Genomic DNA, 103,754 nt, shown 5'->3' on the forward strand with positions numbered 1-103,754 from the left:
GGGTCGAAGCATCTGGTTGCCCGGTGGTTAAATGCTGTTAATGAAAATACTAATTCATTATTTTTAACAATAGGTCCTGGAGACTTTTTGGTTCATCATGCTATTGCTCTGGGTTTACATACAACTACATTGATCTTAGTAAAAGGGCTTTAGATGCACGCGGTTCCAAGTTAATGCCAGATAAAAAGGATTTCGGTTATAGTTTTCCGTGCGATGGCCCGGGACGAGGGGGGTACTTGTGATATTCGGCATGGGACGCATTTTATTTGGATGTTAAATACTATTGGATGGGTTACTTTTATTGGCATTGGAAGCACATCACATTGTGGCAGGGTAACGTTTAATGAATCGTCCACTTATTGATGGGTGGCTGAGAGATTATTTATGGTTAAACTCTTCACAACAACTCAATGATATAACCCCTTTGGTATGAATAGTTTATCGGTCTGGGCATGGATGTTCTTATTCGGACACATTTGGCATGGTGCTAGAATCTTGTTCAGAGGTGTTTTTGCTGGTAGTGACCCAGATTTTCAAGTATATAAAAAAACATTTCTCCAAAAGATTTTTCATTACTACTACATAAAGCACTACATTACATAAACAACCACATATGCCTTTACTAGAGCTTTAAAAGCATTAGGCCAACTACATTACTTAACTTATTTTCGAAACATAAAGATAGGCCTTAACAAGTAGAAAGTCACTATTTTTAGAATTTTTTTTCTAGTGGTTTTCGGGACACCGAAGGTGGCAACCCGCACAACGAGTTCTTCCTTCTCCGTCCGCAGCGCTTGCAGCCTCCTCTCCAAATCGCTTATGTCCTCTCTGGCAGCGGCAATGCGCGCTTCTTTTCTTGCAGGATCCTGTGTTCTAACACTTAGCAAAAGCGCGTTTAGCGTTCTACGGCGCCCTTGAATTGCATTTTGCAGGTTACTCATTTGGACATCAATTTGAGAAATCCTGTTTATATCAGCTATATCCATACGTGCTATTACTCAATTTCTTTGCTTTGATATTTGATGAAGTGAAGAGAGCCTCTATTTATAGAGTGGTAGAGTAATCTCGCCATGCGTCACCGAATTGGATGGCAGGCACAATTCTGACTAGTTCTCCGCACTTTTATGCAGTTGAATACTATCATGCCTATTTAGTGAAAAACTGGCTGGCTCTGGCTACCAAAATCACCTGCCTGTATGAACAAACAAACCTTGCACAACCAGCTTACGTAGAAAAGATTCCATATCTATGCCAATAGACTCGTGACATCCATGTACTGAGTCGTCAAATGAGCCAGCCCAAGCTTATACGCATTGGCCCACAGGGTGCCCCACCCCAATAGGCCCCGAATGAAAGACCAAGCCTACATGAACCATCCAAGAAAGTCCTACAAATGAAGACTTGTGCTTTGGCCCTTCTGTGGGCTTTCATGCTTATCAAAAATGTAATCATTTTAAGGGTTGGGATGTATTTTACGTGAAACTTAATCTATTTCCCACATTCTCAAGATCCTGATCCAGCCTTCTCGCTAACGCTCAACTCGCATCGCATCCTACCTTAGGCTATCGAGCTTCGCAGGAGATTGCCTTTCACCGAAAGCATAAGGGAATGTGACTAATCTCCGGGAATGGGCGGGGAGGCTGAGGGAGGACATAAATCTCCTTAAGCCGCTCATATAGGAGTACCTTCAAGGATGAATGTAGGACAGATTTTTGAATGTTCATTGGGTTAGCAGGGAGCCTGCTAGACAGGCATATCGAATAGCGCTCTTTGGAAGGGTTAACCTCTTTGTATATAAGCAGTCAAACAAGATCGGATTGAATCTAGCCTGACAAGCAAGCAATGGGAGTTCGAACCTCCCTCGATCTATTCTATGGTGATTAAAGCGCGTGTTTACCTTTTGAAAATCTCCTAAGCATGAAAATTTCCTTAACTCAGAGAATGCTTTGGTACAGAATAAGCTGTTGGTTTAAATCAATGAATCTGTGTCTAAAGTTCATTCCAAGCTAGACAATGTCCATGAAAAGGTAACCCAACACTCAAGGTTAGAGATTATCTCTGCTCTCGAGTATCGACTGGCTACTATCTGGGAGGAACTTCAATAAAAGAAGAAGCGAGGCAGAAAACTTAAAGTTAATGAGAGACGCCATGCTCGCAAATGAGCAACCCGATCGGCAGTTCTTTTATGCGATAAGACGGGACTGGGCCGGTTTAAAACTCGAAGTCGTAATTAGGCCTGCCGTTCTTAAAGAGAAGAATGACGAAAAAGAGGATTTGACATAAAGAGAGGTCAAGTAAGAAGGAAGGAGATGAATGGAAAACAGCATTGAAAACCAAATTCAGCCTCTGTCAGAGGTTTTCCTAAATCAAGAAAGGGGCGCATCGGTAAAGACATTACATTACAGCTAACCGAACTGCGTAACCAAAGCGACTCCTTGACGGAAGAGGGGGATCCTATTCCCCGATGTTCCTGTTCTTAAAACTCCATTCCCTGCGCCAGTACTTACTTCCTGCCTCTAGTTCGAACTTCTAGTACGACAAGACAAGTTGTGGTTATAATAATTATTGTAGTCTAAGTAAGAATCGATTCAAGAGGTCTCCAAGCAATCGCAGCTACTTTCTCTTCCACTGCCTTCTCTAAACCAGCAACAACGGATACGAGAAGAGCTGCAGCGGCTAGGCTTATAGCGCTTACGAGAGCAGCCTATGAGGATTCCCTTTCTATCAAGGCATGATCTTCCTTTTCTTTATCTCACTTCCTTCCTCAACACGGATTCATGGGAAGGGGAAAAGATCCGAACGTTAAAGAGCGGATAAGGAGATAAGACCCGGTAAGCATCCCACAGCGAAGGGTAGAAGAATCAGTCTAAGGCTATGCTCTGGGTTCTGGGAAGGTAGTTCAGTCACACCCGATGGATAAGCAGTGATTCCTCTCTTAGCATCTTACCCGGCAAAAAGCCTTAAAGAATGAATAACAGGTATTGGACTGCTTTCAAAGGCAAGGGGGGGGATTACTCTTAACTAACTAAGCCTAAAGGCTATCCAGCTTAAGGATGAAATCTTTAGAAGGCGGGCGGTAGCAAAGGCAGAAGGAAAAGGCTTAGTCACCAGTTTCATACGAACTCACGAAGAAGGAAGGATGCCGGGTCCTCCCTTCCCTTGGGTTGACCGTAACTATTTAGTTTATACATCTAGTGTGACTAGAAAGGCTTATTAATTCTTATTCCATTCGTTTTGAAAGTAAGATGCTACTAAAACTTTAGTCTGTATACCCTTGCTTGAATTTAGGCTCTCTTAATAGGTAGTAAGTTGCTGTAGCGCATCAACCATGTCATTTTTTCCATACTATTCCTGTGGAAGTCTTTTTCATCTTGGGACTTTTCGTACGTTTTTCCTCCATTCCAGTAGCATTTTCTTCATCTGCTTATGTGTCTGCCGATGGTGATGCTGTTCTATATCTTGATTCTGTTTTAGACCTATAGGCTAGTATCCATCGATTAGCTCGGCTTGTCCTATGTTTTAGCTTAACTCATCGTATCGGCGGTTGTCTAAGGGCAACCCCTCTTGAAAGAAGAAATTCAATAGTGTTGGGGCTACTCACAAGAGATCCCCATGCATACTAGGAAGAAGAACCTGTTAACGAAAGAGAAATAAGAGAAAGCAAGTACACGATAGCTATAGATAGCTCTTCCTCTAGCACCCTATAAGAAAGGCCTTTGCTCAAGCCAAAAGGGATCAAGGAAGTACGAGCTAGTAAGATGGTTAGACCGCCCGGGAAGAACCCAGAGAAAGTACCTCTACAACAATAGATATTGTCCATACAAGGACTTTAAAGCCCTTCCTAAGTCAAGCATAAATCAAGGACAATCAACAAAGAAAGAACAACGAAGTAGCAACTCTTCACTTCGGAGCGGGATAACGACCAAAAAGAAGGGCAGCTTTCACACGGCAACACGAGTGAGAAGAACAAGGAAGTAGGAGATATCAGCTTGAAGGTCTTTCCTTGACACGAAGGCTATAAGCATCAAAGGAATACCAGACCTAAATGACTTAGGAGTTTTAACTAGGAAAAGTCCGTACCTTACTTACCCGGGCCAAAGCGCTTTCAATGGTGATGAAAGAAGGGGAAATGAAATCGTAAACTATATAATCAGAAATCCCACAACTGTGAAAATAGACCCAACAAATGTCTTCCTGCAAACCCGCTGTTGAATGATAGCCATTACATTTCAGAATGGGAAGATGCCATTCATTTTAAAGAATGATGAGTCGAATTTAGCACTGGTTGACCGAAATAAATGGCTAAGGAAGCGAGTCGGGCTCTTTGTAAATCATTTGTTCTTCCTTATTGTAGAACTGTTGAAGTGGTAGATCTTCTTGTAACATTTCACTTTGGTTATTCTGAATTCTATCATTGATAGAGTGGATTTCAATTTCCCGTATGTTGTTCTTTCAGTCCTCCCCTTCCATTCTTTGCATTCCCTCTGGCCCTTACTTTCTTTTACTCCTTATGGCATCTGGTTTCAGTGGTTGCTGGATTCCCACGAAAAAAGGCATAATAATAACAGGGCGAATGGTGACTCCAAGAACCTGGGCCTGTTGAAATCTTGAACACAGCCCTTCTTCATCTGCGCCTTCAAACAGGTTCCCTTCCGCCTGGTTCCTTCAAAGCAAAGAGTTAATTCGAAAACAGGATTCTTCGCAACAAGTTAGCCTTTCCTCGCTTGAGAGCTAAGAAGATGCATCCCTCGTTCAATCCCCTCCTATGCTTCTGCTTTCTTCGTCTATGCCTATGCCTCGGGGGATGGAGGAAATGGACTTCTTAAGGGCGCTTTCCTCTCCTTTTATGGAATCGTTGATACAGTCAATGTAGAGTTCAAATCATTTGTCATTTGTCAGAGACACGATGATTAAGGATATCCGGCAGAATGGACCACAGTCTTATACTATATAAATAAATTATGGGACGATTTGATAAAGATGGCGGTTTCTAATGACCGCCGTATCTATTCCTTGTAGAAGCTGCATCACTAATCGCGGATGTTTGGACATCTTTAGGAGTTGAGTAACTGCCAACCAACTCCTTCTCCAATGAGAGAGGACTCAACCCCCGCACGGTATGGCTTAGCATTAGTAAGTTCTTATAGAAAGCGCTGTGAGGGAGGTAATTTCCTATCTAAGAAGCTGCTTCTTCTGTAACAGCAAAAAGAAAGGGCCGGCTATTCTTTTTGTTCAATGAAAAAGCATTCGTTCATAGTCGCTAAGAGGAATCCGAACTTATTCTTATTCAATTTATAGCAATCTCTGATTGGAAATAGCCTTGATCTCGAACATCACCTAAGCTATTTGAGCTCCTGTCTGAACTCCCCGGTAAGCCTTCCTTCTTATCTTGCCTTCGGATGAGTGAAGTGACCCCCATTCATTCAGAGGCATGGGGCACGTTAAGTGTCTTACTTGATTTTGATTTCACGATATTCCTGTACCTCTCTGTCTTAAATGAAGAGACACCCATGCCAGCTTCTTTCCGAGATGAAGACCAGCCCTTACTCTCTACTTCTGGTAGTCGAAGACTGGTGTGACGACAGAAAAAGAGCAGAAAATTTCCCGGCAAATGCAAGCGTCTCATAGTTCACATTTGATCGATTCAAACCAGCTGCTTAAAGAGCTGCTTGCTACCACTTTGTAATTCTATTCAAAATAGCCCAAGACAGCTGTGGCATGCCCTGTTTACAGCTGCTTATCCTATTCTGTTTTGTCTTTCCGTCATCTCAACCTAAGCATCACGTTCCTAGGGACAGAGACATCTGCGCTCTAAGGCTATCATAGCCAGCATGGTTACATCTAACTGCCTACTGGGCAAGCTTCAACTTCAAAGTCACCTGATTTGGCGCCAGCCAAAGGAGTAGGAGCATGGGCACTGGTAAAAGATTCAATCGATCCTGGTTCTGGTAACAAAGCAGTAGGCAAGCCTTAGTGGGGACCATCCATACCTCTAAGCCCGATACTTTTTCCCCTCGGATCGAAGCGCACCACGGGATGCTTTGTGAACAGCCCCCTATGCTGGTCCCGCTGCTGTTATATGAGCTGCCCCCTCTGTTCAATACCGATACCTGTCAGAAGCTGATGAATCTCTTTCTTTTTCAACTCTTTCCCTTGCCTATCACTTCTGCACGCAAGACGCTTTTCTGGCACAAACCTACTAGTTATTTGTCCTGCCGATCTTGGGCGAACTGATGACACCTCTGCTCCAATACATAAAGCAGTTGAAGCTATTGATTGTAGCAGCTCCGTCCCATTCATCACTGCTTTCTGTTAAAAAGAAATGCTCCTCTCCGATCTAAGCCCTCTCTCTAGTCAGAAATAGCGTAAGTAAGTGAATCAGGATAGATCGACAGGCCAGCAAAGGCCTTCTACCGCAGCGGGCCCCCTTTCCTACCTATGCTATCCTATGCCAAGAAAGATTGGCACAGTGTCCAACGCAACTTAGGGCGTCTAGGTGAACCACCCATTACTCAGTGGGCAGTCATGAAGCAGAAGTGGAAGGAAAAAGACCTCCCCGCCTACTATAGGAGTCAATCGGTTGAACAGTTGTTAAATCTTAGGCAATCGACGTCTAATGTGTCTGACTATTTGGCTCGATTTGAAGAGCTTATGCTTAGGTGTGAAATTGATGAAGAGCCATTCATTCTCCCCCATAATCTAGCAGTAGGTTCGTCAATGGTCTGAGGGTAGACATTAAGAGTTAGGTTATACTGTACAATCCTTACCTGGAAAAGCTACTAAAAGACAATCATCGAGCCATCGTCCAACCTGCGAGCTGAATCAAAAGTGGATATTTCATCAAATAAATGAGGGCTTCCGCCAAGGTCGAGACAGAGGGGGATAAGTCCATTCTCTGGGAGTTACAGAAATGTGGTCTTAAGGCTCCCAGCTACAAGGGAGGGGATATGCATGATGACTCTTGATTGTTATTCTCTCTCGACCCTCTCGCCAGCAATATCATCCTGCAATCTCCAACATCATAGCTATCTCCCTGAATTGGTTCGTTCTCAAGTTATGGCTATTGTGCATCTGCTGCATCACCAAAGGAAAATAGGCTTGTATTGGCCTTAACTAGCTCTTTCATCTTTCGACCTTTCTAATTGCTTTAATAATAAGCGCTAACCCGCTCCCTGAAGGGTAGGTGCCCCCGACGCTATACTAAGATAGGAGGGAAGTGCCGATTGTATTTGATTCCTTTCCGCCTCGGTGATTGAATGGTGCCCAAGCGTTGTAGGTAGGTTTGGAAAGGCCCTCGAAGTGGCTTCTCTCAGTCGATACCTACCACGACTTGTAGGAAATGCTGGAAATGATGCTAAGTACGCTTCCGCTAGTACAAAAGTAAGTAAACCACCTTCTCCCTCACTTCAAGCGAAGGCATTCCAGTTCAAAAACTAAGAATTTTCTTAAAGCCTCCATAGCTACTAGAGGAGGGGCTACTAGTCCTCGAAAGCGAAGGGCATAGGTCCTCTAATCTTCCTACTACGTCCTTTCTAGTCTTTCTAAGCCGACTTACTTACAGTACCGACTGACCTACCAAAGCACTCTTTTCCTGCTTCTGTGCGTTAAGATTAACTTCTTCGTGAAGAAGAGAATGTTCTGAGAGAAGAAAGGAAGTCAGGGAATGCGCTGGTGCTATAGCCAGAATCGGTTGTGTCAAAATAGGTTGCATCCAGTATACTAGAAGTGGAGTCAGAAGTTGTAGATATTCTCTTCAATGGCTGAATCCGTTGTTCAAATAGCAGCTGCTTGGCTCTTTCCGGTTTCATGAATTGCTTTCATCCAGTGCTATGTTCGCAATAGACGGTGCCGCTGTTGAATCAAGGCACTTGAGTTAGTGGCATATCTATCTTATTCATATGCCTCGAGAAATAGAAATTGATTTTTAATGGAAAGATTCGATGAGAAGTCAACAGAAGCAAGGGACTGATTGACCTAAGGCCTTGAATTGAAGGATGTAGGCAAGCTTTAGCTTGGTTCTTTTCTTGATTGATAGAAGGACGGATTCAAAATAAATAGTATTTTGAACCTTGCTCGCACAAGTGAGATGACTGCCGGTGTGGTAGCGACCGATAAGCACCTTATCTATTAAGTGAGGTGCATCTACTGGGAAAGCGTCCAACTCAACATGTCCGATGCGAGATAATACTGGTCCGCTACTATTACTATAGGTGTGTTACTTCCCGTACGAATTAATCCCCATCTGATCTATTGCTCATAATGAAATCAAAGGGCGTAGCAAATGGGGTAGCTATTCCGCTTCGTACGTAGTAAAGAGAAAGGAGAACTCTTCCGTTGGTTACTACCTTAGGTTAAACTCTCCCTGAATAACCTCTATCCTATAGGATAGGAGTTAGATAGGGAGAGTTTTTCGCTCTCGTCCTTCCTTCTTTACCTCCTCCTAGGGTTACTAGCTCATACCCACCTACCAGCTCAAGGAATAGGAAACTACCGGAAAAAGTCTTCCCTCCATCTACTCCTTCTTACCGGAACTCATCCACTCTCAAAGGTTTAGTATCCTGACTTGAATGCCAGTACTCCCTAAGTCAGGGATAAAAAGAAGACGTTACTCCTCATAACAGGAACCCCGGATGAGAGTCGAAGAGTCACCTCTTTCTCAAAAGGCTATAGCTGGCATTTAAACTAAAGATATCAGAAATGATTGGTGGGGGCCCTTACAGGGGCTTTCAAAAGCTGTTTTCTATAGATAAAGTTGGTCAATGAATGAATGCAATTCCCGCTGGAAAAGGAAGGAGGGGGAGCTGAAAGGACTCATCCATAACAGAAAGTAGTGAACGACCAAGCAGAGTAAGTAAGACGCGCAGAAGCGATTGCACTACTTTTTGAAAACAACCGTACGGGATATACTCGGCCGAGGAGATTGTACCAAAGGAGACCCGTTTTACCGATCGTTTGATTGGGTGTGTCCTTAGTCGCTCCGGAGAAGCCATACCCTTAGGAAGCTTACCCTACTCATTTTGGAACTCCCTGCGAAGGAAGGAATCGAAGGCTTAGTTAGATAAAATGGTCCCACAAGCGGAAAACACGTTCCAATTCAATCGCTCACGGCAGAGAGAGAAATCAGTATCGAAAGGATAGACGAACCCGGCCGGATGAAACTTGAGATTCATTCTTCTCAAAAGCAGTACCGAAGATAGTAAGAAATCCGGGAAAAACCTTCCAGGGGAAGAATAAAGTACCGGATCAAGTAGGCAATCTTAGGACCATTCTTTTTCTTCATTAGAGCTTTAGACAAACAAGATATGCCTTATTTGCAAGATGGAAGACCTGTTGATATGGTCTTCAATCCGTTAGGAGTACCTTCACGAATGAATGTTGGACAGATATTTGAATGCTCACTTGGGTTAGCGGGAGGTCTGTTAGATGTAGGCATTTCCCCCTATTCAATTACAGATCCTAGGTAATCACTTATAAAACCCATTGAGGATCATCCCCTTTGGGCTCTTCACACCGGTCCGGTAAGATAGCCTCCTGCTTCTTCCCTGCTAAGCCTGGGAAGTATACAGATAGGGCCTTTAGAAAGGCCTAACCATGAACTATACGCAACGGAACAACAGATAGCTACTGAGCTAGTCAAGCCGGCAGCTCTAGGCTGATCATCGTCTTCCTCATTAGTTGCAGTTGAGTGCTTTTCCTTAGATTGACCACCAGGAAGGCAATGCGATCTAATTAGTCTTTAACCGCCTTTTCGAACTGCAAATAGAGAGGAAGCCGCAGGAGGAGAATGAGCAACTAATAAGGTTTAGTTACAATCCCTTACAGCGGGAGGCAAAGCAGCCTTTTAAGATGATCGTCTCTTCCTCCATAACGGATTTCTTTCATGGGTAAGTAAGACTTAGTCACAAGTAAAGAAGTCTGATACCTCGGATCTGCCTAAACCCGTATCTGGCTCTGTGGTAACATAGTTAGGAAATGCAGTTGGCTCTGAAAGCCCCTTTTCTTACCCCTTAGATAAGGATTCAATGAATCTTCCTTACCGGGAAGTCTTTGACTAAGTAGCAGCCTAGAATAGATTCTTACCCGGTGATGAAATTACAAATCTTTGCTAACCTTTCTATTGCTATTGTCTTACCATCCCGTCAGCCTAAGAAGGTAGCAAGACGGCTAGCTTGAAGCTAGGGGGTCGGGTAAAAGCTCTGGTCTAGTAGGGACTTACTACGGGGGGATTCACCCTGAAGTCTGTGACTAATGCCTTAGAATCGACTACTTTATCAGCTCAATAGGATCCTATAACAGATCTTTAGGCTCTTTCTTCCTGTCCTGCTGTGATTGAGACGAAAGCCATTTAAGAAGTCTTGGATGCTTCGTTCCATATACCTTTAGCATCTCTTCCCACGTCCTGTGATTCACTTAGAACACCCTTGGATTCCATTACTAAACCTGGGATTCCATTCCTCTTGAGGAAAGCAGCTAGTAGTTTTATTTAGAGTTAGAGTTTGTGTTCTAGGATAGGAGCTAAATCATGTCTTTATTTCCTTCCTCTTCGAACCACTGAACTCTCTGTAAGGAAGTTCAGACTGAGCGTTACAGTTTTAGTAGATAGTTAGTAGTTATGATTTAGTGTGTTTGAAAGGCCCGTCCTTGAATGAGACAGAAGAGAGACTTCAATACGGTCTTACCAGAGTGAATTCGTCTCTTTCTAAACGCCCTTTTCTTCCATTACTGATCGGGGGAACTCACTAATCAATCTGATTGATTAGTTTTGACAATTTCCCCAGCTTTGTAAGATTTGCTAGTTGAAAGCATTGGATGAAATAGAAGCCGTTAAAGAACCCAAGCAAGTTTTCATACATTTCTGTCCTCCTGTGAACCTATGAATGAGAAGTTCGAAATGAAGGAATATTTGTTTGTTTGCAAGAAAGTCCGGAGAAATGATTCCTAGTCCCTTATGGGATGGATAAAAACCACCGTAACTCATAACTACAAGGAAGAAGATCATACGTAGTTTGAGAATACAAGCCGTGCTTGCTTGATTCCTCTATCTTACTCTTTACACGCCATTACAGCATCATAAACGGAAAGGATAGTTTCAAGAAGATGCCTCCTAGATGGCTTTCCAAGCCTAAATAGCATATTCAGATCGATGTTGAGAATGATTTATGCTATTGCTGTCAAAGCCCTCCCCGACGCTTCCTATTTATCTTGTTAAAATCCCGGCCTGAGCTGCTAAGAGCGGGAAAGCGCAGAAGTTGCAAGAATCGGCCTAACAGCAAGGAAAACAACCATTGGAAGTAAGTAGGCCGTGAACTTACTATTTCATCTTCGACTTTGTCCCCGGGGATGAAAGAAGACTTAGTGCTTCCTGAAGACAGAGAAGGTACAAAGCATCAAATCATTCTATTTCCCCTCCGTGGGTAATTAGGATTGACAACGAAAGGCTAACTAAGTTAGAAAGCCGGGGATTCCCGTTCCTATTCTCTTCTATAGTTCCGGGGTAAGAGACTCTATAAGAAGCGTTACTCCCAACTACGTAGAACACATAAGCTATGCCCGCGTCTTCTCTAAACTCCTATGAACAGCAAATTACCAGATCGGACTAGTTCTCAAAGGCTGACGAACCCTAAGGCAAGGAAAGAACCCGCCCTGATAAGCTGCAATTCGCACTCTCGGAAGACTTAGTGTGTTTTACTGCGAAGGGCATACCTGTGATGGAGTAGAAAACGAGTCAGAAAGCCCTCCCTTTACCTTAATGGATGAGGCATAGGAGGTTGAAAGCAAGAATTCGGACACCATTGGTCACAGAACTCCTCGGACTAGTCCTATATTGGAGACTTAGCGTGTCCAGCAATAGGTAAATTACTTATATCTTTATCCCTTTTACGCCGTCCTGAAGTTCTAAAGTATGATTGATTATGCGCGGAAGAAAATAAAATTCCATTCTTGTGTAATCGAGATCCTTAGGAGAATGCTTTTTGCTTTCTTTCTTGTATCTGCTTTAACGGAGCCCATACCTAACTCGCTATGCTTACAGCTTGGCGCGGGAAGCCAGAGGGAAAGCATTCCTTTCAAGGTATAGGCTATATAATATTCTATTTCCTCTGCTTTGAATAGTTAGAATCAAAGTCATTGCTCATTCATTAAGAGCTCTTGTCGGTAAAGTAGATCGAGAGAGAGAATTGGCTTCTCGGGAATCCGCTGGAGTAAGATCAGTAGGGGAGTTCACACCGGGACTCTCTTATAGAGAAAGAACCCATACCCTGAACCGGGGGAAGGGCGATAACGACCCAGGAAATACGGTATAATGGATTGATTTTGTACTGCTTAGCCCAAGAATTCCACTGTGTGTGCTGCCGTGCTGGGACTTCAAAACAAACCTACTGCACTTCCTGCCAAACCAGGCTTTTATACTTACAGCACGAGATCCGGAGTATCTGGTAGGACTGATAGCATGTTAGCTTATTCGTTAGCCCATTATAGCCTTCCTTAGGAATGGAATAGAACTAATAAGAGAATGAAATTCAACAAGGGCTTGGCTGGCCTTGAAGATGACTCTATAAGAGGAGAATCAAGAAGCTAATGCTAAGATGCTTTTTTCCCCTACCTTTCTATTCCTTCTTCGATAGTACAATGCGGAAAGATCCTAGTACAAGGCTATGCTTGACGCTCGAAATGCAGTTGCTTACCTTACCAATGCGACTCCAGAGGATAAGGAAGGTGACACAGTCAATCAAGAGAATAAGCGCTTTGCATCGAGAATGGCTCTTGCTCACTCGCTGAGCAAGGGATTCCAAAATGGGAATGATAGGAAGATAGCCCCTAAGATCCTTTTAACATAAGCATAAGCATTGAACACTTTAGACTAGGTTTTGGTCGCAAACACTCCCACTCGCCAAAGATGATCATTTAGATAAGTAATGCCCCTAGCTTGCGCCCATGGGAATCCAACTCCGTGCACCTGATTCTATTAGTCATTTCCGATCCTTGCGGCAAGAGGATTTCATACCGGCCTTTTCGACCTTCCACTGGCTATTGGAAAGACGAAAATGGTTGTTGTTCGTTCACCTTCCAGTATCCGTTCTGTGCTTGAGGACAGGCTTTGACACCAATTTCTAACTAAGGTCAAGGACGAAGAGAAGATGAGTCGGGCTCGACTTGAATTGAAAAGGTATTGCCATTCCTGAAACACCCAGCAAACCATTTCGGGTATGGGATATTATGGATGAACGGGGGCTAGTCAGAACCATAGGCCGCAGAGGAACAAAAGTCTAAAATGTGTCTGCCCTTTAAGCAGTGAGTGGGGAAATCCCCGATCAAAAGGAAAGACTGGGTCTGCTCCTAGAGAGTCTTCCATCAGTCGTAGTCCCTGGGGACTCATTTCCATCATCAAGTATTATCCTGTTCTTAAGATTTGACCAGCTTAACAAACGTCGAATTTCTCGTTCTATTGGATCGTTGTGAGTCCCGTTGACTGAGTCCGTCCATCTATATTCGGCAGCTTGAAGAGGGAAGAAGAAGTAGAGCGAATGCTCGTTCTGTTGGAACTCTCGATCTGATCTTGAAAGAGGGGAAGGGAGATCGATCGTCCAAAGGGTCGTTTGACGCCTTAGTAGCCTTCATGCGCGAATGGGATCAGCAGCAAGCTGTTATACAACCCCTAGGACATATATAATGTATAGAGCAAGTATGGCAGAAGAGAAGGTACGAAGTGACTCGACCAACGGGAGAGGGATTCGTTGAACATAGTTCAACTCATTGAGGCTGCATCTCCCAACAGTGCAAGAAGATCAAGAAGGCCGGTGACCGGGCAAAGGGTATGGCGTAGACCCTCAGAAATAAAGCGTTGAAAGACGCCTTACGAAAAGCATACTTACAATCCAATTTGTTATAGTTTCGAAAACCCGAGTAATCCAGACCAATGGAATGAATAATGCATAGAGTTAGGAAGTGGTGCATATTGTGCTTGTTTTAGTACTTCTGCCTCATACTTCGAAGTATGGTGAGAAGGCTATTGATCATTCTAGAACCGAGACCATTCGACCGACAATCAATCTATTCATTCATACCTGGCTAAAACACTTCCCATTTTCCATATCCCACTGCTCATGAGTGAAAGTTCGCGCTCCATAGCCCCGAATAGAAGTCAAGGCTTCTCAGCGGGCAAGCTGTTGTTTTTCACCTTCGAAGAGAACCTTACCATATGGGCTTTGTATGCGGCAGTTCCTCTCCCTTAGTTTCACATAGTTACACTCATTTGAAACGAATAGTGAAACTCATTCGACTGAAAGGCAAAGCTAGTGTGCAATCCGACATGAAACTTCACAGCAAACGATCTGCCGACAAGGAGGAAGGGAGGAGTGCCGGTTAGCCCGTCGCTTTATGGCTTACAGGAGTCGCTGGCATTGGCTCTTTGAAGGAACAAAGAGGTTGCTAGGAAGGAGGACATGGATGCCCAGAATAGGTCTAATAGTCTCCTGGTTACGGGACTAGAGCGATAGAATAGGCTCTTTGCAGGCTAAGGCCAGGAATTTACTTAGATAGAGTCCGAGAATCCGCTGCTATAGAATCGGCATCTGGCACTGCTTTTTTTGGTTTCAAAGGCTTGGCTAGACTAGTTGGTTTGAATAGCCTAGTTTCGTAGCCCCAAGGGGGGAATCCACTTGCCTCCTTCTCCGAGTTTGAATTGGGGAATTTTGTTTCTTACAGGCACAGGATACTAAGAAGACGGGGGCCTAAAGAGGGTTCTCGAAAGGGCTTAGTATAGTTCAAAGGATTCTCACCCAGGAAGGGATACGGGATACACTGGCAGGAAGTTCCCGGGTTTGCTGTGGTTATATTGAGGTGGAAAGACCACCCGGAACTCCTTGTGGTTTTTATGACCAGACAATAAAACAATAAAGCTGCTGGCTACCTCAGTCTTGTCCAGTAACCATTCTGAGTGGACGTATGAACTTAGAGGAAACCGAAAGACCTTTTTCAATAGAACCTTTTCCACCGGCCGAGTTGCCGAAGGGGATCAGTACAAGACGGCGGACTTCCCTCTCTTTATAAGGCACGCACAGGTGATCTAATTAATAAGACTAGCTGAACTAAGACAGTAAGGACATTCTCTGCCTCAAGTCCCATAGCCTATTCTAAGGCAGCTTATTCTGGGCATTCATCTGCAGCTACTTTTCTTTTTCTACGATACCACAAAGCAAATTCAACTTCCTTCCTGGGCCCCTGTAACGGAACACCAACCCAATCTCGAAAGGAATCAGTACACTTCACTCGATCCATCCACGAATGTTTAGCACTCCTCCACCCTCTGCTAGCAGCTTTCTTCTCTTATGTATGAGATTTTCGCAAACAAAGGTTCAATGTACATAGACGACCAAGTAAGTTGTTGTGAAGTGCCCCATGGCTTTGGAATAGAATAGGCGGGAGTAAGCAATAGAATGAGTTATCTCGGGCTGATCTGAAGAAGGCTGTAACTTCCTATTAGACTCTTTTACTCAGTAACTTCACGGGGAATTAAAGACCTTGTCTTGTAAGGAATCCTAATAGAATCTAAGGCTATGCGGCCGAGGCATCTTCTCAATCATCACTGGAAGGGGAAAAGACAATAGCAATGAAGTCTAGGAGTCACTTCTTTCTAAGGCATTTCATCATCCTGAATCTATTCAACTTACTCTTAATCTTCACTTTGATCAATAGACGGCCAGAGGGCATTGGAATGGAGGAGCTTTCCTAACTCTAACTAGAAAGCCTGTAACTGCAACTTAAGCCTTCCATTCTTCTTACTTTCTTCCTTGTCTACTATATCTTCGGAAGTCTGGGCTAAGAGATATAAAGATGAATGTCATCCTGTCGGGCTTGGATTCCTTGCCTACCTAACTTCCCGGGGAATGGATTCACCGGGTTTAGTAATTGAAGCCTAGAACAGAGGCGGGATGAGCCTTAGGATCAGTTGATAAAGGATCTGATTCTCATTCACCCAAAGCTGTAACTCCTCACTTTTCGCTAGACACTAGTTCCGTGGGGAAGAGACGATCTGATTCTAAATTCAATGGCATATCCTCTAAAGGTCGTGGGAATAGCAGAGGTTGGAATAGAATCCCTGGTGAGACTTAACTCTGGCTTCTGCCTTGGGAGTGCTCTAGCCTTCTCTTTTTGCCGAGGCTTATTGGTTGTTCTTTGTTCCATTTTCTACGGGCTTTATGGGTGATTACTCCGTAAGGAATCATAATCTCATCTAAGGATGACTTGCGTCCCCAACTCTTAGTTTCGAACTGGCTTTCCCACCTTCTCTGATTAAGGAGGGGAGGAGGACTAGGAATAGAAGAGACTGGAATAAGACGTTCTTCACCTGGTTTAGGAAGAGCTGACCTCCGGAAGCTCTAAGTCCTGACTTTCGTCTAGAAGCTCTAAATCTGCTCCTAATGCTACTGCCTTATAAGTCTGCGCTCGTTCGACTTCGAAATGCTTTCCTAACTCGGAATCGGCCTTTCCTAAGTCAAGAGATCGAAGAGGCTTTCATGCAGCTCTTTATTCTTTATGAGTTCCTGGCCTACCAACTAGCCAGTTTACCTGCCAGGCGTGTATTTAATATACAAATTAAACAACTGACTTTGACTTCAATACCCAGGTTGGAAGATCATAGGCGGGCATTTGAGCTCCGCACCCGATGGTTCTCTTGGATTAGGGCCTCTAACTTCACCCTAGACGACTGAACTCCTGGACTTCATTCTACTGCTGTAGGCTCTCGTAAGTCAATATCAAGATCTCTTCCTAACGGCCTAATAAAAAGTCTTAATCTCAGGCCGTAATGCTCATACCATATCATACAAAGCTGGAAAACCTCCACAGGAAGTAAGATTACCGCCTTCCCAGGCCTACAAGAATAGACGAAGCTAGCTGGTCACCTGCTTTCGGTAACTCATGCGAACTCTCTCCCCGGGTATACACAGACCACGACTAGAGCAAGCATCCTTGCACACTACTTAAGAAATCTCTCTCGGGAATCCTGACTTGAGCTTTAAAAGAGCTATAAGACGAATCCTTTGATTCTTCTTTCCTTAACAGATGCTTTAATTCAAAGTGACTAGAGGTGCTTAACAGAGCTGTTATAGCGAACTTTTCTTTAGCAAAGAACTTTCTCTTTGTTTTGCTTAAGGCTTACTTTATTGTTACACTGTAACTAGGTCAGATTGTAACTGTAACCCTTGCTTGAGTCGACCCTAATGCTGCTTTCTTATATGGAGAATTCGATCGAGAAAGTGACATGGAGCAGCCACAAGGACAAGGCAAAGCTCACCCTGATTACGATTATGTGTCAGAATTGAGAAAAGCTATGTACGGGTTAAAGCAAGTCATCAAAAAGAAGGAATGCCCCAACCACGATTAAGCGCTACTTTGGCCAGGGTGGCTCAAAGCCTTTTGTAGACAGGCCCTGTCCTGTGCCCTATTCACTAAGATCTTCGAATTAGCCCTGACCGGGCTTACCTCACTAGTGGAATTCCGATTCCGGTATTCTATCTATTCACCCTCAGATCACTGAAACTCGCTTTCAAGCTGAGGGATTCGCTCTTAGCATGCTTGCTATGCCTTATCCCTTCCGGGAAGATTTAGAACTTCGCCCTTTAAGTGAGAAGGGGGGTCTACCAGCTACAACCATGAAGCTGAGGTCATCGTGTTGGAAGGTCTTCTTCCAAGGATGAGGCTTGACTCGGGTAGGGACTGCTAAGTCCGCTACTTTGGTTTGGAAACCTCCAGAGGTGCCGAAGGATCATACGCTTCACAGAAGGAAGAGATAGAATCCAGCTTTTATTTGTTATCAGGAGTGCAAGTTCCCCACATCGCTCCGGTTGGAATTAGAGAAACTAAGTTCGTTTCGGTATGAGAAAATAACCAATCCTGAATAAGGGATAAGTCAGGCGTGTACAGACTATGGCATCGTTAAGCCCTTTGAATTTAGTGTGAAATGTGTAGTTTCAAAGTAGCTAAGGGAAGTTTGGTCGGAGACCTGATCTTTGGTCATATAGCCGAGAAGTCTGGTACTCTATTAAGAAAAGAATTCCCTGACCGTCTGTCATGTCATATGCGCTGCCCATATCCTGAGCCTGCTTCGGCCGGGACTCCATAACGGAGATCTTCTTTTACACGCGGACCTAGTTTCCACCAACCCAGATGTACCCGATTAAGTGATGACACTGACGGTACTATCCTTTTTTTTTGCTTAGGGCCGGATGCTTAGTTTCCTTCTAACTTAGTACTGATCCTTATTGTCCGATTTGCTTTCTTAGTGCTCGTATGCCGATCTTACAATGAAGCGGCAGAAGAACCTATTTTACAGTAATCTATCTGGAACTTCAGAAAAAGACTGGAAAGTAAGGAACGAAGTGCTCGACCTACAGGGAGAGGTTGGGAGCTTACTTAGTGCTTGTGCTAAGGAGGATTTCGTACTTTTCTAGTCTCTGACCGAACTCCCTACTCTCTTAGGTTGGATCTTGGAAGCGTCGATGTTAATGATCTCTTCTCTTGTGGCTTGACTGCTATCCTTTCACCAAAGAAAATCGTACTTCCACGGGGAAAGGCTATAAGGGGAGTTCCCCTAACAAAGCTTGCTTGGATTTAGTCTTTCCATTACCTATACCATCTTTCAGTCATATTCCCGCTCCATCGTTTATATTATAACTGATGGCAAAAGAAAGAGAGATTTATGTGCCTATCTCATGTGGTTTTGAATCTAGATTAAGGTCCTTGGTAAGTAAGTGCTTTGAAACAAGAATTTTATTAGCCTGACTCTAACAAGTAAGCAAGTAAACCACCTTAGGCTCCCTCAAAAGTCTTAAGTTTCACTTAACCTTTATTCCGATTTCGCTTACTGGCTTCCTTTGGGGCTCTTTTTTAGCCCACCTGAAAGTGCCAATACGGGACCTTGTGCCTTAGCACACATGCATGCTCTTTCTCTTCCTATTCCTCCTTTATTATTAAGCCCTGTTGACATGTAGGGCATACTCTTCTTTGCTTCCTTCCTACTACTAAGCTGCTTTATAGGCTAAAGCCTCCTATCTACGGTAGCTGACGCAGCAAGACCCGAGGAATCGGATACGGATCTTTTTCAGTCTCTTTCGCTGGGGCAAAGCAAAGAGGGAGGCCCTTAGACAAATGGGCTTTCGGAAGAAGGCGTCGTCCGCTGATGATCTTGAGGTTGGGAGGCGGGTCAGGGGGAGAATGCTTGTGGATAGCCCGCGAATACTCCTTACTTAGGCTTTCCCCCCGGAAGAGCTGATGCTACTTACTAAGAGACTTCCTTTAGTGAGGAGAGAACTATAGGCTTTAGCCCAAAGACAGAGTCAGGGATTTCTTAACAATCTAGTCCCTCCTGAAATAAGACAACACAGGGGGTGGAGTGAGCCTAGAGTAGAATAAGACTCCCTCAGAGACTCTCAACTCATACCAGGGCAGGCAGGGAAAGACTGAGACTACCGATACCGAGCCGGGGTTGATGAAAGATCACAGGATAGAGACCCTACGGTTGGTCTCTATGCCTGCTTCACTTCGTAGCATTAAGGGGACAGTGCAATGAGGGAAATCGACTAGGAACGCGATGTCTTCCCATAAAATGAAGAGTGGAGGGGACTTTGCCCTTTTCGATGGGGTCAAGCTTCTTGTATCGGGTGAAGAGAAGGGGGTGGTAGGCTTAGTAGGGCTCGAACCTACAATATCACCGTTATGAGCGGTACGTTTCAACCAATTAAACTATAAGCCCCTACGGATCTCTACATGCAATTCGCTCACTTCGGGAAGAGGGAGGGAGGAGGCCTTTGCTCTATCTGCTTCTTCCTCTTCCCAGGAATGAACAATTGGATAAAAAAATGATTTTCTTCTTTGTTTGTATTTATATATAATAAAATAAAGATTAAGCAAGCGGCCCTTTCGTGACCCGCCGGTACGCTTTCCGGCTCGCAACGACTCAAACGGGCGGGGGCTATCTATTTGCTTGCAATGCGGGCTGTTCGCCTTTCGGAAAGGGTTCGCCTATTTGATTCAAAAGGCGCTACTAAACTACTAAAGTACAGCTAGTGTAGAATGCCGTTCACCCCGAAATCCCTTCTTCTTCAAGAGCTCCCTATTCTCTAGCAGCCCCTTCTTTCACAGCTCCTTCTCAAGCACTTGCCATTGTCTGGAAATTTGCCTTGCCCCATTCCCTTTTCTTGTTGGAGGGGCGCATCAATTCCTTGCCTTTGCTCTCATTGCTGCTTGAAGTCCAGTCTTTTTTTTAAGTGAAATCCCAAAAATGGAAAGAGTCATTGTCGGGATGGAAAGCTACTCTTCAACCACTTATTTTAGCGCTATGCACCTAAGCTCAGTCTTTCTGGCAGCTATCTTGCTAAAAAGTTCCTTTTTCTTCTCTCTTTATGCTCGAAATCGTACTCATTCGACATCTAATTCCATGGGCTGGGCATAACCTCTTTAGCTCATTTTTATCTTTCTTTGACTTTGAGGAAGATCCCACGAATCGTCTTCTATCGACATCGTCTGCTTACTCTTATCGTACGCTCTACCCAACCCAAATCGTCTGGTACTTTGTCCGCTCTCCCTTTCCTGGTGAAGGAGAGAGAGTTTTACAAGCTGATGCAGCTAAGAGAGTCTCGTTGAAAGCAGGCCCTTAAGACTGACTGCGACACGACTATTTGAACTAGTTTCAAAGGCTTGATGGACCTTTGGGAGTGAATCTGGCTAGGGCGCCCTCGTAAGGCGTAGGGTAGGGATTTGAAACCGTAGCGTAGGCGAAACCTGGCAGCCCGCCCAGAGTTTGACCTTATCCGGTCCTGGAAGGAAAGCGACTCTTTTCTTTTTCACCAGGAACATGAACGGCATTCGTCAGACTTGAGCAGTAGGTTTCGACTCGGTCAGCTGTAAGGATGAAGATTGACTTCAGCTAAAGAGAATGAATTGACTTCGGGTTCACACCGATCAACGAAAATAAATAAAGAAATGACATATATAAGAAGAAAAATCTTTCAGTAGGCTAATCTTGACAGTTTCCATTTTCTATTGAGAAAGCGGCAGGCCCCAAGAGCACTCCAATAAGTGCACCGAAAGGGCTGCCGTCCGATGGGTACACTATCGACAGGTGTGTCTGGTCTAGTCTAGTGACTCTCTTCCTACCGCTAGGAGTGAAAGACCCTATTTCACGCCTATAGACGAAATCTGTCATACCCACTCACATTCTTTCTAGTGAATAAGCAGCGCCGGGCTTGGTATGGATACGTATCATCAAAGCTTCGTTTCCTTTGTTCGCCCCGTTCTAGTTCCCTTTTTTGGCTTTATTTTAGCCCACATTGATCAATAAGAATAGCAGTCGTATAGGTTAGCGCTTCCTTGCTTGCATCCTTTCCTCTCTTTCTTAATGAAATAGATATAGATGTCTCGACTGCCGAATCCGTATCCTGCAAACAACTCGATTCTGTTGATTTACTGTCCATTTGTCCTTCAACCGGATTAATGGTCAACGACTTTGACAGCCTTTCCTTCACACAAGGTTTTGAATCCCGCTTAGGACAGAAAGTGAGAGCCCGAGTTCACTATTTAGATTGAGGCCATACTCGGATAGAGAAGCCAGTGATTAAGTTACTGACTTTCCTGACCAGAGAAAGAAGTAAGCAGAAAGCTCATCTTCTTTTCTTGGTCTTGCTATTGACTTAGACCTCGGTACAGAGAGAATTCAAGAGATTGATGATTGAAGTTCAACAGAATGTAGGATAAAGAAAAAGAAGTAGTTAAGGATGGAATTCGTTTTGGTCAGAAGTCGTATGCCAAAGTATGGTTGCAGAGCAGTCTTGAATTGATTGACTCGAAGCGAGTCAAAGGTTGCTGGTTTTGTTCCAGCTTTGTCAGATTAGGTAGGCAAGCAACAAATCTCAAGCAAGCTTTGTTGAATCCCGCAGTCTGGCAGAGATGAAGACTTCGAAATTGACTTAAACGTCCTGGTAATACTAATTTCAATGACATATTTTGCAATCATATGAGGATGAGTTTTCTTTTCGGTTCATGGTCCGGTGAGATTGAGGTTTTAGTTAGACGTAACCAAGTTAAACGGACTTGCTTCCAAAGGCCTTACCTTACAGCTGCTAGTAAGATTTGTAACTTACAGGGGAGCTACTGAGAAAGTCAAGTCTCAAGTCAACGGAAAGAGAATTTGGATTCTACTGAGCAGGATAAAGCGGCATACAATACAAAAGGAGCTCTAAAGTAGTCCAAGGTAAAGGCGTAGATCCGTAATAAGTCTATTCAGTATTGGATTGAATTCCTCTATTTCTATTTCATTCATCACAGGGTCAGAAGCAGATCGAATTCTTTGTCTGGTTATTAGTCTTATCGAGGAGAGTGAATTGACTTCCAGGGTCAGTCACGAACTATATTCAATAGCTATTGACTCAAACGCTGGGATTGGAATGCTTGACTTGCTTTCAAAGCCTTTCTAGGCTAACTCTTCACTAGGCTAGCGAAGGAACTTACATTAGGGCAACAACTCCTGACTCGAGGGGGTATGGAATGACTTATATAATATAAGAGATCTCTCTTAGGATACCCCACGGAGAGGGAAGAAGGCTAGTTAATCAGCTTCGGGAAAGAAGGAAGCAAGCGTTCCAAGCGAAGCAAAGGAGCCAAGCCTATTGATTCACCTGAGGACGGTTGCTAGCACGACTTATGGCTTTCTAATCTCTTTCTTTCCCCTCGCTTGAGAGCTTTCAGTTTATGAAGGTGATCCATAAATAATGGAATTCGATGCAGCTTCGAAGATGCTCTTTCCCTAACGAGTCCCCTATACATCCTGATCGCTTTCAACTTCCAGACTTTCTTACTTTCTTTCAACTCAATCACAGTACGGGCTTGTATCCAAAGAGAATGACTTAAGTCTTTCTCCTCTCAATCACCTCCTACAAGTATCCTGATGTGTGAACGGATTTATCAATCTATAAATAAAAGAAGGTCGGGCTTTCGTAGCAATAGAATGAGTTACCTCGGGATTCTCAATCTTAGGAATCCGCAACTCTTTCTAAGACTAGGCCTGCCTTAGCGTAAGCCTTTAGAGTGAGTAGCTTTTTAGTTACGGTTCTTGTTTGCTACCAATTGGGTGTTGAAATGGATCAGCCTAGGGAAGATCAATTGGATCTCTTAGCCGTAAACATCTTCTCTTAGAAGAAATTCCTCAGTCTTCCCTACTGTTCCTGTGAGGAGGCGGTAGTTGGATGAGATTTTATAGTATCTTATCGGACAATGGAGATGATTTGATTCTATGGCATTTCGTCCTTCGTAGCTGATTCAATAGCAATAGTCAGTTCACGGATCAAGTAGAATCTTATCTTTTCAATGGTATATCCTCAGATAGAAGAAGGAAAGGATTACCTTCAACGGCATTTACTCATCAGTAGCGATCAGATGAAACTCTTTCCTCACTAACTTACTACAGAGCCAGATAAGATACAGGATATGGTAGATCTGGGGATTGGCAGTGAATCCATGGGAGGAGATTTCCGGCGAATAGGTCCTAAGCCGCGCCCAGGCTTATTGGATTGATTTCAAGTTAAGTTTTTCTGGATGTTGGAATGGATGAAACGGAGGGGAATAGGCTGAGAAGCCAAAATTAACTAATGAAGAAGAGTAAGAGTGAAGCTAGAATTCTTGCCTGCTGCTCAATCTACCGAAGGTAATAATACAAAAAAAGACTTCTGAAAGGGAGGATTCTCCGTCAGGAACGGTTAATATAGGAGCGAAATCCGAAATAGCTATCTTTCGTTCTCTTGTTCGCTAGAGGCTCTAAAAGGCCAATCTGCAATATGATGCCAGAAAAAGCAGTTTTCAACTATTGAGATCGATGTCCGCTCCTAGAAGTAGAGCTCAAACCTAACTCTATCAAGTCAGTTATAAATTCCTCTTCTTTCCAGTCGAGCATCTTCAAACTTACTGCAGGATTGGATTATCTTCTACGGCTGCTACTTCGCTTCGTCCTTAAGGCCAAGCTTAAAAGTGGCTTTCTTCTTTCAAACTTAGAGTTAGGCGCGTAAGGAAGTCCATCAAGGACAGAATATAAGGCTTACAGGTCGACTAAAGTTAATAAAGACATGAGTCTTCTTCCATACTCCATATACAGCTTATGGCTCTACTGAAAGACTGAAAAGTCCATTACTTCATATATTAATATGGCTTACGGGTGAATCTACTAGAAGAGCTCAATTGCTATCTTTTTGGCTGTTGTGCGCGATAGGTCATTCTAAGGCTTCATTTATTCTAGCAGCTAAAGCCCATACATCACAGATAGTACCATACAGCACAGAAGGAAAGCTTGGCATCTGATAGCGTTCGTGCCTTATCCCGTTGATGAACCCTGGTAACATACTGAGGCTATGACAGCCTCTGATCGGACTAGTCCCATTGAATCACATCCCAAGCCCATTTCATCTATTCCCGGGGATTCCCTTCTATAGGCCTAGTCAGACAATATTAAGACTGACAGGATTTATAAAATAAGCTCGAGACATGCAAGTATAACAGGAAGTTATAAGCATTGGCGATCTGCAACTAATAAGGCGGCTATTATCAGGCCTTTGATGGCTTCTCTTTCTCCGTAAACTGTAACATCAATTCTTACTTTCTTTTCGGATTGAAAGAACGTGATAAATGAAATTTCATCCTGTCGGGATTGTATCAACACAAAATCTAACTAACTTGTTTCTCAAGCTATAAGTCTTATATTTTTCTGGCTTCTGACTGATTAATGCTATAGTCTTCGGTAGCTCTGACTTAGACTTCTTTGCTCTTTCTTCCTTAGCAAAGAGGAACCCAAACCTATCTGAGGTCAAGCCCTGTAACTTCTAATCCTACTTCTCATACTACCTTAAGACTCAGGCTTGTACCTGCTAGCCCGTATACCTGAGAGGAGGAAGTCCGAGACTCTCCTTAGGATTTACCCGCTAACTAAATAGAATGAACTCTTCAGGACTGACGTGTAACTCTAAATCAAACAGAGTTGAGAAAAGAAGAGGCTTTCAGAGCCCATTGCTACTTCCGAAGTAACTTAGCCCGTTAAGATAGAGTTAGAGCCGGACAGAAGACGTAGCTACCAAGAGCCGGAGAGTCCCTGAGGAGAAGAGAGGACGCTTTCTCCGAGCCTATTGAGATGTTAGCTGCTAAAGGAGTTTACTAAGGCTGCAACTTCCTATGCTGCTGTAAGGCCTTGAAAAGAGTAAGAAAGACGAATCTATGCATAATTAGGAATTTCAATTAGTCTTCCTCAGGCCTTGCCTCATAAGTAGCTTCTTCTTTTCTACGTAATTTCCTCAGTAATACTGACGGTGGAAGATAAGGCTTTCGGAATTGATTATTAGGGCGTGGTAATAGATTAAAGAGGTATTGGAAAATCTTACCACGGAAGGAAGAGATAAGGAATCCCTAGCTTTTGGAAGTGAAGAAGCGGATAAAGTAGAAGAAAATCTGCTACGGCAAAAGTCAGACTTATGGGGGAAAGGAGAGAATAGGCTTTCAGATAGGTTGCTTTTCCTTCTGACTGATTAATGCTTTCGTAAGTCAATAGAAAACGGATGCTAGCATGCTCAACCTTATCATTCACAGGACGGGATTCCTAAATCCATCTTACTTGTTGCTCGGGTTATGACTTAGACTTCATTCCTGATGCTGACTTCGTCATGCTCCAGCTTTCTAAGTCTGCTCCTTCGATTTATTTTATTAATGGCTCTAATTTCATGTTTGAGGAGTTCAGTGAGCAATCCAATTTTGGCAGTAAGACTATCAATATATCATGTCAACAAAGAAAACTTAGAACTTCTCACCTCATTCTAAGGATGGGATTGCAACTAAAGAGAATGAGCTATCTCCAGATTATAGACCATTTCTCGCTTTCAGCTATCCTTTATAAAGTAGCATTTCTTTCCAGGCTTGCAACTCTCTTTCCCACCTTTTTAATAGATGCATTAAGGACTTATAGTTAGATATAGGATGCTAGCTGGTCTGTCCTCAGGGAGGGCTTGAACAAAAATAGAAACTATAGGATAGGTTTGAAACTAATGAGATCGAAGTTTGCACCTTTTCTTTCCTCAGTAAATTCCTAGGGGGAAGAGAGTAAGGAAAGCAAAACAAACAGATAGGGATAGCTGAAAGCTAAACTAAAGTCTATTATTAAGTTGAAGTTATAGTGGAGTAAAGATAAGCCGTAGAATCGAAAGAATCGAAGAAGCTACTTGACCTTGCAGGGCTGACTATCATTCCAGATGGCGATAAAAAAGGATAGTCTCAAGTCATGCCTCTGATCTCTATTCCAGCTTCTTATCTAGGCTTCCTTACCGGGTAATCTATTCCCATTCCCAGGGCAGATAAAAAAAAAAGTCAAGAAAGAAGTCTTAACGTGTTCGTGTCTTCCGAGGAATAGAAGATAAGATTCTCCTTTCCTGTATCTGCTAACTGATCAGTTGGCTCTGACTGCCTCTTCACTGACTATTCCCCGGGAAGTTAGGGACGAAGTAGCAGAAGTTGCAGCCGTAAAAGCCTTAGAAAGTAGTGCAAGGATTGACTGAAAACATCCTATATTGGAGTGGACTTAGGGCTTTCGGCGAATGAGGAAATATTGAGGTTTGACTTAGCCGTCAAGCTAGCTATTGAGCTATTCACGTATGACGCTCCATGGTAAGGTAATCCGATCCTTTATCAGCTAGAGGCAAAGCATCAGTAGAAAGAAGCAAATTAACTACTTCGCAGGAGAAGCCTGAAAATGGAGTCCTGGACTCTATAGTAGCTGATTTGAAGTATGTCATTTCCCTTCCTTCATCACATCTGAGAGTTAAGTCAGTCAGAATTGATGTTGTAGATTAAGACTGATCTGTAGACTGAGACGTCCGGATTTCAGTCTTTCTTTACTTATTCTAGGGCCAAGCCCAATATAACTAATATATCTATTTATATCTGCCTGTATATGAACCCCCCTGGTAAGATACTTATGAATCTCCTCAAAAGGACTAAAGCTAAGCCAGCAGTTGCAGTTCTGTCTGACTATTCAGAAGCTGATGTCACTAGTCCCGCCTCTCTTGACTCATCTTTCTTGCTTTTTATGCTTTCGCCTGCTTTCTCTTCAAAGGAAGTAAGGAGTCTTAGTGCATTCGCGTCTCACATCATATGGGAGATTCTCACATTCATCTCATCCAAAGCCGGTGAATCCATTCTTCAACCCGTTGATTCCTTTGATTGAGCAGCTGTCAAAAGGCATTCGCATCTTCTTTCAATTCAATCTTGAGAGATGAAACTTGGTGGTCCACTAGGGCTTACTAATTTTATTTACTTAGACGGGATCTACTGATAAAGAAGAAAGACCTCTTGAAGCCTTTGTGACCGATAAGACCGCGGTCACCGCACTCTCCATAGGGAAGTGTTGAGGTCGGATAAGTTTCTCTCCACCAAGTCCAATCTTTAGGAAAAGCGTAATGAAAAAAAACCAAGAACCTAAACCATTAGAGGGCTCGGATCTCAATTGCCCAGTGATTCCATTCCATAACTTAAAAGGTAGGAAAGACAGTAGTTAGAAAGTAAAGCATTGATCCCTAGAAATTCAGGAGCAGCAAATCAGTCATAGGAAGAAGCCAAAGCGGAAATATGAAATGAAAGCTTTCGACTCCGCTGGATCTCGTATTGATTTCTTCCAAGTCTAAATTGCGTATATTAGAGGCGTCGATTCAATGGAAGTCTAATCCGCTACTTCTTCTGCTAAGCTAGGCAAAGGAGTAAGAATAATGAAAGGAGGAGCTAAGTCATTCTACAAGCCGTGATGCTTTCATCTTTCTTAGTCTTTACACGACCTTACCTAGGAAAGGTTATTGAAAGCTAGGAGTCAGTTTGATATTCTAATAATCCCATCCCGATCCGCTGTGATTGAGTATAATGCATTGGCAAAGGCAGCTAGGTAAGAATAGCGCTTGAAGAGCTATAGACGTTATAGTATAGCCTACATGGTAGGATTAAGTGTTAGGCGGAAATCTCATATTCACAAAGAGTTAGGTCTCTATCCCTGAACAGACTGAGTTCAAGAAGTGAGAAAATTTCCCGCCGGCCCTCTTTTGAGGTCGAGACCAAGCAGGGGAAAGTGCCTTCTTATCTTGAGTAGTGGGGAAAAAGCTTACATTTGTTGAATTAGGGGCCTCTTGAACAGCCATTCACTTTCACTGGCTTATCTGCCCTTCTAACGGAAGAATCTCCTGGCCTTACTGGCATGACTGGAATTTTACTATCTGTCTGCACCTTAGTTTGGTACTAGTGGACTATTCAATTCTAACTGACCTGACATTTCGATCAAAGTTTCCTATAGTATGATCCTAGGGGAACCCCTTTTTTACTAAAAAGAGGAAAGCATATGACGTAAAAGACAAGTCAAGCATAATCTAACTTTTGCTAAACGAGAGCTCCTATGTTCGGCTCTGTTCTTATTCTTGTTATCTTCCTTTTTTCTTTTTCACTTTCCTTCCACCAGATTGAAACTTACCTCTCACAATCCACTTAAGAAGGCAGTTAGAGGAACGACAAGATAGCAAGCGATATCGCTGTTCATAGTGAACAATCTATGCTTCTCTATCAACCTAGCCTGGAATTATTGCAGTGACTCTGTTCCGGTTCTATATGCCAGATCTCTCTATCTGCTTGGTTCATTGTAAAAAAAAGCCTTTCCGAGTGAACTTCGCCCTTAACTTGAAGGCTAAGCAGCCTTTTTTTTCGCTTTGTCTTTTTCCTATCTTCTCTCTTCAATTGCCGAGACCCATACATACAAAGGTCTAGGTAGCTCATCTCCTTCTTCAACTCCATCCCCGTAAGCTGAAGGAAGGACGGGATTAATTGAACTCAGTCTGACTTGTTCCCTGGGATTGGATGTCTTTTGCCAAGTGAATTAGAGAGGCGGATCCTCTTTGTACGCTATTTGCCTATCTTTCTTTTTGTGTGGGTGCCACAGAATGGGCGAACATCACCAGAGAGCAGGGCCAGATCTTGATGTAGATAGGAGTTTTCAAGCTGAGGGGGCTGACAATTCTGTTGGTGTGAAGTGAGCTCTAAGCCTATCACTATCAGCTCTTGGCTTATTCTAAGCTGTTACATTCATATGTAAGAGTTATAAACTTTTTGTAGTCCTTATGCTAATATTATTTATCTGAGCAAACTCAATTCTTGAAAGAAATTACATAGATAGAGCAGTACGCTCTGATCTTGACAGCTTTCATTTTCGATTGAAAAAGTGGCAGACCTAAACTCCAATAGTGCACCGAAATGGGGTCGGAGAGTCGGTAATCTTAGATTGGCTAAGATCGAATGGAACTGTCTTTGAGGAAAGAGAGATATAGAAAGTGTGCAGTGATTGAATTGTAGTCAGTCTTCACTTAACTCGACCGCCTTTCGACTCCCATGTTTTTCTTTGGTCAACAACAAAGCACATCTCCGTTTTGTTCTTCATTCACAACTCCTACAGGCTTGCTTTTAACCATACCTGGTTCAGTCTGTATGGAGGGAATCATTTTTTCTCAATCAAGACCATGTCAGAGATTTTTGTGCTTGGCTTTTGCTTCTGTTTTTACGTAAGCGTAAACACTTGGCACGCTTATAGGATTATCCAGATAAATGAAAGATTACAGAAGCCCATGACATTTAAAATAACTTGGAAAGACGGGTTGGTGATAACCCCGTGGGAACGGCCTATTGGTCCCACCCACGGCCCATCTGACCCTTCTTCGCCTTCGGGTTCTCCAGTTAAGGATGCCCTGGATCTAGCGCAAGATGTTCCCCACAGCCCCCTTGATCAATTTGCCATTAAGTCATTTCTTGATATGAGGGTAGGATACTTGTATATCTCATTCACAAATCCCGCTTTCTTTATGCTGCTAACTCTCGGTTTGGTCTTCCTGCTGTTTCATTTGGTTACTAAAAAGGGCGGAGGAAAGTCAGTACCCAATGCTTGGCAATCCTTGGTAGAGCTTATTTATGATTTCGTGCCGAACCTGGTAAACGAACAAATAGGTGGTCTTTCCGGAAATGTGAAACAAAAGTTTTTCCCTTGCATCTCGGTCACTTTTACTTTTTCGTTATTTTGTAATCTCCAGGGTATGATACCTTATAGCTTCACAGTTACAAGTCATTTTCTCATTACTTTGGGTCTCTCATTTTCCATTTTTATTGGCATTACTCTAGTGGGATTTCAAAGAAATGGGCTTCATTTTTTAAGCTTCTCATTACCCGCAGGAGTCCCACTGCCGTTAGCACCTTTTTTAGTACTCCTTGAGCTAATCCCTCATAGTTTTCGCGCATTAAGCTCAGGAATACGTTTATTTGCTAATATGATGGCCGGTCATAGTTCAGTAAAGATTTTAAGTGGGTCCGCTTGGACTATGCTATGTATGAATGATCTTTTCTATTTCATAGGAGATCTTGGTCCTTTAAGTTTAGTTCTTGCATTAACCGGTCTGGAATTAGGCGTAGCTATATCACAAGCTCATGTTTCTACGATCTCAATCTGTATTTACTTGAATGATGCTACAAATCTCCATCAAACTTTCTTTTTTGTTTGTTATTTTTTTATAATTGAATAAAAGCGAGATAGAATCCTAGTCATAGAATGAATTTCCCACTCCTCCTGAATGAAAGGGTTTGTTTTCAGCTCATAGCGGTTGGCCCTAGCTCAAAAGGAAGAGTGAATCCATAGGGATTCCAAACTCCATGATGAATTAAGTGTCCGCATCCACGATTGGGAGAGGGAGCAGCTTTAGTACTGTGGATCTAAGTAACTCAGTGAGTGCTTTCGAAGAAAGGGGAAAATGAAATACGAACAACCGCGTAGGTCGTAATAGATCGACTTTCATGCTAGTTCTTGCTCCAGCATGAAAGTTCCATTTCAGGGAAGGACGGACGACGTACCATGATACTTTCTGTTTTGTCGAGCCCTGCTTTGGTCTCTGGTTTGATGGTTTCACGTGCTAAAAATCCGGTACATTCCGTTTTGTTTCCCATCCTAGTCTTTCGCGACACTTCAGGTTTACTTCTTTTGTTAGGTCTCGACTTCTCCGCTATGATCTTCCCAGTAGTTCATATAGGAGCTATAGCCGTTTCATTCCTATTCGTTGTTATGATGTTCCATATTCAAATTGCGGAGATTCACGAAGAAGTATTGCGCTATTTACCAGTTAGTGGTATTATTGGACTGATCCTTTGGTGGGAAATGTTCTTCATTTTAGATAATGAAACCATTCCATTACTACCAACCCAAAGAAATACGACCTCTCTGAGATATACGGTTTATGCCGGAAAGGTACGAAGTTGGACTAATTTGGAAACATTGGGCAATTTACTTTACACCTACTATTTCGTCTGGTTTTTGGTTCCTAGTCTAATTTTATTAGTAGCCATGATTGGGGCTATAGTACTTACTATGCATAGGACGACTCAGGTAAAAAGACAGGATGTTTTCCGACGAAATGCTCTTGATTTTAGGAGGACTATAATGAGGAGGACGACAGATAACTCACGATCTACTAAAAGGAAAGTTTCCGGAGATATTGGTTCGAATCCAATTCGTGAGATAGGATGGGAAGTAAGAGAGTAAGCAAGTTTCCCGCCTCTTGGTTTCCAGTCTCAGTGCCTGTTCTAAAGCAAGTGCCAAAAACAAGTTCTAGTGAAAGCTCGAAAGAAAGCTATCTCTAAGCGATAGGACTTGTGTACCCCGAGAAACGTATTCCGCAGGACAGGAAAGACAAGTATGGTAGAGAAGCTGTTTTCCCCCTCTAAATGAAGAACCTGCGAATAGTACTTGAGGCTTACACTTCATCTCAACAGGTAAGGGCCCACGTGTGGAGAGTTTCTTTAACCAGTGGTATCCAGTATGACTTCTTTCAGGTTCTATCCAATCCAATATCACCTGAAAAAAAGTATAGTTCTAGTTTCGAGGTCAGGTCCTTCCCTAACCCTAACGAGGAGGAGAGGACAAGATAGCGTATTTTTAGTCGAACTGGAACATAATTCTAATTCCGTATCGTATCTCACAGTGAAGTTCCGGACTACACTACCATATTATATTATCGGTGAATGAATTCCCGACTCCCGAGTGGTCAACTTAGAGGGCGCCCGCCTTTCCCGCATCTTCGAGACCTCAGCTCAGCAGACCTTCGAGCCCGTCTCCTACTTCTGAGTCCGATTCGGCTTCAGCAGCTAATGTAGATTTTGCCGATTCTGCTTTTTCTTCAACATCAACAGATTCGTCAGCTGAAACTAATTCCGCTTTAGCCTGAATGAGAAAAATAAGGGGGGGCCTTAAACAGGATAGGGCAGGATAGATAAAAGGCTTTCTCTTTAAGTTACGCTACCGATCCGATACTAGTATCGAATCCACCCTTTGCTGCCTTTCGAGCCCTGAAACCTACCCTATATCTCTGTCCTGGCACTTCATAGAAGAAGGAGCTTCCGCTGGATTTACTCTGTAAGCTGGAGCCACACCACGAGTGCTTGACTGGACGAAGTCTGCTAGAAGCTCATCCCAAGGAAGCTTCTTTGTCCACCTTTAGTCGAAGAGTTTGATGACCGGATGGATGGCGCCTTCATCAAAGGGGTAGCAATCCAAGTGATCCTTACAAGCAACTGCAGTCCCTGATAAGGCAGCTATGATGGTAGGAACCCGAGGAAAAAAGAGTATAGACCTTGGAGTTATCCGCAGTGCCACGGCTCTCGCATCTTTGGACACAGCAGAGAGGTTGTCTAGGGCGACATTAATATGACAGAATATCTATGATGACTCCATGTAAGCAAGACTATATAGTCAAAAAATCCACCATATTAGCCTAAAAGCCTATTAGACAGACATCTGACTTTCTTTGGAATTACGGTACTACCTTCCCTTTCCCTTCCAGGATGTCTCAATAATGGGGCCTACCCATAAGATAAAAGAAGATTTCCTTTTGCGGATCTATCTATGTAGAAAAGGGGTGCTTCGGATCGGGAGTAATCACTAGTGATAGGGCACTCGGGATCGGTAGTGTTCCCCCCATCCCTTAGTCGGTGCTCCATAATACGGCAGACAGACTACCCTACCTTTGAGGCTTAATGAGGGGCTTTAGAAGCCTTTTGTCTTCTCTTAGTCTCTCCGCCCATTCACGGAGATTATGAATATTTGTCTGGATCAGTAGCGAGCTTACCTTTCTATTCTCACTTACTACTATTACGTAACTCTATATAAGCTCATTAAGGAGTCAATTAGAGAACTTCTGTAGCTAGCTTAAGGAGTCCTTTCTTTACTGTGTATGAAGTTCTTCTAGAGTCAGTGAAAGGGGAGTTAACACCATGAACTCTCTTTCCTTTCCCTACTTGTGACATAACTCTATTACCTCTTTCTCTTGGGCTTCCCTTACTTGTGGCATAATTCAATACCTTAACTCACTCCTTAACCGTTCAGGCCTATCGACTAGATATGCCCTCACTTCCCTTCGAGAGCAATCAATGGGTCAGTTAACGCAGTAAGAAAGTACTCCCTTCGGGTTAGCTTAGAAATAACTCCAACTCCTGATTGAAGAACTTCATTAACATCTTGACTCTTAACTAACTTAGTGGCATAAGGTTATCAAAGTAATAAGTTAAAGTATGCGTGAGACTCTATTAACTCTTAACAGCTCCCTCTATTAGGGGTCTCTCTTTAACCCTGGCTAGCTCGGCTGCTCTAACTCTCGGGTTTAGCCCTATCCCCTACTCCAGCAACTCCTAACTCATAACTCTTAGCTCATACCCGGCCTGTGACCGATTACCTTACTCATAAGCTCTTAACTCAAACCAACTAACTCCTTAACTCCCTTAGCTCGATAACAACCCTTACCTTAGGCTCTTGTTGAAAGTAAAGAGTCCGAGGAAAAACCCTTAAGCATCGCTTCCTTCTTAACTTGTTGAATTCACTCACTTAACAACCAATTACGTAACTCTCTCTTACCCGGTTACGAACCTAACTAAACTAATGCTTGTTCGATCGTGTCCCTTGAGGTATGAGTCAGTTAGCGGGAGAGAACTCCTTAACTCAATAGCTCATTAGCTACCCTTGCTTGTGGCCTATTAGAGTCAAGACTTCTACTTTATGATATTTTTCGTGAGTTCAACAACAAACAGTTACAGCTGGTGAAACAACAGGAAAGGACAGAGACTCTATAACGTGCTTGTGACCGATCCATTACTTTAAGTAGTCAGTGAAAGCAGTTGTTAACACATGCCCTAACTATCTATCTAATAGGGCCTAGCTGCTCTTTCATACCTTACTGCTGACCGATCTTCAGCTACTAACTCAAATACCCTACTTGAAGACACCTTAGCATCAAAAGCAATAATCAAGCAAGCAGATGAACGAACCAAAGGCAGAGGTGCTACCAAGCTAGCTCAAACAAGATTGAAAGCAGCATCTCCAGAGGATGCTAAAGCAGTCAAAGTCCTAACTAGGAGCTCGTAACTACTCTATTGCTTACCCAACTCATGCAATAATAGTCTTCTCGGGGTTCGTGACCTAAGAGAATAGGCAACATAAACTTCAAGCTTTGCTTCTTTCCCTTCTCTGGATAGGGGTCGCTCCTATCGGTGACATCCTCAACAACTCCAACAACATTAACTCTCCTTTCCAATTCAGTTAAAGCAGGAGTGAAAACTACAGCTGAAACTGGCTTAGAAATAGGTGCAGCTCTTCGCTCTCCAACTGCCTTAAGACAAGACCGGTGATAGGATTCATTTAAAGAAGAAAGCTCGGGAGTCAGTTCATGTCTTTGTTCTCTTCCCCTATCCCTCTTAGTTAGGAAGGGGTCGAGCTTAGCTCATGAGATCAACTCATCTTTTAACAACAAGGGCAAGAACTCTATTAGTTGCTATTTTACTCACTTACCTTGTGACAGATCTAGGATTCTCTCGTTCGGGCTTAGTCCGTAACTCTATTCTTAACTCCTATCAAGTATTAACTCATAGCTCGGGAGATAACTCTATACCTTACTTGCTTGGGACCGATCTTGTCTTCTCCCTACTTTCTTTTAGGGCTAGCTCCCACTCGTTACTAACTCATACTCTTTCATACCTTACTTGTGCCTCTAACTTAAGAAGCAGGTTAAACAAGACTAACTCGATTAACTCTTTCCCTACAACCGTACTTGTGACACTAATTAACTTACTTAAGACCCTATAAGCACCATCCTCCCCTATTAGATTAGGGCTCTTGGAGAAAGTAATGAGTCTTGACTTGGTACGAAGGGATCGATCAAATCAATACTTTTTTATAGTCTTGACAGAAGGGCTAATGTTATCGTAATAGATTACCCAGCACGAGGTTGAACTAGACCCCGCACAGCAAGGAACGAAGTAACTCGACCAACGGGAGAGGAACAGAGGCCGAACCCAGTGCAAGGAGGGAAAGAAGTCTTACTAGAACGCCCTACTCCCTTCATGCTCCCCCGCTTACAAGCTAGCCAGATTCTGTCTTCTTCTAAACCTTTTCTCTATCTCCCACTTCTTTTCCATTGAGGACGGCAACTCCTTACCTTACTAAGGCATACTTTCACAAGTACGGGTTTCAAACTTACAGGAGTCTCTTGCATTTTGAGTACCTGATCCTTATGTAGCCAGACCAAGGCTAAACCTCCTCGAACTCTTACACCCGGAGTCCCCTGTCAGAACTCTTAACCGGACACCTGAGTTAACAACCTGGAGCAAGAACACTCTGTAACCCAATGCCTATAACTCCGAACTCCCTGACTTATGGCTTCGCAACTCCTAGCTTCAGGAATAGTTTAAGGTTTAGAAACCTTAGAGAAAAATCCAACAACCCCTTTTATTCCTCAAGACAGGAGTCCCAGACAGGTTAGTGATTAGTATTGGATGGATTATCTAGTTATTAATTCACCCGATGGAATCATACGAGCCGGGAAGGTTCACATTGCCGGAAACGAGGCTTTTCCCATGTCTCCCGAACACGAAGCCAATTGAGATGAAAGCTTATAAACAGGGAAGATAAGAGGGCATCGGATAGGAACTCATCAGTATGATTCTTTTTTTAATGACTAGTCTCTTCCCTTTTCCCTTTACTTCAAGTAAATCTAACCGAGCCCAAGCTAACGCCCCCTATTTCTAAAGGGGTCCCTTAAGAACTTCATATAAGTGAAAGGTTGCTTTTAGGAGTGATCCCTCACTCTGAAACAAGCCGGTGGTGATCTCACTTTCGAAAGAGAGTCTCGACGTGGCGGTGTACACGTAGCGCCTATAGCATAAAGCCCGAAACCGCCTTCTTCCTCAGCATCCTCCTTTTCTGGGTCCTTGTCAGCTTAGATGATTTCAGTTATGCTGGACTCTCTCTCTCCTACAGCCTCCTTCTCAGGTCTCGCTTTCTGTGCGACATGAACCCACTGATTGGAAGACAATACCTATAGGGGGCTGGTAATTCAAATCCGAATAAGCTGGTCAAGTAGAAGGAACTCCCAGAGTGTGAAGCCCTTTGGAGTAGGGGGATGAGACTTGGTCTGGGGCAATTGCACCGTTCTCTCCCTCCGCACATGACTAATCGAGAACGAACTTCGCAATTAGAATTACTCGACCTTCTCAGGCACTGCGGAATGGTCCCAGAAAGGATGAGAAAAGGGCTGCTGCCGGGCTAGGCTCCATAAGGTAAGGGCGCTTGCTGCCTAAACCATTAGGGGGCTAGTGAGTCCAAAGAGGCAGAGTCAAAGCAAGGACTTAGAGTTAGCAAACTGGCATACTTCACTAAATAAGTCTAAGCCGGAAAGCAGGCAAAGTCTAGCTGCCTATTCGATTCCTTAAGTCCCAGATGTCATCTTGAAGATTTTCCTTCTTGTCCTGCATATATATAAGGCATGAAGAGAGAACAATTGGGAGATTGAGTCCCCCCCGATTGCTCCTTTCCACCAGCTGTCCCTCTTTGTTGTGCGCTTACCGGAGAGTGGGACGGGTATAGAAGGATGTCCTCTGTGAAAGGCCCCTTGGAATCCAAGGATACTTGATATTCTCCTTTCCTTTTTCAAAAAAGTGGTGGAAGGCAGTCCCGAGACTCTAATAATCAGTGGACTGCTCGCCGCATTGATTCTATCTTTATCCCCGGATGGATATTGATGGATTCCTAGTACCGACCTTACTTCAGGGTCGGGGTCAGGAAGAGAAAAGATTCGACCTGGTTCAGGTTCACCTATATACCATTAAGCAAAAACGAAAGCAAGTTTAGGGTTAATTTAGCTATTTCCCGACTTTCACTTCAAGCTTTTGAAAGGAACCCAACTCAAAGCATTCAGTCTCAAAGGATCTCATCGGGAAGCACTCTGTCCAGCAGCCCATGTTCTACACTGGCTTAATGGCTTGGTGGATGTCAGAGAGAGAGAGGTTTCAACTCTTATCACTCTTTCTTTGACGGCCGTTTGAAGACCAACCAGCACAAGAATTGAGTTCTAACGGAAGCGTCAAGACTTTTGACCAAAACGAGGTGCAGGATCGATAAGCAGCTCAACCTATTCGCAATTTAACTAAACCTGAGAGAATTTACATCGGAGAACAGGCCAATGGCCCAAACAAACGAGAAGAAAAGATAGGGGTCGGCCAACAACTGGCACGCTAGCCTCCCATCGACTAGGGCCAAGACAGGTAGAGGAGGGAGGTACGAGCTTCTTCTTTTTTCTTTTCTTATACCTTTTCCTTCTCTTCCTCTATCTCTAAAAGGGCAGGGGCAGCAATTCCCCTTATGAAGATCTTTGGGCATCTCTCTCCTGGTGAGCCTTAGTTTAGTACGGATGATAGGATGTCGGGAATAGCCTTCAAAGAGCGTATTCTTCCTCCCTCTACAAAGAATGGAAGTCTTGGCTGATTCAACTCAAGCAAGAACAGCATCTATTCCTTCAACAGCTGTTATGTTAGGGTAGGGGCCTTTTTCCTCCGTTTAACGACGTCATATAGGTAATCAGCCGCATGAGTACCTGAAGACGTCTTAAAGGGAACTGTAGGCCATAAAAATGCGTATTCAGAACCTCATGTTAATGATTCCCTATCTGGTTTGTTAAACGGTGGTTAACCAGTAAGAACATTTGGAAGGGTTCCAGGATTCAAGGTTCCTTACCTTAACCGGAAGAGTCAGAGAAGGAAGAAGAGCTGGAAGCTAGAGAGTTGCTGCCTAGCTACAAAGCCTGGATTTCCATGACATACTCAAAATTTGTTTCTTATTCAATGGTGAGCTGATGAAGATATAGGGAAAGAACTCCCTTCTTTCTTAATGCCTAAAGATAGGGTAAAAAGAGAAGGGGACTTCCCAGAAGGAGAGTGGAAGCCCAAGAGAGAATCAGTCGTTCCAATCCCTGACTTCCATTCCTGACTTATCCCAGCTCGGGAGGACAGGGGAAGACTCATAAAAAAGTAAAGTATGACAAAACGATTAGCTGCGAACAAGAAGAAGCTCTTCAAGGAGTTCTCACTTCTGGCCACACCAACCCTTTCAACTCCGAGATGGATTTCTCAATCAACATCTATAAAGCCACACCCGGCCCTTCTTTAAGTCCTCTGCTTCCTTCAGTCACCCGAGTTCGGCTAAGGTTACCGAAAACCTGTCATAGCTGGTTAAAGTATAACATTCTACTTATGGTCCAGGGTACCGACACCAGAAATCAGCCTTCAAGATGCGTGAAAGAAGCGAAGCCCAAGGGGACGTTTGAAAGAGGTATATTTGACGCCCTCTCTTATGTCGATCTACCCAATCATTCTTTAGTTTTGAGTAAAGGGATGAATAGGTGGTAGGTGAATTAGAGGTAGTTCATGTGTTCGCCGGTCTATCACCATATCCGTATCGCTTAAGCTGTTGTCCATCTAGGCTTGTAAGCCTTCCAAGTATCTTCCAGTCTTCTATGGTCCAGCCGTCGTAGTTAGTTATCCCATTCCCCCGTCTGTCCTTAGTCTGTTATCAAGTAGGGTGCTGAGTTTTCGCTTTCCCGAATGCTTTTCAACAAGCTTTGCTTCGCCCTGCACATGATTGGTCTATGTCTCTTTTCATTTTAAGGCGTATACCCATTTTTGGGACTTTCGATCAAGAAAGGCCTTTACGGCGGGAAGCGCACTTTATTCTCATTCGATTTGTCTTAGGCCACCTATTCATCCCTTTCCTCAAAAGAAAAGCAATTCCCCCTGTTTTCGAAAGGTAGTATTCCAAGTCGGGATTCCGCAGGGAGTAGCTTTTAGCATTTCCTACATTGAAGCTGACCGATAACTCCCGGAGCTGGAGACAGGGGCCCGCTATTCCTTCAGAAACCGGGAATCCGCAAGGAAGGATAGGACACAGAAGGAGGACCTAAACTAAACTTCCTCAGTCCTTGACTAATGACTAATTCTGGCATTATAAACTGCCGGGAAAACAAAGTCTAGCTATTTAGTTGATACCCGTCTACATTAGTCTTGAGATTGCTCTTGCAAGAAAGTCCGTAGATACGAAGCTAGGGAAAGCCTTATATTAGAATATTGTCTGACTAGGCCTATATCTTCAGCGGGAGGAAGGAAAGTTGCTAGGGCCGTAGGGCCGGCACACTAACTTCATCTTGCAATACTAACCGAATTTTGCGATTAGAAGCATAGACGCAACCAATCCGCAACGCGTATCCCCCGAGAATCGGGGAGTATGTCCTCTTTCCTTAGAGACCTGAAGGTCGCATGTGAGGCAGGCACTCGATGCCAGCTTCAAATAAAGTAATAAAGTCTGGAACGGACAACACCCTGCCATAATGAGTTTCCCCATTTTAGCCCTATAAGATAGGGGAACACAGGAATTCAATCCTTCCCTTTCTAATAAGAAAGAAAGTTTCCTAACGCGGAGTGACAGCATAGCGTTTGAGTTCCTTTGCTAGAGTCACACTCGAGAGCCTCACATTCTTCTTTCTATACGTGACATCTCTTCCTTGTACTTATATACGTAACCATCCCGGAGCAAATCAACCTTATTTCGACCGGTAACGCCGGAAATAACCGATCTCGCTACCGGGTGAGGGAAGAAGAGCTCTACCAAGAGGTTCACTCTTTTCGCATGACTTTCTTTCCTCGACAATAACGAATAAAGTAGTCACAAAGGACTCTAAGCCTTAGAACAAACAGATCTATTCACGTCCTCCGCTAAGAATCTCTCAGATTCGGTTCTTGAATCTTCCCCGGCCGTAGCCTAGGATTAAGAGCGACATCCTCGATGTCAAACCCCTGCTGGCTGGGGTGGGAAATCTCTACTCTCCAAGAGACGTTTCCTCACCTAGTCCCGGAGACCTAACCTAACGGCTGGGACAGAAGAAAGATCGGGGAACCTGCTAGCCTATTCGTTATGGGGAATCAATGCGCCAAAGCTATCGGCGCTGACCGCGTCCATCTTATCTTCTACGGGGTAGGTAGATAGGAATGGTCCTCTTTTGCTACCATCGAGCCGATGGTCTTCGCCTTCGGTGACTTCTCCAGGAGGATGGGAAAGTCAAAGTAGCCGCTCAACACTCACGAGGGGGATAGCCTACGCTAATCACGCACCTCCAAAGAGGCATCGATACGTCTTTCCCCGTTGATGAAGCCCGGAAGAAAGAGACTTGCCACTCCTGTTAGTGAGAGAGTGGTCACAGTTCGTCACCTCGGTGCCATGGGCTTCTCTGAAAGAGAGGGTAAGGTTTCGGCTAGGTGAGGAGACCGCAAGAGCCATAATAAATCAACATTGGGGCTTCAAGTCCCACAACCTGTGCAGATTTATAAGCCAGGGTACAGATAGATCGAAATTCGCGCTCGGGTGTGAATTGGTAGCTCACAATCTCTGAATTCGCATCGCCAGAAGGCTTAGAAAGGATAGACAATTCCTTGGGTGACCGAGGGGCTCTCGATAAGAGCACAACCTTTCGCCTCGACGAGGCTAGTCCAGAGTGGAAGCTATCCGGGTAAAGTGCTGACCACGGAGTTCCTATGCTTAACCAGATTAATAGGATTGGAAAAACTCCTCGTCTGCACCTCCCATAGATAATGCGACATCGGTCGAGGCTTGTGACAAAGGAGGGGGAACAATAAATTTCCTTGCCTGCCTGCAGGTAGTTAAACCTATAACCACTTAGCAAGGGACCGAACTCAGATGACAGAATAATTCAATTGAGTTTCTCCTTTCGCCTGTCGACAATGAATAGGTTGGTAGGAACCCTCCTTTAGTTTCACACTGGGGAGATCTCGACTCTTAGGAGAGGGCTTTGAACCTATCTTTTCTCTAAGAGAAAGGTGACTGCCCAGTCTTTAATCTGGGGGCTAATGACTTAAAAAAAGAAAGAGGGGAGGGGCTAGTCCAACTAACAACTGAACCCCTCAAGCGAACGAGTAGTGAAGCCTTACCCAGATCGAGATGAGAAAGAAAGGGCAATTCTCAAGCTAGACCCACACAAATGTTTAATCGAAAGCTCTGTCATCCTTCCCCATACCAGATTGAAAACAACAACCTTGAGTCATCTATTGATTGAGGAACCGTACCTGTCACGTTGAACCATGTCTGTCAACGGTGAAAGATAGCCTAAAGTGAGGGCCCCGGAGATAGGATTTCTCAACTGTCGATCGACGCGACAATCATGCCTGCTTGACAAAGCCTTTTTCAGTCTCCCAATAAACGAAAAAGGATTGCTGGTGACACGAAAGCTGTGCTCGACGCTCTCTTTCCTATTCCACTGCGCTAAGTGGTCTTTCCCTTGCTGGCTGGATGACTACTATGGACAAAGATGACGACTACTCCCAGTCTCTGGTCAATCCATGCTGATGCTAGAATTGCTTTTCCCCCCGCCCATACCTGGGAAGAGAAAGTACAACCTCTGCTGCATCCTATCCTCTACTTTAGTTGAATTCTTTTGTTCTAGAATCACAGACATTGGCTAAAGATACCACAGACTTTCTGGTTATGTCATACTCTATTCTATCTACTCTTACTGACCTTCCCTTCGAGCAGACTAAGAAGAAGAAGCCCACGTAGCGGTAGCAGCTACGACTTCTTCCTTCTGGGCTTACTTGCCAAGTACAATAGCAACGGATTCTGTACCAGCAAACCATATTTAACCGGGTGTTCCCTCTCCGTTCTAGCTTTCTAAATAAGTCAGATCGGTGCCTTTTCTCCGGGAAGACTCCTCAATCAGTTAATCCAGATCCGGAAGTCACTTCGCTACCTGCCGTGTTGAGTTCTGCCTTCTTTAAGGTAAGGGGAGCGAAAGTCATAAAGGAAATGAAATCCAACTCCCAGTCTCATTTACTGCTAACCATAGAAAGAAGAGCAACCGAGCCCAACGAACCAAAGAAAAGATTTGAACCCATGAAAAGCATAGCCATCCCATATGACTCTAGAAATTCCTTAAGAAAGCGAGAGAGCTCAGTCCTAAAAGCAGATCGCCCTGCGCTCCTTGAATCTTTCTTACTCCGTCTACAGAGCATGCCACTATGCGTAAGACATTGAAATGGAATGGCTAGCAAGACACTAAAGCAGGAAAGGAGGAAAGCAGCTTCCAAAGGAAAAGGGCAAAGACTGACTTGATTCTTTGCTCTTCGATCTCGCTACTCGCCCCTATTCGATAAGTAAAGGAGAGGGCTTAACGCTCCTGCGCTGAAAGCATCAAACTGGATTAGATATAAGCCTTTACCCGAAAGAGATGAAAGCCAATGGAAGAAGCGTATGAGTTGAAAGCAAAGAATGAAACTAATCAAACTAATGAGCTGTTAGGGGAGCAGTACACTAGAGGTAAGATTCTCTCAGCAAGACTGAAAGGAGAGGAAGCTCAGAAGTGAGTTGATAGGTAATGATCAATCCTGCTGTGTTTCTGGCATTGGTTCTGTCAAAATCAAGATGCACGACGTTGTAGTAAGAACTTTTACTGAGGTGCGGCATGTTCCAGATATGTCAAAGAACCTTATTTCGTTGACCACATTGGATCTCGGTGGTTGTCTGTTGGCGGTGATGGTGTTTTAAAGGTTGTAAAAGGCGCTCCAGTTGTGATGAAAGCTCATCAAGTTGGTAGCCCCCTAATGGTTTAATACGTGTTGTGTTACAAGGATCTACCGTTATAGGCACTGCTGCTGTATCTTCCTCCATGTCTGATTCAGAAGTCACTAGACTATGGCATATGAGGCTGGGACATATGAGTGAGAAGGGTTTGACATTGTTAAGCAAGAGGGGTCTTCTTTCTGGTCAGAGTACATCCAAGTTGGAGTTCTGCGAGCGTTGTCTCTTTGGCAAGCAAAAGAGAATCAGTTTCAACTCAGGGCTTCACAGAACTAAAGGTACTCTTGATTACATACATTCTGATCTTTGGGGCCCAGCACGTGTTCCTTCAAAAGGTGGTGCTCGGTATATGCTTACCTTCATTGATGACTACTCCAGGGGTTTATTTTATGAAAAAAAGAGTGATGTGTTTGTCACTTTTAAGCAGTGGAAGGCTTTAGTTGAAAAACAAACAGGCAAGAAGATTAAACGCCTTCGCACTTAGGTTAGGTTAGAATTTTGTGATGGTGATTTCCACAAATTCTGTAAAGATGAAGGCATTGTTAGGCATCTTCCACACCTTATCTTGCAGAGGCACTCCACAACAGAATGGTGTCGCTGAGCGGATGAATAGAACTTTACTGGAGAAAGTTCGTTGCATGCTATCTAATTCTGGCTTATCCAATGATTTTTGGGCGGAAGCAGCTTCTACAGCTTGCTACCTAGTGAATCGTTCTCCAAATGCTTCTATTGACTGCAAGACTCCAGAATAAGTATGGTCTGGCCACCCTGCTGATTATTCTGAGTTAAGGGTATTTGGATGTCCTTTATATGTTCATGTTAATGATGGCAAGTTGGAACCTAGATCCAAAAAAGGCATATTCATTGGTTACCCAGCAGGTGTAAAAGGATACAAGGTTTGGTACCCTGATCCAAAGTCACCTAAATCTGTAAGTAATCAGTAGAGATGTTGTGTTTGATGAGTCAGTCATGCTTCATCAGAAGAAGGAGCCTTCTAATTCTGATGAGACAAGTGTGAAGAATTCAAGTGAGCAGGTGGAGTTTGAGGTGGAGAATACAAGTTCTTCACAAAATGATTCACAATCAAATTCAGTCCAGCTATCTACTTCAGAGGATGCAGAAGATTCACCAGAGCAGAGGTGGAGTCTCTCCATAGGAATAAAACATGGGTTTTAGTTAAACCGCCTAAAGACAAGAAAATTGTTGGCTGCAAATGGGTCTTCAAAAGGAAGGAGTCCTCTCCGGGAGATGAAGGAGTCAAGTATAAGGCTCGCTTAGTTGCAAAAGGATACAGTCAGGTACCAGGTGTAGATTTTAATGAGGTTTTCTCACCTGTAGTAAAACACTGTTCCATTCGGGTTCTGCTCGCATTGGTAGCCATGTTTGACTTGGAGTTGGAACAGTTGGATGTCAAAACAGCTTTTCTACATGGTGATTTGGAGGAGCTGATTTATATGCAGCAACCTGAGGGATTTCTTGTTGAATATAAGGAAGGAGGAAAGCTCACAAGGGGAGTTACTTGACTTATTACTCTTACTGAGACTGACTACTAACTACTAAGAGACAACTATCCAACTTGCTCAACTCTGAACTCGAACTCAGCAGAAACCTTACTCTTTACTGCTTTCTCAAGCCTACGGGAGAGGATTGACACCGATAGGGGGTACCTCGGAAGATTGAGTATATTAGGTATAGATAGGTATTCACTTGCTCGCCCACTTATCCATGCAAGGAGAAGTCTGAGAGAACTTACTCGAAGAGGGAGGATGGATGCGAATGAGCTGCAAGAATGCGTAGCGAGAGAAAGTCTTATCGACCGATAGCGACAGGGTTGACTTAGTGTTTGGTCACTTCCTTGCTTGGCTACCTCAGTAGGTCCTTCTTAGGCATGAGCCGTAGCCTTAGTCAGTAAGGATGGGAGGGGGCTTACTATTAGATAGGGACTCAGGAAGTTCATGGGAAGAGGTTAGTGTAAGAGATCATCTTTACGGGGTTGGAGTCACCGAAGTGAACGATAGGCAAGAGAAGACACAGGAGTTATCATCATGGTATAGTATTTTAATCGTTGTGGTGTGGGTGATTTATAGCGGTATAAGATAATACCCTTATCCTATACTTCTACGCCGCCCTGGGCCTTACCTCTCTAACGGTGATGAGCTGGGTTCGCTACCCCATATACGGATCATATACTCCTTAAGAGGCTCATTGTAGAGAGGGCCTGTCCTTGAAAAGGAAGTAGCTGATATAGTAGCTTCTTATATAGTCAGTTCTCCCGGAGCAAGAGGCGGGGAAATAGGCTGATCTTTGATTTATTCATTTTTACGTCCCCCTTAAGGGGAATGGAATCATAGGGCATTTGAGCAGGTCACGCGAAGGCAAAATGACACTTCTTTCTAACTTTCCTTATAGCTCCCGTGTAAGTAAATCTAACTACCTGCTGTAAGTCTTTATTACTTCCAAAGCTTTCTCCTTCCAGTTAGGCTGAAGGACGTCTAACTAAATCCTAATCGTTTGACTTCTTTACGTCTTCGCATTCTTTAAAGCAGAGGGTAAGAAGAGAGGAAGAAAGAGCAGCAAGCTGCAAGAGCATCCTATTTAGTCCTATATTAGATCTTAGCGCAAAAGCTAGTACTTTAGAGTCTATTTTGGTGCATTCCCCAGCTTCATCTGATAAGGGAGGCCTGGAAGTTGCAGTTTCATTCCCATCAGTTGGATCCCTAAGGCTTAAAAGAAGAAAGTCTGTCATTTACCCTGCTTCCGGAAGTAAGAAAGAATCTATTCCTATCGGAGATTCCGTTTTTGATTTAGAGTTAGACTACACGTCCAGAGAAAAGTATTGATATCGTGTTACGAAAGCCAACAATCAGTATTGAGATTGAGAAGATTAATCGGAGAAAACAAGTAGTATTAGAATACACGCCCTACCTTAGCTTCCTCTATCTATGAAAGCCCGCTTTAAAGTCAAGTCAGGCAGTGGAAAGAAAGTCAGTCAGAAGATCAGGCTGAGATGAGAAAACTATTGAGATTTGTGTTCAAGCCCTTACTTTACAGATCGGGGACTAAAGGCAGTTGAAAGCAGTCTTCTATTTATAGGTTTGAGTTAGACGCCGAGCTAGCTTCGTTTAAGTCTTTTAGCTCTACCTCTGCCTTCGATTCCTCTATGGCAACCTCAGCCATAAACTAACTATCTAGCTTCTTAGGGCTTAGCTACTTTATCCGCTAGAGGAAGATAAGCTGCCTTGGCCAAAACCCTTCGAATCTCTTACCCAAAACCCTTTTTACGGGCTTGCAGGTACAGGCCATACAGCTGGTAGTATGATTTCTAAGTTACACGGGATCTAGTATTGAAGGAAAGCTAGAAAGCTAATTGATATTGAGTTACAGGGGATTCCCCCATATTCTAGATAAATAACCCCCATTCTATTACTACACCGCTCATCTAACTAAAGAATCTCTTTCAACACCAATTGATTCTCATCCATATTCCGTTGAATCACTTAATAGTCCCTTTTAATCTATTACAAGACCTAGGATTCAATGCCACTAGGATCAACTCTTCCTAGCCTTCCCTGAACTACTCTATCGGAAAGCAGCAAAAGCAGAGAAAGAGCTTGAGGTGAAAAGAGAGATCGGAGATTTATCGATCTATTGAGTTACGTTGAGACAATACCGACCTTCTTCATCTTCTCTGATCTTTCCCGGCGGGGGGATTCTATTCCAATGCCCAAATCCCCTCCTTACTCAGCGGATCTAGTAGGAAAGGCTGTAATTAAGGATTGCCAATCAGCTTATTTAGGATTTCGTTCCGAGAAGCAGGTAAACGAAAAATGACCTTGTCTTGCAATGGAGCTTGGGGCCTTACAGGCTGACCTTCATCTTTCTATTTTCTTGCGTGAAAGCCATGACTTAGATTGAGATCTTTTAGGCAGGGAATAAGAGCTCGAAGGGCTAACTAAAGAAGTAGCAGTTAAAGAATTCCCATCAGTTGGATCCGGAAGTAAGAAAGTCTAGTAAGGCAGGAGCATTACGAAATCATAAGCTGCAAAGAAGTCATAGTCAACCGGGGAGCTCTAATGAATTGATTTAGCTCTTAAAGAATTCCTTTTTGAAGAAGGGCAGAAAGTCAAGTTAGAATCATTCTCTTTTGTTCTTACCTAAAAGGAAGTATAGCAAAGGCAGAAAGCTTAGTCTCAAGCCGGATGAGTTCTATTTAGTGTTACTACGGGGCCGTCCTTAGATCAGGATGAGCACAACGACCTGAGATTGAGAACCTACCTTTTTTCTTTCTATTTGTGTGAAGAAATCCCGTCCTTGAGAATCCTCGATCTTGAGATTGTTGTGCATTATTCCAGTCCAGAAGTTCATTCCTCTCATAAGGCAAGAGGGCCTTATGAGTTGAGAAGGCGAAGGACCTAGCAACCTCTATTTAGTTACGGAAATCAGGTAATCTGATCCTTCGGAGGACAGAGAAGAGTTTACAGCTTGAGGTGAGGAAGGTTACTATTTTTATTTTTGTGTATTAAAGTCCTTACTAGAGTCTTGAAGTAAGTTGAAGTAAGAAAGATTGAGTTGGAGGAATCCATAGGAGGCCCGCCCGTTATGCATTGCATGAAAGAACCTTTCTTTGTATGACTTCTCGGTCGAATGAATACGAAATAGGACATCCGCGGGTGCTGGTAAGCTTGATGAATGAAAGCTTGAAATTCAAGGTCGTTGTCAAGACAAGAAAAGGTTTTTTCGGGAACAAAAGGAACAGCTTTATCATCACTATGTAGGTTGTATCCGGGAAAGGAAGCTATGTCCACCTCATCCCCCCTCCCAAGGTACTCATAGAATAGGCTCCACCTCCGTGATACTTGGGGAGATTATGACAGATCTTTAGTGGGTCTTTCCTTTTAGGAGCACCTTCCAACATACTATCTATGCTCTAAGCTTCTACTTTCGCACCTCGGGTCCCAGATCAATTTGATCGTCGATCTGTACCTTCATTCGTACATGCATATGGATCTTCAACCCCGAGATCCTCTATGAGATCTTTTTCCAGAGAAGCCCCTGCATATGTTGCCCTTATCTATTCATGGTGTAATTTTTCTATCTGGTAAGTTTCGAGCTTCTTTAACAAGAGATAAATGCTTCTGAAAGCTATCTTATTAGCGCTCGTGCCCCATCATCCCATGGGTCACTTCACTCTCCGTAGGGGGAAGCAGAGTTCTTTCCCGGGTAAGAATGAGGATTTGAGTTTTCCTTATCCCGGGGGTGCCCCCCAGACCCCCAGCGCTACTACTTAATACCTTAGCTTGAAAGCCAACGCTTGCTATTCCACAAACTTCTCATTTCCCCTCTTATCTTATACATCATAGTCGTACTCAACTTCTTCTCTCGTTTGTGCAGAGTTATGGCTTTACCCCTTCTTTCGATTTTTCTCATAAGAGAAGAAAGTTTCTAGACCCAGGGTACGCTTATGGTTTGGTGGTTGGGGTGGGTCCACTCTTCCCCCTAATAATATTGTCCTCTAGGTGTCTATGTCGACTCAGAGCGATAGTGAGGCAGATTCACGGAAGCAGGTGGCAACCTGGCGCTCGCGGACCTGTTTATTTTGATGGTATTAGAGTCACCTCGCTTTCTAGCAGTGCTCTTACCACTTAGCCTATATCTTGTGTTTAGCTAAGGTAAGTTTTCTAGTTTTAGTGACCATGAAATGATGTCACTTGCCGCCTGGTGATGACTTGCACCTTAAACAAGTAAGTCACGACCATTGTATGGATTGCTGTCAGCAGTACCTGTTTTACGCTCTGGTTTAATTTGAATCCAAAACTCTTCTGTCGTGCCTCAGGCCTTACAACTTCGTTGAAATAAGAGCCGAAGCACCAATCTCTTTTGCTTTGAATCCTAGCATCCACTCTATGAAAGGTTAAGGGTTGTCTTTTTCTGTACCTAAAACTCAAATGCTAGTCTCATTACTCGTGGAAAGTTCACTACGTTGGGTTTTATTTGGTGATTGTGGTGTTATCGGGCACAAAGCCGAGCATTGTAAGGCTGCGAAGAACCGCAGGTTTGGGTCGAGCTCTAGCCAATCCAATAATTCAAGTACAGGTGTGGACTGATCAACTTGTCGATGTGATCAAATCCCCTTAAAGACGTGTTTAAAGCTGCTTAAAGCCTCAAAGGCAATAGAGCAAGGAAAGAATAGATACCCTACACATTTAGGATATCGATTGGTAGTTACCCATTGTTTCAAGAAGGTTTACATTATCATTCCATTTTTCCTTGTATGAGGCCCTTACCTGCAATGTGGGAAGTGCAGCCTCTCTCAGTGAGGAGACAGGAGCTCTAGCTTAGATACGGTCCCTAGGTATGGGGATGGGGTAGTAAAGAGATAGTATGATATTCATCATAACATAAATAAGAGACCTTTGAGTATACTCTGGTCTCTTTGGCTATTCCTGCATAAAGCGAAGTATCTCGTCGTAAGAATCGAATGTAGCCCTTTCCAAATCGTTGGTACTAAGTTACTAACTTTTCTGGATGGCTTTCCCCTTTCGTAACTATGGATGAGCTTGTCATGCTACCATTGCATCCCCAAAAAAATGTGGAAGTCAAGTGAACAGTTGAAATCGCACTGTTAAAGTCTTTTGAAAGTAGTAAGAGATAAGTTGATATAACTAATAAGTGCTCGTGAAGTCATTAATGGGAGCCCATACAAAGCTAACACTTAAACAGGAACCCTGATATAGATACAGTAGGATCAATTGAATTAGCAAATAGAATGTACGAAATCTTTTCAGTTTAACTGGTAATTGAATTGCTTCAATTATCGTAATTATCGAAGATCGAATCGAGGAAGGAAGTCTATAGTCGGATGAGCTTAAAGAATGGTTTGGTCTTCTTTTCGTCCTAAGGTAACAAGTACCGGGTTGGGGCAACTTTGACGCTCTTTTGTTCCACGACCGAAGGAAAGCACTTTTAGATGATGCTTCCAATGCTACTAGCGATGTGTATCGGCACGCACTTCTTTTAATGTGTCGTCTTTGTTTTTCGTACCCGATCTGGGGCGGCGCAAGGGCTTTCTTTAACCCTTAGCTCGCCCGAGACTCCGAAACCTTCATCGTAGCAAGGGCTGTCTTGTCTTTCCAGTCCCAAGCCGGAGCCGAGCCCGGAATAAGGTAATGATCTTCCGTTATGGAGTGTTGTTTATGTGATACGAGATGTTGAGGACTACTCCGGCTCCTTTGTGTTTAGGGGAGCTCGATAGTCGGCAATCTCGTGCTCCTTACAACAAAGCCAGAGAGCCAGTTCTTTCCAACTATCTTGGAGTTGCCCCCTATTTCGATCATGCCTATCCAGATTCTCTCGATCCAGCCGAACTTACTTCAACTCCACTCTCATCTAAGCCCGTAAAGTCCTCCCTCTCTTCTTCCTTTCCCTCTACAACCTTGCTGGGATTGCTTGATTGGGTTATCACGAGATGCAGTTCAGTTAAATAGATAACTCCATCTTTCCTGCCAGTCTGTCTAGCCCGTCTAGTAACAATATCTCCTCCCGTTCTAACAGACTGAATCGGAACGTGTCATTTCAGTGGTTTAAGCTCAAAATCTATCTGTAGAAAGATTGATCGGGGTATTTCCTTTGGGGTCATGGCTCTGATAGAAAAGGTCTGCATCCGGAAGAGGTTCCCAAAGATTGTGGAGGACTGGGTATTCGTAAAACTTGGTCTTTAGCTAAGCTCAACTGGTCTCTTTGTTGCTGAAAATAGTGAGAAACTCTTATCTAGAGTCATTAAAGCTAAATACCAGAATAGGAATAGGGTTGCAACCTCTTTTTGCAAAGGTTCTCACATCTGGAAAAGCATGGACAGGGGACTCTATGCTAGCAGTGTACAATGGAACATAGGTAGTTCCATATCCCTCTCCCTCTGGTTTGGGGACCCTTAGATCCCTTATCTTTGGTCCTCTTTCACTCGTTTTTTTGCAATTATAAAGAAAAGAAGATAAGAAAAAAAAGTTCTTTCTTTATAGAAATATCATATAGTGGTGGTGGTAAGATTCTTAGTGGAATTCCTTTTATAGCTCAACGAAATCTCATAATTACTTTATAGAGAGAGTCTAACTTCGCCGGAATTGGGTTTGTGTTGAGTGTATAGTTCACCCGCTATAGTGACTTCATACGACCAGCGGATAAGCCCCCTCCCTGTACTACCTTCTTACTCGATTTCTCTACAAGACCTTCTTTCACCTACATTGGAAACTCTGACTAGAACCTGCCCCCACCCGGGACGAAGACCATAGCTGCTCTATTTTACACGCTTAACGAAGAAGGAATGTGCACTCTATATTTACCCCCTTTCACTGGGACTACTGGCGACAGACATACTGAAAATGTCCCCCTTTATACTCTATTTCCATATCCTCCTACCAGTGGCTATTTATCACGGCCGGTTCATCAAATCGAAAAAGGGCACGGCGGCTAGGCTATAAGTTAGCGGTTAGCTATGCTATAAGGGCTGCTCGCCTTTATATGGCAATGGAGCTAAGTAAGAAAAATGCTTAGGGTAGAGTTATTTCCCTCCCCCCCTCCTTAATCTAGCATTGACATTTTTCTTACCTTACTATGTTTGTTTAAAAGGAGACCAGACCGACAGCCCACCACTGGAACTTGCTTTGCTCTCGCTCGGCTCACTCCCGCCTGTCTTCTTCCACCTGTAGTAAACTTTAAGAAAAATCCTTCAGTTCACTACTGGTGGAACCTCACTGACCTTATCGGGCAGTTACTCTAAGCTGGGGCCTCCGCCAGCTTAACTTTACACCCCAGAACGCTATTTTTTGACACTTCGGCCCGTGCCTACTAGTGTCAGCCCTCCCTGTAGACTTTTTTCTCTCCCGAATAAGGATTCGAAGACCCAACTCGCTTAGGGAGATATACCTTATCCCCTTCATCCTTCTCTATCTGGATCTTCATCTTCCTTTTTAAGGATGAATTTAAGCAGCAGAAGAACGAGAATTTGAATAAAGAGGCTAGTTATCCAAAGGCTCATATCCACAGAAGAATCATGTAAAAATAAGCGATTTAGAACATATAATGCAGGGAACAAAACGCCCCGAAGTGTGGTCTTTGATTCTGAAAGAACGGAATAGATTGTTTGGTCCTTTATTTTACTTAGTAGCCATAATAAGATGAACAAGCAAAGAATGGCAACGAGAAAGCAGATTGTTATTTTGGGGAAGGTCTCGCCTTCTTTTCTAAGAATGAAACCCAAAAAAACATTCGAGATTATATAAACCCACAATCCTAATGTTTCTCCCCGTTCTGTCTTACTGAGACACATGAAGTGAACACATCCTGCCCCCGCGGCGGATAATAGAATCACTAAAAGGAAATTAATATAGCGGAAAACTCCTTAATAAAATATATAGAAACTCGGAAGAAGGAAGAGGAGAATGAAAGAGAAGAAGACCCACATAGGAAGTTGGTTGTTTTCCTTCTTCTCTCTATAATTGAAGCCAAACAGGAATATGAGTTCTAGTACTAAGGCAATCTCCCATAGGACCATTTCCGGTGACATGAAAAAGCGACTTGTCAAAATCGTCAAAAAGAATATATATAATTCCATGGAGATCTCCTCCGAGATAAAAAAGAAGAAAAGAAAAAGGAACAACAGACGCAAATCACCACTAAAATGGCTATGTCCGGTTCATGCACATGATTCCCCACGAAAAGAGAAGACGAACTGAGCATAAAGGAATAGAGCGTCATGAGCTTGGAAAAGCGCGTTCTTGCTTTAAAAATAAAGTAAAAGGCGGACGCCCCACCCATGAACATAGGGATTTTTTTTATTATCCCAAGGGTCTCCGTCTGAAGTATCTCGGAGAGGATATGAATGATCAAATAGCAAAAAGAAATGAATAGAATTGCAGAAACGTATTTGATGACCATATTATTTTTTTTACTATATGAAATCCACACTTTGACACCTAAGATTCCGTAACGAGTAGATACTTCCGCGGAAGCATAATCGATTTTCTGGTTAAATACATTACGAGATGTTTTTCCATACTTTCCGCATTCAGTTCTAGCTATTTCTGCGCCTTCAGATCGACCTGAACAACATATACGGATCCCCTCTACCCCTTTTTTCATTACTAATGGAATATCCTTTACTATTCTACTAAAAATGGAACGAAATGATCTTGTTTTCTTTCTCAGTTGAAAAGAGATGTCTTGAGCAATCAAAGAAGCACTTTGATAAACAGATTTGATCTTGACCGACTCAATTAAGGTATTAGTGTTTGTTCTATTAGACAACAAAGATCGCATTTTTATAACTTCGTTCAAATAATAGTTGTACCCGTACGGAATTCTTCTGTTTCTCGGTATGATCTCTATCATCATCTCTATTCCCTTTATCCATTCTCCTATCCTACCTAGGTCTATGAATTTCTCTATCAATTCCATTACCTTATCCTTACCCATGAGGTTCCAACATTTGATCCTTAATTTGCCTAGGAGTTTTTCCCGGGCATCCTCCAAAATAATGGGATTATACATCCCAACTCTATCCCTTGGAAATAAAAAGGTAGCACCGAAGAAAGGAAAAAGCGAGATGGTGGTTTTTGTTGTTCCCGCGAAGCGAAGATCATTCGCCAAGCGAATGAAGTGGGTCAACCTCTTTTTGGCTTCGGCCAAACACTTTTTCTCGCTGGTCGAGCTTTCTACAAAAAAAGCGATGCGAGAACGTATTCTCTTATCTAAGCTTCTTCCCTGCGCATTCGCTCCCCCCATCGTAGATGGTTCAGCCACGCCCGGTGTCACGAAATGATTGAGAACTACGACGGGGTCGAAATGAATTTTGTTCTTTCTATTCAATAAGTATTGCATTACCGAATAATTCAAGGAGGGGCGCACTGCAGGGAGGGTCCTTTTAAATAGATGACCCGCCGGGCCGTCGGAGCGGGACTTCTTGGGGAAAAAGAACTTAAAAAACTTCGTTTTTCTGAAGGAGTCGTCATTTTCTATCAGGAACGCTATGTCATTTACAACCCCGGCGTATTTCGGATGCTTGAAGGCCCCGCTGACCCGAAGTGATTTAGAAAGATTCTTCTTTATCGATGGTGATCGGTCATGGTATCCATAGCGTTGCTTCTTTTTCGGCCAAATCCTAATTTCGTTTTGCTTCCCCCCTATCGCTAGGGCGTCGAGCCTGATCGGCTCGACTCTTTTCCCTGCCCTCCGGCCTCTCACTTCGTTTCGTTCTTCTTCTGTATTGTAGCTGGAATGAAGACACCCGATCGGCCCGACTTTCCCCAATGCCCACCACCGGTCCTTCACCTTTCCGGGTCTGGATTTTTCGCGTCGTTTCAGTCGTCGTGGTCGACGGGGAAGAAAGAAATGAATGAATGTTCTTTTGGGAAAATGTATAAGAATACACCTACCGAGACGGAAGCCAAAGGTGAGTCTCGCAGGTGGACGTATCGAACCGAAATAAGATCTCAGATTTACATCTTTATACACTAATTTACCATAATAATAAATAGAGTCAATGGTGACTCCCTCCAACCTAAGGGACTGGGGAATAGCCGCTTCTTTCTTGCTTGATAGAGGGGCTTCCATTCACCAACGCAGACAACAAGTGCTCTCCGAACCGTGCTGGATAGTCACCCATCACACGGCTCTCAAACCCAACCTGTGGTGAATCCCGGGAGACAAGGTCAAAGCGCTTGATCCTTTGCCCCATACTTTGAGATGCTTCTCCCCGCCGATCAAGCAGCGACGCTGCTCGTGATAGGCTTTGCTTTAAGCCGCTATCGTTCGGTTCGAATAAATAAAGTCAAGTCCCCTCCGGTCGGTTCGCTCAGGTGGTCTTCCCTTATCTTCTCTAACGTTCAGAGTAGTTCTGGTTTAAAAAAGGAGCACCGGCCGAGCGCCCTGAATGAATAAGAAATGGACAGCAAAGGGAATCAATGATTCTTATTCAACCGAGTTGAAGTTAGCAACATGTCGATTACACACCGGAGGTTGGTAAGAACTGAGGGACAATGCCCCCCTAACCTAAGTGGGCCTACCAGCGAAACAACTGGTACTGGGTCGGGGGTGGGGGGTTGGTTTCGTGCAAGGCCTTCGCAGCAGGAAGAGGCAGTTGTCATTTGAAAGGAAAGGCCCTTTGTATAGGGTTCCAAACCTGCGCACCCTGATTCCAAATTTCTATGTTATTAGTAAAGCCTAAACTTATTGAAAACTAAAGCGCTAACGCTATAATAATTATAAAAATAGCAACCTTTCTCGCCTTATAAAACAAAACAAGTTTACTTACTAAAAAAAAAGAAAGCGGCAACAAGCACCTTCTTTCTCACTTTCTCAAAGTCGCTTCTTGCTTTAGAAAGATTGCAGCGTTAGCGCTTCTTGACTAATAACATCATAGAAAGAGTCAAGGCTCCTCTCCTTTTCTACGAATCTACAACTCTCTTTACTGAGCGAGACTCCATCCGTATCCCTACTAGTGGTTTTGGTTTTATTGAACATTTTCCATTTTATCATTTGTTTGACAGCCTAAACTAGGCTCCATTTTAGATAGGTTTTCGGTCTTAATAAAAAAAAGGTCAGGGGCGCGTCGGAACGGTCGGTGGCTGCTTAGTCTCATCCGAGAGTCTAATCTCTTTGTACTTCTTTTTTATTTTCAAATAAAAAAGAAGGGGGTCGATTTAGGCTCCTTCCCTTCCACTGCATAGCTGCGCTAGCAGGTACTATGAGCCCTCTGTCCCACGCATCTAACCAGCTCGCGTGGTTCACCGGTTCCACCGAAAACTCTCATTTGTTGAAGCGGAGCATAGTGCGCTTTAGGCGCCGAGCGAGAAACGTCTCTTTCTTCTTTCGTTTCGGTTTATTCACTGATCTGAAACTTAGCACTAGTTTTCTTATTGATTCCAGGGGCGGCGGCTTTCTTGAATGAAGTCTATCCGAACCGAATTAGCACTTCTCAGATCAGGCTAGGCCTCTCCAGCGGAGCTGGGCGCGGGGCCCTGGATGCGCTAGTGATCGGCACATAGGGGGTGGTAGCCCGGCTTTCTCGGCCTGGTATCCTGCACCTCGCGTTCATGATATCCACATTCAACTGCGCCCCGGAGACACGGTCGAAGCACGCCCGCCCAGTGTGCTTCTTTCACGACATGCTCTGGTCCCGGGTGTCTTCAAGTGGTCTTCTAGCGTTAGAAGAAGTCGTGTCCGTCCCGGACATCTGCCTTGTACTTTGAAAGGCCTCCCAACCCAAGCTTTTTTATTCAACATATATATAGGACAAACTGAAGGAAAAGACTGACCCATTCGGTGACTTTCGTGGTCGCCCTCACTGAACCGACTTGAATCTGAACTACGATTCAGATCGAGTCTTACCGAAATCGGATTTCCTTTTCGTGCCATATGCGCTTAGACTTTCTTTATTCCCCTTTTTTCTTCCCGGTTTAATATTTGTTCTCGAAAGTCTTCGTTTCCGTGTAGAAGCAAACTCTTCAAATTGTTGACCAACCTTTCCTTCCATGATAGAGGCAAGAACACTCTCAGGCCAGGCCTTACTCTAACCAACCTCACACCACTCCATCTTTTACACCGATGTATCGTACTCTCTCGACCAGGTCATCATAAGAAAATACTGCGGAATCTTTCCGAAGTGAGAGAAGGAGGGAAGGCGCGCTACAACTAACATAACAGCCAGCTGAAAAACGCTAGCTAGCTAGGCTAGCGCGCAATGGCTTTCTCTGAGAGGGGCTCGCTTCTTCAAGCCCCGCCCAACCTATACAAGGTGCTGCTCGCTTTCTCTCAGCCACCGGTGGCTTATGTAGTGGTCGGCATTCCTACGTGCTCCTCTTTGCCCCCTACTTAAGAATCCAAAGGTCACCTTTGGCTGTTGTCTTGACGCTTTGGTTACGAAAGTCGTCGGGGTCTAGGTTTGTGGATGGATTTAGTCAGCGAAAGTCCCTCAAACTCAATCAATATCAACAACATGTCGTGACCGGTTAGGCTTGGTTGATTTTGTCAGAAAAGAAAGTAGGTTTCGGGGGTGGGTTCATTGATTAGTACACCTCCGGTGCTGATAAGGTCGGGACCGTGGTCGTCCGTCTCCGGTTTGCCGGCCGATAAGATCTCTGAGATTGACCAGCCAGCTGGGTTGGTTTGGCTATTCCTTTCTATTGAAAAGAAGGAGTCAGCTGTCTGCGCGAGTCATCTTCTTCTAGGCTCCGCTGGACGACACGGCATTCTCGTTTAAATAGAGGCCGGCCGCACTTGTGATGGTTCCCAAAGATCCAATATATATATGACCACTTAGGTCTACGTTGCCACGATATTGTTCTATGGAAGCGGGCGGGCTGTTAGAAGTTCGGCCCGGTTTTTTTTGTAGGGGAGGGATTGACCTTTTTAACGCATATTCAGTCGTACCGGCATGGCCCCACTGATTTGTTTTCGATCGGAGCATCAAGCAGCGCAACCCGGTTCTACTTGACTAAGCCCCGTGCTCGTCCAAGGAGGGAGTTTGCTTTACCCAACCCCCTTTTTGATAACAAGGCAGAAACCCCCGACATTAGTTTCGAATGAAGAATAAAGAGTGCCCTGCCCCAGCAAGCACCTACTCCTATCAAAATGAAAAGCGTGACTTTACTAAACAAGCAAGAAAGGCTCTTTACTAATAACATAGAATCCCGCTTGTTGCTTTCTCCGCATGCTTGAGCGCATTAATAGAATACATATATATATAAAAAAAAAGGCTTTACTTGAGTTTTCAATAAGGTAGGTTTCTTACTTAGTGCTTGTGCTAAGGAGCGCTAACGAGCAAGAAAGGGCCCCTTACTCTAAGATAGGCTAAGGTTTGAAGACGCTCGACCAACAACGTAAAGGAAGGGGTGATGTTAGAGTAAGGAGTTTAGGCTTTCGCGCAGCTCAATCCCTTGCTTTGTTCTATAGTAAGGGACCTTTTCAATAAGGCTCGCGTAGGGGCGCTCACGTTTTTTGGCTTACCTAAAATCTTCGATTTTTAAGTTGGTAAAGACCCATCCCTTGTTTCAGTCAGAATGAGTCCCCGGGACCCCGGGACATTGGCTTCCGCCAACAGTGGACTATTAAGGATCGCATCCCGCGCATATTCTACATTATAGCCAGCAACTGATTCAGCTTCCGCTTCTGGGAGATCAAACGGAGCTCGATTTGTTTCTGCTAGACGAGAAATGAAGAACATAACCAATACAGGGAACAAGGGAATACCGGACCATATCTGCTTTTGCGCCATGACAATCTCACTCGAATTACGGGGACCTACACATATTAGTACAGTAGACCGGGGTACCCGGCCAGAACCACACGTGCAAGTTTCCCTGCATGTGGCTCGTCCGCGCTTTCCGAGGCGCAGCCTGTGACTCAGCATGGGTTCCAGGGAAGGGGGCGTCACACTTTCGTGTTTAGAGCATTGTCCGAGTGAATAGGCAGCGCCTACCAAGCAAAGCTTTCTTGAGGAGGCTGGGCTGGTTCCCTTTCGGCGCCCGCATTTGATTTCTATTTTGGGGCAAGGCAAGCCCCGGGAAAGTATAGGTTGGCTCCCAGCTCCATCTCGGCCGGCATCCAGCTCTCGAGGGGGTGGAGTCCTGGAGCGAACTACTCATTGCTGTCTTGCCCCAACCCAAGGCCGTTAAGGTTGGTGAGGAGCATTGTTTTTAGGGGGGGAAGCGTGGTTGACAAGCCACTTCGAGGAAGCGACTGGAGTGCTTTCATCAAATGATGCATATCATATGGGCTGAGCCATTCCCATCCAAAGTGGTGGCCCGATTCGGCCTGGCCTGGTCGGGAAGAGATTCACATAGAGACTTTTGCTATCCGGGAATCTCTTTCTATGTTAGCTAGCGGGGGCGGGCTTTCCTATGATAGTCCCGCTGCGGCCTCTGTTGGTGGGAATATAGGCCGTCACGTCTCATCTTGACTTGGCTATACTTGTATGTAGCCAGCCATGTTAGCTTCACATGAGAGCCCTTTTTTGAAAGGCTAAAAAAAGGCACTCATCAGTCCCTTTCCTATTCAGCTTTGCCGCCTATTAAGAGAATAGGTCCCGTTCAGCCCGCCTTTATTCATCTATACCAGCTGCCACGCACGACCCAATAGGAACGATTTAAGCGCCCCTCTCTAGATAAGAAGCAGAACGCGCCATCACCTACAGCCCTTTCCTCTGCCGGGGACTTCCACGAAATGAAAACGGGCGGCATCGTCGTATGCTCGACATTGGTTGCCCTGGGTTAAATCCCGGAGCACTCCTATGGCCGATCTGTCACCCAACCCACTAAAAAACAAATAGGCTTGACCCCGTCCCGTTTGGAGAATGACCCTTATGGCATGGCTTAGTCAGTTATTCTCGCAGTTCAGATAAGATTCGGACCGCCACTTCTCTGAAAGCATGGTTCTTGCCTTCCTCTTTCCTCCCCCCTTGGAGCTCGTCCATTCGTTGGGTGATCCCTTGCTCTCACGTTCGAGTGTTTGCTCGTCGTTTAGGCCGGTGAGTGAGAATTCTGCTCATTGCAGTCACCTCCGGGGTTCTTCGCACCTGGATAGTACCAGGACCCTTGTGCCCCGGCCCTTGATCAGATAAATCCGCCCGTCCTATGACCAAAAACGAAAAATGAGCCTTGCGACGAGACGCGGACATTCCCCATGCTGCGGTTCCCTCCGGTCCGTTCCCGGGTTGGGTTAGGGGAACATCCGAGCGATTGCCTTCGCGGATCCAAACGCGCTCACAAGGCGCACAATAAGAATAAGACCAATAGAGACTTCATAAGAGACCATTTGAGCTGCAGATCGTAATGCTCCTAGAAAGGCATATTTCGAATATAGAGGAGTTAAAGTTCCCAACAATCAACGAATGGATCATAACCTTCTTTGAACCGTACGAGCGCGTCCTCTGTCACCCCCCACCGCGCTTACGGCTCTATACCCCAACCCAACTTGCTCTGGCCCCTTACCTTACCTTAAGCCTCCCTTTCTATTCCTCGGTAAGCGGACCGTGGGAGCATGAGGGGGGGCGGTATCCGCTTTTGACTGATAGAAAGCATCTATCTTTTGTCCCTCCTGACCGAACCCGAAAAGAATCACTTTATGCCACTTTGTACACTTTAGTGTAGGCACCTTCTTGAAACGTGCCAAGCTGTGGAAGAGAGGTGCCAGGGGAATCAATGCTCTCAGCTGAAACAGGGCTTGAAGCCTTCGAAAAACCTTTCTGCTCTTTTCTTCCTATCGAGTGGCGTCAACCGGACTTCAAAATGGAATAGCTGATCGAGCTCTTTGGTACGCGGCTTTTAAATTGAGCTGTTCTTGCTACTCCCATAAACTAAATAAATTGGGTGGGTAGGATAAGGACTATTATCATACAGCTCTTTTTCTTGCTCTTCCGGTGCCCTTTTATTATATCTTGGCTCGTTGCGCCTGTTTGACCAATGAGAGTCCAGACTGGAGCTCATCTGATTCATTCTTCCGTTTACTCATTCGTCAGTATCGTCAAAAGCAGCTGAACTCAATCCCGATGGCTACCATTACAGTGTCGATTGGCATTCCGCTTCTAAAAAGTTTAGATATACAAAAGATGTGACCATGATTCTATCTTGGTGAGAGTGGCGTGACTTGAAGCTGCACGGAGACCATTTCCTTTTCTTGCTCTCGTGCTGGATGTCATCTCGGCATATCGGTCGGTTTAAGATGAATCCGGGGGAGGGAGAAATCCTCCATTGGCCGTTGACCTTTGATTCTCTTCTCTGAACTTAACTTAGGCTAAGATTGAGTTGAATCCGCCTCTCTTCCGTATTCCTCAGCTCGAGTTTCTGTTGCTCTTGAAGCCCTTTCTTTCCGGCTTCCTTGAGTCAGCTCGGTAGCTAGTCTAGTAAAATAGCCTTTCTTCTCTTCCCTTAACTTAATAGGGGTTGCTCCTTCTTCTCGTCCACTCGGGAATGAAGCCTTACCCTTCGCTACTAACCTGTTAAATGGAGTTGAGCTGGCTACAAAATCCATTGCTTCAGTGATGGTTGCTTCCTCAAATCAAAGATGGGTGGCAGGGTCTTGAGAAAGAGTCCACTGCTGTCCAGTCATAGTCAGTAGGAGCTGCTCCGGCTCAGCTCGATCCAATTTCAAAATGGCACTCCGGCCTTGTAGTACCTCGCTATCCTCTGTTGGTAAGTAGCCATTCTGAACTGAGCTTGCTTTCTTAACTCTAAAATTAGGTCGAAGTTGGTCCTCAACTCTTCTTCGTTGGAACCCAAATTTGGAAAAGTTCTGTTAGGTTCTTAGTAGCAGTCGGCGACCTTTTCTTCTTTTACTTCACATAGCTTTTCGTCTCCTTGATAGCTGGAAGTTCTCCAAAAGTATGAAAAGCTGGAGGACTTTGTACCAGCCATTCCAGTGTGGTTGAATTTTGTTCAACAGCCCAAGGAATGTTCGCCTTTGTTATGTTATTTCCACTGCTTGAAGTGATTGTTACGACCACGAAGAAACGACGAATCCCAACTACGGATATATAAGAGCCAAAACTACTAAGGGCATTCCATCCAGCGTAAGCATCTGGATAATCTGGAATGCGACGTGGCATACCCGAAAGCCCTAAGAAATGCATGGGAAAGAGGGTCAGATTCACCCCGAAAAAAGTGATCCAAAAATGGATTTGACCTAAAGTTTCAGGGTATGTCCGACCAAAGATTTTACCCACCCAATAGTGAAATCCTGCAAATAAAGCAAAAACGGCTCCCATAGAAAGTACATAATGGAAATGTGCTACCACATAATAAGTATCATGTAGAGCAATGTCTAGCCCAGAATTAGCCGGGACTATTCCAGTGAGTCCTCCTATGGTGAATAAAAAGATGAACCCTACAGCAAATAACATGGGTGTTTTGTATTGTATCGAGCCCCCCCACATGGTAGCGATCCAACTAAAGATTTTGATTCCTGTGGGGACAGCTATGATCATGGTAGCTGCGGTGAAGTAGGCACGGGTATCAACGTCTAAGCCCACAGTAAACATATGATGAGCCCAAACAAGAAATCCAAGAACACCTATACTGATCATGGCATAAACCATGCCTAGATACCCGAAGACCGGTTTTCCCGAAAAAGTCGAAACGATATGACTTATGATACCGGATCCAGGCAGAATGGGAATATACACCTCTGGATGACCGAAGAACCGAAAGAGATGCTGGTATAATATGGGGTCCCCCCCTCCTGCGGGATCAGAAAAGGTTGTATTAAAGTTTCGATCGGTTAATAACATTGTAATAGCCCCTGCCAGTACCGGAAGTGATAATAAAAGTGGGAATGCTGTTACTGGAACGGACCACACAAATAGGGGTGATCTATGCATAGTCATTCCAGGTCCACGCATGTTGGAGATAGTTGTTATAAAATTTATAGAACCTAAAATGGATGAAACACCAGATAGATGAAGACTAGAAATTGCTGAATCAACTGCTCCTCCAGAATGGCTGGTAATACCACTTAAGGGCGGATAGACCGTCCACCCAGTGCCGCTACCCACTTCTACTAAGGCTGAGCTTAATAGGAGCAAGAGACTTGGTGGCAACAACCAGAATGAAATATTATTTAATCGTGGAAATGCCATGTCAGGTGCACCTATCAGAATCGGAACAGACCAATTACCAGATCCACCTATCATCGCCGGCATAACCATAAAAAAGATCATTAAAAAAGCGTGAGCCGTTATTAAAACATTATAAAGTTGATGATTCCCACCAAGAATTTGATCGCCGGGTCGTGCTAATTCCATACGAATCAATACTGAGAAGCATGTGCCCATCACTCCAGCAATGGCACCGAAGATGAGATATAGAGTCCCTATATCCTTGTGGTTGGTGGAGAACAGCCATCGGACCGGATTTGTCATAAAATGGAGAATCTTTCGTTTCCTTCCTTATCAGAGAGGGGCCCCTTCTTAGGGAGCGGGGCTTTTTTCTTGAAAAAGGGGGAGTGAGAGGGTAAGGAAAGAGGGGTGGGGAAGGCACTAAAAAAAAAAGGAAAGCCCTCACTTTATTGATGGGAAATTTGGATCCCCTTTTCCTCTCAACCCCTCCCCCCAGGTTCAGGAGAGGGTCAACGCAAGGATCTTACTTCGAAGCAATCTCTGGAGTTTTCCCTTATCCGAACGGGTCTTGCAAGAAAAGATGATTTCATATTGAGCTCCAAATATACGCTATTGGGATAGGATGGTTCCCACTAGCTCTCCCCCCTAAGAACCGCACGTGCGAGTTCCCCCGCATACGGCTCAAGTGGCGAAGGTTTGAAGACGCTCGGCCAACAACGTAAAGGAAGGGGGCGCGAAAGCCTACTTTAGAGAAAGGCTAACGACGCGCATCCGTTTTCTTGCTGGGAGAGGAACGAATCCTTCGCACTTGGTAAGCGCTTCGCTGTAGCCAAGCTTACAGCTAGCCTATCGCCTAGAGCCAAGCTTCGACCGCGACTGCTCGTCGCTTCTGGGCGCCTTATTCCGTCACCCGAGATCCAAGTCAGCACCGGCAAAGATCTCTTGATTCCTCCCTTACTATTATCACATGCGGGCCGCGACAAGCTACCTGTCGCCTATCTCACCCCCTTTCTTTTCTTATTGCGAGACCTAGATCATTTACTGTCTGGCGATAAAGAAGAGAGGCCAGGCCACATTCTCGTCGGCGATACAAACATCGTCTCCAAGAATGGCATACCTAGTAAAGCGCTGTCCTGGGTACACCTTTTCTGCACAATAAAACATCACTAAGTGATGTGTTAAAGTGAAGAGAGGCCAAGAAGACAGAAAGCCAAGAGGTTGTCCTACTCTAAAGAATACGACACCTCGAACTGAGCGAAGAAAGGTACTTCAAAGATAGATCTGCTGAAGATTGCATCTAAACAATCTCCAACAGACTTACCAAAGAAAGTTCTAATAAGGTTAGTCTTCAGACTTAGGGGCCACCTATCGGTGGCAGACTTCAAGTCAAAAGAATAAACCTTACTGAAACCTTTTCATCTATCCAACGAACGGTCGGAGCTGATTCAAAGTTCCATCCATTGGAATAGACCGAAGCGATGAGGAAATCATGAAGAGGCTTCAATACCCTTTGATTCACAAAGTTACCTATGGCGAATATCCGTCTCTTACCAGCGCCAGCCTCGGTAGATTGCGATAGTCTACCAGGGGAGCCTGAGTCAATAGACTCACCGAAGTGTCTAGACCCGAAAGAGAGTTGATGGTACTCTCAGCGGTCTCTGTAGACTATGGAGATATCTCTTCATTCTTTTGGTTAGAAGGGTCTCGGATAAAGGGGACCTTAGAGGAAACCCTGCATCATAGTCACAATGGCTATTGATGTACAAACCAAACGATTTCATGACGCAGATGGTAGGGTAGAATATTCCTCCACGCGTCTTTTCACCTTTACGGCCTCCACGAAGGTCTCGCTTTCCAGGCTCCCAACGTACCCCTTGACACAAGGGAGTTGAGAGAAAACTAGGAAAGTACCTTAGGATCAGGTCTTTAGATAAAGCGACAATATCATTTCTTAATTGAGACTGTCTTGGCAGACCGGTGGAAGGGGTGACTATCGATTTCAATATCGATCTGTCAATCCGTTTCGCCAGGCGAAGAGCCCGACAAAGACTAAAGAGATATATGAACCCATACATAAGTCGGCCTTCAGATCCTTCTTCATAATCATTTTGTGATGGAAGGAAGGTATAATGGTATCCTGACCTCGTCAGAGACACTGGCACAGGTAATAAACTGTGCGACTTACTGACCCCTGCATACGCTTGCTGTAAGCAAGTTGCTGTTTGTTTTTCTTAGAAAGCAGTAAACAGAGGGCTAGATCGTCGGTTTAACTGAATTACCTGTTTGGCAACGAGGTATGCTCCTATACAGAACAGAGTTCCTTGGTCAGACCGCCGGTAGCTATTATTAGTATTATCTTTTGATAGATACTAATAGCCCAAGATTTTCAAAAATCTTGTGCCATTTGATGGTCTTAAGATACAACAGTTTGTCAAACAAATACCTGGAAGAATTCTCATGTCTTTCCTTATCAGGTTTGGGTACCTGATGCAGAAGTCAGTCATTGGACTAACCTCCACTGGGACCAGATCACCGCCCTCAAATGTCAATACTAAAGTATAAGGCATTTGCGAATCCAACCGGATTCATTTGACAAACTGGTGTATCTTAATAAACACCAAAACTCGCCTAAACGACTGAATGTCGCATCAGTCGTGGGGGGGCACCTAGTTAACCAAACCAAACAAATGGGACTCCATGCGTCGTGGAGTGAGGTTAAACAACCAAATGTTGAGATAGAAGACCCAGATCTCTCCGGATCTGTATCTCGCTACCGATTGTTCGCCTCATGGACAGTCGGCACCCTTTCTGGCAATCCGACCGCAAGGGGTGATTCATCCCTTACTTACACCAACTGGGTTTAAAAACCCAGTCGATGCCACCCCCTTTCTTATTATTAGTAAGATAGGTTGCCCCTTTCCCCTCTCTCTAAGAAGAAGGTAAGCATCCCTCACTGCCGATCGCCTTCCCTTTAAGTGAGAAGGGGGTGAGCCTTCGCTTTTTGGATCGTCTTCTGCCCAATGTCAATGTGGTACCCTCCCTTTTTTGGTTCCCATTGGGTTTACCTTGTTTACAGGTCGACCCCATGGCAGCAAGAAAAAAGGCGATCTTGTGCTATACTCCGGTGATCTCTTTCCTACCGAGGCACGCAAACCCCCATCGTGTCCCAGATCACACACATTCCGTAAATCGAAAGGGGAAGCCTACTCATCCATCAGCTCCTCTCGTAGATCGGTGCGGTTTTACGAAGCGTCTAAGCACAGTTCACTCGCGTTGATCAATCAAGAGCTTTGCCGCCACTCCTTAAGGTTACCTGTTTATCATACACTTCTTGCATTGTTTCCCACGCTTCATACCCCCTCTTCTCTTCTTAAGGTAAGGTAAAGGGCCAGGCATGGTGGGGTAGGAGCATTCTGCCGGCAATCTTTTTGGCTTGACCAAGAAGTCTTATGTCCTCCGAGTCGCACGGCGTTTTAACCGAAAGAACTTCTTTCGCAATTCATGCTTTTCTGTTTTTATGACCAGAAATTGTTTCTTGATTTCCATTTCAAATTGTTCTCTGGACTTTTTATCAATATGAGGTGATCGTAACACAGTATATAAGACTCGTGATTCAGGCAATCCAATCTTCCGTGTGTAAGGCCCAAAATGGTTTTCCAAAAATGGGTGATCAAAAGATCGAATCACTATGCGTATCTTGGTGGTCGTTACTTTTGGTGTTCTTTCTTTTTGGCCGACTCCTCTTCCTGTTCTATTGATCAGAAGCATCCAGCAGCGCCACGCCAGTAGAAAGAGTTAAGCTACTAAGCTAAGCTGCTGTTGGGGAACTACGCTATTGGGATAGGATGGTTCCTACTAGCTCTCCCCCTAAGAACCATCCTAGCTACAGATTAGATCTATAAAAGAAAGCAGCTCCTCGCATCCCCAACTACGAGTGCCACATAACATCATAGTAGGCATCCGTAAGAAAGCCGTGCTGAATAGCCTCATCCCCAAGCACTGCCCGAACAAGGTCGGGCATGGTCCATTCCGGGGGTAATACCCTCCCGGTTTCATGCACACACCTCGTGTATTCATTACAAAGATTCGCAAATAATTGGTCCAAGTCAGGTGGAGCACTCTGCGCGTCGGACGCTGTTTCCGAATTAGTTGAAGTTGATGAAGAAGGGAAGGAAGTATCCATGAGAAAGTCCATATCGCTCCGAGTTGCATTACCATAGACTATGATGTCCATTTGGTTCCTCATTTTTCTTTTTCCTATCGTGAGAATTCTGCTCCCCCCAACAAGAGGAAAGACTTCTTTGTTGTCAATCGCCGGTTGGGTTTACCAATCGAGAAAGACATGGGACTTTTTGGGCATTACAGTTCCAAATAGCATGATTTTCGATCTCGTACCGCTTGCTTCTATCTATAGAAAGATTCTCCTCTCCAACTGAACTACTACCGGAAAAACTGCTGACCTATTCACTACCAAGATTGACCTGAGTATCCGCCTTCATGCTTACACGTCCCCTTCATCCTCCTTGGTCCTTCCATCCCTGTTTTTTTTCCTCACGCTTCTCTTCCTAGGCCTTTCGGTTTCCCTTTCAGAAGTAAGCGAGTGCTACGCCTCCCTGTAGAGTCTATTTCAAACGAGTTGTGATTTGTTGTTACAAAACAAAATCCATCATAATGTATGGGAACTTTTCTTTATCGTTGATAGGCTTCTCGATCTTAGCGGATCGTTGGCCTCTCTCCGGCTCCGTTTCGGTGCACTCTTGGCCCGCCGCCTTCTCAATCGGGATAACTGTCAAGATTAGCCTACCGATGGATTCAGACAGATAGAATCCATTACTTACGTCATTTTTGGAAGGATTGAATTTCGCTGATCGGATCGCCACACCGGATGTCTTTCTTACAAAGAAAGAGGAAAGGGGCGAAGCGCTAGTTTGAATTGAACCAACGGACTGTTCAGTCAGATAAAGAATTCCATCAATTCAGTAAGAAGAAAAGCCCGAGGCTTATCAGCGGACCATATGAAAAAAAGATAGAAGAAACTCTGCTGAAGTAGGGATTAGGGGTAGCTCCCTTGTCGACCAAGGAAAGCGGGTCAGTTGATTGGCAAGCCGACTGATACGGCCCCTTCTTCTGCTGCGGTTGAATCAGATAAAGCTGGTTAGATAGAGTAAGTGGAGATGAACATCTTAAGTGATTTATTCTTAATATGCGCTCTTCTTTCCCCCTATCGCTAGGGGCCTTGCCTTTTTAAATGAAAGGCTACATTCGATTCTGACAACGGGTAAAGCTACTGCCCAGCCCTACCTTTATGCAGGAATTGACCAAATAAGGAAGATTTTGACCCCCAACGAAAAAGGAATGGCATTTTCGGGGAATAGCCCGCTTAAATAGACTAGATTGAAGAAAGGGAGGATATCCGAAAGGCTCAGAGAATGGGGATAAACTACTCAGGATATCCTGATAACTAACCCACCTCGAGCTGATTATGAGAAACCCATTTACGCCTTTGAATGAGAGTTTTGGGATATGGGGCCAAACCCTCTTCTCTCTTTCGCCCATCTACCTCGGCTGCCTTGTCTTCTTCAGTTGGAACATAACCCAGCCTATAAGTTGCCTTGTGATTCACAAAGTTTGGTGACCCCTTGCTCTTTCTTCCCCAAGCCAAGTCCAGGGAAATGTCCCATCTCTATATGAGCCACGTAATGATTTGCATAGGATAAAAAGAAAGGGGCACCCTTTCTATAGCATTAACAAACTGGAACCCGGTTAGATTAAATCCTGCATTGTCATCCTTCACCTCGAAGAAAGCTGTCTCCCTATCAGCATCTCCATGGATAGTAAGAATTCCCCCATCTCTTGGCATCTTGATCTTTTGTTGTAACGAAGAAGGAACAGCACCCAAAGGCATGGTTACATGGCCTACCCAGTAACAGATTCAAAGAAGCAGGGATATCTAGTACATGGAATTCAATATTCGCAACGCAACCACTGGCCCTCACTCAACCCTCGACCGCTTCGTAGCCTCTTTCTAGGTTGCGTTTGACTTCTTCAAAGACGAAAGACAACCGGAGTCTTTGCTCCCTGGATAAGTCTCATCCGATGTCGCAACCGATGCTTAAAAGATCTTCTCAGTCTTCGATCGATCATTCTCTGCTTCATAGAGGAGGGGGTTCCCAGCTAACAAGGAAGCGGGATTTCAAATAGAGGTCAATTCTAAACTGGACCGAGATGGCCTATACACCAATTTACCGGCACCATGACCCCCTGTACCTTAAAGGGGATTGGGAGCCTGTTGTGATGGGCCTACATTCTCCCCTGCTCCGGCAGCGTTCGCCGAATCCACTCGCTGCCTTACCGAGGAGGGCCCTATGTCTTCCCTGGGATCAGTGTCTCTAAAGTGCTTTTCGTAAGCCGGTCAACGGTTGGCTAAGATCCTCTTGATGACTTCGGAAGAAAGCTTTCACTCTAGTTCCGGGGAGCTTGACGACACTTCCTTACTAACCTGTATTAGACTATTCCAGAGAAAAGGCGCAATCAGACGAGATGGGGATAAGGGAAGAAGGAAACTGGAAAGGCGGCTAGCCTTCGCTCCTCTCGAACTTAGATACGTAGTGAAACGACTATACGTATCTTTTCCCTCTTTTTTCTTGGTAAGGAATTCCTTCAGGAGTTGATCCAGTGGCATCAGAGTGGATTGATTTCCTTTCCACCATGGAAAGGAACTAAAAGAGAAAGAGATAGACTGAGATCCAGACATCGCCTAAGAGGAATAAAGTGAGGAATGCCCAAAGGGATTATCTCCCTTCCTTGAATGAAGAAAGAACTCATTTTTATATAGACAATTAGATGAATAGCCGCATCTTTATCTTTATGATCTCAAGGGGCAGGACTTTTTCTCCTATCCAAAATTGCATAAGTAAAGATAAGTAAAAAAAGGTCTGTACCTATAGGATATGGATATAGTTCTAGGAAATCCCCTAAGATTTCACATAGTCCTTTAGCTTTTTCAATCAATCTTCTTTCTTTTGATTTTATTCTCGGCTGGTTTTGAACGCTGGTTGATATTCCAATACGTCAGTTAGTTAACATTCGATCCCCCTGGAAGACTAAAAGAATTTCGCTTTCCTGAAAAAAGGAAACTTACGGAAGCATCTATCTCTATCACGCACTTCAATCCGCACATGATTCCTCTTTCTATACTCAATTACGTAAGAGTCCAACTAGCTCGTCTCTGTCTGGCAGTTTAAGCCTTGGCCCACCAGCTTCTTTTCAATCCAGGAGCTGCATGATAAGAAAGCTCTCGATCTGGGGATACGAACTATAGCACCGGCAGGTGTGCGTTAGTGAAGCTTGAAGAAGCTAATAGTTCGTATTCGGCTAGCTTCAGTTAGTTAAATAGACCAGGTAACCTAGCATCCTCACCCATTAGTACCTAGCTTCCCTTCGCTCACGTCCGAATCCATCATTGTTGGATCGATATCCAGTTCCACCAGCGGCGGAGACAGTTGGATAGGCCCCCCTAGCAGTTGCTTCAGCTAACAAATTGGAATAGGTACAACTGGTAAAGCTACTAAATCGACTTGAGCAAGGGATGCTGGCTCTAGAACGGAGGGAAAACCGCAATAGTTCAAATCAATCGGTAGATGAAGAATTCATTGTCAAAGCATAGCCTCTTTATTTATATGGACGTTGCCTGCCTGGGTTGAACAAAAAATCCCTATTCCGGAGTCATCGATAGAATATCCAGGGCCTATTCCTTTCTTACTTTTTTTATGCCAATGTTGGTGACTGGAGATAACTCTCTTCAATTATTCCTGGGATGGGAGGGAGTAGGCTTGGCTTGAAGGCCCTTATGTTTTTGGCGAGAGAGGGACCGAAGTAAGACAGTGAAAGAGAGGGACTTCCTTCTTTCACGTACTGAAAGGAAGGCCTTTCTCATAGCGAGTAACCTTTATTTTGGTTGCTTTCGTGAGAAAGGGGATGGGGAGTGGTGAGGAGGGCCCCATCCCCCAGACTACTTTACAGAATGGAATGGATTCTACGTACAGGAACTGGTTTAACTTAACAAAAGGGATCGAGAACTACATAGATCTGAGACTTTCCTTCCTCGGTCTGGGAGGTAAGTTATGTAGGCGTACAACTCTTCCTAGGTTGTATTCGATCACGAATGACCAAAGAATCTATTAGTAGTATGCCTCAGAAGACCTTCTCGCAGATGATTTCTAGTCAGTGTGCCGCGAGTGGCTTCTCGATGAATAAGCTGCGATTGCTCTTGTTGATACAGTTTCATTTTTTTAGGCAGTTTCGTATTCTACCCGTCTTACCTGATGATTAGGATTTGCTTTCCCTATTTGAAAAAAGGAGATCTGTGTCACTCTCACTATGCTTCACACATGAAATTATAATGCTTTCAAGGGCTCGAATAGATTGATTTGAGAACTTGTTTCAAAGGCTGGGTTGCCCCGGGGGAGAACTTTAAGAATCTCTTTCGCTCTCGGATCTAATTCTCTGCTTAGTGACTCGATCTCTCTTTCTTTCGAAGCTCGTGCACTACTAATGGCCTCGGAGTTAAGCTTAACTAAACTCCATAAACCGCTACGCCCCTTAGCTGCCGGGAAGTGCAAGCTTTGCGAACCAAAAAAGCCTGCCGATGAAACCCGTTCCCTCGTGCTTCCATTAATGACAGATACATCAGTAGAGGTCGGCCAAGCATGATCAAGGCAGGTGAGCCCTTCCCGCTAACCAAAGGCAGAATTTTTGAGAAACTTGGACCCATTTAAACAAAGTTCTAATTCCCGCTCCGACCCGGGTAGACAACACCTGAGTGAACACTACGCAACCGAACTGATCATGGGCCAGAACACCCTATTGGGTTGGGTTGGGTTGGGTTGGGCGACAAAGTGGACCTTTACCCGAAGCGTAAAGCGGATTCTATGACGCTTCCAAGCCCACAAAGGCGAACGAAATGACGTATATAGATAGAAATCGCTACTGATGCAACTGTACGAAAAGTTGTCTAGTGATCCAATAAGTAGACATACATAAGAGGGATAAAAGGTGGGCGTTAAGGACTAGGTCAAGGGAAAATGCAATTCAAAATGGCAGTCAGTCTTTCAAGTTCCTCGTCCCGCTTTCGACAGCAGGATTGGATATGATTGGTGAGACTCCTGTGCAATCTCCGCCGGGCCAGCAAACCATCGCGGATTCGATCGCAGGCGTCTATGCTGTAGCAACTAGAAAACAAGGATTCTCGGCCAAGCCAAGTAATAGCGTATATAAGGATGTAGATTGATTCTATATCTGTGGCACGAAGCTTTCTCTCAAGATCCTTGCTATCGAGACCATGTGAGACGGCTGAGTAACCATTTGTGTTGACCGCTAATAACCCAGGTCACATTGCGTGCGGGATGTGTCAACCGGCAATGCGAGGTCGTATAGATCATTTCTTGTTAGCAAGGATGGGGAGAGCTTCACGGCTAGAGGAAGTCCGCCGATCACGCTACGAACAGTTTGATTGTTCTAGGAATGAAAGAACTGCTTTCTATTAATACGGGACTTTACAAGGCGGATGCTGGTCCTCCCCTATTTCTAGTGTTTGGCCGACTCGACTGGACGGCTTGTTAGCAAGGCAGGATTGGCCGGATCGGACGGACGGGAGAGTACCCACGAGGGAAGATAACGGGCTACTCCTACACCCTTCTGTCTGAGAATGCTTCTTTTAGATGAAAGGAATGGCATTGCTACCTTTCCGTACCAAAGCAAATGTCTCAAACAGTAAGGGAATAGCACACCGAACGGAACATAATCTGAAACCGGGGCGGGAAGCCGTCAAACAAAGAAATCCTATACTATAGTTCCCAGGCCGGGCGGAAAGACTAATTACGGGGAAGCCAGCAAACTAACTCTCTACGGGGCAGATAACAAACCAGGCGAAACAAACAAGAATACCTCCAAGTTCCTCGATGGCCTATTGGAACCATACAAACAAGTATACGCGGTCAAAGAAAGACTAATACGGGTAAGCTTGAAAACAAACTAGACTATCCAGCCGAGCCAGCCCCGCCGGAAAGACTAATACAGGGAAGTCTAAGCGGTATAAGCGGTCTATGGGTAATACGGGGCAAAACATACTGATTTCCACGTCGGAACAAACAAACTAGAATACCTTTAAGTTGAAGTAAGTTTAAGGCGGGGGTAAGCAAGTTTAATACGGTTAAGCCGTTAAAAAAAGAAGTTCCCAAGCCGGGAAAGCTATCATACGTGATTCCACTATACTTTCAAGCAAATGAAACAAACCGTAAGGAAAGGGGAGGCACTACTGTAACCTATAAGATCTGGAGTATGCAGCCCAGCCCTACTAGGGCTTTCTTCCGACTTCAAAAGGCCTGGTGGTGGAAAAAGAACTATCGTAGAGCCGGTTTACCACGCAGAGGCAAGAATGAAAGCAGCAGTTCGAGCAGATGACCTTGAAACTCTTGAACCAATAGTAGGTCCAGATGCACACATGGTTTCATTTAAGGCTACAGACTCGGCTTCTTTCCCTTACTGTCTGTCTCCGTCGACGTCGAATTTTTCGTTTTTTTTATGCCTATATCCGATTAGAGCATTTCATTTCCTATTTCCAAAATCTTGCCTGGTCGAATCTTTCGCGGAACATTCCAATATGGAATGAAGCTTAGACACAGTCTCTAAGGAGGAAGGATCGATGGTTTTGAGAAGTCTTCAGGTTTCATTCTCTTATGATAGATAGGATAGCGCCGTCCCCTATTAACGATAAAAGAAAGACAGGTTCCCTGGTTCTGTTACATCAAACGTTTAGTTCTCTTCCCGGAAACCACTGAATTACCCCTCTTTGGGCATATAAAGATTGAGTAAGAAGGGTAAGCCATTTGACCATAAGTTCACAGCTTAGGATCAGAAGGAAAGATTCCATCCCGTCTTTACTTTAAAGCAATGGTCTACGACTCCGCAGCTTGCTTAGGAAAACTCCTAAGTTATTTTTTATTTTTCTTCTATCGCGTTAAGACAAGCCCTAGTCCCAAGCTAAAGAGCATATTCATCTGCACCTGAAAGGATAGGGATGAAGTTAGCGCTTAGAGCTCCTCTCGCTCAAAGATTTATTGGAGAGCTCCTCGTTGCTACTATGAATATGAAAGGAAAGGGCAGTGTCCCAGGTTTAGCTAAGTTTGAGTAGCACTTCCTGTGTGAGAAACTCACTAAAACTACACCAAAGAGGAGGGGCATAGGGAATCCCGTACCGATGCGACTAGACACCGCCGGAAACTGGCGATCAAGTCTACGATATGAGTCTTCGTTGAACTCATTTGAAACGAAGACTCATATTCCTCGCCTGCAAGAAAGATGATAAAAAGATCAACGCCTACTTGCTCCATGTCATTCTTACTGACTGTACCATCACAACAAGGTATTTTTCTCGGAAAGGTCAAACCCTTCAATCCTGAATTGCTAGTTTTCAATCTCGTCCGATGGCCGGAAATCAGAAACAAGGCTTCCAGAACTCTTATTCATGGGGACGGGAAAGTTTATAAGAGGACGGAGCCCCCTCTTCGGGAGAGATTCCTCTCCGTGCCTCATCGTTAGTGATGAACTCTTCCGAACAGATTTTCTCTAGAAGAGGTTTAGCCCTTTCCATTTTTGTCGATCTTCCGCTACGGCTCACTGTACGTTCCTTTAGCTATAGGCGTGTCCAATCCGATAATAGTCCGTTCCACACATAGTGCAAGGAAGCTCGGTGCGATGAGCTGAAGGAGAGAGTATGTTCGATGATGCCGGAATAGTCCTTTCCATTTCTTCCTAAATTTAGCAAGCTTGACAACAGGAGGGGATGTAGGAATTGCGCATTACGCATGAGCAACCTTATCCCAGAAAGAACTCGATGGAGATGGATTGATCGGTTGGATGATTCCAATTAATGAATAAGAGTCAATCCCTGTTCGATCGAAAGAGCACTTCGACCTATATAATCTAGTAGGACATTGCCTCCTAGAGGGGCTAGGAGTTCAAAGATTCTAGTCCATCCAGTCCCAGTGGCTCCGCGGTGCTCCTTCCGCGATACGCACTAGCACGCTCCGAAGCAAACGAGCTTGTACGCATGCTTCTAGAGCTACTCGATTCGCTACAGCACCTGGCGCTTGACCCCATCGAAAAGGGCAAAGTTCCTCCACTGAACCGTCGTACCGAATCATCTCCGTCAGAGCAGGCATATGTCGGCTGGATCGATAAGAGTGTGAGGAAGAATGCACGGATAACAATAGTCAGGTAAAGGGCGGCTAGGCTACTATTAAGAAGGAGAGTGCGCGCATCCTTTCACTGATAAGACGGTGCAGACGAAAAAGAGTCTGTATGATCGTCCGCTATCATCAGTCTTCGTTTAACCAACATTACTGCATTGCATATAGAGAAAAGCCCCTCTAGCTCCAGGTTTCAGGAGGGGTACCCCCTTATACATACGCTATAATTTGACTACTAACCGCTTTCACTTATTTATTTGGATGGGGCAGCTTCTACTCCTTAAAGCACTATAGCTTCCTACAACTGGAAGTCCGCAAATCGTCATATATAAAATGAAGATGCTCGCAAGGGAAGGAAGCTATGGAATCGGCGGAGAAATGTTGTGTTATATATGGTATTGTAATATATAAATAGGATCTGATTTGTAATTGTAAAAAAAAGAAAAAGAAAAGCGTCTTGCTTGATCATTGAATTGAGTGCGGTGCGCGGTAAGACTGAACCACCATTGATCTATCGGAGATTCAAAACTGCTGATAATGAAGACAGATATATATAGAAAGTGTTCAGTGCACTAGCTCAACCTCTCTTACTTGCTCCTTTTTTCACTCTAGCTACTCTACTTATCGCTACAAGTATGGAGCTCTATTTGTATACTCGTTTCAGATATTACACTAGCTCTTACTCTAGCTCTCCTTGCTCGCCTATCTCTATTTAAAATAAGTAAGCAGAGGAAGTGAAGGTTGGAAAATTACATAAGAGATAGGAAAGTTCCACACGCGGAAGACGCTAAATGGTAGAGCATAGCTTTCCCAGGCTAAGGTTGAGAGGAATGAGGCAAATCGCTTGCTTACTTGAGTTCTGAAAGTACCGATTTCCTGATCTCGGAAAAGTACCAGATCTACTTTCTATTTGTCTGAAATCGTCCCGATATCAAAGCTTTCTCGAAATGAATGAAGATAAGATTAAGTAAGGGCGCTATGTTCAGATTCTGAACCAAAGCACTAGTTGAGGTCTGAAAGCCTTATGAGGAGAAGGTAAGATAAGGGGAAGAAGCGGGGTAGAGGAATTGGTCAACTCATCAGGCTCATGACCTGAAGATTGCAGGTTCGAATCCTGTCCCCGCCTAATCATCTGAGGCAGACTACGGCCTCGAGATTCCGTGGGTAAGTAACCCAGTGCCTTTTTCAGGAAAAAAAATGAAATACGAACAACCGCGTAGGTCGTCACAAGTAAAGTAGTAAAAAAAAAAGAAAGCCATGCCTATCACAGGCCTTCTAGTTCCAGTGCTCACTTTGATCTCGGCCCATTCTTTATTTAGAATGATAGGAATGCCGAATTCTATTCATCTCATTTGTGCCTTTTTCCTCCTGTGTTGTGTAAACGTCCATTTCCCTAAAATGTGTAACTCTCCAGTAGTATATATGATTCGTATTTGTTTGGCATCCCTCTTTTGCTATAGTCTTCGTGTCTATCTATATTCTAGTATTGGTTTTGTATTTTCAGATCTTGTAACGGTCGTTATCGGGGCTTCTTCGGTTTCTGGTTCGGGTGGGAAAATTTTTCCCCATTCCAGCCCAGCTACCTCCTCGTCGGAAGATTCATTCGGAATCCAGGTCCTGTCGGAGCCTTGGCCCGTTATTCACAATGAGACCCTTGAATCCTCCATGAGGAATAGAATTAGGGTACTTGAAAATACGGATTGCATTTTTCTCCTTGATAAGGAGAAGGGGGAATATTGGGCAGAAGTCAAAAGAAACCTCGACTCTTGTCCTTCTCAACAAGAATATAACCGAGTAATAGAGTTTGAGAGTCGCGATCTCCAAATCAGAGAACTACGACATAAAATAAATGTTTATCAATCTTTCAACAGCTACTGCGAGATAATCAACCTTGGCGGATAGGGCCATTTACAATCCGCAATCAGCTTTTGTTGATTTGTTAGACGACAACCGAACGGAAATTGATGAACAAGTCGGAAGTCCCTTAGAGAGAGACCGCCGCGAGCCGCAAAACCAAGTTGATTGATTTGGCGCTCGGGTGTTGGTTGTTCGGTTTATTTTATTTTAACTTTGCTTCAGCATGCGTTAACAGCTTGGGGTACGATGACAAAGAGAAGTTCGGCTTGGCTTTTCCAGGCTTAAAGAGCTATGAACTCTAAGTCACGGTACGGGCCCTTTATATATAACTTGTACGAGAAGTAGGGTAGGTGTAGTACGTACGCATATATACTTGTACTTGAAGCACGGTAGGTGTATACGTACGCATGGAGTTCTCGCATGGACTGACGCCTAGGAGTGAGAGGGTTGGCTAAATGAAGAGCTCTATTCCGGTCCATAAAGTGAGGAATCAGGTAGCACGACTTAAGGGTCGATCTTAATAAAGAAAGGAGAAGATTCTCAACCCATATGAGACAGGGTAGCCGCCTAGATTGTTACTGCTGCTGAGCCTGCTAAGCTAAGCCACATGCAGACTTCGAGTACCTTCATGTAGAACAAAAAAGATACCAATCAGACCACACCAAGTGCTCTTGAGAATAGGCTTACTTCGAAATAGGAGCTTGAATGAACGCCAGGGAATTCCCTTTTGGAATGTTTTTTTTATATAGTGTAGGTAAGAGTTAAAGATGCTTGTACTCCTCCCTTACTCTAACGTTCTTAGGCGGGGGCAGGATTCACCAGCACGAGTAGCAAGATAAGTATAAGTCATCGTAGTGTAAGGTCCAGATTAAGCGATTTAGCCTGCTGAAGATGCTCCAGTTCTGTTGACTCAGATGCTCGGGATGAAGATTATGAGCCTGATGAGCGTGATCGATAGCCCGATGCTCGTGGTAGAGATGAAGAGCTACCTCTTCTATTGGTTCAGTAGTTGATTCATTAGTCGAATCCGTTTTTGATTATGCAATAGATTAAGAGAAAAAGTGCACCTGCATCAATAGCAAATCCAGTAGCATAGGCAGTTGATCCATCCATTGAAAAAAATCCTACGTAATGCCGATGCATGAACCCCTCTCGGCCCCCAAAGGTCCGAAATCACCGTACGCTCCTCCATATCCCACTCTGGAGGTAGGGCACGAGAATCTTCTATTTTTCTTGAGTGGAAGTAGGAATGGAGTGGCTCATGCCAGACCGGAGAAATCCTACTTATCGGCTAGCTCAATCGCAAATCGGGCATCCCCATGATAGATTTAGCCAGCTTCTTAGCTCAGCCTCATGCAGACCTTCGGGACTCGCCATTCTCACTTCTATTTTTATGAATTCTAGATATAGGATTCCATTTCGTCTCCACAAGTTAGCCTGTCTGCCTGCAAGGCCCAATCGAAGCTGATTGTCCCCGTGGCGGATAGCGCCCCTTCACTCACTTGTGGTTTCGCTACTCTCCTAAACGGGAAAAAGCAAGGGCTTACCTTAGAAGCTCTTTTAAGTTTCCTTTTCACTAAAAAGAAAGGGCCTTCTAGCGATAGAGACTAACAAGGGAACTTACCAATACTAAAGGCGGATCGATCAGGCTGAAGTGTAGCATCTCAAGCTTATCTTTCTTTTGCACCCGCCTACCCTGTACTGCCGAACGTTTGCTACAGTTAGATTATTATAATATATATAATAAACCGATTCGATTCAAGTGATTGAAACACAGGACCCTTTTCCACAGTTACAGGACCGTTGCGACAGTTGTTGATACCGAAAAAGTTTCCCTCAGACATCTCGACCGGGAAGTAGCATATCTTTCAAGAAAAAAATTCGGAAAAAACCAACCCTAAAAGCTATCTTGAATAAAAGAAGGGAACCTTATTCGTGGACAGATGAGCGTTTGCGACGTTTACAAGAGTTAATACCGAAACAGACAATTCCAGATGCCCTCAGACAGATACCACTAAACAAGTAAAGGACAACGGACAGTATTCGTGGATATAGCGGGAAGACCTATCATTCAAGGAAGCGGACCGTTGACGACAGCGGGATGGACAGATGCTACTCAAAAAGCCGATTATCGCATGTTTTTAGAGGCCGTACTTGACCCATCCGACCCCTGTAGTCGCGATTTCGCAAATAAAATAGACCTTTCCGGACCTTTTCCTCATGGAACGATAAGACCGATGCCACTATCGCCTCTTGGCTTGCTTTAATAGAAAATATTCGACTGGCTGGAAGGAACGTTATACGACTTTTTGACTTTGCAAGAGTAGTTTCATCGGTGGAAGGGAGGGAGAAGGTTGTTCGACTGAAGCCCGACCTCTATGATCTGAAATGAGTGCGGAAATGTCCCTTTAAGAAAAGGATCTTTACAGAAAAAGAGCTCAGAGGTTTAGTCAGCTATTGTCCGTCCTATTTTCTTTTTTCTTCTCGATGAGAGGCTTCCCCAACAGCACTGGTTTGTCAACCTCCATGGTCTTTCCCAATCCAATCTTTTTCTATTACTGACACCTGGAGCCAGCAACAATTGCTAAAGCAACTCCCGAACCTAATTCCTAAGGTCACATACCTGTCGCATAAAAAGAAAATGCATATATAGTTGGAATCTCCAATAGGGCAGGCATTAATATGAAAAGGTTTACTTTCCAGCTGGGACATCATCCACAGCTAGATCTTATAAAGAAATTGCCCATCATTTGCACATCGATACGTGCCTGCTACGCTTCCCCCTTGTCGGACTAGGAGCTCTACTAGGCTTGACCGTGGGAAATTGCTTTAGTAGATCGAAAGGGCAAAGAGAGCCACCCGGTCATCATGGATAAAACTACCACTCTTTCAATTGGCGTCTAACCATCTTCTTCTCACTAGGGCCGGGGTTGGTCTTTCTAATCAATCAGAAAATTCACCGGTGGATTGATTGATCTAAACCAAAGACTTGATTATAGGAGAAAGGCGTTCTCATACCCTGATACCCCTTTGTGGAAACCTAGAACAGAAGAAAGTCTCTTTAGGATTAGGATGGCTCTGTCCTAGCTAGACCGAGTCACAACTACTTATTATATTCTAGAAGACTCGGGCACACTTCCCTATACTTCTCCTAAGTGACATCAAAATCCTCTTTCAGCCGATTCGAAAGCAGCAATAGATGAGATTTGGAATCAGACAGAGGGTTCACGCCTCACCCTTCAAAGGGGGGACTGGGGAGTTAAGACTTCCTTGCTCTTAGGCCCCTTTAAGGCTTAGGGAAGGGGCCAATAAGATCAGGAAGAAGGAGATTGGATCCCTCCCTTCCATATGGTTGTTAGCTCTTCTGTGTCGTGTCAAGCCAGTTCATGAATGAATGGCAATCATGAGTGTAAATCGGCTTGTTAGGGTCCGGTCGTGGCCAAGCCTCGAATCGAATCCTGGATCAACGCCCTTTTTCGCTTAACCCATTCGTTCAGAGTCGACAACTGCAGATAGGCCTCTCCCAATGCAAGGCAAGGTGAGTTTGTCGGGCATGACGTGCTTGTGCCTATCCCTTTCAGAAATAATAGATTGCGATTGCAGCTAATCCAGTTGATCCTGTATAGGCGGAGGTGAGGACGGGGGGCGAAGCAAATTGAAGTTTATCCTAAACTAAAGAAGTCCAAGTTTTCGTTTTTTCCGGGTATGAGGCAAAGCCAGAAGTGGTTTATCCAGGCTGGTTGAACCCCCGAAAGAAGCACCAATAGCATAAATAGCTATCATGGTTGGAGCGGAGCATAGATAGCAAAGGTATGGGTAGAGGTCAAATGCACACATCTACCAGGTAGGTGGTGAAAAGAATTCCATACCCGCCTAAAATAACTTAAGCCTAAAACGAAGTAAGAGGCCGGGTCAACAATCTAATAGGTTGCGTTCCCCCCATTCGAGAAGAGGAATCCTAGCTAGCTACTGGATGGAGGGCGGAGTAGAAAAGTCATTGCACAGGGGTAGCATCAAGAGAAGAGCGACTTCCACTTCATAGTTGCTTTCTCCAACTGAGAGGTAGACTGCTTAGTTGGGGCGGGAACTCATACTGCAATAAGAGGGTCTGCTAGACGAAAGATTAGCCTCGGACCCTATTCGCTCACATGCATGGATGAGAAGAAAGAGGATCTCGGGAGGGTCAAACTTTGGACCTCGGAAAGGGCCTCTGAAAGTGGGTATAGTCCCTCTTAGGAAAGGACATCGTGTGGTACTCTTTCATTGGCTAATGTGAATAGTAGGGGCTAAAGGCGAGTGAAGTGAGATCCGAGCTAGGTTAACTTCTTCTCTTATGAAATGGATAGTTAGAGGCGTGATCTATTCTATAAACAGATATCGGAACAGAGATTGAAAGCAGGAACCAGAGATCAAACTCCATAGTGTGAAATCCCGTGATTTGAGCCTATCAGTATGGGATATCATAGGCTTCCCTTGGTTCGCTCGGTGTAGGTATCACCTTGATGCGCGTAGCTATTGCCTTGATCCTTTGGTCTGCTCGGGTCATTCCATTGATACGCTCATCGGGCTCGTCGTTAGGGCTGACAAGGAGAGGAATCATTCCCATCGAATCTCTTCTCCCAGATCTTCTTTGTAGTCCAACTTGGTATATGTAAGAATTCATGCTCAGTTGGGGGAATAGTGTGACTTGGCTGCTTTCTTCGAAAATTTTATTATTCTTTTTTCCTCTGTTTTGTAAGTGAACGAAAGGCTAACATAAGCTAGAGTTGAACGATCTACTTTTCTATCTTGATGGCTGCGAAAGCCTTAATTCAATTAAATGTTATATGGTTTCAGCTGATTACGAGCACAGCAGGGTAGTAATGCATAAAGGAAGGAATCGAGCGAATGTAAGTGCTTCGCTTGTTACGTTACAGCCAGTAAAGAAGAAAGCACAACTTCATGGGAAGTTGCCAAAGGGCAGTCCGACGTCTCCTTAAGGTAAGGCAGTTCACTCGTAAGGCCCCAAGGTAGGCTCGGTTCCGGTAGAGCCTGGAGCGACCTGAAGATGGGGCTCACCCTTCCCAAGGAAGGCACTGTGGGAATTTGGAGCGAATCGAGCTTGGTTTGGTCGCCCTAAGCCTAAGCCCCTTCCTGCTAGTAAAGAATTCATTCTTCGAGTTTGAGTTTTGGTTGTTTACCAACAAATTATGCATGGGACTCTTAAGAGAAGACTTTCTATAGTGATTTACAACCACCCTCACTGCACACTTTAAATATCTGTTGCCATCAAAGACAGTTCCATTCGATCTTAGCGGTTCGTTGGCCTCTCTCCGTCTCAGTTGGTCAGTGACTCTGTCGTTCTTTCCCTTTGCTTTGAAGTAGGCTCTGATTCAGTAGACCGGAAAGCACCGGACCTTAGCTTACTTCTTAATACTTTTATTCGACTTCCAGCAGCAAGAGACAAAGGAAGTAAGATGGGGGCGATTGGCCTTTACGCTTTGGATTGGAAGGAAAGAGCAAAGGGAGATCGGCCTTTACGTACGATGCCGAAGATAAGACTTAAAGAAGGAGCTTACCACCGTCCTTGCCTGCCTCACCTGTGCTTATTCCGCGGTTGCTTTAACCTTCTTGAAAGGGCTATTGACAGCAAGAAAGGGAGGTAACAGATCAACGGCTAGAACGACCAGCTAGAACGAAAGCGCATATAGGAAACGAAACTAAGACCTATGGTGCCATATAAGATAAGCATTTCCAGATCGGGTCAAGATTTCGAGCTTAGAATTGAGTGAGGTTTAACTGATTTAAGGGGTTCCTCCATAATAGCTATAATTAAGTAAGTGGAATTTCACTACGAAACTTAGCAATAAGTCCATCCGATAGTGGGTGGTTTGGAGATCAAAAAGTTAAGTTTTTATGGGCGGAGGTATAGCTAAAAAGTATAAGGCTTTCGCTGTGACTAAGGATAGACAGGACTCTCGGTTCGTCTGAGCCTGAGTCGAAGACTTCGGATCCTGCATCTGCTTCAGTTAATTAGGTTAAAATGTGCCTTAAATGGTGTTTTGATCCTAATCCTAGCTAGTCATCATCCAAAGTTGAGGCATTCAACAACTTTCTGAGACACCATTCTTCCCATAGCCCTAAAGGATTAGGCCAGCCTCAACGTTTCTACAAGCTCAGTTTCTACCCAACTTTTTCCGAGAGAACCGACTACGGGGGGTGTGCTGATAAACTCAAACTCGTCTCCGGTTGCTGCTGATGTGGAGAAATTGGTACCAGCCTACTCGTGATGTTCCTTGCCTGGTTCGCTATAGGAAGTGCTTTCAGCAAAGGGGGAGGGAGGGTTAGGACATCAAATTCTAGTCTTCAAAAAACTAGAAGAGGTTCAATTCCTCTTTGATGTGGTTAAGGCAAAAGACAGATATAGATATCAGAGAATAAATTTTAAGGTAAGACTGGTTTTTCTTAGGTCATCGGGTAAAGTTTAATAGTTCCAAGCTAAACGTACTAAATCAATTAGCTTAAAACTATTTATTGGAAAATTCAATAAATTTCTTTGAAATATTTCCTATTGTTGTAACAAGGCCAGGAATTCTTCATAGAGTTGGTGTGCTTTTTATTTCAGGAGAAGTGGGTATGTCTTATGAGGGTCGCTCTAGTAGAAGTCCCACCGGGTGAGGGAAATCCGAAAAGACAATGGCCGATTCAGGTTAACATTAACAAAGGGTCGATGTGAATTGAGCTTGAACGAAGTGAAAGGTACGTAGTCGCGTCGAACGAAGTGAAAGGAATTCGTAAGCCCGCAGCGACCGAAGCAGTATAGGCCTCCTATCCTGCTGTAAGGAAAGGCCCGCTATCCAATTCCATCAATGACTGCCGTCTTGTACTGATGTTTTTAGTAGGTTAGTGATGGGTTTTTTCTAAATGCTTACGAGACAGAGAGGAGATACGCTAGTGAGATGCGCAGGTGTATGAGCTCTGAGATGTGTAGGTAGAAAGAGAAGAAGCCGTTCCAACTGGTCCTATAATCCTCCTTCCTAGGGTAGTAGTCAATCCGATGTAGCTAATCCGACCGGCATTAGTAGACGAGTACAAATGAATAGATTTGCCCTATGCTACTGACTATATGTAAGCAGACAGGAAAAGATATGGATTCGTACGACTACCTCTATTGACGGCCTGGAGAAGCCTCTTAGAACTAACAAACAATCATCTCGACCACTCTTCCTAGGCTTCTACTTTCGCTCTTTTAGATCGTGTAATGCAATCTCAGATCTTCACTTCCTTTGCCTCAAGATCGGATGTGGCTTTCTGGGTCTCCCCTGACCCACACTAGGGCCTTGACTTCGGTTCCAGTTCCAGAGATGGGTTCTGTGGCGAACTCGAGTTGAAGAAGTCAAGCTTTTAGCTTGAAACAAGAATGGATAGAGTTGACTCAAAAGAAAGCGTGGAGCGAGGCCTTTCTAAGGTGGGACGGTTAGCTTTCAACTCAATTCTGTTGCAGCGGCATTAGGGCTTGCAGAGAAAATAGAAATATTTTTATCATTCAATATCCCAGAAGGCCTTTGAAGTCAAATTCCCAGTTGTTTTTGCGCTGCGAGACCAATGAGGAATTCTGTAAATGCATGACCCTCTTTATCACCGCCACCCTTCAATGTTATGGGTTTGCGACAGTAGCACCAATATCCGCTGTTTTCTCAGTTGCTGGCTTGGGATGAAATAAAATATGATTCGTGGACCGATAGCCTCAAGTGCTGATTTCTTCCTTTTGGTATTGAAGCGGCTCATTCTTTCTGGTTCACGACCGATCTAAAAGTGCTTTCCTTCTAGCTTGACTTGTTCCATTAGGTATGTGGCTTTGTTGTAAGCGGACCTACCAATCATCCTCTCCCCCTTTCCCTAAGGGGAAGTGTAGGCATCAGAGAGGCCCCGCCTAGAAATGCAGGGGCTTGCCTTTCTACCTCTCTCCGTATTGCATTCATCCCCATCTTTTGATTCTTTCCATCTTTCCGTTCTCTTGGGCCCCAAGGAATATTCCATCTTTGGGGAAAAGCACATCAGCCAGCCTTTCAAGCATCCTACTCCTTGTAATCGTATGAGTCCTGGCCTAATCCTTTAGGGCTATCAGTCAAAGTGGGAAAGATTGTGTCTGAAAAGTACTCCATTACGTATGTATGGTAGTTTTTTCCGTATGCCCGTCTAAGCGAGAGTATGGGTTTCCGGCTAGTCTTGGAAGTCTTGTAATGGATTCTTCTGGTTGGGTTGTAGCGCGGGTTTCCGTTGGGTGAACCCTTATCGATCTTCTTCTGTTTGGTAAGCGGCTTCTTGCCTGGCACATTAACCTCCTTTAAGTTGATTTGACTACTCTTTGATCTCTTTCCCGCATTCTTTCATTTCTTTCGTATAGGGAGTGGATTAAGTTGACTTTCTTCCCCACTCTATAAGAAAGTTCCTTCAGCGGTCTAAGCTTCTCTGCCCGCTTTGCATTACGTATATCAGTCGATTCGGTAATCATTCCGTTAGCTCTTCATCCCGTAAGGATTCGAAGTAGTGTCTCAGTGTAACCGGCCCCGCCGGGCAGAAATCCTCTAAGAGTCCCGCAGGTAACCCCGTAGGCTAACTTATCCCTCCGCATATTCGTTGAAGCGAGGGCCCGGTCTTTGCCCCTCATCAAGGATTTCTTCCTTTTATCGCTTCCTTGATGAAGCAGCCTTTGCCACATTCCCCTAGTCCGTCTAGCTCTCTCCTCGTGCAAGCCTTCTATTAGCAGTTCAAGCAGTCGAATCGGTAATTGCCTAATCTAATTTGTTTGCTATTCCTTCTTTTCTTCCATGAGGAAGCGGAGAGGTAGCGTGTAGGTTTGACTAATGCAACTAGTCGGCCGAAAGGGAATCAATTCTCGTGTAAGAACCCCTAGTGGCCCGGTTCGTCTGTGTCTTAGTCGTGGAAGGAGCATTGGCTTAGTTGAGACTCTTTAACTCCTCAGTCAAATAAGGTGTTTTCGTTCTTCCCTCAGTTGATGTCTTCGAAGTCGTAGATCGAGTGAATGCGGTTGCAGGTCTAGCGCCATCCCCGAAGCCTTTCATTTAGGTTGACTTTGCTTTCTTCTTTGTCTTCCGTCTAGTAGTGGAAGGTGTGTCTGGGAATCAATCCTCGTATAATAGGGAAGCCGGCCTTTTCTTTCCTTCAGGTGGTGAAATGCCTTTCATAATTGCTGTAGCAGGAGCGATGTCAAAGTGAATCTTGTGGTGAGGTTCTTTCGGGCACCATTACAGTTGCGTTTTGTCTGCTGCTAAGGTTCAATGCTTTGGATTCGGTAAGCAATCCGTCTAGTGGTCCATCAGCTTTCCACCTTACATTCGGTCCTACGAGTGATCCATTTCCTTCAGCCGGTCAGTTGTTTCGGAGTAGGGAGGGAAGGAGTGTCGAGTATTCGATTCGTCCCTCAATCGGTCAAGCCAGTTCCTTTCCTTTAGCTACTAGTGAAAATCCCTCAAAGCAATAGACTGATACTGATAAAAGTCATTCATCTGCTGAGCTACCTATTCTAATAGCTACATGAATAAAGTTAGGAAAGCTTTCAAGCAGCGACACCAGATCGGCTATGCGAAATGGTTCCTGCTAACTTGCGAAGATAGTGAGCACTACCTTAGTCGCTTAACGGGGAGCTAACCCTACAAGAGATAGATCTGAAACTAACCATATCCGAAAAGCGGATCCGATCCATGCCAACATAAAGACCATACCTTCCATAAACCTTCATGTGAAAGACGGCAGGTCCAATCTCATCCCATTCCCAAGCGAACAACGCCATTCATCTCTCAAGTTCCCCTACCTGACGAAGGCCCCTATGATAAAGAAATAGAGGCAGCAAACAGGCAAACAGCCTTGTAGGAGTACCAGCTATAGTAGTCAGCCCACTGCACTGGGTCTACCCTTTGCGTTCATCTTGTCAGCCGTTGGTTGCTTTGTTGCTGGCTGGATGGCTTGCTTTCGTGCTTCTGGTTGATTTCCTTTGGGTTTCCGGCGGGAGAAATCCCAGTAAAATGAAAGATATCAGAGAATGGGAGAACTAGACCTACCGGAAGAGGTGTAGCTGCTTTCAGGTTTGTTTAAGACAGTAATCCAAACAAAAACAGCCTTCCCTTGGCTTTGATCCAATTCCGAAGCTCGTTTGCTCACTAGCCGATGTCATTTTAAATTGACTTAGTTAGAAAAGTATGGATATTTTAAGTAGAAAGAAGTTTCTTACCTTCCCCGGGGGTAGTGGTATATACGATACAGATTTCTTTTAGGAATGATCTATCCCTTTCAAGTGCCTATACCTGAGAGTTCTCTCCATTAGAAGATGCCAGTCTGACTCTGTACTTGGTAACAATCCCTTCTGTGCACACTTCCTTCCGGGTTGGCACAAAAGCAACAGAGATTGAAACGGCTCCTCGAACCAGATTCTATTAGATCTTATCCCGTAATTCGCTAATCTCGATGAAAGAGCAGGTAACTACATAAGGCAGCTTTCCCCGCCATCTTAGTGGTACTAGCTTCTCTACGATTTTTGGGTACTTTACTTACTCGTCGTGCACGGAATCAAACAAGAAAGAGGAGGTTGCCTGATGGGACGTCGGCCTTTTTTTTATAAGGACTTTGCGGTTCTATTAAAAAGGAAATTTCCAGGTAAGATGCTGAGGGGTTGAACCCCTCTCTTCTAGTAGCAGCCCTTCCTCCAAGACTTGAATCAGTAAGAGCGGATCTTGTAACTTCTGAATTGCACCTTTCCCAAATGTCTGCAAACTTCTCCTCAAATGGAGGTGTCGAGTAAGGCACTTCTCTCCTGTACTGAATGCTTCCTTATTCACTCTAATCCTACGCCTCCCTCGGTTCACGTCAAAGCCCGGAGAAAGCCCATCGCGGCAGCATAAGACACGACAAAAAAGAAAAAGACTGGAGCAGATTTTCGTTTATTCCATCGAGCTAAAGCAAGAGCGAAAAGCCAGCAGTAAGGTCCGGAGCTGGATCCGAAGCGGCGGGTCACCAAACTACGACGTCAATTACATCGAACCTTTTGAAGCACCAGTAGAGGTAAGTCTTAGGCCTACAATGATCAAGAGGGGTTAGCGTGGGCAACCCTACCTGTCGATGGAAAGAGGAAAGGAGCCGATTAGTAGTACATAAACTCTTACTCTTCATCCAGATGACAGTAACTCTTAAGGGAGTGTAAAGGGTACAACCAACTGGAAGAGAAAATGAAAGGGAAAAGACCGCTGTAGGACGGAAGCTATACGGCGGAGAAGAATCCACTCCGGGCTTTGACGTGAACCGAGGGAGCGGCTTTTAGTAGAAGAAAAAGACAAGTCGATATCGGCAAAGATAGATAAGGGGATCGGCGCTATGAGATAAAAAGACGGGCGGTATGTCTCCTTCCATTCGATGGTCAACCTATACACGGTCTCAAAATAAGTTAATATTTATAATATATATTATAAATAATAGCCTGTGGGTCATTTATCTATCATAAATAGCGTTCGATATCGCCTCTGTGTGATTCATCCTAAGTAGCTAGCTGAATCGGAAACCTCTGCTTACGCGCATGCGTGGTTATGTTCGGCGGCTCGGCAGCCCGCTCCTGGTGGTAGCCACTCTTCTGGGGCCCAAGTTAGTGAAAGGGATGAACCAGGCTACCTGTTTAGCTACTGCGTTCCAGTACTAAGCCGATAGTCGTTATCGATCTACAGGATCGGTAAGCAGCACATGGGATTAGACGTCTACTAGGAAAAGTAGATGCATCCGGAGAGGACGTTACGGGCGGGCACTAGGTGCTGTGTATGGAAAATGCCGCCAGCACAGCTCTCCTTCTAGTTCTAAACCAATAGTGCCATGTTCCGAACGCCGAACGGAAGCAACCCTTTAGAGGAGGAGAGCAAGCCGACGAAGTGCCTATGGTACCAGCTCCATACGTTTGAGGTTCGCTGAATGTGACTGCTTCCGTTGGGGACGTACTGAGATAGAATGAAGAAGACGTTTTACAGTACGTAAACAAGGCAAGGAAAAAGTAAGGAAATGAAGCAAGCGCAGTTTTTCTCCGCTCCAAGAGAATAACCCTCTTGTTCGATAAGTGCACCCGTGTCTAAGTTAAGAAGCCTGCAGGCTTCCTTCCAAGATAGTTCCAGTTTGGATAAAGAATCCAATGTTTTCGGGAACCTCTAGTGTGATCGCAGCTTGCCTGGCAGGTGAAAGAATACCTCTTGCCCTGGATGCTTGGTTTTCCAGGCCGATGCACAATCTTTCTTGAAGCCGTCGCGCGGATCTGATAAGAAGAAGAATTCTGAGGGGCTTTAATGGCTTATTAGATTAGCCGAGAAACTTCTTTGATGCATTATCTCTAGCAGGCTTGAAGTGAAGAATGAGTACCAAGAATAGGGGTCTTCGGGGCAGCATAGCATGGAGCTTTTTTAGGCTAACCTACACGCCCAAGTAATGAAAGGGCTGCTGGTGCCTCGTTTCCGTGTTCGGGGGTTCCTTGATCTTAAGGTGTCAAGGCCAACTACTGCAGACAGGACTTCGGTAAGGACTGACTGATAAAAGCACACTTAACTGCAGCAGGAAGGACTGAGCGGAAAGGACTACCGCCTCATCCTGTTCCTGATTTGTAAACTCGCATTTATAAGAATCACTTACCTCGGCGAAATCCGCTCTTAACTCAACGCAAGAATAAAGAGATTTCATAACTCCATTCTATCTCTCCCTCGTTACGAACAAAAAAGTGGGCGGGGAAAGAATAATAACTTCTATCTTCGGCCGTGCCATAGGGTTTTATCAAAAGAAAAGTATCCGATCTTCCTTGGCCTTTCACCAGGAGACAGAAGGTATCTCCCTTACTAAAAAAAGACCCTCTCCTCGTAGGCATGGAGATTTTTGTCTTCTCGAAAGAGAGTTCAGTCTCACTCTCCAGAACGTGCTAGTTCCACCTGATTTCCGTCCGTACTCTCAAACAAAGAAAAAAAAGGGCAAAAGAGCTCAATTACAGGGATTGAAGCTTTCAACAAATTATCCCGGGACTTAGCACAGTGGAACTTTCTCAATGGATGTGATTAAGTCATCGCTTCGCACCTCCTTGTCATTCGATCACACTGCTTTCCTCCACGTATCACTCGACTTTCAGTCAACCATATCTAACTCAGCGGAGCTACCGCATGTAGAAACCTAGCTACAGCTACCAAAGCAGCCGCTAAAGCCCTCTTTACCCGTTGGAATGGAAAGTAAGTAAGAAAATAAGATAAGAATCGTGTGAAATCGCGCTTTTTCATTTAACTAGTTAGTGGTGAAGTTAGAAGAGGATGGGGAAAAGGACTCTTGCTCCTTGTATTAGGCCGCCACGCCCGTATTTAAAGTTAAAGAGCTTCCTTCGGTCGCCTCTAACCTTCGTTCCTTTGATGTCGCTAAAGCCCGAGCTAAGCAAGGTCTTTCCAAGACCGAAGTCTGGAGCCAAAGCGCATCCCGGGGAAGCTTATTTGATACAAACAGTTTAGCCGCCAATAAATGATTGTCGCTATTATTACTCATAATTACTATATATAATAAGTAATTTGCTGGCACTTTCATCTAGTTAAGAGAGAGCCTTTTGCCATGCCCGGTTGGGGCGAAGAGTTGGGTTGGTGATCGACTACTCTCCTTCATATGGAGCCTCTTCTCAAGCAGCCTATACCATGATTAAATGTTTCTTAAACCCCCTATAGGGATGTTGGGGTTTAGCTCTGTTGCTCCTAGAACAGCCTTCAATATGAAATGTTAATTAGCCCGTGGCTACTTCACTCTTCAACTCGGGATGAAATCAGCAACATCAATATCTTAGTCAGTGATAAACTCTAAAAGTCTAAGCAGCCTTAGCTCATCGATTAACTCAAGCATCGGTACGCCCCTACTCTTACTATAGTCCTGACTTACCCCAGGAGATAACAGAACTCAATAAAGATAACAATTCATCCCCGCTAAGCTTTTCACCTGATCTAAAAGGACAGAAACTACATAAGCAACCACTAAAAGGCTCTATCAGAAGAGAAGCATTAGCAGCAAAAAAAAAGAAAACAGCAATTGCCTCTTCAATCACCCGCATTAGAAGCCTTCGATCGAGTGGACTACCTTACATTAGACGCTTGGCACAGTCAGGACATCGAGTTACGGCTTCCCTCACTAAAGTAAATAGAAAACAGGTTTAGGCTCTATGCCAAGTAGATAATATAAACCCAAGTACTATAATGATATAAAAACTAAAAACTGGCAGAAACCACAGAATTCACCATGTCAATTCATTATCAGCACATTCAATTGACCTGGGCTGGGCATCCTTAGATCCGGTGTACACGCCTGTATAAATGCTCTTCACGTAGCTGCTTTGCCACATCGCGCACTTAGCCACTCATTACATTAATGACTTCCGACTTAGCTAGCATATAGATTAGCATAGCACATGCTCTTAGAAAAACGGACTAATCGAGTCCGCGTAACGAAAGAAATATCCGCTTTCAATGTTAAGCCTCCCTGTCTGAATGAGCTCACTTCTTTTGACATGAGACAACCCTTCATCCATGTAATAGCTCATGGCTCTTTTCGACTTCTTACTTATACCCCGAAGTTATTCTGCGACGATCTAAAGCCCTGGTCATGCTTCTAAGAAGAATGGCTTTTCCTTTTCTGTCTAGCCCCAGCAGTTTACTTTCTTAAGAAAGCCTAGATCGAGTTAAGATCTATTTTCGAATTTCAGGCAAGGTAGTTACATGATTTCTTACATCAATGGCTAGTATGCTTTTGGGGCATTTGCTCTAATCGGAAGCCATTGCTTCTAGTCCTGGGGTTCTAGAGGTTGTCCAGGCATATAATAAAGGCAAATGAGAGGAGACTTGTCTTAATTTCCGAATCTCAAAAAAGTAAGGATAGATACTGACAAACCTTCCTCTAGAGTACAGTATCCGTTTGATTCCTACATCTCTTTCCTCTGTTATCTGTCATCCATTCTATTGGCCTTGGCTCTTACTTAGAAAGTCTAGAGTCTAAAACCACATTTCTGGCAGCCTATAAGATAAGTCATGGCATAGGCAAATAAAATAGGACCAATCAAGAAAGAAATTCAGTCTATCTGGAGTGGAGGAGTTCCTAAGTTCTATAAGGCGATCGGAATAGCAAGCTAATACAAAGTCAGGATCAATTAACTTACTCCCTTTAGAAAGTGAATTCACTACACTACATCTTTCGATAGCAGGAAACCATAGAAAAAGGGATTCCATGCTCTATTTATGTTGCCTTTCACTATCTTCCTTCCATAGGGAAGCTCTATTAACAGGCTAGGCTTTCCTAAATCGAACTTCAACTCGAGAAAGTAGAAAGATCATCCTAAGAAGGAGTTAGGAAAGCGCGATCCTTATCTTCACCTAGCGGTAACTCTCTACCAAGAACCTCATAACAAAAGGAAATGCAAATCCCTCACTCTGTAAGCTTTTTACGCCTAGCCCCTCCAAGGTCTCACTTTAATGAAAGTGTCCGAAAGACTGTATTGACTTTATTTGAAGTCTACATCATCTCATGTGGAAGGGCTCCGTCTTATAAAATTCCATCATCCCTTGAACTCAGTACTGAGCTTTACATAGATTCATGGATCTCCTATCTATGATAGATGTAAAGCGATAGAAAGCTTTCCCCTCCTTTATTTGAGCTTTCTGCGCTACTTCCTTTCTTTGAGACAGAGCTTCGTTGGCCCGCTCCTACAGCTACAGTGAGCTACTAGATAAAACTTCCAAACCAGATATGAATATTCATCCTACTCAGGTTGATATTAGAACTGAGACTGAAGTTGCTAACAAGCGGGAAATAAGGGAATTCACTACTTAACTGTTCTTCACTCAACGCCTCTTGATTGACTTTAGAACTGAAGGAAGCCGGTAGAAAAGGAAGTGGCAGCAGTGTTTTATAGAACAGCTTTTTGTCTAGAGATTCATCCCTAGTCAGTGAGGAAAAGGGTCTATTGGAGAAAGAGAAGTAGGGGAGGAAGAAGGCGTATGCAAAGAGCTTTTTCTCAGCGTTCCCGTTCGGCATTCTTTCAACAAATGAAAGATTGCCCATACCCTATTGGTGGGGAGACTTCTTAGAATGGTCTCTGTACCAAGGGTGGATGAGGCAGTATCTGAAGTACCCGCACTGGTATTGTGCTGTCGCACTTGACCAAGCAGTTAGCTTGGAGGCTTTCATAGACCCTCCAGTTTATTGCCGAACATGGTACACTCCTAAAGTAGACTTGTCTACTTACTTTCTTTTAGGTTTTGTGTCATGTTTCAGGTATATGACTGGGTGGTTGAATTGTCCAGGCTTTACCTTCATCCCTGGCCGAGTCTAGTGAATCTCCTTTGGTTGGGGTTGATCACATCTTAACAGATCATCAGACCCTTATGGAACTAGCTGATGCTTCTGGTTATGCACTGGCTCTGATGCCATCAGCTAAAGGACTTGTTCCGGAGCACCAACCATCCCCACTTCATTGGAACTTACAGGGGTGCTGTGAGTACTGCTTTCTGTGCCGAAATTGTGGAATCTGCTGATGCATACTTGTTCGCCAGACCTATCTTCAATGATTACTGCTCTGTGGGGTATTCACTTCTCAAGAAAGACAAAGCGATCATTGTGAAGCCCGAACGAGTTGTGATTGGTAATGGCCCCGCTTTTGGGTGTGTGCTGATGAGGTATTTCCTAGGGGCGCTAGCTAAGCGACTCAAGCATAACGAAACTTCCTTCTTACGAAAACTACCACAGGATATATGTTCCTGAAGGGCCAACCATTGAAGGCTGCACCTAAGGAACCAACCTTTGAGGGTTAATGTTCTGTTTCAACATATACAAAAAATGCTGTCTAGTGAATCCGCTGTAATTGCTGAGACAGGGTATTCATGGTTTAACTGCCAGAAGCTGAAGCTGCCAAAGAGTTGTGGGTATGAGTTCCAAATGCAATATGGATCAATCGGATGGTCTGTTGGTGCAACACTTGGTTATGCACTGGCTTTTCCTGAGAAGCGAGTGATTGCTTGCATAGGCGCTGGAAGTTTCCAGGTGAATGCTCGGGATGTATCCACAATGCTGCGATGTGGACAGAGGAATTGAAAATCCTGATAAACAATGGTGGATACACCATGGAAGTTGAAATCAATCCATGATGGGCCATACAATGTGATCAAGAACTTTAATTACACTGGGTTGGTTGACGCAATCCACAACGGGGAAGGCAAATGCTGGACTGCCAAGGTGTTCTGTGAAGAGGAGCGAAATTGAAGCAATTGAAACTGCAACAGGACCTAAGAAGGACTGCTTATGCTTCATTGAGGTGATAGTTCAATACGAGCAAAGAGTTGCTTGAATGGGGCTAAAGGGTCTCTGCTGCTAATAGCCGTCCTCCCAATCCTCAGTAAACTTGCACCATTTAACCCACAACTTGAAAAGCTTGTAGCTAGGCTAGGGTAATGGTAGTCTTTTCACCGACGGAACAGGTATAGCTTTGATCGAAGGAGAAGGAAGGGAGCGATGGAATTGAGGAAATTCAGCATCAGGATCGGTTGGATTGATTGGGATACGGGCGAAGCTACGGGCAAGGAAGCCTTGCTTCAGCTTTCAAGCTTCACCTCCATTCTCACGAGTTGGATCCGAGACCTCTTGCTTGAGGATTAAGCTCACTCCCTTTTATTCTAATCCTGAGGGTTCCTACTCTTCTTAGACAGCTACTTACTTAGGGCTTCTCATTACCTGGGGAGATCTTTCTTTCTATGATAGAGAGAAGAGCGAGGTACTGTGACCTTTTCTTTGCTTTCCTTACAGACAGGGAATACTAATGATATCGCCAGTGTAATAGAATTTTCCCTATCCGTCGACTCACTTGCAACTATATTAAAAACAAAGCAGTGGCGAAGGGCTTTAGGTCTCGAGCGAAGCGAGAGGAAAGACTTTTAGGGTACCCTACATCCCTCCCCCTTGTTCTCAGTTACTCATCAAATGGTACTCAGTTAAATATAAGGCCCGGTTAGTTGCTAAGGGCTACACCCAGAAGTACGGTGAAGACTATGATGAGACATTCGCACCGGTAGAAAAGATTAATACCTTTCGAATACTGCTCCCCTAGCTGTGAATTGAAGCTGGCCTCTAATGCAGCCAGATGTTCTGAATGCTTTTCTCAACGGAGACCTGGAGAAGGAAGTGTATATGGATCTGCCACCTGGAGCTGGATATGAATCCATGAGTGGAAATCTAGTTTGTAAGCTGCGAAAGTCATTGTACGGGCTGAAGCAATCTCTACGTGTCTGGTTTGGCAAGCTGACAGCAACAATGAAGCTGTTTGGTTATAAACAATTCCAACGGCGGTGATTGTTCATAAAAAGAAGAAATGAATAAGAATCCACCAAGGGAGAGAGAAAGTTAGTGAGAGAAGCTCTCGAGTGCCTCTGAAACCAACGACCACTCCTATGAAAGAACAGAGTACGGTGAATGAGGAGAATACAAGTGAGAACAGTCAAGAGAAAACTCAGGCAGCAGAACATAAAGCCCTATGAGAAGGGTAAGCCAACGCAAATCTCATATCGTGCTTCACTTCTGGGGCATGAACCAATGGAAGTTGACAAAGACTTCAACTGGTTGGAAGAAGAGAAGGCTATGGCTCCAGTATATACAGAGAAACAAAAGAAAAGAATAGAGAAGCAGCCCAGAATTGATATTCCAGATGAAAGATGGAAGCAAATATGCCTAGGATGCCATTGTCATTAAACCACTAGGTAGACGATTCTATCTTTATGAGCTGAAAGATAGACGATTATGGCTTTGGGGTGCACCAGATTTCGAGCTTATGGATCTTCCTTTAAACTACTATGTTATTATGTTATTAGAACAGAGGAAAAACAACTGCGTCAAAAGATACTTAACGATGGTCCATGGGTTGTTGCTGGGCACTGTATTGCTACTCAGAGATGGAGTCCAAATTGGAATCCCTACAATAACAAGCTCACGAAGATTGCCCTTGGGATTAGAGTACCCATACTTCCAATGCATTGCTACACTACACCACACCGTAGATTTTCTGATGGAAGTGGGTAACTTGATAGGTTTCTGTCTCACTCTTAGTACTCATTCAGTACTTCATATAAGGTTTATTGTTCGGTAACTGTCTTATCTCATTCTGTATCCTTGCTTGTTCACTGCACTCTCCTAAGGGTTTAATTAAGACAGTTTTATCTTCCGTTCGTGCGCCCTCCCTGTCTGAATGAGCTCACTTCACTCTAAAAAAAAATAAAATGTATAATGTAAGCAGGTCTGCAACTTTCTTTTTTTTTGCCGGAAATAGAAATGGGTCGAACCCTCATTGCTGTACCATCTTGTCTAGTGAGAAGCAATTTCGAGCGCCTACATAACCTACCACTCCAACTCAACAAGAAGATAGGTATCAGACCATATGTAGTTCATCCGGACATTTTTACCCAAGTTAATCAAGAAAGAGCGCACCGACTGCCCACCACTGGAACTTGGATTAAGAAGTTCAAGAGGCATCCTCCATTCATATCGATTTATGGAAAACCATATCATTCATCAAGAAAGAAAGATTTTTCCAAGAGGGTCCCCTATGAGATAGGGGTCTTGATTCCCATTAGTCGGGTCCTCACTCCTCCTCTAAAGCCCTGCCCCCTCCCTTAAGGAACCCCCCAAAAAAATATTCTATTTGAAAGGAAATCTGTGGATGTTGGTGTTATAAAGGCTTCCCAATCCTCTCAGAATTGTAGAAAGATAGGGGATGGGGGTTCCATAGGAAGAAAGTGTGGGAGTAGGCTTTGGTAGGCATCACTAGATGGATAATCAACTAGAAAAGCCGATAGCACAAACTTAACATCAGAATCGATGGGCGTAATGAAGCGAACGCAACATGTGCGTCGCCTTTACGACAAGGAGATTTTCTAGTGAAATTAGGCGGTCAACTGCTCGTTGGTCTTCCCCGGAAAGACTTCCAACCAGAGGAAAGATTGGTTGATAGGGTTCCTCTGGTGGTTCGAGCGGTTGGTTCAAATCGGGGAGCAAGGGCTCATTCAAGTCTGGCAGCATGGGGGGCCTGGGAGCCCCATTTCCCACTATCTACTAAAAGAGCGATTGAGAATCTCGATAACCTTCTTATTTTTTGATTCTTCCTTGGCCGTGTGGAACATGGATTAGCATTATGTCATTCCTACAAGTGATCCTCCATCCAGGATTGGAAGAAGAAGCGCCATATGAGGACTTCGAGATCAAATAGAATATGTTTCTTTCCATTCCTCGTGAGCCACTTATTTCTCCGACACAAGAGATATAAGTTATTTTCCTCCTTTTTCCCTTTAAGTCGACGGCGTTACACCATTGGGATACTTCGAATAAACTAGAGTACATATAGGATCCACCGGTGCTAAAACCTTTTCTCAAGATATCTTCCAAAACTGGGTCGTTGCTCCGGATTTTGTTCCCTGGTTTGAAACCTGTTGGTTCCGTTGTTTTAGAATTATGCTGATCCTAAGTACTCCATCTCTATCATTGCACATGGGAATATAGAAAGTAAAGAGGAAAAGGCAGAACCAGAAGAATTGTGTGAAATAAGTGAATTGATCCAGTTGAGGCATGATTGATTCAGACAAAAGAAATTCCCTCCATACAGACTGAACCAGGTATGGTTAAAAGCAAGCCTGTAGGAGTTGTGAATGAAGAACAAAACGGAGATGTGCTTTGTTGTTGACCAAAGAAAAACATGGGAGTCGAAAGGCGGTCGAGTTAAGTGAAGACTGACTACAATTCAATCACTGCACACTTTCTATATCTCTCTTTCCTCAAAGACAGTTCCATTCGATCTTAGCCAATCTAAGATTACCGACTCTCCGACCCCATTTCGGTGCACTATTGGAGTTTAGGTCTGCCACTTTTTCAATCGAAAATGAAAGCTGTCAAGATCAGAGCGTACTGCTCTATCTATGTAATTTCTTTCAAGAATTGAGTTTGCTCAGATAAATAATATTAGCATAAGGACTACAAAAAGTTTATAACTCTTACATATGAATGTAACAGCTTAGAATAAGCCAAGAGCTGATAGTGATAGGCTTAGAGCTCACTTCACACCAACAGAATTGTCAGCCCCCTCAGCTTGAAAACTCCTATCTACATCAAGATCTGGCCCTGCTCTCTGGTGATGTTCGCCCATTCTGTGGCACCCACACAAAAAGAAAGATAGGCAAATAGCGTACAAAGAGGATCCGCCTCTCTAATTCACTTGGCAAAAGACATCCAATCCCAGGGAACAAGTCAGACTGAGTTCAATTAATCCGTCCTTCCTTCAGCTTACGGGGATGGAGTTGAAGAAGGAGATGAGCTACCTAGACCTTTGTATGTATGGGTCTCGGCAATTGAAGAGAGAAGATAGGAAAAAGACAAAGCGAAAAAAAAGGCTGCTTAGCCTTCAAGTTAAGGGCGAAGTTCACTCGGAAAGGCTTTTTTTACAATGAACCAAGCAGATAGAGAGATCTGGCATATAGAACCGGAACAGAGTCACTGCAATAATTCCAGGCTAGGTTGATAGAGAAGCATAGATTGTTCACTATGAACAGCGATATCGCTTGCTATCTTGTCGTTCCTCTAACTGCCTTCTTAAGTGGATTGTGAGAGGTAAGTTTCAATCTGGTGGAAGGAAAGTGAAAAAGAAAAAAGGAAGATAACAAGAATAAGAACAGAGCCGAACATAGGAGCTCTCGTTTAGCAAAAGTTAGATTATGCTTGACTTGTCTTTTACGTCATATGCTTTCCTCTTTTTAGTAAAAAAGGGGTTCCCTAGGATCATACTATAGGAAACTTTGATCGAAATGTCAGGTCAGTTAGAATTGAATAGTCCACTAGTACCAAACTAAGGTGCAGACAGATAGTAAAATTCCAGTCATGCCAGTAAGGCCAGGAGATTCTTCCGTTAGAAGGGCAGATAAGCCAGTGAAAGTGAATGGCTGTTCAAGAGGCCCCTAATTCAACAAATGTAAGCTTTTTCCCCACTACTCAAGATAAGAAGGCACTTTCCCCTGCTTGGTCTCGACCTCAAAAGAGGGCCGGCGGGAAATTTTCTCACTTCTTGAACTCAGTCTGTTCAGGGATAGAGACCTAACTCTTTGTGAATATGAGATTTCCGCCTAACACTTAATCCTACCATGTAGGCTATACTATAACGTCTATAGCTCTTCAAGCGCTATTCTTACCTAGCTGCCTTTGCCAATGCATTATACTCAATCACAGCGGATCGGGATGGGATTATTAGAATATCAAACTGACTCCTAGCTTTCAATAACCTTTCCTAGGTAAGGTCGTGTAAAGACTAAGAAAGATGAAAGCATCACGGCTTGTAGAATGACTTAGCTCCTCCTTTCATTATCTTACTCCTTTGCCTAGCTTAGCAGAAGAAGTAGCGGATTAGACTTCCATTGAATCGACGCCTCTAATATACGCAATTTAGACTTGGAAGAAATCAATACGAGATCCAGCGGAGTCGAAAGCTTTCATTTCATATTTCCGCTTTGGCTTCTTCCTATGACTGATTTGCTGCTCCTGAATTTCTAGGGATCAATGCTTTACTTTCTAACTACTGTCTTTCCTACCTTTTAAGTTATGGAATGGAATCACTGGGCAATTGAGATCCGAGCCCTCTAATGGTTTAGGTTCTTGGTTTTTTTTCATACGCTTTTCCTAAAGATTGGACTTGGTGGAGAGAAACTTATCCGACCTCAACACTTCCCTATGGAGAGTGCGGTGACCGCGGTCTTATCGGTCACAAAGGCTTCAAGAGGTCTTTCTTCTTTATCAGTAGATCCCGTCTAAGTAAATAAAATTAGTAAGCCCTAGTGGACCACCAAGTTTCATCTCTCAAGATTGAATTGAAAGAAGATGCGAATGCCTTTTGACAGCTGCTCAATCAAAGGAATCAACGGGTTGAAGAATGGATTCACCGGCTTTGGATGAGATGAATGTGAGAATCTCCATATGATGTGAGACGCGAATGCACTAAGACTCCTTACTTCCTTTGAAGAGAAAGCAGGCGAAAGCATAAAAAGCAAGAAAGATGAGTCAAGAGAGGCGGGACTAGTGACATCAGCTTCTGAATAGTCAGACAGAACTGCAACTGCTGGCTTAGCTTTAGTCCTTTGAGGAGATTCATAAGTATCTTACCAGGGGGGTTCATATACAGGCAGATATAAATAGATATATTAGTTATATTGGGCTTGGCCCTAGAATAAGTAAAGAAAGACTGAAATCCGGACGTCTCAGTCTACAGATCAGTCTTAATCTACAACATCAATTCTGACTGACTTAACTCTCAGATGTGATGAAGGAAGGGAAATGACATACTTCAAATCAGCTACTATAGAGTCCAGGACTCCATTTTCAGGCTTCTCCTGCGAAGTAGTTAATTTGCTTCTTTCTACTGATGCTTTGCCTCTAGCTGATAAAGGATCGGATTACCTTACCATGGAGCGTCATACGTGAATAGCTCAATAGCTAGCTTGACGGCTAAGTCAAACCTCAATATTTCCTCATTCGCCGAAAGCCCTAAGTCCACTCCAATATAGGATGTTTTCAGTCAATCCTTGCACTACTTTCTAAGGCTTTTACGGCTGCAACTTCTGCTACTTCGTCCCTAACTTCCCGGGGAATAGTCAGTGAAGAGGCAGTCAGAGCCAACTGATCAGTTAGCAGATACAGGAAAGGAGAATCTTATCTTCTATTCCTCGGAAGACACGAACACGTTAAGACTTCTTTCTTGACTTTTTTTTATCTGCCCTGGGAATGGGAATAGATTACCCGGTAAGGAAGCCTAGATAAGAAGCTGGAATAGAGATCAGAGGCATGACTTGAGACTATCCTTTTTATCGCCATCTGGAATGATAGTCAGCCCTGCAAGGTCAAGTAGCTTCTTCGATTCTTTCGATTCTACGGCTTATCTTTACTCCACTATAACTTCAACTTAATAATAGACTTTAGTTTAGCTTTCAGCTATCCCTATCTGTTTTGCTTTCCTTACTCTCTTCCCCCTAGGAATTTACTGAGGAAAGAAAAGGTGCAAACTTCGATCTCATTAGTTTCAAACCTATCCTATAGTTCTTTTTGTTCAAGCCCTCCCTGAGGACAGACCAGCTAGCATCCTATATCTAACTATAAGTCCTTAATGCATCTATTAAAAAGGTGGGAAAGAGAGTTGCAAGCCTGGAAAGAAATGCTACTTTATAAAGGATAGCTGAAAGCGAGAAATGGTCTATAATCTGGAGATAGCTCATTCTCTTTAGTTGCAATCCCATCCTTAGAATGAGGTGAGAAGTTCTAAGTTTTTTTGTTGACATGATATATTGATAGTCTTACTGCCAAAATTGGATTGCTCACTGAACTCCTCAAACATGAAATTAGAGCCATTAATAAAATAAATCGAAGGAGCAGACTTAGAAAGCTGGAGCATGACGAAGTCAGCATCAGGAATGAAGTCTAAGTCATAACCCGAGCAACAAGTAAGATGGATTTAGGAATCCCGTCCTGTGAATGATAAGGTTGAGCATGCTAGCATCCGTTTTCTATTGACTTACGAAAGCATTAATCAGTCAGAAGGAAAAGCAACCTATCTGAAAGCCTATTCTCTCCTTTCCCCCATAAGTCTGACTTTTGCCGTAGCAGATTTTCTTCTACTTTATCCGCTTCTTCACTTCCAAAAGCTAGGGATTCCTTATCTCTTCCTTCCGTGGTAAGATTTTCCAATACCTCTTTAATCTATTACCACGCCCTAATAATCAATTCCGAAAGCCTTATCTTCCACCGTCAGTATTACTGAGGAAATTACGTAGAAAAGAAGAAGCTACTTATGAGGCAAGGCCTGAGGAAGACTAATTGAAATTCCTAATTATGCATAGATTCGTCTTCTTACTCTTTTCAAGGCCTTACAGCAGCATAGGAAGTTGCAGCCTTAGTAAACTCCTTTAGCAGCTAACATCTCAATAGGCTCGGAGAAAGCGTCCTCTCTTCTCCTCAGGGACTCTCCGGCTCTTGGTAGCTACGTCTTCTGTCCGGCTCTAACTCTATCTTAACGGGCTAAGTTACTTCGGAAGTAGCAATGGGCTCTGAAAGCCTCTTCTTTTCTCAACTCTGTTTGATTTAGAGTTACACGTCAGTCCTGAAGAGTTCATTCTATTTAGTTAGCGGGTAAATCCTAAGGAGAGTCTCGGACTTCCTCCTCTCAGGTATACGGGCTAGCAGGTACAAGCCTGAGTCTTAAGGTAGTATGAGAAGTAGGATTAGAAGTTACAGGGCTTGACCTCAGATAGGTTTGGGTTCCTCTTTGCTAAGGAAGAAAGAGCAAAGAAGTCTAAGTCAGAGCTACCGAAGACTATAGCATTAATCAGTCAGAAGCCAGAAAAATATAAGACTTATAGCTTGAGAAACAAGTTAGTTAGATTGTGTTGATACAATCCCGACAGGATGAAATTTCATTTATCACGTTCTTTCAATCCGAAAAGAAAGTAAGAATTGATGTTACAGTTTACGGAGAAAGAGAAGCCATCAAAGGCCTGATAATAGCCTTATTAGTTGCAGATCGCCAATGCTTATAACTTCCTGTTATACTTGCATGTCTCGAGCTTATTTTATAAATCCTGTCAGTCTTAATATTGTCTGACTAGGCCTATAGAAGGGAATCCCGGGAATAGATGAAATGGGCTTGGGATGTGATTCAATGGGACTAGTCCGATCAGAGGCTGTCATAGCCTCAGTATGTTACCAGGGTTCATCAACGGGATAAGGCACGAACGCTATCAGATGCCAAGCTTTCCTTCTGTGCTGTATGGTACTATCTGTGATGTAGGGCTTTAGCTGCTAGAATAAATGAAGCCTTAGAATGACCTATCGCGCACAACAGCCAAAAAGATAGCAATTGAGCTCTTCTAGTAGATTCACCCGTAAGCCATATATATATGAAGTAATGGACTTTTCAGTCTTTCAGTAGAGCCATAAGCTGTATATGGAGTATGGAAGAAGACTCATGTCTTTATTAACTTTAGTCGACCTGTAAGCCTTATATTCTGTTGATGGACTTCCTTACGCGCCTAACTCTAAGTTTGAAAGAAGAAAGCCACTTTTAAGCTTGGCCTTAAGGACGAAGCGAAGTAGCAGCCGTAGAAGATAATCCAATCCTGCAGTAAGTTTGAAGATGCTCGACTGGAAAGAAGAGGAATTTATAACTGACTTGATAGAGTTAGGTTTGAGCTCTACTTCTAGGAGCGGACATCGATCTCAATAGTTGAAAACTGCTTTTTCTGGCATCATATTGCAGATTGGCCTTTTAGAGCCTCTAGCGAACAAGAGAACGAAAGATAGCTATTTCGGATTTCGCTCCTATATTAACCGTTCCTGACGGAGAATCCTCCCTTTCAGAAGTCTTTTTTTGTATTATTACCTTCGGTAGATTGAGCAGCAGGCAAGAATTCTAGCTTCACTCTTCTTCTTCATTAGTTAATTTGGCTTCTCAGCCTATTCCCCTCCGTTTCATCCATTCCAACATCCAAAAAACTTAACTTGAAATCAATCCAATAAGCCTGGGCGCGGCTTAGGACCTATTCGCCGGAAATCTCCTCCCATGGATTCACTGCCAATCCCCAGATCTACCATATCCGTATCTTATCTGGCTCTGTAGTAAGTTAGTGAGGAAAGAGTTTCATCTGATCGCTACTGATGAGTAAATGCCGTTGAAGGTAATCCTTTCCTTCTTCTATCTGAGGATATACCATTGAAAAGATAAGATTCTACTTGATCCGTGAAACTGACTATTGCTATTGAATCAGCTACGAAGGACGAAATGCCATAGAATCAAATCATCTCCATTGTCCGATAAGATACTATAAAATCTCATCCAACTACCGCCTCCTCACAGGAACAGTAGGGAAGACTGAGGAATTTCTTCTAAGAGAAGATGTTTACGGCTAAGAGATCCAATTGA

At 44.1% G+C, this 103,754-nt stretch overlaps 5 protein-coding genes, 1 non-coding gene and 2 pseudogenes across 6 annotated transcripts; 4 read left to right on the forward strand and 4 right to left on the reverse strand.

The window, feature by feature from the left end:
• The first annotated feature begins 20,995 nt into the window (after window positions 1-20,995).
• LOC130960038 (ATP synthase subunit a) lies at window positions 20,996-30,629 on the forward strand. The gene has a single exon (XM_057885397.1). The coding sequence runs from the start codon at window positions 29,565-29,567 to the stop codon at window positions 30,612-30,614; it is 1,050 nt and encodes a 349-aa protein (XP_057741380.1). The 5' UTR covers window positions 20,996-29,564; the 3' UTR covers window positions 30,615-30,629.
• A 311-nt stretch (window positions 30,630-30,940) lies between these two features.
• LOC130960039 (NADH-ubiquinone oxidoreductase chain 6) lies at window positions 30,941-52,618 on the forward strand. The gene has a single exon (XM_057885398.1). It carries the CDS (start codon window positions 30,941-30,943, stop codon window positions 31,622-31,624), a length of 684 nt encoding a protein of 227 aa, XP_057741381.1. The 3' UTR covers window positions 31,625-52,618.
• Window positions 52,619-53,303: 685 nt separating this feature from the next.
• Window positions 53,304-58,054, reverse strand: LOC130960036 (ribosomal protein S3, mitochondrial-like). The gene is given in 2 exon segments (XM_057885395.1): window positions 53,304-53,571; window positions 53,573-58,054. Coding segments are annotated over 2 exon segments (1,107 nt in total). The 5' UTR covers window positions 54,644-58,054; the 3' UTR covers window positions 53,304-53,535.
• On the reverse strand, window positions 58,053-58,439 carry LOC130960033 (NADH-ubiquinone oxidoreductase chain 1-like). Its single transcript, XM_057885393.1, has one exon. It carries the CDS (start codon window positions 58,437-58,439, stop codon window positions 58,053-58,055), a length of 387 nt encoding a protein of 128 aa, XP_057741376.1.
• A 35-nt stretch (window positions 58,440-58,474) lies between these two features.
• Window positions 58,475-66,089, reverse strand: LOC130960035 (cytochrome c oxidase subunit 1). Its single transcript, XM_057885394.1, has one exon. The coding sequence runs from the start codon at window positions 62,940-62,942 to the stop codon at window positions 61,359-61,361; it is 1,584 nt and encodes a 527-aa protein (XP_057741377.1). The 5' UTR covers window positions 62,943-66,089; the 3' UTR covers window positions 58,475-61,358.
• A 9,850-nt stretch (window positions 66,090-75,939) lies between these two features.
• On the forward strand, window positions 75,940-76,013 carry TRNAM-CAU (transfer RNA methionine (anticodon CAU)). Its single transcript has one exon. It is a non-coding gene; the product is annotated as a tRNA-Met (tRNA).
• Window positions 76,014-92,735: 16,722 nt separating this feature from the next.
• On the forward strand, window positions 92,736-94,125 carry LOC130960028 (pyruvate decarboxylase 2-like; annotated as a pseudogene).
• A 1,953-nt stretch (window positions 94,126-96,078) lies between these two features.
• LOC130960029 (putative ATP synthase protein YMF19) lies at window positions 96,079-99,753 on the reverse strand (annotated as a pseudogene).
• Window positions 99,754-103,754: the final 4,001 nt, after the last annotated feature.

This window comes from Arachis stenosperma, unplaced genomic scaffold (genome assembly GCF_014773155.1).
Source record: "Arachis stenosperma cultivar V10309 unplaced genomic scaffold, arast.V10309.gnm1.PFL2 arast.V10309.gnm1.Scaffold_100041, whole genome shotgun sequence".
NCBI lineage: Eukaryota > Viridiplantae > Streptophyta > Magnoliopsida > Fabales > Fabaceae > Arachis > Arachis stenosperma.

Coding starts and splice junctions, on each gene's coding strand:
- LOC130960038 (XM_057885397.1), top strand. CDS start 29,565: ATGTCAGAGATTTTTGTGCTTGGCTTTTGCTTCTGTTTTTACGTAAGC.
- LOC130960039 (XM_057885398.1), top strand. CDS start 30,941: ATGATACTTTCTGTTTTGTCGAGCCCTGCTTTGGTCTCTGGTTTGATG.
- LOC130960033 (XM_057885393.1), bottom strand. CDS start 58,439: ATGCTGAGTCACAGGCTGCGCCTCGGAAAGCGCGGACGAGCCACATGC.
- LOC130960035 (XM_057885394.1), bottom strand. CDS start 62,942: ATGACAAATCCGGTCCGATGGCTGTTCTCCACCAACCACAAGGATATA.